This window comes from Musca domestica, unplaced genomic scaffold (assembly GCF_030504385.1).
Source record: "Musca domestica strain aabys unplaced genomic scaffold, Musca_domestica.polishedcontigs.V.1.1 16, whole genome shotgun sequence".
NCBI classification, from domain to species: domain Eukaryota; kingdom Metazoa; phylum Arthropoda; class Insecta; order Diptera; family Muscidae; genus Musca; species Musca domestica.
The window spans coordinates 5083031-5227209 of record NW_026712219.1 but is presented as its reverse complement, the minus strand read 5'-3'; the positions used below and the strand labels follow the sequence as shown (position 1 = coordinate 5227209).

General features: G+C 35.4%; 5 protein-coding genes across 5 annotated transcripts in view; all 5 read left to right on the top strand.

Annotated features, from left to right (window-relative positions):
• The first annotated feature begins 48215 nt into the window (after window positions 1–48215).
• LOC101891746 (putative sodium-coupled neutral amino acid transporter 11) lies at window positions 48216–96962 on the top strand. Its single transcript, XM_059120191.1, has 9 exons — window positions 48216–48227; window positions 53470–53877; window positions 63556–63670; window positions 64014–64266; window positions 81234–81304; window positions 85492–85653; window positions 95053–95165; window positions 95276–95467; window positions 95529–96962. The coding sequence occupies exons 1-9, from the start codon at window positions 48216–48218 to the stop codon at window positions 95772–95774; spliced, it is 1572 nt and encodes a 523-aa protein (XP_058976174.1). The 3' UTR covers window positions 95775–96962.
• Window positions 96963–114699: 17737 nt separating this feature from the next.
• Window positions 114700–122623, top strand: LOC101890876 (phenoloxidase 2). The gene is made up of 4 exons (XM_005179833.4): window positions 114700–115743; window positions 117689–118310; window positions 121885–122123; window positions 122200–122623. Exons 1-4 carry the CDS (start codon window positions 114748–114750, stop codon window positions 122410–122412), a joined length of 2070 nt encoding a protein of 689 aa, XP_005179890.1. The 5' UTR covers window positions 114700–114747; the 3' UTR covers window positions 122413–122623.
• A 4923-nt stretch (window positions 122624–127546) lies between these two features.
• On the top strand, window positions 127547–130031 carry LOC101891047 (phenoloxidase 2-like). The gene is given in 3 exon segments (NM_001309063.1): window positions 127547–129281; window positions 129344–129579; window positions 129645–130031. Coding segments are annotated over 3 exon segments (2055 nt in total). The 5' UTR covers window positions 127547–127675; the 3' UTR covers window positions 129858–130031.
• A 122-nt stretch (window positions 130032–130153) lies between these two features.
• Window positions 130154–135639, top strand: LOC101891220 (angiotensin-converting enzyme). Its single transcript, XM_005179835.4, has 6 exons — window positions 130154–130241; window positions 133271–133838; window positions 133926–134841; window positions 134977–135099; window positions 135288–135466; window positions 135523–135639. The coding sequence occupies exons 1-6, from the start codon at window positions 130200–130202 to the stop codon at window positions 135531–135533; spliced, it is 1839 nt and encodes a 612-aa protein (XP_005179892.1). The 5' UTR covers window positions 130154–130199; the 3' UTR covers window positions 135534–135639.
• Window positions 135640–142378: 6739 nt separating this feature from the next.
• Window positions 142379–144179, top strand: part of LOC101891395 (angiotensin-converting enzyme) — a 6648-nt gene continuing 4847 nt past the window's right edge. The window contains exons 1-2 of the mRNA XM_005179836.4: window positions 142379–142524; window positions 142709–143276. Coding sequence (XP_005179893.1) covers window positions 142483–142524; window positions 142709–143276 — 610 coding nt within the window. The 5' untranslated portion in view covers window positions 142379–142482. The remainder of the gene's footprint in view (window positions 142525–142708; window positions 143277–144179) is intronic.

The window sequence follows — 144179 nt, the reverse complement described above, 5'->3', positions numbered from 1 at the left end:
CATTGAAAATTATATTTTTATACCCTACAACACTATGTGTTGGGGGTATTATAAGTTTGATTGGGCCAGAATTTATGTAACACCTCGAAATATTGGTTTCCCATATAGGAAAGTATATATGGATCTTCCTAGCTCGCCGAGCTGAGTCGATCTAGCTATGTATGTCCGTCCGTCCGTCTGTCCGTCTGTCCATGTTAATTTGTAATCACGCTACAGGTCGCAATTATGGCCCGATCTTCACGAAATTTAGAATGTAGGTGGGGTTAAGGTCAGAATAGAACCCTATTTCTTTTGGATGATCGCATAATATTTAGGGGTTGAAATGGACCAAATACTGAAAAAATTCCTGATTTTGCAGTTGCTCTACAGGTCGCACGCGGAATTTCGCATGTAGCTAGAGTTTAGGGCGGGGAAGAAGCCTACTAATTTGGGTGGTCATCGGATAATATTTAGCGGGTAAAATATACCATATTTTTGTGTTGAAAAAATTCAACATTTTTCATTAAACCGCGAATATTTTAATTCCCGGCGAAATCACGAAGCCATGAAAAGGTTACTTCTGACCTTTACATTGATGTTAACATCCAACAAATCGGATATATAGCAAAATATGTGCGATATATATGTCTATCAAAGAAGATACTGATACTGACTTATTTCGACAGTTCTCATTAATTCAGAATGGCCTCTTGGCAGGAAACAAAAAACGTCTAAAAAATCGCATAAAAATATCTCTCTAAAGATGAAAGTATTGATTTTATAAAATTTTCACATTTTTTTTTCAATTTTGTAATTTTTTTGGCATATTTTCATTTTGAATTAAACATTTGGTAATATTTCTACAGCTAACAAAACTAAGTAGTTAGGATATCAGGATATCATATATAGATCGCATTTATGGCCCGGTCCTTACGAAATTTTGCATGGGTATAAGATGAGGGTCAGAATAGAAGCCTACTCTTTTTGGAGATGATCGCAATATATTTAGGGGTTGAAATGGACCAAAAAACTGCAAAATTGTCAGCAGGTCGTAATTATCTCCCGATCCTCACGCACATTTGAATGGGGGTTACCGGGCATTGCAAAAGCCAAGCAGTTTTGGATGGCCATCAAAAAATATTCAATGTGTGAAATAGTTTGCCAACTTTTGTAGAAAAAATACGAAAATGTCCATTCCAGTGACTCTTTGGAGAATTCACAAATACAGGAAAGACGCACTTCTGACTATTTCGTTAACGCTGATTTCGTTGAAGAATATAGTCAAATGTCTGTATCTCATATAGATGCGTTTCAGTCAAAAACCAATAATAAATGTTAATCATTTGCCACTTCTGAGAGATTATAGGTCTTTGGGAAATATTGGTTCCAGATCTAGGAAGACCATTTAAGTGCAACATCTACCAATAAATTGGAAATTAGCAAATTAGTTAAAGTTGCTATTATTCGAAAATTAGAGAACGGAACCTGATGGTTTTCTTTTATTATTTGTCACAATATCTTGTGGAGTTCTTTCGAGTATCTCGCCTATATAAACTGTATCGTTTATTATAGTGTTGTAGGGTATTCAACGGTCGGCCCCGCTCGACTGTAGCCTTTGCTTACTTGTTTGAATATAGAGTCTATTTCCACTTTAGATTTGGAATTTAGTTTTTCAACGATATTGGCAGACCTAAAGGGAATATTCCGCTTTTACGGTTATTGCATTACTCCGTTTGAAAATGAACCGAGCCACAAGATAATGGCAAATTCCATTGTAATTGCCGTATCGAAATTTGAAAGAAAATATAAAAACAAAAACAAATAAAAAAGCAGAAGTTCGGCCGGGCTGAACTTTTTATACCCTTCACCGACTGGAGAAACTTGAACCAGTAAAGAAAGACTTAAAGTCGGGCGGGGCCGACTTTATGATACCCTACACCACTTTGCTAATTTAGTAGAGCTGCGCATAACAATTAAAAGTTTTTATGGGAGAATTCAATCATACACGCTGTGATTATAATTATAATTTAAGGTTCAAAGGAGCATTTGTATCTTTTAAATTCGGACTCGTATTGCCCATTTGGTGCACAATTAATTTAAAATCGGATAAAAATATATATTGGAGCTATATCCAAATCGGAACCGATCTCGGCAAAGATATTTCTGCGCTGTATTTGATATATTTCCCTGAATATCGTTGTTACGGAGTGCACAACCGTAATGGGTAACAAATTTGACAAATCGGATGAACAGTATATTCGGTCGAAAGTGCTAAATTCCATCCCATTTGGACAAATATTAGACGTGTGGTGCACAATAAAAGGCAAATCGGACAAACATATATATGGGAGCTATATATTAATTTTGACCGATTATCTCCAATTTCAATGGGGTTCGTTCTTGGGCCAAACAAATGATTTGTGCAAAATTTCATCTGGATAGGGCAATAAATGTGAACTGTACTATGTTTACAAAAATACATGGACAGACGGACGGACGAACGAACATTCATAAATCGACTCAGAATGTAATTCTATTCAGATCACTAAAAGGGACTATGGGTCTATCTCGTTTCCTTTTGCCTGTTACAAACAAATACACAAAGACATAATACCCTGACCACCTTGCGGTGTAGGGTATAAAAATTAAAAAAAAATCCACAAAATACCGCTCAAATGAAACTCGTTATACGAAGACGTGGTCCTGTATAAGTAAATTGTATCATAGGCTGTAGTAACGGTTCCAAACTTTATATACGAAATTTGAAACAATTCCAGTGAATAATGTCGCAAAAATCATGGAAATATCGAATATCTGAGGGTACCGTTATAAGGGCGCTAGACTAAAACGTGGACCTATATGGATAATTCTCTTCTAGGTGGTAAAAGTACTCACATAGAACCTCATGTGTGGATTTTAAGACAATTGCATTGAAACAGTTGGTTGAAATCTTCAAAATATCGAATATTGGGGGTAACGTTATAGGAAGGATATTAGATTTCGTGGACGTATATGAATAATTCTCTTTTAGGGGGTAAAGTACTCACAAAGAACTCCTAGTATAGAATTTCATTGCATTGAAACTGAGGCTAAAATCATCAAATTATCGGATATCGGGGGGTACCTTCATATGGGGGCTATGCAATATCGTGGACCTATGTAGACAATACTCTTTCAGGTGATAAACTAGTCACAAGGAACTCCTTGTGAGAAAATTTCAGACAATTCCTTTGACAATCATCAAAATACCGATTATAGGGGGTACCGTTATATGGGGTCTGCACGATATCGTAGACCGATATAGCCCATCTTCGAACTCGACCTGCCTGTAAACAAAAGACAGATCTGTGCAAAATTTTAACTTGATATCTTAATTAGTTTTGACTCATATATCACGAAAGGGGATTTTTGTTAAACTGCTTGAAAGTCAAAATGGCCGTTGGAAAATATATCTACTGTCTTTAATATACCGAATATGGGCAAGGACCATTATATGGAGAACTAATGTAGACCACTTTCTGAGCTTTTGATATCTATTTAATCTAAAAATTTCAAAGAATTCCGTTGAAAAATGTGACTACAATTTCCAAATATCCAAAAAACGCCTTAATTTTAATTTTTTTTTTAATTTTATTGAATGAAAGCTAGAAAATGTCGGAAATAGCATAAAATTTAAGAATAAGTTTAGATTTGTTCGAATTGGTCACCTCTGGCATGGCCAATGAAACCGTAATACGTTGCCCGAATGTTGCTCTGGCGTATTTTGACCCATTCCCGGCGAAGCGCTTGCTTGAGGTGATCGACACTTTGGTCTTTTTTAGTTCCAACCTTGCATTCCGTAAAACTCCAGACACAATAGTCCAACGGATTGGTATCCGGAGATTTTGGTGGACATTGCGTGCTAGAAATGAGGCGAGGAACCTCATTTTGTAATCATTCTTGGGTGGCACGTGCTGAGTCCTGTTGGAATGTCCAGGGTCTGCGGCCAAAATGTTTGCATGCCCAAGGCTTTTATACACCCTCCAGAATATTTTTGCGATAATATTCGGCATTCATTCTGATGGCACGGTCGATTAATCCGAGCGGAGAGTGAGTGTTTACAAACTGTGAATGTTTTCTCATCGCAGAAAAGCAAATTCGGTAGTTCACCACTTTCGGCCAGACGAAGCAACTCTTTAGCTCTTTTGAGTCTATTTTCTTTCTGTTGCGGAGTGAGTCCTTGCACTTTTTGGAATTTCAATGGCTTAAGTAGTGCGCGGCCGATCATGTGATACACTACAACACTACAATATGTCAGAACCCACCTTATGACCATTTTGAAAGATTTCGCTTTTGAAATTATGTTACAGAGCACTGCCCACAAAGTCGTGCTTTTAGTTGTTGTGGTCCATGGTCATGGCCATGGTCAATTGTGATCGAAAATGCTAGAATTCTTCCCTGTCGTTAACTCTTTTCTCAGGCGTGTCGATTTGCTTCAATTGTGTGGTCAGGAATTTTTCCTTGTTTTTGGTTAATTTAAGCCCTTACAAAAGCAGGAAGCCCCTCTGTATCTCAAAATTCAGACTCATCTATATGATTTGCTTGTCTACGATATTTGGCTATATTCGTCAACGAAATCAGTATTAAAAACCCCCAACTATATTGCGGACATCTTTGAAAACAATAGGCCTAGCTCTTCTGAGCCTAAGCCTACCTTTGTGAAAATTTTTGTGAGGATCGGGCGATAATTGCAATCTGTATATAATAACCCCAATCTATGTTGTAAGGTGAAAAAATATTACAAAAAGTACACTTCAATATTTTAAGTCAAGTTGAAACAATCGCATGTGATAAAAAATATGAAAAAATTAAAAATATACCACGAAGTACTACAAAATCTATGTTAACATCATTGTTGGCATCTTTTTATACGATTTTCTTAGATTTTATACTTTTATACAAAGTGGGCATTCTGAATTGACAAAATTTGTCAAAATCGGTTCAGCTATTCCTCAAATATATGCATTTTAGCTACCATCCCCTTCCTTTGTGTATATACACATTGTATATATTTCGCTACATATACTATCGGCATCTACGTAACGGTCAGAATTGACCCGTTCGTCTATTAGTGATTTCATCGCGATTAAAAATATTCGCGATTTAATGGAAAATTTGACTTTTATTTAACACAAATGTTATGGTATATTTCACCCACTAAACATTACCCGATGACCATCGAAATTGGAAGGCTTCTGCCCAGCCCCATGGTAAATTTTGCGACCTGTGGTGCAAAAGCAAAATTAGGAAATTTATCAGTGTTTGGTCCAGTTCAACGCCTATATATTATGCGACCATCTCCAAAAACAATAGGGTTCTAGTCTGATCTTACCCCAATCTCCATTTTCAATTTCGTAATAATCGGACCATAATTGCGACCTGTTGCGTGATTACAAATTAACATGGACAGATGGACGGACGGGTATACATAGATAGATCGACTCAGCTCGGAGAGATAGGGAGTTCCATATATTCTTTCCTATGTGGGAAACCAATATTTCGTGGTGTTACATAATTTTCGGCCCAATCAAACTTACACATAGTGTTGTAGGGTATTTAAATTGTTTTACCTACTATTTTCTACAATCTACAACATTTTTTAATAAGTTTTCTTCTAACTTTCCTAAGTATCTGTATGAATATTATTATTTAGGGGGTCTAGAGCAATCTTAATGCCGTTATAATAGCCAGAGCTATAGTCGATGATTTTTATACCCTACAACACTATTTCTTTTGGAACCCTATTCTTTTGGAGATGATCGCATAATATTTAGGGGTTGAAATGGACCAAAGGCTGAAAGATTTCTTGAATTTGAAGTTGCTCTACAAGACGCAATTATGGACCAATCGAAGTGGAAGTCAGCATGGGGCTAGAGCTTCAGGCTGGGCAGAAGCCTTCCAGTTTTGGTGTTCATCGGGTAATATTTAGCGGGTGAAATAGACCATAACATTTCTGTTAAATTCAGTCAAATTTTCCACTAAACCGCGAATATTTTTTATCCCGGCGAAATCACAAATAGGCGAACAGGTCATTCCTGACCGTAACGTAGATGCCGATATTAAATATATCGGATATATATAGCGAAATATATTCAATGTGTATATACAAAGGAAGAGATGATAGCTAGAATTCTTATATCTCAAGAATGGCTGAACCGATTTTGACAAATCAGAATGCCCTCTTGGCATAAAAATATAAAATGTAGAAAAATCGCTTAAAATTATGTCAATAATGATGTTAATATAGATTTTGTAGAATTTTGTGACATTTTTCCCATTTTTTCATATTTTTTATTGCATGCGATTTTTTAATTTGACTTAAAATATTGATTTGTAAATTTTGTAATATTTTTTCACCTTACAACACAGGTTGGAGTTATTATATACAGATTGCAATTATCGTTCGATCTTTATGAGAATTTGGGTTAGGATCAGAAGGACTAGGCCAATTATTTTCAAAGATGTCCGCAATATATTTAGGGGTTGAAATAGACCAACAACTAAATATGTTCCTGATTTTGCAGCCATTATAATGGTCACAAAAAGAAACCAAAGAACACGAAATCTAGCATACCAGAACTACTTACAGGCGATATCCGAAACACACAAAATGCGAATGAATGAATCTAAATTTGTAGATGCACAGGGGCCTCTTGCTTGAGAAGATCGCAAAATATCTGGGTAGTGCTCCGAGACATAATTTCAGAAGCGAAATATTCCAAAATGGATTTGGACATAAGGGGGCTTCCAACATATTGTAGTGTTGTAGGGTATCACATGGTCGGCCCCGCACGACTATAGCCTTTGCTTACTTGTTTAAATATGTCCAAACCATTTTAAATATGTTCAAACCATTAGTTTTTGGTATTAGATATCAACAATAGATATATCCATGGAAAAAAATATTGTATATCAGATTTGCTGAGAATAAAGCACAAAACCGTATAAACTTTACTGTTATGTAGACATTTCAAACGTGCTTTACAATAAAAAGCATTTACTTTTGTGCACGACAAGACACACACACACACATATATATTGACTATAGATATAGTGGCCCTCCACACATTGAATGCTATTGCCTCGCTGTGGGTTTTTGAGCCACAACATTTTCTTCTTGCCAACGCCATTCAAACTTTCGTCTGTCTCCGTTTATAGTTTCACGTTCACATTTTACGAATATTTGAACTTTTGTTATAAAATGAAAGGATCTATTACAATACCCTGAAGTCTTAAACAGTTCAAACATTTCGCTTTTGTGGTTATCTCAGAGCGCAACTGATGGAATGAAATGAGTTGCAGATATCGAAAGGGGGTTTTGAGGCATTTTAAGAAACAACGATAGTACATTGTGTGTGGTGTGGTATGTTATTAAATTTATGGTTTATTTAATTACAACAAAAAAGGGGCAACAAAAACCCCCAATGGAACGTATAAAGCCATTTACGTGTGGCCTGCAAAACTTTTTGTTTTGTGTGGCAAATTTTCTTCCAAGAAATAAGGGGTCTCTACGCCTAATTTATGAAGGGTACATTATTTAAGATTTTAAAGAGATTTTTAAATCAGATAACTTTATATTTGTTTATGTGTGTATAGGTGGGGTCTCTTGTAGAAAATTTCATAAATTTTGTTGTTGCAAAATGGTCAGGCTTATAAAAATTATATTTCCATGATTTGTGGGTGTTTATTAACTTATTTATATAAAATACTGAAAGGAACAAAAGGAATTGTTTTGGAAGAAATTTTAAAAATACCACCAAGCCAAATAAGAAGTAAAAGCAGTAAATTTGGCCGGTCTGAACTTTGAATACTCTCCACCAACTGAAACGAGTTTGGAAATTAAAAAAAAAAAAACCGTTAACAGTTCTGTTAGAATCATAAGAATGCAGAATATAGGTAGTTATCTTTCATTTGGGGTACACACGAAAACGTGGATGTACATACTCAATTATTGTCATAGCCATTATAGTATTCAAATACGAAAAATGAATGAAAAATTTCGGTGAATAACGCCGCAAAAACATCAAAATACCAAAGATTGGGAGGTACCTTTCAGTGGGGACTATACGAGAACGTGGACCTACATAGACAATTTTATGGCACAGCCTGTAGTACCCATTATAAAGTGCAACTATAGAATTTGAAACAATCCCGTTGAATAATATAGCTAAATCGGACATCGCTAAATCGACATAGAATTTTATCATTTAATGCTGATCATACCCATATATAAACAGGGTGGGATGAAAAAACTGCAACCAACTTCAGACAGCTGTCATTTCTAAGCCACTCGCCCGACAGTTGCTAAAATTATTCCAAAGACAGCTCAAGTGTACAAAACATTTTGGTGCGAAAGTTATTCGTGTTGGAATTCAAGCGCGATAGTATGATTTCTTTATATTTGTCTGGAGAACTACAAGCAGCTATCGTTAGAACACTCCAACATTTAAATGTGAATAAATCTTTTGTGTCTTGTACCATCGCTCTTTTCCGTGATACTGCGATCGTAGCCCAACGTCAAGCAAGTGGATGGAATAAAACGCCGGGAATGGTGATGGTGTGGGCCACCGATGGTCGATCTCCGCTCGCATTGATCGACCGTGGCATCAGAATAAATGCCGAGTATTATCGCGAAAATATTCTTAGTGTATAAAGCCTTTTCAGCGCACAATGGCCACCATAATATCCGGATACAAATTCTTGGGACTATTGTGTCTGGAGTATTTTGGAAAGCAAAGATGACACTAAAAAATACCAAAGTGTCGATCATCTCAAGCAAGCGCTTCGCATAAAATGTATATTTCGAGGTGTTACAAACGGAATAACAAACTGTATATACACTCCATACTCTGATTGAGGGAAAGTGTACCGATACGACCCATTTTCTGTAGAAATGATTCTGAATGTAATTCAAATATCTCCATCCAATTTCAAAGCTCTTTCCTAAATATTGCAAAATATATTTTAAATGATATGAGAGTTTTTGTATACGACCAAAACTACATAAGGGACTTAACAATTTATGTCCGAAGAACCAAAATTTAATTTTAATTTAAATTTAATTTAACCAATAATAAAATAAATTTCATATTTTCTACAACCCAGATTGGTTATTGTACATTGCAATTTTAAAGCAGTTTGCAGCAAATTAGAAAAAAGTGATATTTATACCCTACAACACTATAATTATGTAACACCTCCAAATATTGGCTCCCGACATATGAACCATATATCTCTCGCCGAGCTGAGTCGATGTAGCTATGAAGTCCGTCCGTCCGTTTGTCCATGTAAATTTGTAATCACGCTACAAGTCACTATTGTGGCCCGACCATATTTGTCATATTTTTCGCATGCGATTTTTTCAAATTGACTCATAATTTTGAATTACATATTTTGTAAATGTTGTATTTTCTACACCCTTCAACAACGGACAATTGTCCGATCTTCACGAAATTTTGCATTAAAAGAGAATGAAGTTAGGGAAGAAGTCTAGCATTTTAGATGACCATTGAATTACATCTAGCTGTAAAATGGAACATAACTTTCGTGTGAAATTGTTTAACAACTTCGGAGTGCGTAAATATTGGGCAAATGTCCCCGGTCTACAATGTCCCGGTCGACATTATTTCAAAAACGAAATCTTCCAAAATGGATTTGGACGTAAGGGGGCTTTAAACATATTGTAGTGTTGTAGGATATCACATAGTCGACCCCGCACGATTTTAGCCGTTGTTTACTTCTTTGGTATTAAGGTTTTTATTAACAAAGGTTTTTTATAACAAAAAATTGACGCTATTGTTTTATGGTTCATATCAAAGAGACTCACTATGGCTATACCAAAACGTGGAGCGATATAACTCATTTTCAATACCAACCATCCTAGGTACAATACAAATTGTTCTGCTAAGTTTTGACGCCCTAATCAAATAATGTGGACTGGGTCGTGATTTCAACGGACAGACAGATGGACATCGTTAAATCCACTTTATGCTGATTATGAATATATATACATTATGGGGTCTACGACGAATATTTAGGGATGATACAAACGGAATGACAAAGTTAATATACCCTCCTATTAAAGGTGGAGGGTATAAAAACGATTCCGATTCCCAGTGGCCCAAAGTTTGGATTTGCCTACCAATAATGCAAAATTCCCTAAAGTGGGCGATAACAAAACTTAGTTGAAACAAGTAAGCAAAGTCTGTAGTCGTGCGGGGCCGACCATTTGATACCCTACAACACTACAATATGTTAGAAGCCCCGTTATGTCCAAAGTTTTTTTCTGTTTTTGGTTCATTTTAACCCCTAAATATTATGCGTATCTCCAAATTTAGTCAACGAAATCAGCATAAAAATTCCAGAAATTTGCATTTTGTGTATTTTGAATATCGTCTGTAAGTTATTTTCAACGTTTCGGTAGAATGGAAATGTTGGTATTTATTTTACACAAAAGTAGTGGTCCATTCTACCCGCTGTCCTAATCTTTAACTTAATGCGAGATTTCGCGTCATTTGGTTTATATTTGTGACCGTTATAACGGCTGCAAAATCAAGAACATTTTTAGTTGTTGTTCCATTTCAACCCCTAGATATATTGCGGACAACAATAGGCCTAGCCCTTCTGAGCCTAACCCCACCATTGTGAATATTTTCGTTTTTTTTTTTTTTTTTTTTAGATATTTTACTTTTATGCCAAGAGGGCATTCTGAGCTGTCAAAATCGGTCCAGCAATTCTTGTGATATAAGCATTCTAGCTAACATCCTCTTCCATTGTATATACACATTGTATATATTCGCTATATATATCCAATATATTTACTATCGGCATCTATGTAACGGTCAGAATTGACCTGTTCGTCTATTTGTGATTTCGCCGGCATTAAAAATATTCGAGGTTTAATGGAAAATTTGACTTTTATATAACACAAATGTTATGGTCTATTTCACCCACTAAATATTATCCCATGACCATCAAAATTGGAAGGCTCTTGCTCAGCCCTAAGCTCTAGTCCCATGCTTACTGCCGCGTCGATTGGTCTATAAGTGCGACCTATAGAGCAACTGCAAAATCAGGAAATTTTTCAGTTTTTGCTCCATTTCAACACCTAAATATTATCCGATCATCTCCAGAAACAATATGGTTCTATTGTGACCGTAGCCCAACCTCCATTCTGAATTTCTTGAAGATCGGGCCAAAATTAGATAGCTAGATCGACTCATAGTGTTGTAGGGTATAAAAAGCAAACCTGGATTAACATCGAATAGTACACACATCCAGCCTCTTCCCATCAGAAAAAAATAGTTTCCGCTCTTAAAAACAAAAATAATATTTCCGACCCTTTTGACGATTTAAATAATTGCAGTTGTCCATATAATTACATTGTATATATCTACTATAAAAAATAAACACCCTACAAGATATCAATACACATTTAAACACCACGAATACAACTTGCAGAAAGTATAATATTTATCTTCGATTCTTTTAAACGAAACTATATCATATCGTAATGTGAAATAAGAGGAACCTGCATGTTTTATGACAATCATCGTTTCATTGCCACATCGTCATCAACGCCAAATGGTGCTATGCCATCAAACAAAATCCAAGTGCTACAGCGCTGGCAAACAGTGAAAAGCTATTCCCTTTATTTTTCTCTGTCTTTTGCTTCCAACATTTATTTATCAACAATGAAAGTAATGGTACCAAACTCAATCATTGTTCATGCCATGCTTGCCAACATCACCGACCGACCGACCGACCGGCCACCACTGCCACCACTAAAGTCATAACCACCTCCAGCAATTTATGCAACAATCGGAGCAGATACAACTAATAATGAACAATGCCATTTGTGTTGCTTTCTCTATTTGTCCCCGTTTTTCTTTCGTATCTCTGATATTTTATTTGGCGTTACAATGTTGTTGCTATTCCATTTTTTTGTTTTGGTTTTTATAAAATCTCCTCAACCATTATGGTTGATTGGTATATTGTTGTATTGCTGTTGGGAATGACATTTGAGTGGCGTATCTGGACACGGAGGGTTTTCTTTCACGGAGGGATTTTTGTTTTACAGCTGTTAGCAGTGTTTAGGCAATGGTTAGTAAACATGGAGATCCTCTGAAAATTATAGTGCATGCTATAATGGGGCTATTTAATTTTGTGGAAGAAGGCTACAGTCGTAGACCTTCCGGCTTTAATTGTAAGTATTTCCATAAGGTAGTTACATACACAAATGACGGAATTTTATTTTCCTTGTTGTTGGCAGATTCTCAATCGTTTCCATAATTTTTATACCCTCCACCATACTATGGAGGGTATATTAATTTTGTCATTCCGTTTGTAACTCCTCGAAATACTCATGTCAGACCCAACAAAGTATATATGTTCTTTATCAGCGTAAAATTCTAAGACGATTTAGCCATGTCCATGTCTGACAGACAGACAGACGGTCTGTTGTAATCACGCTATCTTTCGAACAAATTGAGATAGAAGGCTAATTTTTTTTGCCTGTAGGCAGGTTAAGTTCGTCCAAGTTATCATATAGCCCCCATATAATGGTACCTCCCGTCGGTCCAAGTTATCGTATAGCCCCCATATAACGGTTCCTCCGGATATTCGGTATTTTGATGATTTTAGCGACATTATTCACCCGAATTGTTTCAAATTTGGCACTTGAAGTTCGTAATGGATACTACATCCTAAGTCAAAAAATGAGCCATGTAGGTCCACGTTTTCATATAGCCCCCCACATAACGGTTGATGATTTTAGCGACATTATTTAACGGAATCGTTCCAAATTTGGTATTTGAAGTTCGTAATAGATATGGAAAATGGACCATGTAGGTCCACGTCTTCGTATAGCCCCCATATACCGTACCCCCAATATTCGGTATTTTGATGATTTTAGCAACATTACTTACCGGGATTGTTTTAAATTTCGCATGTGAAGTTCGTAATGGATACTTCAGTCCATGCCAGATAATTGTCTGTGCAGGTACACGTCTTCGTATAGCCCTCATATAACGGTACCACCTATATTCTATATTTTGATGTTTTTATCTACATTATAAACAGATTTTTCTTCAAGTTTCGCATTTAAATATTGTAATAATGCAGGTCTACGTCGTTGTATAGGCATTCGTTATTTTTAAGATTTTAACAGATTTTTTAACGGATTTTATTTTTTTTTTTTTGGAAATTGTCAAATTTATACCATATGGCAGAGGGTATTTAAATTTCGGCCCGGCCGAACTTACAGCTTTTTTACTTGTTTTAACAAAAATCGTTTCGGAATCGTTTTCCTAACCTATATTCTGTTACTTTTAAATGTATAAAAATTTTATATACATTTAAATTTATATATAATTGTCTGTGCAGGTACACGTCTTCGTATAGCCCTCATATAACGGTACCACCTATATTCTATATTTTGATGGTTTTATCTACATTATAAACAGATTTTTCTTCAAGTTTCGCATTTAAATATTGTAATAATGCAGGTCTACGTCGTTGTATAGGCATTCGTTATTTTTAAGATTTTAACAGATTTTTTAACGGATTTTATTTTTTTTTTTTTTTGGAAATTGTCAAATTTATACCATATGGCAGAGGGTATTTAAATTTCGGCCCGGCCGAACTTACAGCTTTTTTACTTGTTTTAACAAAAATCGTTTCGGAATCGTTTTCCTAACCTATATTCTGTTACTTTTAAATGTATAAAAATTTTTGAAAAAGTATTTTTGTTTTGGACAGGTAACATTTTTAGCTTTCCTTCCAGCTTATATTTGGTAAAAATCGGTCCAGTGGCCTTATATATCATAAAATCTGTTGATATTTATAAAGGAATGAAGTGATGAGTGCCAGACAACTCCCATGCGAAACTGCTAAAGCAGGAATCGTGGGTTTTTCGGATTTTGAACTTTTTTCTGTAAGTTGTTGGAAATTCGAACAATATTTGTACCAAACTGCACTCAGTTTTTTTTTAAACTTTAGAGTAATGTAAACGGGTAAATAGAATAAGGTAGAATACTAGCATTTGGAATGAGAGTCACTGATGTAGTGAATGAAAGATGGATCAAAGGGTTTTCGGAAATCCGAACTTGAAGATTACGAAAAGTTCTAAAATTGTAATGTTTATTTATTAATGAATTATGTTTTTTCGACTTATTTGTGTTTTTTTTTCACAAAGGGTTTTTCACAAATACAACAATTAAACTAATAAATAAATGTAAAAATATTTAAAATTTTATAAATATCATAGCTGTTGCTTAGGTGCTAAGAATCACAGTTTGTTGAAATACGACTAAAAAATCGCTATCGTGCTATATCGCTATTGTATTAATTTGATATGAAAATCAAGGTTGGAAAGTAAATTTGACATATTAACGTGCTTTTGTGTGTAGTTAGTGTGCGAACTGTACCAAATGGTACTAAATTTGGTAAAGTTTGGTTTAGGGTGAACGGATGAAGCTGGACTTTTGAAATTTTGTAACGGGGTCCTTGTTGGTGGTAGCTTTAAAATAAAAATGTGGTTTCGGAAATTTGTACGAAAAGTACTAAATAGTACTATATTTGGTAAACTTTGATATTGGGCAAAAATATAGTGCTTGAACTCTGAATGTTGGTATTAGAGTTGCTATTACTGTTAAGCTTCCACATATGAAGGTGGGTTTGGAAAAATCTACTATATTTGTACGAAAAGTACTGATTGGTATCATGTTTGGTATTGGGTGTAGATAAAATTCTGATATTTTATATTCAGATTACTGATGATATTCATGTTTGAGATTTTACGGTCATTTGGAAATGCGTCCTGTATTTGTACGAAAATGTATTCTATTTGGTATTGGATGAAGGAATAGTGCAGAAATCCTGAAATTGTATATGGATATCACTGTTAGTGTTTGTTTTTGAGAGAAGGAGCTGGTTTTCTATATGCGTACTATGATTGTACTAAATGGTAAAAAATTTGGTAATTGAAGAAATTTAAGAGCTAAAATCCTAAAATAACGCATTAAAGCCTCTGTTTGTAACTGAGGTTGAAATATTGAGATTGTTGTAGAAATGAGTACTTTAATGATTCGAAAAGTACTATATGGTATTAATCATGCTTTCAGAGATGGGCAATGTCGGTCCACTCCTTCTGATACCTCCTCCGCAAACGGTTAACATTTTTATTTTACCGTATAGAACAAGAGATGGACAATATTGGTGTACTTCTTCTGGTACCTCCTCCATAAAAGGTCAAACTTTACAAATTCCAATAATAACACATTATTTAGATCTCATCTTTGACCCATAGACACAAGCGCAGACTTTGCTTTCCTATAGGCTATATGCTATTTTTATACCCTCCACCTTGGAAAGGAGCGTATATTAACTTTGTCATTCCGTTTGTAACATCCTTAAATATTCGTCGTAGACCCCATAAAGTATACATATATTCATAATCAGCCAAAAATTCTAAGTCGATTTAACGATGTCCACCTGTCTGTCCGTCTGTCTGTCTGTTGAAATCACAATACAGCCCATATTATTTGACGTAGGGCGCCTTCAGATATTCGGCATTTTAATGTTTTTTGCCACATTTCTTCGCGGACTAGAAATTGGAATAGGTCCACGTTTTTTGTATAGCCTCATATAGCCGTATTTCCCGATATTCGGAATTTTCATGATTTTTAGCACATTTTTATACCCTACACCACAAGGTGGTCAGGGTATTATGTCTTTGTGCATTTGTTTGTAACAGGCAAAAGGAAACGAGATAGACCCATAGTTCCTTTTGATGATCTGCATAGAATCACATTCTGAGTCGATTTATGTATGTCCGTCCGTCCGTTCGTCTGTCCACGTATCCAGATGAAATTTTGCAAAAATCATTTGTTTGGCCCATGGACGGACCCTATTGAAATTGGAGATTTGCCTTTTATTGCGCACCAAACGTGTAATATCAGCCCGAATGGTATGGAATTTTGCACATACAATCAAATTAGGCCTGAAAATAAGTATGCCAAATTTTATCTAAATCGGTTCAGATATAGCTATAGCTCCCATATATATTGTTCATCCGATTTGTTATTTTTGTCCTCCGCAGCCGTAATATGCACTCTGTAACAACAATATTTGGGGAAATTTATCAAATACAGTTCAGAAATACATTTGCTAAATTTTATAGAGATCGGTTCAGATTTGGATATAGCTCCCATATATAACTTCGTCCGATTTACCTTGGATTGTGCATCAAACGTCTAATATTTGCCCAAATGGGATGAAATTTGGCATTTACGACCGAATTGAGTCTAGAAGCTAGTATGTCAAATTTGGCGAAGATCTGTTCAGATATAGCTATAGCTCCCATATATACTGTTCATCTGATTTATTATATATCTTACCCACAGCCGTAGTATGCACTCCGTAACAACGATATTCAGGGAAATATATCAAATACAGCTCAGAAATGTCTGTGCTAAATTTTATCGGGATCGGTTCAGATTTGGATATAGCTCCCATATATATTTTTATCCGATTTCAAATTCATAGTGCATCAAATGGGCAATACAAAATGGGCAAAAGATACAAATGCTTCGGTCCTTTGAACTTAAAATTATAATCATAATCATAGCGTATATGATCGAATTCTCCCATAAAAACTGTTAATTGTTATGCCGACCTCTACTGAATTAGCAAAATGGTGTAGGGTGTCATAAAGTCGGCCCCGTCCGACTTTAAGGCTTTGTTTACTGGTTTTCACATGAATATTTCTAAAAATTGGTATATGTAGGTCATAATGGGCTCTAATATTTACTTTACTCTAAGGTGGAGGGTATTAAATGTTTGGCCCGGCCGAACTTAATGTTTTTTTACTTGTTCAACTTTAAATTTAATATTTTAAAAGAAGCGCACTTATCTCCATCCTATGTTAATCCAGTTTGAATTTTGAATAATTTTTAAGCATTGCGTACAACAAAAGGAATCTCTTTTATTTTTCAAATATTTATGTTTTATTCATGTGGGATGTTCATAAATGAAGTATAAGACAATGACAATGTACTCACATATGCGTATGCCCTCTGGATGTTAAACATAAATGGAATTCATTAAGTGGATATGGATGTGCTCATCTCTTTAGCTCAAATTGAGTTGAATCCCAGTGTCATACATTTAGATAAGAGTGGGTGTACTTACAACATGTCTTATTATGACGCTCATAGTCAATATTTCAATAAAAATTTTATAAAAAATCTTTGGACATCAACAAACAATAAGAAGAAAAATAAAAAAAAGCATCGAAATTATTTGTCGTTTATATTGTCACATGCATGGTTCAAATTAAATGTGTATGGCAGCAACATCTGTGCTCTCTCAGTCTCTCTCTCTTTGTATTCCTTATCTCATGAATTTATTGTTTATTATCAAAGAAACAAATGACCGGTCATAAGGATAGGAAGAAACAAAAACATTGTTTTTCATTTCGTTTTATTTTTTTAAACAATAGCTGAATAGAAAAAATAATATGAACAATAAACACGCAACACATGGTGTGGTGGCGCACACGCCAACATTGAAGCTAATAAAATCTGTTGTATCTGTATTGTATTAATGATAGCTATTCGATAACAGAAATTGTGGAATTTTCTGGAATTATTTGCTCCAATGGATTCACGTTGAGCATCATGTGAATAAAATACATGCATAATCTTTACGTTTTATTTCCAAGGAGAAGTTTTCGTTTGAATATTTAATTAAATTGCAAAAATAAGGAGAGAAGATATTACGAGTTTGTTTGGTTTAAGAGATAAAATGATTGGATCAATAATTATGTAGCACCTCGAAATATTGGTTTGCCACATAGGAAAGTATATATGGATCTTCCTATCTCGCCGAGCTGAGTCGATCTAGCTATGTATGTACGTCTATGTAATCACGCTACAGGTCGCAATTACGGCCCGATCCTCTCGAAATTGAAAATGGAGATGGGGTTAAGGTCAGAATGGAACCCTATTTCTTTTGGAGATGTTCGCATAATATTTAAGGGCTGGGATGGACCAAAAACAGAAAATTTTCCTAATTTTGCAGTTGCTCTACAGGTCGCAATCATAGACCAATCGAAGCGGAAGTTAGCATGGGGCTAGATCCTAGGGCTGGGCAGAAGCCTTCCAATTTTTATGGTAATCGGGTAAATAGACCATAACATTTGTGTTAAATAAAAGTCAAATTTTCCATTAAATCGCGAATATTTTTAGTGCGGCCAGGCTGAACCTTGAATACCCTCCACTATTTGGAACGAATTTGGCAATTTTCAAAAATAAAAATCGTTAAAATTACGACGACGTGGACCTGCATAGGCAACTTTTATCATAATATTCAAATGCGAAACTTGAAAAAAAAAATCGATGGATAATGTAGCTAAAATTATTAAAATGCCGGATATAGGGAGGTACCATTATATGGGGCCATAACAAAACGTGGACCTGCACAGATAATTTTCTGACATGGGCTGTAGTGTCCATGACAAACTTCAAATATCAAATTTGAAACAATTCCGGTGAATAATGTCGCTAAAATCATCAAAATACCGGATATAGGGAGGTACCATTATATGGGGCCATAACAAAACGTGGACCTGCACAGATAATTTTCCGTCATAGACTTTAGTATCGATGACAAACTTCAGATACCAAAATTTGAAACAATTTCGCTGAATAATGTCGCTAAAATCATCAAAATAACGAATATCGGGAGGTACCGTTATATGAGGGCTCTACGAAGACGTGGACCTGGATTGACAATATTATGTCACAGGCTGTAGTATCCATGACGAACTTCAAATACCAAATTTGAAACAATTCCGGTGAATAATGTCGTTAAAATCATCGAAATACCGAATGTCGGGAGGTACCGTTATATGGCGGCTATACGAAAACATGGACCGATATATCTCATTTCCAATACCAAATATCCTAGACATAATACAAATTGTTCTGCCAAATTTTGAAGCTCTACGTCAAATAATGTGGGCTGTATCGTGATTTCAACAGATGACGGACGGACAGACAGACAGACGGACAGACGGACATCGTTAAATCGACTTAGAATTTTAGGCTGCTCATAAATATATATACTTTATGGGGTCTACGACGAATATTTATGGGTGTTACAAATTCAATGACAAAGTTAATATACCCTCCTTTTTAAGGTGGTTGGTATAAAAATCACACAATAAAGTGGTCCGTTTCTCCCGCTAAAAAATATCTGATGAACACCAAAAAATTTGGGCGTTTGTCCTATCGTATTTTCTTAACATAATGTTTGGCCCAATCAAACTTATTAAACGCCGAACACATGTGTTGTAGGGTATAAAATACCGAAAATCAGGGATATAGTAATATGGGAGCAATATTGGAGGCTATACTTGGCAGACATGTCCTATTGGCCTGGACATAATTCGTCTATTTTGATTTTAACAGACACATCGAGTTTGAATTAGAAATAGTCAACCTCAAAACACTCATTAAAAATTTAGAAAGTATTGATTTGCCTAGGCTTTTAGTCCATAATTTTTCGATACTCCTTGTATTAAGTTCAATATTACTATTAAACAAATACTCCTTGTTCTAAGTTCGCCAAAGGCCCTGTTGTCTTTTCACCAAATATACCTTTTCCGTTTTACTTGCATATTGCTGTATAAATATGTATGTAAACATGTGTTCCTTATAAAAGAGACTGATGAAATTCATCAAAAATTCCATATGAATGATAATACATACATATGTTCGAATGTGGGAACACATGTATGTCAACATAGATGGAACATTTCCTTGGCAATTTAATGTGAAGATTTTATACTAACCACAGAATGAATGTTCTGCCATTTCGACCATCAACAGCTCGTTTGTGCAAACATCTCAATATTATTGTTTCGCAGAATTCGATATAACTTCCATCGAACCAACCAACCAACCAACCGAACGACTGAATAACCAAATAGGCAGTCATAACTTGGCAAGTTGCGAAATAAACCAAACGACCAAGACATACAATGTATGCCATACACGGATACATACACACATACTTGGGCTACAACAATACCTCGATCTTAATTTCCAATTTCGCTTTTCCTCTTGAAAAGAAGCATAAACCTACACGCATGTTACGAGTCTGTGAAACATTGCTGCTGGCTTCCGTTTTTTGTTACAACTTCTTCTCCGTCGTCTCGATGGTCTTCATCATCTCTTTCGATTCCTGCTCCTTTATGGTAAATACATTTCACATCTGTGAATCGAAAATAAACATTGGGGAAATTAAAAGAAAATTCCATTAAAACTCACACTGGTCTTTATTGTTGTTTATATATTCTTTGTTGGTGGCGTTGTTGTTGTTTGTGTTATCGCTCGTGTAATAGGAATCATTGAAAATATTCATTCATATGCTGTTGTGGATGTTTTATGAGCTTCATGAAATGAAACAATAAAACTTAACTGTAAAATAAACGAAAGAACAATAAAGTAAAAAACAAAACAAAAAACAACAATAATTTGACTAAATTATCACAGATTTTCGTGTAATTTACTCTTAATGAAGTCGATAAGATTGGTGGGTCGGTCGCTCATGAGCAACATTTAAACAGCGGGGAATATAAACAATAACAAAAAGTAATCATATCTTGACAAGATTGAATTGTAACTACAGTTTGGATGTTGTAATTTTGAGATAAAGCGTGATTTATTTTCAAAGTCTTTTGAGCCATAACATTATTTTAATGATTTACATATAGACGGATATGTGAAGAAGATGTATTGCCTTATAAGGCATAAGAAGAAATAAAAACAAGTAAAAAAGCTGTGAGTTTGTTCAGGCCATATGGAACGCATTTGGCAATTTTCAAAAAATAATAAGTTAAAAAGCAGGAAGTTCAGTCGGGCCGAACTTTGAATAACCTCCACCATTTGGAAAAAAATTGGAAATTTTCAAAAATTAATATTCTTAAAAAATTCCGTTAAAATTTTAAGAATACCGAATATAGCCGTAATATTGGGGTTTATACGACGTGAACCTACATAGGCATTCTTTGTCATAAGCCATTACCATATTTAAATACGAATCTGGAAATAAACGTTGAATAATGTAGCTAAAATCATCAAAATACCGTACATAGGGAGGTATCGTTATATCGGAGCTATACGAAGACGTGGACTTGCATAGACAGTTTTCTGTTTCAGCCTCTAGCATTCATCACGAACTCCAAATACGACATTTCAAAGAATTTCAATGGGTATTGTACCTAAAATCATCAAAATACCGAATATTGGGATATACTGAAGTATGGGGCCTATACGAAGACCTGGACCTGTATAGAAAATTTTCTGTCACTGACTGTAGTTCCCATTACGAACTCTAAATACGTAATTTGACATAATTCTGATGAATAATGACGCTAAAATAATCAAAATACCGAATATTGGGAGGTACCGTTATATGGGGCTATACGAACCGTAGACCTCTACTGACAATTCTCTGTTATGGGCTGTAGTATCCACTATGAACTTCAAATACTAAATTTGAAACAATTCCGGTTAATAATGTCGCTAAAATCATCAAAATATCGAATATAGGGAGGTACCGTTTTTGGGCGGCTATACGAAGACCTGGATCTGCACAGAAAATTTTCTCTCTTAGGCTGTAGTATCAATTCCGTTAAATAATGTCGCTAAAATCATCAAAATACCAAGTATCGGGAGGTACTATAGGGGCTATATGAAAACGTGGACCTACATGGCCAATTTACGAACTTGCCAAATTCTAGCCTTCTATCTCAATTCGTTCGAAAGATAGCGTGATTACAACGGACAGACGGATAGACAGACAGACGGACATCGCTAAATCGACTAAGAATTTTACGCTGATCAAAAATATATATACTTTGTTGGGTCTGACATGAGTATTTCGAGGAGTTACAAACGGATTGATAAAGTACGGTGGAGGGTATAAAAACCGTTAAAATACGACGACGTGGACCTGCATAGGCAACTTTTGTGGTAATATTCAAATGAGACAAATCGGTCGATAATGTAGCTAAAATTATCAAAATACCGAATATCGGGGGGTACGGTATATGGGGGCTATAGTATCCATGACGCACTTCAAATACCAAACTTGAAACAATTCCTGTGAATAATGTCGCTAAAATCATTAAAATACCGAAAATCGGGAGTTACCGTTATATGGGGGCTATACGAAGACGTGAACTTGTACAGCCAAATTTCTGTCACAGGCTGTAAAATCCGTTACGAACTTCAAATACCAAATTTGAAACAATTCCCGTGAATAATGTCGCTAAAATCCTCGAAATACCGAATGTCGGGAGGTACCGTTATATGGCGACTACACGAAAACAAAGACCTTTATATTTCATTTTCAATACCAACCATCCTAGAAATAATACAAATTGTTCTACCAAACTTTGAAGCTCTACATCAAATAATATGGGCTGTATCGTGATTTCAACATACAGACATATGGACATCGCTAAATCGACATAGAATTTTATGCTGATCCAGAATATATATACTTTGTGGGGTCTAAAATGTATATTTCGAGGTGTTACAAACGGAATGACAAACTTAATATACCCTCCATACTTTGGTGGAGGGTAAAAAAGCGCGGTAAGAAATGGGTTTTTACACATTCTGGCGGGCCGACTATATGTTACCCACCTCACTGCGCATTTTTAACAATCCTACCCGTGACGAATACATAATGTTAATATTTGGAATTTGTGTGAAGTAAATTGTTCCATCAATGACTGTTATGTAATGCGTGTTATTGGACCAGAACGATTAATAATTTAAATCGGATGGAACAATTATATAAAAGCTATATCTAATTTTGTTCCGATTTCCATTTCATTTCACTGAGTAATTTATGTGCTGAATGTGATATTTTGCACCAAATACGAGTGCTGTAGAGTTCATGTAAGGACTCTGGGAAGGCTTAAATATAAAATCGGATGAAACGTTTATATTTGAGATATATTCCAAAAGCGACAGCTGTTACTTCAGTCGAAACTTCATAGGTGATCGACACTTTGGTATTTTTTAGTGTCAAAATTGCTTTCCAAAAAACTCCAGACACTATTGTGTCAATCAAACGGATTGGTATCCGGAGATTTTGGTGGCATTGTGAGCTGGAAATGAAGCGAGGAACCCCATTTTACACCCTCCAGAATATTTTCGCGATAATATTCGGCATTTATTCCGACGCCACGCCATCACCAAAAATAGAAGAATTTTCCTGACCACACAATAAAAACCAATCGACACGGTATTTTGCATGAGAAGAGATTAAGGACAGAGAAGAAGTCTAGCATTTTGGATGACCATTGAATTATATTAAGCTGTGAAATGGACCAGAACAACAGCACGACGTAAATATTGGGCAAATGCACCTGGTCAAAATGCTAAGGATAATATCTGGGCAGTGCTCCATGACATAATTTCAAAAGGGTAATCTTCCAAAATGGATTTGAAAGAAAGGGGACTTCTACCATATTGTAGTGATGTGGGGCATTACATGGTCGGCTCCGCACGACTTTTATGACAAATAATTTTGTAGAATATGTTGGATTTCTATGATCCTATTTAAATGGAGTTTTTAACCATATTTTAAAACAGGACCAAAAAGACCGCTCATTTTTGTACAATATTGCCAAGGGCAATATATACCAAAACTGGACCAAACAGGACCAAAACGACCGCTCATTTTTGTACAATATTGCCGAGGGCAATATATACCAAAACTGCACGGATTGCGAGGAATCTTAATCCGAAAATTTCCAAAAGTATGAAAGAGAGTGAGCTTGCCCCCTCTATTTTTATACCCTCCACCATACTGTGGGGGTATATTAATTTTGTCATTCCGTTTGTAACTCCTCGAAATACTCATGTCAGACCCAACAAAGTATATATATTCTTGATCGGCGTAAAGTTCTAAGACGATTTAGCCATGTCCGCCTGTCTGTCTGTGTGTCTGTCTGTCCGTCTGTCTGTCTGTTGTAATCACGCTATCTTTCGAACAAATTGGGATAAAAATCTAAAATTTTGCACACATGTATATTTTGCCAGTAGGCAGGTTAAGTTTGTAATGAGCCCCCATATAACGCTACCTCCCGATATTCGGTATTTTGATGATTTTAGTGACATTATTTACCGGAATTATTTCAAATTTGACATTTGAAGATCGTAAGACAGAAAATTATCTGTGCAGGTCCATGTTTTCGTATAGCCCCCATATAACGGTACCCCCCGATATTCGGTATTTTGACGATTTTAGCGACATTATTTAACGGAATCGTTCCAAATTTGGTATTAGAAGTTCGTAATGGATACTACATCCTAAGTCAAAAATGAGCCATGTAGGTCCGCGTCTTCATGTAGCCCCCTGATTTTCGGTATTTTGATGATTTTAGCGACATTATTTACCGGGATTGTTTCTAATGTCGCATGTGAAGTTCGTATTGGATACTTCATCCCATGGCAAAAGTTGCATATGCAGGTCCAAGTTATCGTATAGGCATTCGGTATTTTTAAGATTTTAACAGATTTTTTAAAGGATTGTATTTTTATAATTTTTTTTTTTTTGGAAATTGCCAAATTTGTACAAAATGGTGGAGGGCCCGGCCGAACTTACAGCTTTTTACTTGTTGTTACTGCTGCGCTCACAATCACTCTCGACGAGAGTATCCGATTTGATCTAAGCTGGGCATGTGGTAATATTTTTAACTCGCCTAGATTAAGTTGAGAGCTGTGCTACACCGTTTCACTCCCACACACACTTTTCCCGAAAAATGTTTGATAAAAGATCAAACCTCATGTTGAGCAAAGGTTGTCTAAAGAAACACAGTGAAGAGCATTCTATTTGAAGGAATTTTCTAACGAAATAAGCCATAATTTCGTATTTGGACTTCTCCATACAAAAACTTTTCGAAATTGGTCACCTTCCACAAAACAATTCAGTCCGAATTTAACTTTTAAAATTGGCCACAGTTTGTTCTTACTTTTGCATGTAGGACAAAATAAAACTAAAATTTGTCCATTATACATTCTGTGATGCATGTTTTTATACTCTACACCACAAGGTGATCAGGGTATTATGTCTTTGTGCATTTGTTTGTAACAGGCAAAAGGAAACGAGATAGACCCATAGTTCCTTTTGATGATCTGCATAGAATCACATTCTGAGTCGATTTATGCATGTCCGTCCGTCCATGTATTTTTGTAAACAAAGTACAGGTCGCATTTATTGCCCGATCCAGATGAAATTTTGCACAGATCATTTGTTCGGTCCAAGGACGAACCCTATTGAAACTGGAGATAATCGGTCAAAATTTAGATATAGCTCCCATATATATCTTCTTTCGATTTGCCTTTCATTGTGCACCAAACGTGTAATATCAGCCTGAATTGTATGGAATTTTTCATATGCACCCAAATTAGGCCTGAAAATAAGTATGCCGAAATTGATCGAAATTGGTTCAGATATAGCTATAGCTCCCATATAAATTGTTCATCCGATTTGTTATTTCTGCCCTCCGTAGCCGTAACTGCAACAACAATATTTGGGGAAATATATCAAATACAGCTCAGAAATACATTTGCTAAATTTTATAGAGATCTGTTCAGATTTGGATATAGCTCCCATATATAACTTCGTCCGATTTACCTTTTATTGTGCACCAAACGTCTAATATTTGTCTAAATGGGACGGAATATGGCACTTACGACCGAATTCAGTCTAGAAGCTAGTATGTCAAATTTGGTGAAGATCGGTTCAGATATAGCTATGGCTTCCATATATATTATTCATCCGATTTTTTATATTTGTTACCCACAACCGTAATATGCACTCCGTAACAACGATATTCAAGGAAATATATGAAATACAGCTCAGAAATATCGTTGCTAAATGTTATCGAGATCGGTTCAGATGTGGATATAGCTCCCATATAGATCTTTTTCCGATTTCAAATTAATTGTGCACCAAATACAATTCCGAATTTAAAAGATACAAATGCTTCGGTATATTTAGTCCTTTGAACTTTGAATTATAATTATAATAATCATAGCGTGTATGATTCTCCCACAAAAACTTTTAATTGTCATGTGGAGATCTACTAAATTAGCAAAGCGGTGTAGGGTATCATAAATTCGGCTCCGCCCGACTTTAAGACTTTCTTTACTGGTTTTAACTTGGTATTTCAATAATTATAAAGTTTTTGATAATAAAATTTTTTTCCTGATAATTTGGCAAAAAAAAAACTTACTGCCGAATCATGTTTTTGTTATCCATTTTTTTGCCCACACCATCTTTCATTATTCAGCAAAGTATGTCAACAAAAGGTGTCACCGGCTGTACATTTTTAGTTACTGGTTTACCAAAACAAAACTGTTGACTTGCCACTTAGCGACGAGAATAAATATTTTATGAGATTTACATAATCTATAAACGAGTATGCTTTACAACATTAATATTTATACGTTTATGATGGTGGTTTATGTCCGGGGCATTTTCTATTCATGCTCACACACATACGCCCCTCCTTTTTGAAAGATTTCTGCACACACCCACATATTTATGTTTATAATTTGAAGCATTTATTGCGGGAGGATTTACTTTGGGGGGTTTGAAATCCCATATTAAATGGTATTTTATAAAATGGCACTTTATTAAAAAGTTAAAGCGCCTGGAATGTAAAAACTGGGGAAACTTTGTTTTCATATTTTCAGTGACACATTTTTGCTAATAATTTTAAAATTTTCTGTTTGTGTGTTTTTTAGGAAAGTGATGTTTCGACAACAGAGGGTTATCCTTTCAATGATTTTAATAATTTGATGAAGGTAAAGTTTGTGTATTTTTCTTCTTCTCCTCAAAGAAATTCAAAAGAAAATTGCTATTCACATGTTAACCTGTTTGCACAACTTTCCCCCATAAGCAATTAGTATGGTTTTGAAAAATAAAAAATATATATTTTTTCTTAATGCGCACTTGTTTTTTTTTTTTTTTTTTTTTTTTTGGTGGTGTTTTCCCAGTGTGCACTTACCACGTTGCACTCCATGTAATTTTTATGACATTGCACTTAAACAGTTTTTTTTTCTTATTTTTTAATATTTCTATGATTCAAAGTCATCAAATTATTCTGCAAATTGTCGACGTGCTGTAATGTAAATAATAATTTTTATATTTAAATCATTTTATAGTTCTGTTGCCCAGAACTGTTGTATGTGAAACGAGAATTATTTTCTTGAATATATATAGAAGAACATTAAAAAATTAAGCTTGTACATATATTTTATGCATCTTCTCTATAAAAAACTGGTATTAGGGGACATATTTTGTTATCAATACATGGTTTTCATTTCTATTTTGCACTATATAGCCTGAGATAAACAAAGCAAGTAAAAAAGCTGTAAGTTCGGCCGGGCCGAACTTTTAATACCCTCCACCATTTGGTACAAATTTGGCAATTTCCAAACAAAAAATAAAATCCGTTAAATTCTTAAAAATACCGAATGCCTATACGACGACTTGGACCTGCATAGGCAACCTTTGTCATAAGTTATTACAATATTTAAATGTGAAACTTGAAGAAAAATCTGCTTATAATGTCGCTAAAATCATCAAAATACCGAATATAAGGGACACCGTTATATGGTGGCTATACGAAGACGTGGACCTGCACAGACAATTTTCTGGCATGGGGTGAAGTATCTATTACGAACTTCACATGCGAAATTTGAAACAATCCCGGTAAATAATGTCGCTAAAATCATAAAAATACCGAATATCGGGGGGTACGGTATATGAGGGCTATCGATTTTTATACCCTCCACCATACTATGGAGGGTATATTAACTTTGTCATTCCGTTTGTAACTCCTCGAAATACTCATGTCAGACCCAACAAAGTATATATATTCTTGATCAGCGTAAAATTCTAAGTCGATTTAGCCATGTCCGTCTGTCTGTCCGTCAGTTTGTCCGTCTGTTGTAATCACGTAATCTTTCGAACGAATTGAGATAGAAGGCTAACATTTTGCACACGTTTTTATTTTTCCAGTAGGCAGGTTAAGTTCGTAAATGAGCCATGTAGGTTCACGTTTTCATATGGCCCCCATATAACGGTACCTCCCGATATTCGGTATTGTGATGATTTTAGCGACATTATTCACCGGGATTGTTTTAAATTTGGTATTTGAAGTTCGTAATGAATACTACAGCATAAGGCCAAAATTTTTCGGTGCAGATCCACGTCTTCGTATAGCCCCCATATAACGGTACCTCCCAAAATTCGGTAATTTGATGATTTTAGCGACATTATTCACCGGAATTGTTTCAATTTACGTATTTAGAGTTCGTAATGGGAACTACAGTCTGTGACAGAAGTTTGCCTATGCAGGTCTAGGTCTTCGTATACGCCCCGTATATCAGTACCTCCCTATATTCGGTATTTTGACGAGTTTAGTTAAAATACCCACCGAAATTGTTTGACGTTAGTAACGGATGCTATAGCCTGTGACAGAAAATTGTCTATGCTGGGCCAGGTCTTCGCACAGCTCCGATATAACGGTATCTCCCTATATACGATATTTTGATGATTATAGCTACATTATTCACCGTTTATTTTAAGTTTCGAATTTGAATTTGGTAATGGCTAATGGCAAACAATGTCTGTGCAGGCCCACGTCGTATAGACCCCAATATAACTGCTATATTCGGTATTTTTCAAATTTTAACAGAATGTTTTAATGATTTTTTTTTTTGAAAATTTCTAAATTCGTTCCAAATGATGGAGGGTATTCGAAGTTCGGCCCGGCCGAACTTACTGCTTTTTAACTTGTTTTAAGTTTTTCTAGTTCTTTCGAAATGGTGGAGGGCTTTTTTTACTTGTTTACTTTTCGAACCATTTCTGCTGATGTTGCTGTTTTCTTCCGTAGACTTCCTTGACGTCGGGCTACGGTGCCAGTGTCACGGTAACGAGTGATGGGACGAGAGTGCTGGAGTTCTCTAACGATAGCCACTTGTGGTTTCCAGCCAAACATAAAGAAATAACACTATCAAGCTTGAATTCCATCGCGAATATATTTTTTCTTGAAAATTTTCACCATCATGCTTTTATACGCTTGTAAACAATATAAAGAGCTGTCACTGGAATAATTTTTACAGCTGTCAGACGAGTGGCTTAGATATGACAGCAGTCTGAAGTTGGTTGTATTTTTTTTATCCCACCCTGTATATGTTTTCAGTAATACTGTACTTAATGTAAATATACATAAGTTATATAGGTCCACTCATTTGGCATGGCCCCAAAAAAAAGTTATACAAAAACAAAGCGAACATTGACCGAAAATTTCTAACAAGCAAAAGTATTTTCCATAAGATCATGAATTTCCATTCTTAACATGTCCATAGATTCTATTTTTTTCCATCGATATCATGTCTCGCTTTATATGATAAGGAATTTAAATTGAAACTCTCTTAAAAAAGTTATTGTTGCATAAAATTTACTCATTTCATTTTAAAACATCCCTCCACCATTTTACTTGACCTTCATTCCGCGAAATCCTTTTACCTGTTTCTTCCTGTGTTTAACAATTCCATTTTAGTTTGTGGTGTGAAACAACATCAATATCCTTTTAATCAGTCAACTTTTTATCACTTCATTAGGTTCAAAATCTTTCAAAGCCATCAACTTTGTGTTTTAATAAAAAACACACACACACAAATTTAACACACCCATGAGTCGAGCGGGCGAGCATGTGACCTTCCCACAATCAAGTTTATGCTAACAAAAGGTGACGACAACAAAACTTTGTAAAAGGTTTTTGTTTACATCACCTCAACCGCTGGACTCTCTCTCTCTCTCTCTGGCTCTCTTTCCTTGGAGAACAACAACGATAAAAATGTCGGTGACAAAAACTGCCATAAACATTTAAAGCAAAACGCGTTCAGTTGTTCAATTTAAATATTTACCTAAATGTCAACACCTTTAATTCGCTGAGGGACGACGACGACGAATGCGACCAAAGCAACAATCCTGGCGCAATTCATTCCACCTCAAACAACTCAATCTGAAAGAACAAATGCTCCAACAACCCAACAAATTAATGTCGTAATTTTACTCTGAGCTGGAGGTTGGAGAATGGAGGACAACCAGCCAGCCACAAATGCTGTGTGTTATTGACGTTTAAATGAAATTAAGATTTCGTTTCAATGGGGAAATAAAGCAAAACAAAAAACAACAACCGCCCGTCACAGCAATATAAATTAATCGAAAATGGTTTAAACTTGTTATTATTTCAATTATTGAAATATGTGTGTATGTATGTGATTGGAAAAAAAGGAATCGTTTTCGCAGACGAAATTGAAAATAAATTCAATATTCAATTTTAATTTGTAGTCAATTAATGGTTAATTTAATTAATATTGTTTTAATTTATGAAAGATATAATATTATTATTTTAATTAAATATACTATTACCTTTATATATGGTTTGTAAATTTACATTAATTAGATTGCATTGAATGGTTGGGCTATTCAAATGCTGACATATCAACTTCCACCGTCAACTAGAATCTCGAATCTCGAAATGTTGCTTAAGAGTAAGACAATGAGGGACTATTATAAATCCGTACCTTAAGTATTTTCTGTTTTCGCACCTGATCTAACTGTTCTCGCCTCATAACTGATATATAATTTCTCCCTTTAAGCGGCATTGATTGTGGAAAAAATATTGGGAAGTTCAATTTTTTTTAACATTTTATGAAAGTTGGAACTCCTTGTGATTTGTATGAGATATCAATTCGTGGAGAAAGCTATCAAAAATAGAGAAAACCAGTAAGGAAAGTCTTAAAGTCAGGCGGGGTCGACTTTATGATACCCTACACCACTTTGCTAATTTAGTAGAGCTCCACATAACAATTAAAAGTTTTTATGGGAGAATTCAGTCATACAGCTATGATTCTAATTATAATTTAAAGTTCAAAGGACTAAATATGCCGAAGCATTTGTATCTTTTAAATTCGAAATTGTATTGCCCATTTGGTGCACAATTAATTTGAAATCGGATAAAGATATATATGGGAGCTATATCTAAATCTGAACCGATCTCGGTAAACTTTGGCAAAGATATCTCCGAGCTGTATTTGATATATTTCCCTGAATATCGTTGTTACGGAGCGTATATTACGGTTGTGGGTAACAAATATAACAAATCGGATGAATAATATATATGGAAGCTGACATACTAGCTTCTAGACTCAATTCGGTCGTAAATGCCAAATTCCATGCCATTTAGGCAAATATTAGACGTTTGGTGCACAATAAAAATGTAAATCGGACGAAGTTATATATGGGAACTATATCCAAATCTGAACCGATCTGAATTTAGCAAAGGTAATTCGGAGCTGTATTTGATTTATTTCCCCAAATATTTTTGTTATAGAGTGCATATTACGGCTGCGGAGGACCAAAATAACAAATCGGATGAACAGAATATCTCCCATATAGCTATATCTGAACCGATTTCGATCAAATTTGGCATACTTATTTTCATGCCTAATTTGGTTGTATGTGCAAAATTCCATACTATTCGGGCTGATATTACACGTTTGGTGCACAATAAAAAGAAAATCGAACAAAGATATATATGGGAGTTATATCTAAATTTTTACCGATTATCTCCAATTTCCATAGGGTTCGTCCTTGGGCCAAACAAATGATCTGTGCAAAATTTCATCTGGATCGGGCAAAAAATGCGAACTGTACTTTGTTTACAGAAATACATGGACAGACGGACGGACGGACGGACATGCATAAATCGACTCAGAATGTGATTCTATGCAGATCATCAAAAGGAACTATTGGTCTATATCGTTTCCTTTTGCCTTTTACAAACAAATGCACAAAGACATAATACCCTGACCACCTTATGGTGTAGGGTATAAAAAGTTTTTATATGCTGTAGCCAGACGAGGGGCGGTACACGTAATAAAATAGGTCAAATGTTCTTCGTCGATATAACGGTGGGGTATCTATGCCATTAGGACTTTGAAGTCAATCTGACCATGCCGTCTCTCAGTGCGTCAATCCGTGTACAGGATTACTTTGTTAGGGGTATACCATTTGGTTCAATTGTCAAATTATGACAGTGTTCACAGTTGGGAAATTTTAATAAAATAGGTGGGTAACTTAATTTAACAGCTATGCCAAAAACTTGGAACTATATTGGTGAAGTTTTGTAAATAGAGTTTCAACATAAAATGATCTCAAAATTCCAAAATTTGGCATTAAACCAAAACCTAAAATATACTAGAAATCGGGACCTATTTCAAAAAGTGGACCCATATGACCTATTTTCTATGCCAATGATTCTGGATGTAATCCAAAGATTTCTGTCAAGCGTCAAAGCTCTGTCCTTAATATCCTTTGGGATTTGGAGCTAAAACCATGACCTATAATAACAAACGAACATAACTTTATGATAAACAATTTTGTAGAATATTTTAACTTACTACGATCACGTCCAAAGGTAGTTTTAAACCATAAGACCCCATTCTTGACTAGCTTGAGCGTTAACATTTCCGACAATAATATGCCTCGCATTTTTGTCTGCAATATTGCTAACGGCACAATATACCTAAAATGCACGGATTCAGAGGAATCTGAAAATATCAACAAGTTAAAAAGCAGTATGTTCGGCCGGGCCGAACTTTGAATACCCTCCACCATTTGGAACGAATTTGGAAATTTTTAAATAAATAAAATCCGTTAAAACTTCTGTTAAAATCTAAAAAATACCGGGTCTGTACTGATAATGTAGCAAAAATCATCAAAATACTGTATATATATAGGGAGGTACTATTATATCGGAGCTATACAAAGACCTGGACCTGCATAGACAACTTTCTGTCACAGGCTGTAGCATCCATTACGAACTTCACATATGAAATCCCAAAGCATTTCGGCGAGTATTGTACCTAAAATCGTCAAAATACCGAATATCGGGAGGTACCGTTATATGGGGCTATACGGCATCGTGGACCTATATAAACAATTCTTTTTTTTAGGCGGTGAAGTTCTCACAAGGAACTCCTTGTGTGGCATTTCAGATAATTCCATAGAAAAATGTGGCTAAAATCATCAAAATACCTAATAATACAAGGAACTCCTTGTTTGAGTTTTCAGACAATTCCGTTCAAAAATGTGACTAAAATGCCAAATTTCGGGGAGTACCGTTATGTGCGGCTATACAATATCCCGGACCTATATAAATTATTCTCTTTCAAGGGGTAAAGTACTCACAAGGAACTCATTGTGTGAATTTTCAGGCTATTCCGTTGAAAATGTGGCTAAAATCATCAAAATACCGAATATCGTGGGGGTTCCGTTATATGGAGGCTATACGATATCATGCACTGGTATAGCCCATCTTCGAACTTGACCTGCCTGCACCCAAAAGACACACTTGTGCAACATTTTAGCTTCCTATCTCAATTCGCTTTGACTGTAGCGTGATTACAACAGACGTACAGAAGGACGGGCGAACAGGGGCTAAGTCGTCTTAGAATTTTACGCTGATCAAGAATACGGAAAACGGAATGACGAACTTAATATACCCTCCATACTGTGTATGATGGAGGGTATAAAAATTAAACTGATACAATTTAGGTTAGGTTGAAAAGAGCGGAGAGGCTTAGTCATACACATAAGCCTGAAATTCGGCCTATTGTACACTCAATTGGTAAGGTTGTGTAAAGAAAAGGATTTCTTAATTATTCTAAAATAATAAATCTTATATTAGAAATTCAGTATTTTTAACGAACCCCATAATAGTTTTTAATGTCTATTACCCTGACGTGCCCTAGATCTAAAAGTGTATATCTCTCGGAGAACAGTTTCCTAAAGTATGTAAAAGCTGGATAGTGGCAAAGAAATTGTTCCGAGGTTTCATCTTTTCCCCGCATGCCCTGCAGAAACAGATGCCCTGTAATTACACCTCTTAGTCTGCTGGTTGCAACCTTACCTAATGATATTGAGTCATCCGTTTTATCCTCATTCGTTACCCCAAATATGATCTTCGTATATATTTCTCTATGTTTTTATACCCTCCACCAAAAAAGGTATGGAGGGTATATTAAGTTCGTCATTCCGTTTGTAACTCATCGAAGTAATCATTTTAGACCCAGCAAAGTATATATATTCTTGATCGGCGTAAAATTCTAGGACGATTTAGCCCTGTCCGTCCGTCTGTCCGTCTGTTGTAATCACGCTACAGTCTAAACGAATTAAGATAGGAAGCTGAAATTTTGCACAGATCTCTCTTTTGTCTGCAGGCAGGTCAAGTTCGAAGAAGGGCTATATCGGTCCACGATATCGTATAGCCCCCATATAACGGTAGCCCCCGATATTCGGTATTTTGATGATTTTACCCACATTTTTCAACGGAATTGTCTAAAAATCCACACAACGAGTTCCTTGTGGGCACTTTATACCTCGGCAGAGAATTATTTATATAGGTCCACAATATCGTATAACCCCATATAACGGTACCCCCCGATATTCGGTATTTTGATGATTTTACCCACATTTTTAAACAGAATTGTCTGAAAATCCACACTAGGAGTTCCTTGTGGGTACTTTATACCTCGGCAGAGAATTATTTATATAGGTCCACAATATCGTATAACCCCATATAACGGTACCCCCCGATATTCGGTATTTTGATGATTTTACCCACATTTTTGTACGGAATTGTCTGAAAATCCACACAAGGAGTTCCTTGTGGGTACTTTATACCTCGGCAGTGAATTATCTATATAGGTCTACAATATCGTATAGCCCCCATATAACGGTACCCCCCGATATTCGGTATTTTGATGATTTTAGCCACATTTTTCAACGGAATTGTCAGAAAATCCACACAAGGAGTTCCTTGTGGGTACTTTATACATCGGCAGAGAATTATCTATATAGATCCACGATATTGTACAGCCCTCATATAACGGTACTCCCGATATTCGGTATTTTGATGTTTTTAGCCACATTTTTCAACGGAATAGTCACAAGGGGTTCTTTGTACACAAGGGGTTCTTTGTGAGCACTTTACCCACCGACAGAGAATTCTCTATATAGGTTAACGATAACGTATAGCTCTCATATAACGGTACCCCGCGATATTCGGTATTTTGATGATTTTATCCACATTTTACAATCGTATTGTCTGAAAATCCACACACGGAGTTCCTTGTGAGTACTTTACACGCAGACATAGATTTGTCTTTATAGGTCCACAATATCGTATATCCCCCCATATATCGGTACCTTCCTATATTAGATATTTTAAAGATTTTTAAAGAATTTTTATTGGATTTCATTTTTTTTTAAAATTTTCTAATTCGTTCCAAATGGTGGAGGGTATTCAAAGTTCGGCCCGGCCGAACTTACTGCTTTTTTACTTGTTCTTTTTCCATAGGTTTGTGTCGGCATTTTTCGGCCAAACTTTAAAATCTAGTCGTCCTGTCTTAAACTTTTGGCTTTTTTCTCACATGCGTTACCTCTAATCCTTTTATGACCTGGTACCCCAATTAAGGGCACTCGAAGAGTTTTGACATTTTTTTGTGGCTAAAAAGCTGATTTAAAGAGGTGAGACGAGTGGAGATAGTTGGAAGTTTACAATTCGGGGGTGTGAAAAGGACTTAAAGTTACAACATTGTTATTTAGGGACCGAATAGAGTTGGAACTTAAAAATTTGAGAGAGGATTGTTATTGGAGTAGGCAAACGAGATAAGGTGATATTTTTGAAAATTTGAATTTTTACGGTACGAAACGTACCAAAAGTTCAGCAATACCCCTGTGCTAGTATATGCCCTTGTTCTTTAATATTAATTAATAGTTCACAAATTTAAATATTTTATAATTTGCCTGATTTGACAGAAACTATTTTAAAATTTAAACAAATTACATCACTGTTTATTGTTGTATCGTATATAAGCTATCCAACTTTCAAAACTCGTTCATACACACATGCCCTCTAAAAACGGAAAATTTGGTCTGCATTAGTGTCATAATTAAATTTTCTCTACTGTCATGGCTGGTGACTATAACATTTAGTGTTTTTTTTTTGCTTTCACTACAACAAAGCACACTGTCCTAAATCATGCACTCAAATTTGCCACAAATTAAGATTGTAAATGTTAACAGTTCCCATGCTGGCTGACTGACAAACAAATATCACAAATATTATAATAATGCTGAAATTCACATTTTTAATTTCGTTCGTCACGATTTTCCCATGACTGGAAAAACTAAAACAATGCATAGAATTTAAAATCCATTAATAATAATCATATTTGGTTTGAATTCGGTTTAATTCCAGTAGTCATAATTTCCCTAACTCCTCCACCTCTTGTTTTCCAACGATTTCATAGAGCCTGGCATTCCAGCATTAGGGGCAATCTAATCCCATGGCAACACATCAGTTGTATAATCTGTGTTCTATTTAGTTATGATCTGGATGGTATTCGCAAATGAATGGGATGAGTGTGCGAGCGAGTGTGAAGGCGGGAGAGTGGGAGAGAGAGTAAGAAAATAAAATAAAAATTTATTAATTAAAAACGTGCAGAGCATTAAAATATTTGCAGCAAACGGAATGAGTTGTGCTTGTGTTGTCTGTTTATTGTTGTCCTAGGAATGTTTATCCTTAAAATAGAATATGAAATGTCCGGGTATCGGCTTATTTTATTATTTTCATATTCTTTGTTCTTTTATTTACCCTAAGAGTCCTGGCTTTGTTCAGAGGATTACTAAATTTCAATTTAAAATCATTTTTATTAAAAAGGATGGTAAGAAATGAAATGTTAAACAAGTAAAAAAGCCGTAAGTTCCGCCGGGCCGAACTTTGAACACCCTCCACCATTTGGTACAAATTTATCAATTAAAAAAAAAAAATAATAAAATCTGTTTAAAATTCTGTTTAAATCTTAAAAATACCGAATGTTGCCGAATATTAGGGTCAATACGACAACGTGGACCTGCATAGGGAACTTTTGCCACAAGCTATTACAATATTTAAATGAGAAACTTGAAAAAATCTGTTTATAATGTAGATAAAATTATCAAAATACCGAGGTACCTAGGGGGTTATAAAACGTGGACCTGCACAGACAATTTTGTATTATTCATTACGAACTTCAAATTCTAAATTTGAGATAGTTCCGGTAAAAAATGTCGCTAAAATCATCAAAATCCCAAATATCGAGAGGTCCCGTTATATGTGGGCTATACGAAGACGTGGACCTACATGGCCCATTTTCTGTCTTAAGCCGTAGTTTCTATTACGAACTTTAAATACCAATTTTGAAACAATTCCGGTAAATAATGTCGCTGAAATCATCAAAATACCGCATATCGGGAAATACCGTTATATGGGGGCTATACGAAAACGTGGACCCCATATTCAATACCAAAAGTCCTGCAGACATAATACACATTTGAGTAACATTTTGTTTATCATTTTATTTTATAAGCGATTTCCACAAACGGATGGACGGACGGACATTGATAAATCGACATAGAATTCTATGCTGATCAAGAATATATATACCTTGTGGGGTCTAAAATGTATATTTCGAGGTGTTACAAACGGAATGACAAACTTAATATACCCTCCATACTATGGTGGAGGGTATAAAAAGGGCTCTGTTGAAACATACAATCATCTTATATGGATTTCTATAGGAAAGAATAAAGAGCAAAGCGGATTGAGTATCTTACTATTAGCATGATCTGGTTTCTTAAAAATTTTGCCAGTTGTGTAACTATTGTAAAAATGGTTGCCTTCCTATGATTGTATTATCCAGTGGCAGAGTGTATTTATTACAATGCGATAAAATTATGTTATTGCAATAATTACAGGAAACCCCCAGCAGATTATGAAAGCAGAGTTGAAAATAAAACACACATGTATCGGCGTTTTGATAGTTTACATCACAAAGAAACTTGAATAAAAGAGGGAATATCCCCTCGTCTCGAAATTTTCGGATTGAGATTTGCAGGGAATCCTTGCAAAATGTATTGAGCAAAGTTAAAGATAATAATACGAGGTTATTTTGGTAGACAATTACAAACCTCAAACGAGTCAACCTCAATGGGTTCAAATTTGATTTAGAATATTTGGTCTCTCGACATTTTCCGCGGAAGTTAAGTATTATGGGAGATTTTGACTCATATATAATTCTCATTAATTTAGTGGACCTGGAAGGTACCGTTAGATAGGTATATTAATAGGTAATATCAGGATGTCCTTTTACATTGAATTTTTTCTGCAAAGAAGTTTTCTACACCCTTGAAAATCAAGATACCAAAAAAGGACCTATTTAATTAAAAAATGTGGCCAAGAGCCCGGTCACGATCCAGGGGATACCTTCACATCAGGGTTATATCAAAACGAGGGTCCATATAGAGGGTCCGCTATACGGTAATTATAACTGGACGAGAACCGGAATTTTGTACAAATGATTCTGCATGTAACCGATAGGCCTGTATTTAAAAACTCTATCTTAAACTTAGCTAAGAAGAAAATATTTGATGCATTTTGTGCAAGATAAATATATACAGGGTAAGACAAAAAACTGCAACAAAGTTAAACGCCACAATTTTTACACCTTTTTGTAAGTTTTATTGAATGAAACAAAAAAATGTAGGAAATAGCATTACATTTTTGAAAAAGTTTAGATTTATTCGAATTGGTATCTTTGGCACGAATTATTACCTTCAAACGGCCAATGAAACCGTCACACGCTGCCCGAATCGACACTTTGGTATTTTTTAGTGCCAACCTTGCTTTCCAAAATATTCCAGACACAATGGTCCAACGGATTGGTATCCGGAGATTTTGGTGGCCATTGCCGCTGGAAATGAAGCAAGCAACCTCATTTTGTAATTATTCTTGGGTGGCGCGTGCTGAGTGCGATAGTGCTGAGTCCTGTTGGAATGTGCAAGATCTGCGGCATGTGCAAGATCTGTGGTACGAGACACAAAATATTTATTCAAATTTAAATGCTGGAGTACTTTAACGATAGCCACTTGTAGTTTTTCACTCAAATATAAAGAAATCACACTATCGCGCTTAAATTCCATCACGAATAACTCTTTGTTCTGGAAAATTTTCACCAAATGCTTTTGTGCGCTTGTAAACAATATAATGAGCTGTCACTGGAATAATTTTTACAGCTGTCGGACGAGTGGCTTAGAAATGACAGCAGTCTGAAGTAGGTTGCAATTTTTTCATCTCACGCTGTATACATAGAACGCATTCACAAGCCACCACCAAATCGCAGACACCGCTACCATCCGCAATCTTAATATCCCTTATGGTATGGAATATATTAACGAACCAGTAATTTTTATGCGATTATGGTGCACATTTCCAAAGAGATGTGAGGGTGATACATCAAACTTACCTGCCAATTTTTGATTTTCATACCAATTTTTATACCCCCCACCATAGTATGGAGAGTATATTAAGTTTGTCATTCCGTTTCTAGCATCTTGAAATATACATTTTAGACCCCACAAGGTTCTATGATTCCTGATCAGCATAAAATTCTATGTCGATTTAGCAATGTCCGTCCGTCTATGAAAATCACTCTAGCTTCCGAACGAATTGAAGTAGATTCATTAAATTTTACTCAAATGTATATTTGGTCTGCAGGACTTTTGGTATTGAAAATGGGCCATGTAGGTCTACGTTTTGGTATAGCCCCCATATAACGGTACATCCCGATAATTAGCATTTTGATGAATTTAGCGACAATATTCATCGGAATTCTTTCAAATTTGGTATTTGAAATTCTTAATGGATACTTAAGCCTAAGACAGAAAATTGTCTGTGCGGGTTCACGCCTTCGTTTAGTCCCCATATAACGGTAACTACCGATATTCCGATTTTAGCGACATTATTCACCGGAATTGTTTCAAATTTGGTATTTGAAGTTCGTAATGAATACTACAGCCTATGACAGAAAATTGTCTGTGCAGGTCCACGTCTTTGTATAGCCCCCATATAACGGTACCCCCCGATATTTAGCATTATGATGAATTTAGCGACAATATTTATCGGAATTCTTTCAAATTTAGAATTTGATGTTCGTAGCGGATACTGCAGTCTAAGACAAAAGATTATCTGTGCAGGCGCTCGTCTTCGTATAGCTCCTATATAACGGTTCCTCCCGATATTCAGTATTTTGAGGATGTTAGCGACATTATTCACCGGAATTATTTCAAATTTCGTATTTAAAGTTCGTAATGAAAACTACAGCCTAAGACAGAAAATTGTCTGTACAAGTCCACGTCTTCGTATAGCCCCTATAAACAGTACCTCCCGATATTCAGTATTTTGATGATTTTAGCGACATTATTCACCGATTTTTTTAGTTTTCGCATTTGAATATTGTAATGGCTTATGACAAATTTTACCTATGCTGGTCTATGTCGTCGTATAGACCTTAGTATAACAGCTACATTCGTCAGTTTAAAGATTTTAACAGAATTTTTAACGGATTTTATTATTTTGAAAATTGCCAAATTCGTTCCAAATGGTGGAGGGTATTCACAGTTCGGCCCGGCCGAAATTACAGTTTTCTTACTTGTTTTTTTATTGCTCTATTCGTTCATCTTATTCCGAATGGTACCGTACCGAAATTTAATAACATTTTAGATCTTTTCGTCATTTAAAAATTCAAGTTTTCTAGAAACCTTTTGGTGCATCTATCGTTCACTGCGTCAGTGACTCTGATTCCGAATTTCCAGCCTTGTTAAATACCTACGCACATCTTGCAAAATTTCAAAATTCTTGCTTTAGTCGTTTCGTCCGGGCGTTGATTCTAGATCAATCAGTTATTTCACTACTCACTAAAGACATTAATTATAGCAAGATAATGACAAAATTGCTAAAGAGTTTTCTCGTTTTGGTAATCACTTGGAGATAATAAAAGGTTTCGTCCCACGAAAGATTTTCTTATTTTGTATGAGCAGATGCTCATTGGGAATATTTTCTATCTAGAGAAATATATTTTTAAGTTTTGTTGCATCTATACAAGTCCATCACTTAAAAATTGGAGTGAATTCCATCTGTTTACCAAAATAGTGTTGTCTTTGTGTTTAACTTTAATTAATTAAAATTGTTTAAACTATTTCATACTTTGCAACAATAGATATGTCAACTATGCAGCAAAATACTGAAAACGTTTGACTCCAAAAAGCATATCCTTGAAAGAATACCAAGTGAATAAACACAAGTTTAGTCAGTGTAAACTTTTTATTCAATTACCGACAAAAATAAACACAACCCCTCAATAAAAAAAGTGCGAATATTGTTAAAATATCAAAGAGTAAAAGTTTTTCACATCCACACAACAACTTCGAGCCATTATTTGTTTTGGTTTTGTTGTTTGGTATTGAAATTGTTTCACTTTTGCAAATTTCGACGAAGAGAGGGTCAAACAATAATAAACTCGTTCGTAACAATTGAGAAAACACTTTTACTTTTACGCATACATCATAGATGCCCAGTAGTGGCTGATTTCAGCAATTTCAACTCACACGTATTCTTACGCTCTTTTGTTTGATCGCCAATCAACCAATAGGAAAGCAGAAATATGAGTGGGAGAGACAAGCTACACAGGCAGAAGTTCTGTGTAATATTTACATTTAATCGTAGTCGAGACTGCTGTTAGTGAACACATAAACTGAAAATTATTGCGATATGTCAATGATGTCATTTGAAAAGTATTTTATGCTACAAAATGCTTTTGATTATATGCAATGTGTTATATATTATAAGACATTTAAAAAAATAAAAAATATAATTTAAAAAAAAAACATTTTGAAGCTGTTCATAAAGACATGAATTGTTTGCAGGGGGAAGAAAAAGAAAAACAATTTAAAATGTATATAAATTCATCAAGAGTATTACTAAAATAAATTCATTTATCAAGAGTATTACTAAAATATGTACATTCATTAATTTTACATTTCCCAGAAAAAGAAAAAAATGACGACACCCGCCACACATGTGCTTTCGTCGCTATCTCGTTGACGACTAAATAAAATGAAGAGAAAAATCTTTTCTTCCAGTGTTATTTCGTCGCTCTCACCAATACTATTACATTGGGCATCTATGGCATACATACACTCTGGGTAAATATGTACAAACATGCATACATATATGTATGAGCATATGTATTTACATGATAAGATACAACAATTCATGTGCAATAGTCAAATGTTAACAGAAATTTGTTGCGTCTGACATTAAAAGTTTTTGGCAGAATGACACCTACGGTGTTACAGTCTAAGCAAGTCTGTGTTGAACACATGTTCGACAATAAGTTTTAATTTGTTATTTAAATACACTAGGATATATGAAGTATAAAGTCATTGAAATAACACTTCTTGAACTTTCGTCGTGAGATTTTGAATATTATTATGGAATTTGTTTAGAAGATGAAGTTGGTGTTTGTCACAAATGACATAATCGGGAAATAAAGACTTTTGAAATTCGAGTTAAGTAAATGTAGACTTGAATATGTTACGTATTGATTATGATTATTATATGATTGCTAGCAAGTACCTGCTACTTCGTCAGCGAAAACTCCATCTTAAAATTTTAATTTCGGCCCAACAGTTCGTGTTAGGTCTTTTTATACCCTCCACCATTTTATGGAGGGTATATTAACTTTGTCATTCCGTTTGTAACTCCTCAAAATATTCATAATAGAATCTGCAAAGTATGTATATTCAGGATCAGCGTAAAATTCTAAGACGATGTCCGTCTGTCTATTTGTCTGATATAATCACGCTTTCTTTCGAACAAATTGAGATAGAAGGCTAAAGTTTTGCATACATTCATAGTTTACCAGTAGGCAGGTTAAGTTCGTAAATGGGCCATGTCGATCCACGTTTTCGTATAGCCCCCATATAACGGTACTTCCCAATATTCGGTATTTTGATGATTTCAGCAACATTATTCACCGGAATCGTTTCAAATTTCATATTTTAAGGTCGTAATGGGCACTACAGCCTATGACAAACATTTTTGTATGCAGGTCCAAGTCCTCGTATAGCTTCCATATAATGGTACCTTCCGATATTCGGTATTTTGATGATTTCAGCACCATTATTCATCGAAATCGTTTCAAATTTCGTAAAGGAAGATCCTAATGGGTACTACAGCCTACGCCAAAAATTTATGTATGACGATACATCAAGATATTTGGTATTATTCACTGAAATTGTTTCAAATTTCGTACTGGAAGATAGAAATGGGTACTACAACCTAATACAGAAAATTGCCCGTGCAGGTCCACGTCTTCGGTACCTCCCGATACTCCGTATTTTCATGATTTTTGCGACATTACTCACCGTAATTGTAACAAATTTCGTACTTGAAGTTCGTAATGGGCACTACAGCTTGTGGTAAAAAATCCGTATACAGGTGCACGTCTTCGTATAGTCCCCATATAACGGTTTTCATTTAAGTGGTAGTTTTCAGATATTTTTTTTTTTTTGAAAATTTTCAATTTCCTTCGAAATGGTGGAGGGTATTAAAATCTCTTTTTACTTGTTTGTACTCAAAATGCACAATTTGTTCAGTTTTACCACTTTTTTCAAAAAACAAAAATTTATTCAAAAAATTCTTCCTTCTGAAGTTTATCTAGGATAGACCAATAGACCCATATCCAATTTATCTGTCCAAAAGTCTATTCAAATTGTCTTCAATCAGCTCTATCCCTTCACCCAATACAAAATTTTATAGTCCGCATGTAATACACCCGTTGTATGCATATCCTTCACTGCTTTGGAAATGCTCCATATCTCAATTCCAGATACCAATAGAGACCTTAATATCAAACTTCAGGATTTTAGCTCTTAAATCAGTCACATTACAAAATTAGTTCCATTTTCTACAATTATATTGCGCATTTCCAAAACCAGCTCCTTCTCTCCACAACAGATATCAACAGTGACGTCTATGTCAAATTTCAGGATTTCACCTCTATTCCTACACCAAATACAAAATATAGTACCATTCAGGCACAAATTTCTGGTACCACCTCCAGTTCTTAATCCAGCCTCCCACAGCAACCTCAATACGAAATTTGAGATTTCCAGACTTCACTTAATGCCAAATTAGTACTATTTAGTATTTTTTGTGCAAAAATAGGACACATTCCCAAACATCGCCAAATCCTAAATACAGATACCATCAGTAATCTAAATATAAAATTTCAGAATTTTATCTCTATTCCTTTATCAATACTAAATATACATTTCCGAAAACCACCTCCATTGTCCAGGCTACACATGAACAGCGACCCTCATACAAATTTTCAGATTTCGAACAATATCTGTTTATGTATATATATATCCAGCACTCTATCAGTGACTCTCATTTCAAATTTCAGAATTCTTGCTTATGATTTTTGTTCAATATAAAGTATTATTTATATCTAAAGAGGGTATATATCATTTGATACGGCCAAAACGTACCTCATGGAAATAACGTTTTTAGACCCTATCCTTTTCAGGACATTCCGTTTTGGACCAAATCCGTTTCTGGACATTTGAAGTCGATGTCCGATGACTAGTCCGATCCGATTTGTTCCAAATAATAATTTTTATTAACCCAAAGTCTGGTGTGAAGATGGAATTAATCGGTCCACTCCTTTTGGTATCTCCCCCACAAATGGACAATATTTTGAATACCCATTAAGCTCATAAAACGTGAACTTAATATTCGATTCCAACCAAACTTGGCACAAAATAAATAAATAAGTACCGGTTTTCTTCATATTTTACACAACCCGTTACTTTTACTAACACAAAATCTGCTGTTAAGATCGGATATCTCGGTCCATTCCTTCTGGTACATTTATCACAAAGGATCAAAATTTTGAGTAACCAAAACGATTATAAACTTCGAAATAAGCATCCCGTTATCTTCATATTTCACACATCCCAATATTTCTACTAACACAAGATCTGCTGTGACTTTGGGATTTATCGGTTAACTTCTTCTGGTAAATCTAATCAACGCAGCAATTCAAAAAATCTGTATCTTAAATTCTATGAAACAAAATTTAGGACTATGAAACACCTTAGGACCTATTTTTTTCTAACATCAAAAAATGTGACGGTCTCTCATCGCAGCATAAATAACAAGCAAATAAAGGCTATAGCCTTGTAGAGCAACTGCAAAATTAGTAAAATTGTTCAGTTTTTGGTCCTTTCCAACCCTTAAATATTATGCGATTGTATCTAAAAGCAATAGGCTTCTATTCTGGCCCTAGCCCCACCTCCATTTTAAATTTCGAGAAGATCGGCCTATAATTGCGACCTGTAGAGTGATTACAAATTAACGTGGACAGACGTACATACGGACGGACGGATCGACTCAACTCGGCGAGATAGGAAGATCCATATATACTTTCCTACATGGGAAACCAATACTTCGAGGTATTACATAATTTTTGGCCCAATCAAACTTATAATACTCCCAACACCTAGTGTTGTAGAGTATAACAAGTAAAAAACATTAAGTTCGGCCAGCCCAAACTTTTAATACCCTCCATCTTAGGGTAAAGGAAACATCAGAAGAAATGTGGCAAAAACCATCAAAATACCGAATATCGGGAGGTACCGTTATATGGGGACTATACCAAAACGTGGACCTATAATTATAATGTTTAGAAACACGAACTAGGACCCATTTTAGACAAATCAGTGAAAAAATGTGACATAAATCATCAAAATACCGAATATCGGGAGGTACCGTTAAATGGGGACTATACCAAACATGGACCCATACATGTAATGTTTCGTCACCGGAGCTGGAACCCATTATGACCAACAAATACCAATTTTCAGACAAATCCGTGAAAAAATGTGGCAAAAATTATCAAATTACCGAATATCGGGAGGTACCATTTTATGGGGGCTATACCAAAACGTGGACCTATAATTACAATGTTTCGCCACACGAACTAGGACCCATTATGACCAACAAATACACATTTTTAGACAAATCCGTGAAAAAATGTGCAAAAAAATTAAAATACCGAATATCGGGAGGTTCCTTTATATGGGGGCTATACCAAAACGTCGACCTATACATGCAATGTTTTGCTACACGCACAGGGACCCGTTATGACCTACAAATACCAATTTTCAGACAAATCCGTGAAAAAAGTGGCATAAATAATCAAAATGCCGAATATCGGGAGGTACCGTTGTATGGGGACTATACCAGAACGTGGACCGATATATCTCATTTTCAATACCAACAATCCTAGACACAATACAAATGGCCCTGCTAAATTTTGGCGATCTACGTCAAATAATGTGGGCTGCATCGAGTTTTCAACCGACAGACGGACAGACAGACAGACCGACGGACATCGTTAAATCGACTTAGAATTTTATGCTGATTATGAGTATATATACTTTATGGGGTCTCCGACGAATATTTAAGAATGTTACAAACGGAATGACAAAGTTAATATACTCTCCTTTCCAAGATGGAGGGTATAAAAATTCAGAATTATTTGGACATTTAACCAGTAAAGAAAGTCCTAAAGTCGGGCGGGGCCGAATTTATAATACCCTACACCACTTTGCTAATTTTGTAGAGCTCCACATTAGAATTTAAAGATTTTATGGGAGAATTATGATGATTATAATTATATTATGATTATAATTGTAATTTAAAGTTCAAAGCACTAAATATGCCGAAGCATTTGTATCTTTTGAATTCGGACATGTATTGCCCAGTTGGTGCGAAATTAATTTGAAATCGGATAAAAATATATATGGGAACTATATCCAAATCTGAACCGATCTCGATAAAATTTGGCAAAGATATTTCTGAGCTGTATTTGATGTATTTCCCTGAATATCGTTGTTACGGAGTGCATATTACGGCTGTGGGTAACAAATACAATAAATCGGATGAACAATATATATGGTAGCTATAACTATATCTGAACCGATCTTCACCAAATTCGGCATACTACCTTCCAGACTAAATTCGGTCGTATGTGCCAAATTCCATCCCATTTGGACAAATATTAGACGTTTGGTGCACAATAAATGGTAAATCGGACGAAGTTATATATGGGAGCTATATCCAAATCTGAACCGATCTCGATAAAATTTAGCAAAGGTATTTCTGAGCTGCATTTGATGTATTTGCCCAAATATTGTTTTTACAGAGTGCATATTACGGCTGTGGGTAACAAATGCAACAAATCGGATGAATAATATATATGGAAGCTATAGCTATATCTGAACCGATTTCGATAAAATTTGGCATACTTATTTTCAGCCCTAATTTGGTTGTATGTGCAAAATTCCATACTATTCGGGCTAATACTACACGTTTGGTGCACAATAAAAGGCAAATCGGACGAAGATATATATGGGAGCTATATCTAAATTTTTACCGATTATCTCCAATTTCAATAGGGTTCGTCCTTGGGCCAAACAAATGTTGTTTGGAAAATTTCATCTCAATCGGATAATAAATGCGACCTGCATTTTGTTCACAAGAATACATGGACAGACGGACGGACGGACGGACAGACGGACTGACATGCATAAATCAACTCAGAAAGTGATTCTATTCAGATCATCAAAAGGAACTATGGGTCTATCTCGTTTCCTTTTGCCTGTTACAAACAAAGACATAATACCCTGACCACCTTGTGGTGTAGGGTATAATTATTTGGACCCATACTTAAATCTAAATCCACTCTGAAAAATTATAAAACTAACTGTAGGCTATCCATGATGTTTTTGCGAAAATATTGATATAGGTTAATATTTAAAATTTTTTGCCATGGCAAATTTCACATTGTTTATAATACACATACAAGTCTGAATACCATGGCCAAACACCGTATAAAAATTTCACCAATACTTGCATCGATATAAATACCCTGTTGCATTGAAAGCATCCTTTGCAAATGTTAGTCGTTGCTGTTGTTGTTCTCCTTTTTTGCAATCAATGATGTAAATATTTGCCTTCGTTCTTTCGTATATACATACATACATACATACCGACATACATACATACATTCAATATGAACCAACAGGTATGCTAGTGCATACTAAGTGCACAAACTTAAGCGTTACGTCCTGCTCAACCATCGGCATGTTGAAAAAATACTTTTGTTTTTTCCGGTTTTTAATTAAACCCCCCATGTCTATAAAACTGAAAATAGGTGGGTTGTAAAAAAAACTAGAAGATCTTAGTCTACATAATGGTGAATAATTAAGTGTTCTTAAACACCTACAGCAATGCTGTTTTCGTTGGCATGACCTTAAGCCGCTGTCGTTGCAGTGAATGGTGGTTGTGATGCAGAAATGTGATGCGGTTGGGGAAAGGTTTTCAATTTTCACTTCGAAATTAAAATTCAGTTCGATTTTTTTCGCATTATTTGAAATAAGGAACCGAAAGTGTCAGCCAGTTGCAATATTAATAAGAAAAAAGCAGCTTAGTTCGGCCGGGCCGAACTTTTTATACCCTCCACCATTTAGAAGTAAATTGAAAAAAAAAAAGAATCCGTAAAAACACCGCTCAAATGAAACCCGTTATATGGGGCTAAACGAAGACGTGGTCCTGTATAAGTAATTTATGTCACAGGCTGTAGTAACGGTCCTAACTTTTCTTTACAAACTGCTGGACAACGTATGTTTTCTCATCGGAGAAAACCAAATTCGGCAGTTCACCACTTTCTTCCAAGTGAAGCAACTCTTTAGCTCTTTTGAGTCTATTTTCTTTCTGTTGCGGTGCAAGTTCCTGCACTTTTTTGAATTTCAATGGCCTTAGCCCGAGCTCATTTTTCAATATTTGCCGAATGGAATATTGCGATATGTTCATGAGCTGAACACTTTTCGGCCACTGCGACGCGGCCGAAAGTCGCTTCTTTACTTTACTAACCGTTTCTGCTGATGTTGCTGTTTTCGAAACACAATAGATTTATTCACATTTAAATGCTGGAGTGCTCTAACGATAGCCACTTGTGGTTTTCCAGCCAAATGTAAAGAAATCACACTATCACGCTTGAATTTCATCACGAATAACTTTTTTCTGGAAAATTCTCACCAAAATGCTTTTGTAAGCTTGTAAACAAATAATGAGCTATCACTGGAATAATTTTAACAGCTGTCGGATGAGTGGCTTAGAAATGAGAGTCGTCTGAAGTTGGTTTCTAGCTTTTTTATCTCAAATAAATATTTTTAAAAATTCCAAGGTTTGGTGTAGTCCCCATATAACTGTACCTCGAAATATTTGGTATATTAATGATATGTGTTTCAATTTTGAAATTTGTCGTTCCTACAGCCTATGACAGGTCAACGTCTTCATATAGCCTCCATATAACGGTTACTCCTTATATTTTGATGATTTTAGCTACATTTTTCACAGGAATTGTTTTTAAACTTTGACAGAATATTTCACATGCAGGTCCTGATCTTCGTATAGCCCCCATATCGGAATTGTTTAAAACTACATATTGTAAGTTCGTAATCGCTGTTAGAGCCTGTGACAGAAAAATGGCTATGCAAGTGTCTAAATCTTCGTATAACTCACAATGTGTCCGGAGTGTTATATACAGATCGCAATTATGGTCAGAATGTTTTTGAAGATGATCCTAAAATATTTAGTGGTTTTAAACAATCGACACAGAATTTTCATGGGGTTAGATTTTAAGACAGGGAAGGATCATATCATTCTTTATGGACATATTTAGCTGGTGAAATGGACCTGTGTGAAATTATTGTTAATATCTATCAGCATGACATGGGTCGAAAGTATAGGACAAATGTCGCCGGTCTAAAACCCAAAGGCGTGTAAGGCCTTTTCCGATATTGCTGATGAAGATCGGGATATTTTTTTTATACCCAACACCACACTGTGGTCATTGTATCATGTCTTTGTGAATGGAAAGGAGATAAACCCATAGATACTTTTGAGGATTCTCATAGAATCACTTTCGGAATCGATTCATAGATGTCCGTCTGCCAAACAAAACAAAATGCAAGACACATTTATTTTCCGATTGAGATGAAAATTTCAATTTATCATTTGTCTTGCCCAAAGACGAACCCTACGGAAATTGTTGAGGATAGGTCTAAATTTTTATATAGCTTTCATACATATCATCATGAGATTTCAATTTTATTATGCGCCAAATGAGTAATTCGTCCAATTAGGATTTTTTCGGCAAATCTGACCGAATTCAACCAATAAGCAAGTTCTTCAAATTTTGTGAAAATCATAGATACCGATTTGATGTTTAAGTCCCTAACATTCATGACATGCACTTCACAAGAACGATATTTGTTACCAGAAGTCTTATAGAGCTCAGAAATACCTCTGCTAAATTTTATTGAGATCGGTTCAGATTTGGATATAGCATCAATATCTATACCCTACAACACTATGTGTTAAGGGTATTATAAGTTTGATTGGGCCAAAAAGTATGTAACACCTCGAAATATTGGTTTCCCACATAGGAAACATCGAGTCGCCGAGCTGACTCGATCTAGCTATGTATGTCCGTCCGTCCGTCTGTCCATGCTAATTTGTAATCAAGCTACAGGTCGCAATTATGAACCAATCCTCACGAAATTGAAAATGGAGGTGGGGTTAGGGTCAGAATAGAATCCTATTGTTTTTGGAGATGACCGCAGGATATTTAGGGGTTGAAATGGACCAAAAACAGAAAAAATTCCTGATTTTGCATTTGCTCTATAGGCCACAATTATGAACCAATCGACGCGATAGAGTTTGGGACTGGGCAGAAACCTTCCAATTTGGGCGCCCATCGGACAATAATTAGCTGGTAAAATAGACCCTAACTTTAATGTTAGAAAATAGGAAAATATTCACTAAACCGCGAATATTTTTATTCCCAGCCAAGTCACAAATACATTAAAAGATCACTCCTGACCACTAAGTGATGCTAATAACCAATAAATCGGATATACAGCAAAATAGGTACAATATATATGTAAAAAAATTGATCTTATTTATTCTGCTTATAAATCAAGAGCCGCTGGGCCGATTCTCACAATTCCCATCAATTCGGAATGGTCTCTTGCTAGAAAAGAATAAAATCTAAGAAAATCGCGGGATATTATACCAATAAAAAAGTTATATATTTTCTTTCATTTTTTCCATTTTTGTCATATGTTTTTATCGCATGCGATTCTTTCAATTTGACTTACAATTTTGAATATTAAATTTTCCAAATTTTTACACCCCCCAACATTACGTTTTGAGGGTATTATATCTTCGTAGCAATTATCGTCTGATCCTCACGAAATTTTGCATGGGGCAGGGTCGGAATTGAAGCCTACTGTTCTTAGGATGCACATTTAGAGGTTTAAATGGCTAAAAAAAAATTAATTTTTTCTAATTTTGTAGTCGTTCAATTGTGAAAACTAATCGACACGGAATTTCGCATCGGAAGAGAGATAAGGACAGGGAAGAAGTCTAGCATTTTTGATGGCCATTGGATTGTATTTAGCTGTAAAATGGACCACAACTTTCGTGTGCAATTATTTTGAATACTTAACAACACTACGGAGTGCAAATGCCTCCGGCAAATTTGGCGAAAATCGATTCATATTTGGATATACTTCTTTTTGAAACCAATTTATAATTGTCATGAATCCCATTCTAATAAGGTTCACATGATCTACTTCATATAAATTCCCATATATCGTGGGGCTATACCAAATATGCATAGCGGTGTAGGGTATCACATAGTCGGATCAGCCCGACATTAGATCTTTCCTTACTGGTTTATAAAAGTTATCATTCAGACCTTTTGGGATGAGCCAATATTATCGATTTGCGATGTTCTTAGGTTGAGATATTGTATTTTTATACCCTTCACCATAGTATGGAGTGTATATTAAGTTTGTCATTCCGTTTGTAACATCTCGAAATATACGTTTTATGTCGGGTATTGAAAATGGGCCATGTAGGTCCACGTTTTGATATAAACCCCTACCTTTTTTCGGTATTATGGTGATAAAAGCGACATTATTCACATATGACATATACATATAACGGAACCTCCCGATATTCGGTATTTTGAAGATTTTAGCGACATTATTCACCGGAATTGTTTCAAATTTGTTGTTAGGAATTCGTAATGAATACAACAGCCTAAGACAAAAAATAGTCTGTGCAGGTTTACATCCTTGTATATCCCTCATATAACTGTACCCCCGATATTCGGTATTTTGATGATTTTAGCACAGTAATCAATGGAACTGTTTCAAATTTGGTGTTTGAAATTCGTAATGGATACTTTAACCTATGACAGAAAATTTTCTGTGTAGGTCCACGTTTTAAAACGTCCATGGTACCTCCTTATATTCGGTATTTTGGTGATTTTAGCTGCATTATAAACAGAATTTTTTTTTCAAGTTTCGCATTTGAATATTGGAATAGCTTGTGACCTATGCAGGTCCATGTTCTCGGTATTTTTTAGATTTTAACAAAATTTTTAACGAATTTTAATATTTTGAAAATTGCCAAATTTTAACCAAATGTTGGATGGTATTCAAAGTTCGGCCCGGCCGAACTTACAGCTTTTTTCTTGTTTTTTTTTTTTTTTTTTTTTTGCAATTTGGTGTGTTTGTGGCAGAGAAGTTAAAATAAGTGTACCTTTAAACATCAGACAAAAATTAAATTTTTCAAGAAAAGTGCTCGGAATATATCTAAAAATTGATTATTTCGAAGGTTTCTAGGCTGCCCCTGAATACGTTTGTAGTGGAAATAGACCAAGTAAAGCGAGTATTTTGGCTAATATCGGCCAGTTTTCTCTCTAATTGACTTGGGCTGTAATTTAGGGCAAATATGCTCACATTTGTTATGTTCATTTGTACATAAATATATCTACATCCTCATTCAGAATTGTTCAAATATTATTCTGAAAAATCTCCCTGTCTGTCTTATCCTTCTTTGATAGGCCACCCCTCTTCGTTATGTAATTAACTTAAATTTCTCATAGCACTGTGCATTTAACCCCAGGAGTTTAAAATCCAGCCAAGCCTCTACACTTTAGACAACCAACCACCATAAACTGCACTTAATTGCGGTGCAGTACAACGATTACTTTCACAACAACTTTTGACTTTTGGCAAATATTCCCCCAACGGTTATGATTTTCTTTTAACAAGCGCGATTGCATGGACGACTTTTTTTCTTGCATGTACTCTCGTATTTTAATCTACTGCCGTCTGCCAGTAATACAACTTGAATGAGATTTTTTTTGTAATTTTATTTTTTTCGCCCTCTCATGCTTTTTTTTACAGAATGACCATCATGGTGGTGGCAATACACAACAGTATTACAGCCATCAACAGCAGCAGCAGGACCTCCAGCTACAGAGCAATATAAATCAACAGCAGCAACAACAACAACATGGAAATTCATACCCCAACGATGGCATAAGTGAGGCTGCAAATGTTGCTGGTCGTGGAGGTGCTGGCGCAGGCCGAGGCAGTGCCATTGGAAACATTGGCCTAGGTGGTATAATAGGCGATGGGACACTGGGTGAAACGTTGTCGTCATTGCCGCAGGCATCCTTTAACTACATCAACTCAATTGTAGGCAGTGGTGTTATTGGCATTCCATATGCGTTTCATCGAGCCGGCTTTGGCCTTGGTCTTTTGCTGCTCATACTTGTTGCCTACATTACGGACTATTCACTTATATTAATGGTAAGTACGGGGACAGTGTTGTGTGTGTGTGTTTTTTTCTCGTTTTATAGCCTTTTGAAGCATCCTGCTCGCAGCTATTAGGATGTGTTTTATGTTTCCTTTATTTTTATGTGTTGGAAAGTTTTTCAACGTATGGAACTTTGAGGGCGAATATGGAAATGTGTGTTTAAAATTTAGTGAAAGTATATTTTTCGGAATTATGGTGAAAATATTGTAAAATTGTGGATTTGGGGGGTTTGGGAATATTTAAAAAAGCTGAATTTTTGAAAATATATTTTTATCGTAAATTTCATGAAAATGTATGCAATAGTGGAATTTTGAAGAAAATATTTTGAAATTGTTATACCCTTCACCACATAGTGGTTAGGGCATTATGTCTTTTTGCATTTTTTGTTACATGGAAAAGGAAGCGAGACAGACCCATAGTTACTTTTGAGGATCTTCATAGAAACAATTTCATAGTCGATTTCTACATGTCAGTCCGTTTGTCTATGTATTTTTGTGAACAAAATGTAGGTAGCATTTATTATCCGATCGAGAGGAAATTTTCCAAACAATATTTGTTTGGCCCAAGGACGAACCCTATTGGTGATGATCGGTGCAAATTTAGATATAGCTCCCATATATATCTTCAATTGTGCGCCAAATGGCCAATATCAGCCCAAATTACCTTTATTTTGGTACATCCGACCGAATTCAGTCTAGAAGCAAGAACATCAAACTCGAAGAAAATCGGTTCAGATATAGCTACATCTCCCATATTTATGTTTAATCCGATTTGGGATTTTAAGTCATTTACATACGTCCTTCTTGTGGAGTGCATAACAAGAATGATATTTGGTACCAGATAACTTATGGAGCTCAAAAATACCTTTTTCAACATGTATCAAGATCGGATCATATTAGGATATAGTTCCCACATATATCTTTATCTGATACCAAGTATATTGTGCACCAAATGGCTAGTATCAGCCCAAATGGACCGAATTTTGGCAATTCCGACTGAATAGCAACATGTACTTAAAATTTAGTGAAAATCATATTGATGCTTCATCCGATTTGGGGTTTCAAGTTCCTCACATGTGTAGTATGCACCCACAACAATAATCTTTGATACTACATATCAGATAGATCTTAGAAATATGTGTTTAAAATTTTGTCAAGATCGGTTTCAATTCAATTTTTTTCAATTTTTTTTGTGCACCAAATATGAGTCCAAATGATCTGCAAGCACATCCAAACGAATTCTTACTAAATAAAAGTACTTCAAAATCCTAATTTTTTTTGTGCACCAAATATGAGTTCAAATGACCTGCAGGCACATCCAAACGAATTCTTACTGAATAATAGTACTTCAAAATCCTCCTTTATATACGCTTCATCTGATGCACTCCACAACAATGGTATTTCATACCGGGCATCACATACCGCTCGAAAATACCTCTGCCAAATTTTATCAAGATCAATTCAGAATTATAAGTATCTTAGATATACATCTCCATCCGATTTTACGGTCATTGCTTACCATACAGGGTGAGATAAAAAAAATGCAACAAAGTTAAACACCATAATTTTTACATTTTTTAAAATTTTATTGAATAAAAGCAAAAAATGTCGGAAATATCATCAAATTTTAGAATAACTTTAGATTTGTTCGAATTGATCATATTTGACACGAATTATGGCCTTAAAACGGCCAATGAAACCGTCCCACGCTGCCCAAATGCTGCTCCCCGGTATTTTGGCCCATTCCCAGCGAAGCGCTTGCTTGAGGTGATCGACACTTTGGTATTTGTTAGTGCCAACCTTGGGCTCGAAAATACTCCAGACACAAGAGACCATTATGCGCTGGAAATGAAGCGAGAAACCTCATTTTGTAACCATTCATGGGTGACGCGTTCTGAGTGCAATGGTGCTGAATCCTGTTGGAATGTCCAAGGTAAGCGGCCAAAATGTTTGCGTTCCCAAGGGTTTAATACACCCTCCAGAATATTTTCGCGATAATATTCGGCATTTATTCTGATGCCAATGTCAATTATTACGAGCGAAAAGCGACCATAGCCTGTTATGGCGGCCCACACCATCAGTATGGTCAGCTCTTGAGTTCTGGTGGCCAACCGAGGGTACACATTTACAGCTGACCTCTTGGGCAAGTAAACACGATCATTTTGTTTGTTTACATACTGGTGGACAACGAATGTTTGCTCATCGGAGAAAACCAAATTCGGCAGTTCACCACATTCGGACCAGCAAAGCAACTCTTTAGCTCTTTTGAGTCTATTTTCTTTCTGTTGTGGTATAAGTTCTTCAACTATTTGGAATTTCAATGGCTTTACCACGAGCTCATTTTTCAATATTTGCCGAATGGAATATTGCTATATGTTCAGCTTGCGAGCCATTTTTAGGCAACTGCGAAGCGGGCTTTGATCAAGTCGCTTCCTTACTTTTCGAACCATTTCTGCTGATGTTGCTGTTTTCTTCTGTCCACTTCTTTGACGTCGGGCTACGTTACCAGTATCACGGTAATGAGCGATGGTACGAGACACAAAATATATATTCACATTTAAATGCTGGAGTGCTCTAGCGATAGCCATTTATTGTTTTCCAGCCAAATATAAAGAAATCACACTATCACACTTGAATTGCATCACGAATTACTTTTTTTCTGGAAATTTCTCACCAAAATGCTTTTGTACCCTTTAAAGAATATAATGAGCTGTCACAGCTCAGCAGTCGGATGGCTTAAAAATGCCTTAAAATGACAGCAGTCTGAAGTTGGTTGCAGTTTTTTCGTCTTACCCGGTATATCTGTCGGAAAACCGACTCATAATTTATTGTTTCTCTTCGATAATTATCCCCAGAATTATGCATCTATTCGTTTCTTCTGATGGTGATATGATGTTGGTCACATTTTTAGATAGAACAATACATCATTGGACCATTTGCGAATTATAATTTCTAGAACTTTATTAAACCTAATTCCCCCCTCTTCAAATAGCTTTACAATAATCTCCACATTTACATTGAATTCTTATTTAAATATTCTTCATGGGTTGCATTTCCAATTATGAGAAACGACAACCTTCCTCCTGTAACATCCTTTTAGAAAAATTGCATTTTAATAATATCCTTTGACTTTGAGATTTTTTTTTTGTTTCGTTGACGACATCGTTCAATTTTGCCTCCCACTTCACTCGGTTGTTCCTTGAACATCTAATAAAAATAAGTACAACTACATTTAGAGTTCGTGCCGTTGCAAACAAATCTACTCTTTTTGTGAAGCTGGAGGAGCAGAAGGACATGTAAACCAAATCTCCTTGAGACAAATAAGCCACTTTGTAATGTCAGTAGAAATAGTAACGTGCAACGTGTGGCATCTACTCCATCCTTTCTTCACATATTCCACTTGCATATCACGTCTCTGGGCATGCGAAGGCGTCCACCAAAAAAGCATTCACATTTTGAAAAACAATATTTTTGCAATTTCCTTTAAACAACAGCGTGACAGAGAGAAAGAGAGAGAGAGCGCACTAAACTTTAATTTTGCTAAAATGTCAAAACCATACATTTTCCATATGCTGGTGTAAACAAGGGTGCTGAATAGGGAGTGTGAACGGGAAAGAAACAAAGAAACGAATTGGGAGAACTATGGCGACAACAAGAATAGTAGTAAACAAAGCAAATTGTTGAATATTTTCATCTGTGGAAATATCAGGGATGGGAGATAATGGTTCTGTCTAAATTGTGCTTGACTCTGTATAAATGGTATGACCAGCATTTAGTTCTTAAAAACTGCATTGTTATTGAAAATATGAAATATATTATCGGAAATTACGACGACGTAGACAACTTTTGTCATAAGCCATTACAATATTCAAATGCGAACATTGAAAAAAATATCGATGAATAATGTAGGTGGTTATACCAAAATGTGGACTTGTAAAGACAATTTTCTGCCTTAGGCTGCAGCATGCATTATAAACTTCAAATACCAAATTTGAAATAATTCCGATGAATAATGTCGCAAAAATCATTAAAATACCAAATATAAGGAGGTACCGTTACGTGAGGGGTATAAGAAGACGTGAACCTGCATAGGCTGTAGTTTTTATTACAAACTTCAAATACCAAATTTGAAACAATTCCGGTGAATAATGTCGCTAAAATCGTCACAATACCGGGAGGTACCGTTATATTTGGAGGCTATACCAAAACGTGGACCTGCATAGCCTATTTTCAATACCAAAAGTCCTGCAGACATAGTATACAGTTGAGTAAAAGTTTATGAATCTGCTTTATTTCGTTCGGAAGCTAGAGTGATTTCCACAGACGGACGGCATCGCTAAGTCGACATAGAACTTTATGCTGATCAAGAATATATATTTACTTTGTGGGTTATGAAATGTATATTTCGAGGTTTTACAAACGGAAAGACAAACTTAATATACGCGCCACCCAAGAATTTGAGGTTCCTCGCTTTATTTCCAGTGTGATACTTAACACACTATGCATAGAGTAGTAGAGTAGAGCTCTCGTAACAAAAAAGTTTATATTGAAAATTTATGTGAAGTAGATCATACCGATTATGAACCATAACTGAAAGCGTATCATGGCTTTGAAGTAGTCACAATTTGGGAACTATATCGAAATCTGAATCTATTTTTAACAAATTTGACATGGTCTTTTTGGCCCCTAGTAACAAAGTACATTAATGTATATTGCATGATTATATTAAAAACAAGTAAAAAAGCTGTAAGTTCGGCCGGGCCCAACTTTTAATACCCTCCACCACTTGGTACAAATTTGGCAATTTCCACAAAAAAAAAAAATAAAATAAATAAATAAAATCAGTTAAAAATTCTGTCAAAATCTAAAAAATACCGAATGCTTATACGACGACGTGGACCTGCATAGGCAACTTTTGTCGGTAAACAATGTCGCTAAAATCATTAAAATCCCGAATATCGGGGGGTACCGTTATATGGGGACTATATGAAGACGTGGACCTACATGGCTCATTTTTTGACTTAGGATGTAGTATCCATTAAGAACTTCAAATGCCAAATTTGAAACAATTCCGATGAATAATGTCGCTAAAATCATCAAAATACCGAATATCGGGAGGTACCGTTATATGGTGGCTATATGATAACTTGAACCTACATGGCCCATTTTCGAACTTAACCTGCCTACTGGCAAAATATACATGGGTGCAACATTTTAGCCTTCTATCTCAATTTGTTCGAAAGATAGCGTGATTACAACAGACAGACAGACGGACAGACAGACAGACACACAGACAGACAGACGGACATGGCTAAATCGTCTTAGAATTTTACGCTGATCAAGAATATATATACTTTGTTGGGTCTGACATGAGTATTTCGAGGAGTTACAAACGGAATGACAAAATTAATATACCCTCCATAGTATGGTGGAGGGTATAACAAGTATGCAAAATTTATAGTCGTGCGGGTCCGAGGATGTGATACCCTACAACACTACAATATGTTAGAAGCGCCCTTATGTTGCAATAATGAAGATCCATTTTGGAAGATTTCGCTTTTGAAATTATATCGTAGATCACTGCCCAGGTATTACCCTTACATTTTTGACCAGGGACATTTCTCCAATATTTACGCACTCCGTCGTACTGTTAGTTGTTGTTGTCCATTTTACTGCTTAATATAATCGAATGGTCTTCCAAAATGGTAGACTTCTTCTAGCTAATATCCCCTTTGATTTGTATATACATATATTGCATATATTTCGCTGTATATATCCGATATATTTACTATTGGCATCTACGTAACGGTCAAAATTGACCTAATAGTATGTGATTTGGCCGGGATTAAAAATATTGGCGGTTTAATGGAAAATTTGACTTTTACTTAACACAAATGTTAGGGTCTATTTCACCCACTAAATATGAAGCGATGACCATCAAAATTGGAAGGCTTCTGCCCAGCCCTAAGCTCCAGACCCATGCTAACTTCCGAGTCGATTGGTCTATAATTCCGACGTGTATAGTAAAATCAGGAAATTTCTTAGTTTTTGCTCCATTTCAAGTCCTAAATATAATGCGATTATCTCGAAAATCAAAAGGCTTCTATTCTGGTTCTTGCCCTATTCTAAATATCGGTGAAGACCGGTCCATAATTGTGACATGTAGGGTGATTACAAATTAACATGGAAAGACGGACAGACGGACGGACAGACATACAGAGCTAGATCGACTCAGCTCGGCGAGATAGGAAGATCCATATATACTTTCCTATGTGGGAAACCAATATTTCGAGGTGTTACATAATTTTTGGCCCAATCAAACTTATAATACCCCCAACACAAAGTGTTATAGGGTATAAATATTTGGTGGAACAATAGAAACACCCGACCGATTTTCACCAAAAAAATTCGGTTGAATATGAAAAAAAAAAAAAAAAATCCGCCAAAATCTGAAGCGATCTCGATGAAGTTTGGCAGAAGTATTTTGGAGCTGTAACTAATGACCGTTATCAAATATAATTGTTGTGGAGTGCATATTGCGCATATGATATTAAAACGGATGAAACATACATATGGGAGCTATAGCTATATCTGAGCCGATTTTCACCAAATTTAAAATACTTGTTTCTAGGATGAATTCAGTCGGAATTGCCAAGATTCAATTAATTTGGGCTGATATTAGCCATTTGGTGCACAATGAACCGGATATCGGTTAAAGATTTATATGGGAGCTGAATCGGAATCTAACCACACCTCCATTTTAAAATTCGTGAGGATTAACATGGACAGAGGGATAGAAGGGCGCACGGACATACATAGCTACATCGACTCAGCTAAATACTAAATATCTGTGCAAGATCAAAAATGGTCTTAAGTAGTTATACCTTTGTTGACCTCCAAGTCAAAAAAGTTGTAACTCCTAGATTTTAAAGTATATCAATATGCAAATTTGATTAAAAGATAATTTAAAACTTCTAAAAACGCTATTTTAGTTTGCGACACTCTTTGAATAAATAGGCCTTATGCTAAAAAGCTATTATTTCCAACTATCCATCTCTGTTACCCATATACGGGAGTTTAATAACTGAAAGGGTTTCATACTTTAGTCCCAATGAATTGGCCACACTTTGCATAGCTCGTTGGGCTTTTTTTGCGAGGGTTAACTCAAAGGATAACCCATCAACAAAAGGAGTCAAGGACAATGCTACGGATAAATCTTAAATTCCGTGTCGATAAGTTTTCAATTGTGGCCTATAGAGCGACTACAAAATTAAAAAAAAAATTTAGTCAATTTGCTCCTCTAAATGTCCATCTTAAGAACAAGAGGCTTTTATTTTGATCCCCTGAAAAATTTAGTGTGGATCGGACGATAATTGCGACATGCTTATAATACCCTCAAAACGTAGTGTTGTTAAAAATTGTAAGTCAAATTGAAAAAATCGCATGCGATAAAAAATATAACAAAAATTGAAAAAAATCGACAAAAGATATTCACTTTTTATTGGTATATTTTTCCGCGAATTTCTGAGATGTTATTGGAATTGTGAAAATCGGCCCAGCGGTTTCTGATTTATAAGCAGAATAAATAAGATCAATTCTTTTACATATATATTGTATCTATTTTGCTATATATCCGATTTCTTGGCTATTAGCATCACTGTAATGGTCAGAAGTGCTCTTTTAATGTATTTGTGATTTGGCTGGGATTGAAAATATTCGCGGTTTAGCGTAAATTTTCCTATTTTCTTACATAAAATTTAGCGTCTATTTTACCCGCTAATTATTGTCCGATGCCACCCCCCATTGGTAGGTTTCTGCCTACTCCAAAACTCTAATTCCATGTAAATTTTCGCGTCGATTGGTTCATAATTGTGGCCTATAGAGCAAGTGTAAAATCAGGAAATTGTTCTGTTTTTGGTCCATTTTAACACCTAAATATATTGCGAACATCTTTGAAAACAATAGGCCTAGCCCTTCTCAGCCTAACCCTACCCTTTTCCGTGAGGATCGGACGATAATTGCAATATGTATAGCCCCAACCTGTGTTGTAAGGTGAAAAATTTTACAAAATGTACACTTTAATATTATAAGTCAAATTGAAAAAATCGCATGCGATAAAAAATATGAAAATATAAAAAATTTTACAAAATACTACAAAATCTATATTAACATCATTATTGGCATCTTTTTATAAGATTTTCTTAGATTATTGCCAGGATGACATTCAGAATTGAGAAAATTTGTCAAAACCGGTCCAGCCATTCTTGAGATATAAGCATTCTAGCTAACATCCCCTTCCTTTGTATACACACATTGTATATATTTCGCTATATATATCCGATATATTTACTATCGGCATCTACGTAACGGTCGATTGGTCTATAATTGCGACCTATAGAGCAACTGCAAAATGAGGAAATTTTTCAGTTTTTGGTCATTTCAACCCCTAAATATTATGCTATTATCTCCAAAAGAAATAGGGTTCTATTCTGACCCAAGCCCCACCTCCATTCTAAATTTTGTGAAGATCGGGCCATAATTGCGACCTGTAAAGTGATTACAAATTAACATGGACAGACGGACGGACGGACATACATACCTAGATCGACTCAGCCCGGCGAGATAGGAAGATCCATATATACTTTTCTATGTGGGAAACCGATATTTCGAGGTGTTACATAATTTTTAAATTAAATTATAATACCCCCAACACATAGTGTTGTAGAGTATATAGAAAAAAATCGGTTGAATGTGGAAAAATCAAACCAATAGCTCATCGGAAGGAGTTATATATGGAAGCCAGATCCAAATTTGAGCCGATCTCAATAAAATTTGGCAGTGGTATTTCTGAGGTCTCTGTGATATTTGGTACCAAATATCATTGTTATAGAGTCCATGAGAACCTTAAACACAAAATTGTATCAAACACCGATCTGACAACGATTTTCACCGAATTTGAAGTACATGCTTATAGGCTAAAGTCATTAGGAAGTGCCAAAATTCCCTCCATTTGGGCTGACATTAGCCATTTGGTACATAATAAACCTGAAATCGGCCCAAAATATATAAGGTATCTATATCTTAATTTGGACCGATCCTTACCAATTTCTATAGGGGCCGTCCTTGTGTCAAATAAATAATGTGTGAACAATTTTATCTTAATCGGACATAATACCTTTGCTACTATGTGGTGTAGGGTATACAAATGTTATCCAAATATCACCATAACACGGAAGTGATCCATGAATTTAAGACATACAACAAATGCAACCTATGAATAAAAAAATCTCTTAAACACATTGAGCTGGCTATGAAAACAAATTCACAAAATCTCTGAATTATGTTACGGCTTAAGTTACCCAATGTCATATTAATTTAAATGTTATTAGTTTTTTTGGCACACCATATGTGCAACAGGGTCATGTGCCAACGAAAAAATGAACGTTGCTTTTCATTTCAAATCCCCTTTAAATATTTTCAATGACACGAACGTTTATTTTCGTCTATCCACCGAAACGTTTTTTTTTTTTTGCATTTTTGTTTGGAACGTTTCTTTGTGGTCCCATTTCGATGGCATTTTTCCATTTTTTTGTGTGTGGCTGTGTGTTTTTACTTCTGTATTTTGGAACCGAACTGTATTCGTTTGTGTGTATTTGGTTTTGTCTTTTTCAGGTCAAGTGTGGTCACATATGTGGACGTTTCAGTTATCCTGGTATAATGGAGGCTGCCTACGGCAAATACGGCTACTACCTATTGTCCTTGCTGCAATTTATGTATCCATTCCTAGGTATGTATGTGGGTATGCATGTGTGTGGGTTTCTACACCACCATTAGGGTTCCAGTGCAGGTGTGTAAACCTTTAAAATACAACCAAATGCCATATCTTTTGCGGAAAAAAACGCAAATTTATTGCATAAATCCAATAACAATTACAAATGTGACTATCATTCGATTCACTAAACCATTCGACTAATTCGTGTCCGCGGAAATGTTGAACAATAAATAAATTCACAGCACTTGGAACTAAATGGCTTGTAATATGTGTGTGTGCCTCTCTCTCGCTCTGTGCTTGTGTTGTTATTATTGTTGTTGATGATGAATTTTATATTTGTTTATTTCCGTAATTATAGCCATGATTTCCTACAATGTTGTGGTGGGCGATACGTTGTCTAAGGTGCTGGTACGTCTAATACCCTCATGGGGCTCTTCCATGGGCGCCGTTCGCTTGGGTGTGGTTTTCTTTGTAACGGTGGGCATTGTGGTGCCACTGTGCCTCTACAAGAACGTTTCACGCCTGGCAAGAGCAAGTTTCATAAGCTTGGCCTGTGTCGTTTTCATCCTCTTTGCTGTGATTATCAAACTTATTTCCGGTGATTATAAAGTGTAAGTATTTATTGCCACGTATCATATCCTTGGCAGCGGGGGGAATATCACTTCTATGGTGTATAAATAAATTAAGCGAGTATCAAAAATGTCGGCATTGCATGATATTGAAATTTATTACTGCATACAATGGAGGAGAACAATAAAATTTAATTGAGTTTAAAGAAATGTTCTTAGTGGAAAGTTAAGGGCTCCAAGTTGGCTTTGGAGTTGATGTTGGTGTTTAGAAACAAATTATCTAGAACCAAGTAAAAAAATATGTTTTTTTTTTGTTTTGGCAGAAACCATGACTTTAAATTAGAATACTTAATTTAAATGCATGACCTTATACTTTTTTCCACAATTTTACTTCTCCGATACCCATATGACTATAGAGGGAATATATAATTTAATATAGCCAAAATGACTGTTCGGCTGGCTTTATACTTTGCACACTATTTTAGGATTGCCAATTTCGAACAGTTCGAAGATGCACAATTACTTAATTATAGATGAAGTAACCTACAGAAGTGAATGGAGTATCCGATTTCGCTTCAACTTGACAACTCACAGTAAGCTGAAACATATACAACAATATCGGCCCACTCTATGGCCCACATTGGTCTGAACCTCATGACACCTCTCATGAAAGACGGAAACGGCTCAAAATATTTAAAAAAAAAAAGAAAAAAACTCCAACAAAAATCTCCAGCAATCATTGATACCAGTTCTTCAAAAAAAAAAAAAAAATAAAATAAAAAATAAATAAATAAATAAAATAATAATAATAATAAATAAATAAAAAATAAAACAAGATAAAAAGCAGTAAGTTCGGCCGGGCCGCACTTTGAATACCTCCACCATTTGGAACGAATTTGGAAATTTTCAATAAAAAAAATCTTTAAAAAATTCTGTTTAAATTTTAAAAATACCTGATGTAGCCGTGTTATTGGGGTATATACGACGTGGACCTACATAGGCATTGTTTGTCATAAGCCATTACCATATTCTAATTCGAATGTAGCTAAAATCATCAAAATATCGTATTTAGGGAGGTACTGTTATATCGGAGCTGGGCCAAGATCTGGACCAGTGATAGGCGGTAGCATCCATTACGAAGTTCAAATACGACATGTCAAACAATTTCGCTGGATATTATACCTAAAATCGCCAAAATACCGAATATGGGGAGGCACTGATATATGTGGCCTATACAAAGACCTGGACCCGCATAAAGCACTTTCTGTCATAGTCTGTAGTATCCATTACGAACTTCAAATACCAAATGGAAACAATTCCGGTGAATAATGTCGCTAAAATCATCAAAATACCGAATATCGGGAGGTACCGTTATATGACCTGCTATACGAAGACCTGGACTTGCATAGTCAATTTTCTGTTGTATACCCTTGGGATTTCAAATATCAATTTTGAAACAAATCCGGTGAATAATATCGCTACAGTCATCAACATACCGAGGTAGAGTTATATGGAGGTTATACGAAGACGTAAATCTGCACAGAAATATTTCTGTCATAGGCAGTAGTATCCACTACAAACTTCAAATACCAAATTTGAAACTATTCAGGTGAATAATGTAGCTAAAATCATCAAAATGCCAAATGTCGGAAGGTACTGTTATATTACCTGCTATATGAAGACCTGGACTTGCACAGTCAATTTTCTGTCCTAGGCTGTAGTAACCCTTAGGGACTTCAAATATCAAATTTTAAACAATTCTGGTGAATAAATTTACTAAAATCGTCAAAATACCTAATATGGGGAGGAATAATTATATGGGGGTTATTCGAAGACGTGAATCTGCACAGACAATTTTCGGTCATAGGTTGCAGTATTCATTACGAACTTCAAATAGCAATAATAAAACAATTCCGGTGAATAATGTCGCTTAAACCATCAAAATACCGAATATCGAGAGATACCATTATATGGGGGCTATACGAAGGCATGGACCTACATGTCCCATTTACGAACTTAACCTGGAATAATAAAAAAGATAGCTTGATTACAACAGACGGACAGAGAGACGAACATCGCTTAATCGACTTAGTATTTTACGCTGATCAAGAATGTATATACTCTGTTGGGTCTGGCATGAGTATTTCTAAGAGTTACAAACGGAATGACAAAGTTAATATACTCTCCATAGCATGGTGGAGGGTATAATTGAATAAAAAGTCCACGCTTATTGATATTTGACTTTTTAAGTCCATAATTATTGACACTTTAAAATGCACGTACTATATCAACAAAATCGTTTAGAATCCACAAATATTGGTCCTGACAAAAATTCGTTAAAAATCCACACTTATGGAAACATTAGGCCAAGTTTCAAATATATAGTTATACATCAATCCAATTTTTTCTGGCCAAAACACTTTCAACGTCTTTTCATAAAGAAATCCAACTAACAGTGACCTCGATAGCAAATTTCAGGAATCAAGTTCTACGCAGTAGCATTTTGTATAGAACACTATCTCTATTGGTCTGCCCAAATCCAAATTATACCAAATTCAGTACCATTTAGTACACACGAGTACAAATTTCCATAACTACCTACATCATACAATCCTATAGAAATATTACTTCCAAATTTAGTACTCCAACTCTACCAGTTCTCTCAAAATTCAAATTGTACCAAATTTAGTACCATTTAGTACACACAAGTGTGAACTCCATCCACAACTACCTACATACCTCAGTCCTACAAAGCAATAGCAATTTTGTTTGCGAGATTCAACTTTCCAGCTCTGTCGATGCTCGCAAATCCAAATTTAGTAAATTTCATGTACATACATGAAAATTTTGAAAACTTCCGCCTTAACCCAATCTTACACTCCACCAATAATGGTAATTTCAAATTTCAGGATTCCATCCGTTCCTGCAATTTCAAATTGTACTAAATTTAGTACATTTTATTACTTTTCCTCAACCTTGATTCCCATTTCGAATTTCAAGATTTTAGTTCTAATCGTTCACGTGATACGAAATTGTACAAAATGAAGTACATTTTAGTACTTTTTAGTGCATCTAAACGGACAGACATTGCTAAATCGCCATAGAATTTTATGTTGATCAATAATATATATATACTTTGTGGGGTCTAAAATGTATATTACGAGGTGTCACATACGGAATGACAAACTTAATATACCCTCCATACTATGGTGGAGGGTATAAAAACTGCAACAAAGACAAACGCCATCATTTTTACATTTTTTTAATTTTATTGAAAGCAAGCAACAAATTTCGGAGCATCAAATTTTAGAAAAAGTTTAGATTTGTTCGAATTGGTCACATTTGACATGAATTATGTCCTTCAAATGGCCAATGAAACCGTTACACGCTGCCCGAATGTTGCTCTGCGGTATTTTGGCCCATTCTGAAGCGGTGAAGCGCTTGCTTGTGGTGATCGACACTTTGGTATTTTTTAGTGCCAACCTTGCTTTCCAAAATACTCCAGACACAATAGTCCAGCGGATTGGTATCCGGAGATTTTGGTGGCCTTTGCGCGCTTGAAATAAAGCGACCATTCTTGGTGGCGTGTGCGGAGTGCGATGGTGCTGAGTCCTGTTGGAATGTCCAAGGTCTACGGCCAAAATATTTGCCGTAGATCCTCCAGAATATTTTCGCGATATTATACGTCATTTATTCCGATGCCGCGGTCGATTAATACGAGGGGAAAGCGACCATCGGCTGTTATGGCGGCCCACAGATCACCACTTTCGGCCAAGCGATGCAACTCTTTAGCTCTTTTGATTCTATTTTCTTTCTGTTGCTGTGTAAGTTCTTTCACTTTTGGGAATTTCTTAGCTTTACCCCGAGCTCATTTTTGCAGAACATATAATTTTTTAGCCCAATTGTTATCTAAATGTTCCTCTACATTTTGGGCTAATGGCGAATATATTCCTTTATTCCCAACATAAGCATTTCAATTCCCAAGAATTGAAAATTGGTTCAGAAAGCATATAATTAATTAAGTTATACTCAATTTAATGAAAAGTAAATTTTTATTTCGTTGTTTTTAGCTTGCATTTTTACTGAGTCTCCATTAGACTGCTAGATTCGAAAAAATTAAATTAATTAAATTAATTAAATTAATTTTAAATTAATTTTTTATGACAATTTTCCTCAAATTTTGAATTTATATATTCTCTATGGGCACGAATATTTCAACAAAACCTCAAGTAATTTTATGGGCTCTCATACAACAATACAGTCGCTCCCCCAATCTAACGCTGTAACACCCCAAACGGCTTGTCGCAGCCAATTTTAACACCCATTTTACTTGTTAACTTTTCTTTTGTCTCGCAACAATTCATTGTTTACTTCTACGTTGCTACAAAATCCTTTCAAATGCTGAATAAATATTTCACCTGAACCTGAGCTGTTGTAGAAGCCAGCAAAAGTACTTAGTGATTTTATTTTGTTGTTATATTTGTATGGTACGATATTTGAATAAAGGACCCACTTGATTTTGTTATTTCGTGATGTGGCATTTTGTAGGAAACAATTTGTTGCAACTACGCTGCCACATAAAAGCTATTTTGTAACCTGAAGCGCTTGTAATGTTTCGTTCTTTTCTGTGGTTGCCCTTGTTATAAGCATTATAAAATATACCGTCGGACTTCTTCATAATGTGCCAGTTGGAGACCAGAGATATGATAGACAAGTAAAAACACAGTAATTTCGGCCCTCAACCATTTTGAACAAAATAGAAAAATTTCTAAAAAATCGCTTTAAAAATTCAGAACAATTTTTCATTCAGAAAAATTAAGAACTGCAAATACGAAATTTCAAAAAAAGGGTTAATTTTGTACCTAAAATCGTCAAAATACCGAATATAGTGAGGTAATGATATATATATGGCCTATACGAAGACCTGGACCGGCATAGACATAGATTGTAGTTCCCATTACCAACTCTAAATATAAAATTTGAAACATCTCCGGTGAATGAGGTCGCTAAAATCATCAAAACACCGAATATTGGGAGGTACCGTTATATGGAGGCTATACGAAGACGTTGACCTGAATACGTAACTTTTTGTCATAGGCTGTAGTAACCATTACGAATTCTAAATACGAATATAAAAAGAATTACGGTGAATAATGTCCCTAAAATCGCCAAAATATCGAAAATCGGGGCGTACCATTGTATGTGGACCCATAAAGACATATCTCCTCCAGGGGGTAAAGTGCTTAGAAAGAACTTTTTCAGGGTTGCCCATATTCGACGGACTCATCTGGCAATGCCATAACTTTTGACAGAGATGTCACATCGCTTAATGACATACCGCGTTTGAAGCGTCAGTCCAAGCAGATTCTTACCATTAACAAATTCACGCCACGGCGCGCTCTGATATAGTTGAAATTTACAAGAAGTCAATTGTGAAAACTCAACGTGCTTTTAAAACGCTAAAAAATGTGAGAAGTGTGCCTTCTAAGAACACCATTAAGCGTTTATACGAAAATTTTTCCACTGGTAAGGTTCTTTCTAATACGAAGAGGCCATATAAAAGTCGACCAAGGCGATCGGCCGAGAATATCGCTGCCGTACGGGCCAGTGTTGAGAGGTCCCCAAGAACATCCCAAAAACGCCGTTCTCAGAGGTTGGGCATGGCTCGGTCCACTTTACAACGGATTATTCGCATTGATTTGCATTTGTTCCCGTACAAAATTCAATTGACGCAAAGAATGTTGCCTGCGGACAAGCCTCGTCGATTGGAATGGGCCCAAAGAGTCATCAAATGGCCGAAGATGACGAGCAATTTTGGAACAAAATTATCATGTCCGATGAAGCCAATTTCACATTTAATGGGACCGTAAATAAGCAAAATTGACGTTTTTGCGCCACTGAAAATCCTCAGGAGATTCAAGAAGTCCCTCTTCATGGTGAAAAAGTCACAGTTTGCTGCGGCGTTAGTGCGAAAACGGTCATTGGGCCGTTTTTCTTCCAAAATGAAAATGGCCATGCTGTTACCATCAATCAGGAGCGTTATCGCAACATGATGACCAATTTTGTGATGTCAATTATTCATCGAAAGCGTATGAGGCAGTTCTGGTTTCAACAAGACGGCGCTCCACCGCACACAAGTCGCATAACAATCGATGTTCTGAAGAATTTGTTTCCGGGCGGTTTGAAGTCGAAAAGTGGTGATTTGGACTGGCCACCGTGTTCACCCGATTTGACGCCGTCTGACTTCGTCTTGTGGGGATATTTAAAGTCAAAGGTTTACGTTAACAAGCCAAGGACCGTAGGAGAGCTCAAGGACAACATTCGTGAAGAACTAGCCGCTATTCCGGCCGAAATGTTGGCAAAAACGATGGAAAATGCAACAAAAAGGGCACAATACGTCATCAACGCCAGAGGCGGCCATTTGAGAGATATCATATTCAAAAATTGATGTAAACAAATCTACTTGAAACAAATTAAATGATTAACATTGCCAACCGACAAATTTTTATTTTTTTCTTTGATTAAAAAAAAAAAAAAAACATGGGTCCGTCGAATATGAGCAACCCTGTAGTATAGATTTTTAGACAATTCCATTGAAAAATGTAGCTAAAATCATCAAAATACCGAATATGGGGAGGTATCGTTATATGGGGTAACTTTATTTGCAGACAAGCAAATAATAAATTTTGAGATGCAGAGGGGCTTTTTGCTTTTGTAGGGGCTTAAATTAACCAATAGAACGTCTGAGAAGAGAATTAAGGACAGGGAAGAATTCTAACATTTTCGATGACCATTGACCACAACAACTAACAGCTCGACGGAGTGGGCAATCTTCCAATCCAGTCGGCCCGCACTACTATAGACTTTACTTACTTGTTTTTTTATATGTGATAAAAACGTCCATACTTCTTCTTCTAGTCTATGACACGAAAAATATTAGAATTCTATTTTTAATAACACTAAGCGAGAAAATTTATATATATATTTTTTTTTCAATAATTACCGAACAGATTATGACATTAGAGCTAAACATAGAATTCACGTGAATCGGAGTTTTGAACGTTTACGTCACAAAGTAACCAAAATAAAAAAAGCAATACCACCCACACCCACCCTCCCTCTTCCACACTTTTGTACATTTTCATATTAAGATTCCTTGGAATCCGTTAATTCTAGGTATTTAGTGTAGTTACAATTAGCAAGAAGTGGTGTATTTTGGTCAAAATTTTAGGCCTCATGCGAGGTACCAAAGGGTGTTTTTTGTCCTTTTTACGAAATATGGTTAAAACTCTTTTTATTGGGGATAGTACTAAATTAGTCAAAATACTCTACACAACTTTTTGCAAAAAATGTCTAAAATATGTCGCTGAAGACAACAAAAGACTCAATTAAAACATTTACGCCATGAGTGGCATCCATGCCATATTTATCTAATATCTCGGTGCATATAGATCTTTGTAAAGACTTTTAAAGGCAAACGTCGTAATGAGTACCTGTTTAATAGAATTTTAGTGCTAATGTAAAATGTTAAAATAACTACATAACATTTTGCATTTCCGAACTATTGGAAATGACTTTGGCTTATGCAGCTTAAAGATGATTAATTTTCAAAGCTTATATTACCGCATTCGCATTGAGGTTATACTTCATAAAAAATTGCAAATTCCGGTTCTACTCGATCGCTCAATAACAAACGTTTTGTGCAATTTTGTACCTTTTAGAAGTTTAATCTTGAAGTACGAGTTTCAACAATTCGGAATTTTCTTAGCCCTCAAAACCTAAAGCAGTCCCATGCAAATTTTGGAGATTCTAGTTGTTATTGATCGCTCAATATGAATTTTGTTATTTCTTGTATTTTTCGTTTTTACCTCTCCTCTTTCGAATTTCAAAACCCTAGCTCTCATCACCTGCTAAATATCACAATATTATAACTTTTGTATGCAAAGGCTATAGTCGTGCGATACCCTACAACACTACAAATTCATTTCAAAAGATTTCGTTTTCGAAATTATGTCCTAGAGATCTGTCCAGATGTTACACTTGGCCTTTTGATCGGGGTCCAATATTTACGCACTCCGTCTTGTTGTTAGGTATCGAAAACAATTTCACACAAAAATTGTGATCCATTTTACACTTATATATAAGCCAATGGCCATCCAAAATGCTAGACTTATTTTCTGTCCTTAAGTCTCTCCTCATGCACAATTCCGTATCGATTAATTTTCAATTGTGCGCTGTGGAGTCAGGAAATTTTTATTTTTGTTGGTCCATTTGATCCTCAAATATATAAATGTTCAAAAAAGGCCTAATTCTGACCCCATGGAAAATTGCGGCGTATAGAAAAAGTTTAGAAAATGTACAATTAAAAATTGTAAGTCAATTGTCTACGATCTCGTATATTCCACATATAACTTTACCTCCCGATATTCGGTATTTTGATGATTTGAGCTACATTTTTAAATGGAATTGTATGAAATTCTACATAAATAAATTCCCCTTTATTCGGTATTTTGATTATATTATAATTGCTTAAAATTTGTATTTGAGGTACGGAATAGGTACTACATCCTATGACAGAAAATTACTTATCCAGCACTACATTTTTGTATAGCCCCGATATTAAGATTTTTTTAAGGCGGTATTTTTCGAGAGATTTTTTGGAAATATTTCAAGTTCATTTCGAATGGTGGAGGGTATAAAATGTTCGGCCCGGCATAAATGCTTTCTTGCTTGTTTTAAATAAATATTGTCCGATGAGCAAACTAAGTTCCGCCTCGATTGGTCTATAATTGTAACTTGTAGAGCAACTGCAAAATCAGGAAAATTTTCTGTTTTTGGTCCATTTCTACTGCTAAATATTTTAAAATCGTATCTCCCAATAAGAGGGTTGTATTCTGACCCTTACCCCACCTCCATGCTAAATTCCGAGAGAATCGGGTCATAATTGCAACCTGTAGTGCGATTGCAATATTACGTGAACAGAGGTAAACATAGCTAGATCGACATAGCTTGGCGAGATAGGAAGATCCATTCGGGAACCAATAATTCGATGTATTTTTGACCGAATAGAAATTGAAAAAAACATTAATTTCGGCCGGGCCGAACTTTTAATACCCTCCAACTTAGGGTAATGGAAACACTAGAACCAATTATGACCCACAAATACCAACTTTTAGACATATTCGCGGGGAAATATGACAAAAATCATCAAAATACCGAATATCGGGATATCCGCTATATAGGGCTTTACAAAAGCGTGGACCTATACATACAATATTTCGCCAACGGAGCAAGAACTCATTATGACCAACAAATTCCAACTTTTTAGACCAATTTGTGATAAAATGTGACAAAAACCATAAAAATACCGAATATCGGAAGATACCGTTATATGGAGGCTAAACCAAAGCGTGGACCTATACATACAATGTTTCTCCGCACGAGCTAGGACCCATTATGACGTACAAATACCAATTTTTAGACAAATCCGTGAAAAAGTGTGGCAAAAATAATTAAAATACCGAATATCGGGAGGAACCGTTATATGGGGACTATACCACTATACCAATCTCATTTTCAATACCAACCATCCTAGACAAAATATAAATTATTCTGTTAAATTTTGACGGTCTACGTCAAATAATGTGGGCTGTATCGTGATTCCAACAGACAGACGGACAGACAGACGAACATCGTTAAATCGTCTCAGAATTTTACGCTGATTATGAATATATATATATATACATTATGGGGTCTACGACGAATATATATAGGGATGTTACAAACGGAATGACGAAGTTAATATACCCTCCTTTCCAATGTGGAGGGTATAAAAAAAAACAAAATGATACTTAGTACCAGATAGCAGATTTAGTCTAGAAAAAATATTGTCAAATTCTGTTGGAATCGGTTAAGATTTAGATGTAGTACCCTCTAGTTTTATTTAAATAAAACACCAAGCGAACTGCCTGGTCAAATTAAATTACGGCACCCGACTATTATCCATTGCTTACATGTTATACCCTCCACCATAGTATGGAGGGTATATTAAGTTTGTCATTCCGTTTGTAACACCTCGAAATATACATTTTAGACCCCATATATTCTAGATCAGCATAAAATTCTATGTCGATTTAGCAATGTCGGTGCGTCTGTCCGTCTGTGGAAATCACTCTAGCTTCCGAACGAATTGAAGTAGATTGATAAAAATTTTACTCAAATGTATATTATGTCAGCAGGACTTTTGGTATTGAAAATGGACCATGTAGGTCCACGTTTTGGTATAGCCCCCATATAGCGGTACCTCCCGATATTCGGTATTTTGATGATTTTTGCGACAAATGTGGTATTTGAAGTTTAAAATGAATACTACAGCCTGTTACAGAAAATTGTCCGTGCAGGTCCACGTCTTCCTATAGCCTCCACATAACGGTACCTCCGAATATTCAGTTCTTTGTTGATTTAAGCAACATTATTCAATGGAATTCTTTCAAATTTGGTATTTGAAGTTTGAAATTGATACTACAGCTTAAGACAGAAAATTGTCTGTGCATGTTCACGTCTTCGTAAAGCCCCCATATAACGGTACTTCCCGATATTGGGTATTTTAATGATTTTAGAGACTTTATTTACCGGAAATACTTCAAATTTTTATTTGAAGTTCGTAATGGATACTACAGCCTATTCCAGAAAATTTTCTGTGCAGGTCCACGTTTTATAACCCCCTTGGTACCTCCTTATATTCGGTATTTTGATGATATTAGCTACACATTTTTTTTTCCAAGTTTCGCATTTCAATATTTTAATATCTTATAACAAAAATTATTATGCAGGTCCACGTCGTCGTATAGATCTTAATATACGGCAACATTCGGTATTTTTAAAATTTTTGAAAATTGCCAAATTTGTATCAAATGGTGGAGGGTATTCAAAGTTCGGCTCTGCCGAACTAACAACTTTTTTACTTGTTTTTTTTTTTTTAAGAACTTTGCTTTAATTTCGCAAAAACACCCACGTGTGCATCTCTAAGATATTCCGTTTGCTGCTAAGACTTCTAATTGTGGCACTTTTTTACTCGACTAAGCTCATTTCTTGTTTTGCAGTCTGTGTTCTTTCAACTTTCGTTTTCATGCACATTCAGGCAAAACCAAGTAAATTACAGGAAATTGTTTCATTTAAACATTTAAGTAATTAATCGTGTGTAAAGGAATTTGTATGTGAACATACGCTTAAGCATTTTATGTGTGTGTGTGTGTGTGTGTGTGTGTGAGTTTCCGTTTTATGTTATGTGCAGTTAATATATTGTTTGCTGCATTCAAGGGACTAAGTTAAGGTCGTTTTTAAAGTTAAAAATCTGATTTAGAAGAGAATTTATTTTACGTATATAAAAATATGCTGGACGAAGGTAGGAAAATTGTCATTTGCTGCAGTGCAAAGAAACACATATCACGACTTACTCCACACCTACTAATTTTATTCGCCCCATTTTCACTTTAATTCGTGGATGCACATCTAGGTATGTATTTATTTTGCTAAATTGTAAATTAACCATAAACATGGTTTTCGAAAAATATCCGCACATATTCACCATTGTGCGATGATAAGACTGCTCTGTTAGTGTTGAGCGTAATTAGTGGTTTACTCTTTTGATAGCGTTTCGGTTGGCGAATTAAGTTGGCTGGCATTTTGTGACAATTTAATATAAGAAACCACACACTGATTTAGCAATTCGGACAATTTGCGGAAAATAAATGGGTTGAGACAACTTACACTGATTTGCAAAATTATAATAAATGTTTGGCAATCGAGAGAAACATAAGATGTAGTGTGGAGATAGGATATAAGGTAGGATATGAAAATGTCAATATTGTTCCACTTCTTCGGAGTGATCAACAGTTTGAATAATCATAACACAAGGCTGGGTGTATACACCTGTCGGCAAAAGCGACTGCTAAGTTTACAGGAATACCGATCTGAATATCTTTGACTATTTGACATGTGGCTACCTTGAAATAATTGTACCATGCATTTACATTTGAGATTTTTTTAGACGAGGAAACTGTTAAATTGAGGTACTGAAAAACTTGGATTTAAATTAATTAATATTTGTAAAGATCTGTCCGAATTAATAAGATTTTAAAAATCTCATGTTACTGTAACCTTCGAAAAAAAACTTAAATCTGATGTTAAGACTATATGACAATTCTAAATTTTCAAATTACAATATAATTTTTTTTTTTTTGAGAAGAAGTAAGCAAATGCTGCATTCATGCGGGGCTGACCATGTGATATCTAACAACTATATAATATATTGGAAAGTACCAAACCCATTTTCATCGATGTTTTTAAAATATTACCTTACATTTACGCCATCTTTCGTGCTGATAGTTATTCAGAATAATTTCGTACCAAATTTGAGGTCAAATTTACCCGCTAAATATGGCTATACAAAATGCTAGGCTTTTGCTCTGTCCTCGAATTTAACCTCATGCGAAATGGCGTGTCGATTGGTCTTTAATTGTGACCTGTAGAGCGTCTGCAAAATCAAGAAAATGTTCAATTTTTGATCCATTTAAACCCCTAAATATTTTGCGAACATCTTTAACAACAATAGGCTTCTATCCTGACCCTAACCCTTCCCTCGTGAAAAATTTCGTAAAGATCCGAAGATAATTGCGATCTGTGTATAATACGCCATAATTTTTACATTTTTTAAAATTTTACTGAATGAAAGCAAAAAATGTCGAAAATAGCATCAAATTTTAGAATACGTTTAGATTTGTTCGAATTGATCACAATTGACACGAATTACGGCCTTCAAATGGCCAATGAAACCGTCACACGCTGCCCGAATGTTGCTCTGCGGTATTTTGGCCCATTCCCGGCGAAGCGCTTGCTTGAGGTGATCGACACTTTGGTATTTTTTAGTGCCAACCTTGCTTTCCTAAACGCTCCAGACACAACAGATTGGTATTCGGAGATTTTGGTGGCCATTGTGCGCTGGAAATGGTGCTGAGTCCTGTTGGAATGTCCAAGTTCTGCGGCCAAAATGTTTGCGTGCCCATGGCTTTAATACGCCCTCCAGAATGTTTCGGCATTTATTCTGATGCCACGGTCGATTAATTCCAGCGGAGAGCGACCATCGGCTGTTATGGCGGCCCACACCATCACCATGGCCGGCGCTTGAGTTCTGGTGGCCAACCGAAGTTGCACTTTTTCAGCTGACCTCTTTGGCAATTAAACACGATCATTTTCTTTGTTTACAAACTGCTAGACAACGAATGTTATCTCATCGGAGAAAACCAAATTCGGCAGTTCACCACTTTCGACCAAACGAAGCAACTCTTTAGCTCTTTTGAGTCTATTTTTTTATGTTGCGGTGTAAGTTCTTGCACTTCTTTGGAATTTTAATGGCTCATTTTCTGATTTTTGCCGAATTTTTCAATATTTGTAGAATGGAATATTGCGATATGTTCAGCTGACAAGCCATTTTTTGGCCACTGTGATTGCGGGTTTCGATCAAGTTGCTTCTTTACTTTTCGAACCATTTCTGCTGATGTTGCTGTTTTCTTCCGTCCACTTTTTTGACGTCGGGTTACGCTACCAGTATCACGGTAACGAGCGATGGTACGAGACACAAAAGATTTATTCACATATAAATGCTGGAGTTCTCTAATAATAACCGCTTGTGGTATTCCAGCCAAATATAAAGAAATCAAACTATCACGCTTGAATTCCATCACGAATAACTTTTTTTCTGGAAAACTCTCACCAAAATGCTTTTGTACGCTTTTAAACAATATAATGAGCTGTCACTGGAATAATTTTAACAGCTATCGGACGAGTGACTTAGAAATGACAGCAGTCTGAAGTTTTTTCATCTCACCCTGTATAATTTTCAAATAGTTACAAACGAAAGGAATGACAAAGTTAATGTACCCTATATATAGGGATAGTTTTTTTTTTTTTTGCACAAAATGGCTAATAAGAGCCCAAATGGACTGTATTTTGGAATGCCCGATATAGCAATAGCTCTCATGTGTATGTTTCATCCGATTTGGTGTTAAAGTCCCTCGCATGCGTAATGCACTCCGCAACAATGATATTTGATCAAATTTCATAGAGACCTGTTCAGATTTTTATATACCTTCGAAATACATCTTCATCCGAGCTTAGACTTATTGTCCACCATACATGTTATATCAGCTCAGATTGGATAGATTTATTCATATTCAACCGATTTTTTTTTAATGTGACGAAACTCGGTCCTGTATATCTATTGCTCCAATAAATATTTATAACCTACAACACTATGTGTTGGCGGTGTTATAAGTTTGATTGGGCCAAAAATAAAACACCTCGAAATATTGGTTTTCCACATAGGAAAGTATATAAGAATTTTCCGATCTCGTCGAGCTGAGTTGATCTAGCTACTTATGTCTTTCCGTCCGTCTATCCATGTTAATTTGTAATCACTCCACAGGTCGCAATTAAGGCCCGATCTTCACCAAATTTAAAATGGAGGTGGGGCTAAAGCCAGAATAGAACCCTACTGCTTTGGAAATGATCACATAATATTTAGGGATTGAAATTAGCCCCCGTCAAATTGATTGAAAATCGATTCAGAGTTGGATATACTTCCCAAATTGTGACTACTCTAAAACCATGATACGCTATCAAATAAGGTTCGTACAGGGTTACCCATATTCGACGGACCTTTGGGCCCATTCCACGAGGCTTGTCCGCAGGCAACATTCTTTGTGTCAATTGAATTTTGTACGGGAACAAATGCAAATCAATGCGAATAATCCGTTGTAAAGTGGACCGAGCCATGCCCAACTGCTGAGAACGGCGTTTTTGGGATGTTCTTGGGGACCTCTCAACACTGGCCCGTACGGCAGCGATATTCCCGGCCGATCGCCTTGGTCGACTTTTATATGGCCTCTTCGGATTAGAAAGAGCCTTCGTATTAACGCTTAATGGTGTTCATAGAAGGCGCACTTCTCAAATTTTTTATGTTTTTAAAGCACGTTGAGTTTTCACAATTGACTTCTTCTGTTGAATGTAAATTTCAACTATTTCAGAGCGCTCGCGTGGCGTGTATTGGTTCATGGTAAAAATCTGCTTGGACTGCCGCTTCAAACGCGGTATGTCATTAAGCGATGTGACATCTCTGTCAAAAGTTATGGCGGTGCCAGATGGGTCCGTCTAATATGGGCAACCCTGTACCTTCGAAATACATCTTCATCCGAGCTTAGACTTATTGTCCACCATACATGTTATATCAGCTCAGATTGGATAGATTTATTCATATTCAACCGATTTTTTTATGTGGCGAAACTCGGTCGTGTGTATCTATTGCTCCAATAAATATTTATACCCTACAACACTATGTGTTGGGGGTATTCTAAGTTTGATTGGGCCAAAAATTATGTAACACCTCGAAATATTGGTTTCCCATATAGGAAAGTATATATGGATCTTCCTAGCTCGTCGAGCTGAGTCGATCTAGCTACTTATGACCTTCCGTCCGTCTGTCCATGTTAATTTGTAATCACTCCACAGGTCGCAATTAAGGCCCGATCTTCACGAAATTTAGAATGGAGATGGGACTAAAGCAAGAATAGAACCTTGCTGCTTTGGAAATTATCGCATAATATTTAGGGGTTGAAATTAGCCCCTGTCAAATTGGTTGAAAATCGATTCAGAGTTGTACCCAATATGTGACTACTCTAAAACCATGATACGCAATCAAATAAGGTTCGTAGTTGGTATTTTCTACCTCACATAAATTCCCAATATGAATTTTTTTTGTTACGGGAGCTCTACTTAATACATATAGAGGTGTAGGGTACCATATAGTCGACCCCTCCCGCCTTTTGACATTTGATTACTGGTCACTGATTTTTATTGTTTCGAAATCTGGCGTAAAAGTTACTGCCTGCACTTGGGATCTGTTCAGATAAATATAGAGCATTTATAAAAGATTATTTTGATGTTCCAAAATTAATTTGACATTTTAAAGCCCCCCTTTCAAGAACAAATTCGGGCAAACCCTGTTTCTGGCTTACTAAATCCTTTACACAATTGTTAAATATAATAGCTCATGGCAATATTAGCCATTGATGCCATATTCATATTTATTCACTAAAAATCCAGCCTAAGCCCTGTCAATATATAATCATGCATGCCTTCCTCCTTTGCATAAGGCATAGTCTAGGAAGTGAATATCACAGTTTTCGTAAATTTTTCGAAAACTACAAATTACACCCCAGGGTGGCGTTAGATTTTCAAGGTGTTTACTTTTCGTATTTTGCTGTTCCCATAACAGACCGCAGTTGTCACTGCTGGAGCGGCAGCAACAGCAGTTATTCACGTTTACCTTGGCTATACAACACAATTCCACTTTATCATTTTTGTGCTTTGCAAAATGTGTTAATTGCTAACTTGAGTACCGCGTTTTTTTGCTCGTTGTTTGTTTTTTGGATGGGTTTGACTTTAAATTTGCCGCAGATTTCATATTGTAGCCAGTTTCAGCTTTTTGTTTTGCGCTTGTGGTTTCTTTTTTTGCCACCAGCAGACACTTTAAGTTGTCGTCCTTACACAAGAAGAAAAAGAGAAAAGAAAATCCTAGGTAAGTTGTAGACTTTTCATGGAAATTCAAATAAAAGTGAAGTCCTCGGGACTGCATGGCATTCGTTTAAAATGCGGCAGTTGTCCAGCCGCCACACAAGTGTGGCTGTGCAGTTGTTGGCATTGCACAAGAATCTTGATGTTTAGAACTGCACTGAACTACACTGATGATGGCCAGAACGACAAACTAACTCCCAAGGAATGAGTGAGACTGAAGGTGCGGTTGTGTGTATAGTTGCTTTGCCTTCTGCCAAGATTCAGTTGCAAATAATTTGAATTTTATCCCAGACTCATTGCCGTGTTTCCCCCAACTAACAATTCACAATTTGTAATATTTTTTGTCGTCTTTCCTTCTTTATTTTTTTCCCACCGCACAGCACGGATACTGCAGAATCATGGAGATTTGCAAATTCTGATGTCATTCCGGCGACTGGAATTATGGTCTTTGGTAAGTACAAGGTTATCGCCTTGAATTATATAAGTACCGATAGCTGAAATGCTTGGGAATTTTGTATGGACGCTTTTATGGCGCTGAGCAATATTATTGGGTCATTGTTGAGATGAACAAAAAAAAAAAACGTTTTGCAGAAAAGAGAAATACTTGACAGATTTAGACCATACAAAATAATTACATTGAAATGGATCGAATCCGGGTTGTAATTGATTTCATTATATATTTAAAAGATGATTAGTAATTGTGTAAGTGATACCATTTTTCACGAAGGTTTCTCAAGGATTTTTGAAATTTTGAAATGGTTGAATGTTAGACAAATACATATATTTAGAATTCTTCTGGCAATTGTCTATCCCAAGATTTTAGCTAAAAGTAACAAGAAGCCCCCTTATATCCGAATCCATATTGGAAGATTTCGCTTTTGAAATTAGGATTTTAACTAGGGACATTTCACCAATATTTATGCACTCCGTCGGGCTGTTAGTTATTGTGGTCCATTTTACAGCTAAATATAATCCAATGGTCATCCAAAATGCTAGAATTTTTGCCTGTCCTTAACTCTTTTCACAGTCGTGTCAATTGTCTTCAAATGTGTGATCGGAAAAACATTTATGTTTTTGGTTAATTTGAACCCCTAAATATTTTGCAATCATCTCCAAAAACAAGAAGCCCCTCTTATCATCAAATTTAGACTCATCTATATGATTTGCTTGTCTACGACATTTGCTTATATTCGTCAACGAAATCAGCATAAAAACCAGTAAGGAAAGCTCAAAAGTCGGGCGGGCCCGACTATATGATACCCTACACCACTATGCATATTAAGTAGAGCTCTCGTAAAAAGGTTTATACAGGGCATTTCAGAGCTCTATGAGATATTTGGTACAAAATCAAAATCTATCTAATTCTATCGTGCATTTTACGAACTATAGCTATCTCTGAACCGGGTTTCTCCAAATTTGACGTATTAGCTTCTAATTTCGGTTATGTACGAACATTCAGGTGATTTGGGCTGATATTGACCATTTAGTGCACATTTAACCCGAAATCGGATGAAGATATATATGTTAGCTATATCCAAATCTGAACCGATTTCGATAAAATTTAAAACAGCTATTTCTGGGCTGTATCTAATATCTGGTACCAAATATCATTCTTGTGGAGTGCATATTACGAATGTGAGAGGCTTAAACACCAAATCGGATAAAACATATATATGGGAGCTATAGCTGTTTCTGAACCGATTTTCTCCAAATTTGTTGTATTTGCTTTAAGGCTAATCTCGGTCACATGTGCCAAAATTCGGGCCATTTAGGCTGATATTGGCCATTTGGTGGTCAATTAACCCGAAATCGGATGAAGATATATATGGGAGCTATATCCAAATCTGAACCGATTTCGATAAAATTTAAAACAGCTATTCCTGTGCTCCATCTAATACCTGGTACCAAATATCACGGTTGTGGAATGCATAGTAGGAATGTGAGGGACTTAAAGATCAAATCGGATAAAAGATATATATGGGAGCTATAGCTTTATCTGAACCGATTTTCTCCAAATTTGATATACTTGCTTCTAGGCCGAACTCGGTTGGGTGTGCCAAAATTCAGGTAATTTGGACTGATAGTGGACATTTGGTGCACATTTAACCCGAAATCGGATGAAGATATATATGGGAACTATATCTAAATTTAATCCGATTCTCACCAATTTCAATAGGGTTCGTCCTTGGACCAAAAAAAAATTGTTTGGAAAATTTAATCTCAATCGGATAATAAATGCGACCTGCATTTTGTTCACAAGAATACATGGACAGACGGACGGACGGACGGACAGACGGACTGACATGCATAAATCGACTCAGAAAGTGATTCTAAGAAGGTTCTCAAAAGTAACAATGGGTCTATCTCGTTTCCTTCTCCATGTTACAAACAAATGCACAAAGACATAATACCCTTACCACTATGTGGTGTAGGGTATAAAGACAGAAGCTCGCCTTTTGTGTATTTCGAATATCGCCTGTAAATAATGCTGGTATCTTTTACACAAAATCAGTGGTCCATTCTACCCGCTGTCCTAAGCTCTAACTTTATGCGAGATTTTATTTGTGACCTTTATAACGGCTGCAAAACCAGGAACAGTTTTAGTTGTTGGTCCATTTCAACCCCCCAAATATATTGCGGACATCTTTGAAAGCAATAGGCCTAGCCCATCTGACCCTAACCCTACCCTTGTAAAAATTTTTGAGAGGATCGGACGATAATTGCAATCTGTATATAATATCCCCAACCTGTGTTGTAAGGTGAAAAAATATTACAAAATATACACTTTAATATTATAAGTCAAATTGAAAAAATCGCATGCGATAAAAAATATAAAAAAATAAAAAAAATGCCACAAAATACTACTAAATCTATATTAACATCACTATTGGCATATTTTTCTGCGATTTTTTTGGATTTTATACTTTTATGTCAAGAGGGCATTCGGAATTGACAAAATTTGTTAAAATCGGTCAATATATTTACTATCGGCATCTATGTAACAGTCAGAATAGACCTGTTCGTCTATTTGTGATTTCGCCGTGTTAAAAATATTCGCGGTTTAATGAAAAATTTGACTTTTATTTAACACAAATGTTGTGCCTATTTCACCCACTAAATATTACCCGATGACCATCAAAATTGGAAGGCTTCTGCCCAGCCCTAGGCTCTAGCCCCATGCTAACTTCCGCTTTGATTGGTCTATAATTGCGACCTGTAGAGCAACTGCAAAATCAGGAATTTTTTCAGTTTTTGGTCCATTTCAATATTATGCGATTATCTCCAAAAGAAATAGGGTTCTATTCTGACCCTAGCCCCACCTCCAATCTAAATTTCGTGAAGATCGGGCCATAATTGCGACCTGTAGAGTGATTACAAATTAACATGGACAGACGGACAGACGTTAAAGCCTTTTGGTACCTTTATTCTACATGCCACCATTGACTATCCGTTTTGAATTCTACCTCCATCCATTCACCCAATACAAATGGTACATTATAGTACTTAAAGTAATTTTCTCACTTTTATAGGACGAATTTCCAAAACCTTTTTTACTGCATTTATTTCTAACATCAAAAAACCTACGTATAAAATTTTAGAGCTATATCATCTTCCAGTCGCTTAATACCAACGGTACCATAGTTAGAACTTTTTTATACTATTCGTACCCATATAGCACGAAAAGAATTGTCAATATAGATTTGGTATATCCCCCATATAAATATACCTTCTTATATTTGGTCTTTTGATGGTAATGGGTACAACAGCGTGTGACAGAAAATTTGCATATGTATGACCTGGTCATCGTATATATTCCCCATATAACGGTATCTCAGTATATTCGGTATTTTGATCAATTTAGCGACATTTTGCACCTTCTTTGTTTCATGTTGAATATCGTAATGGCCTACGACAAAAATTGCATATAAATTTCCACGTTTTCGTATCGGCCCCCAATATAGCGATATCTCCCTAAATTCGGTATTTTTATACCCTCCACCATAGTATGGTGGGTATATTAAATTTGTTATTTCGGTTGTAACACCTCGAAATATACATTGTAGACCCCGCAAAGTGATTTAGCGATGTCCGTCCGTCTGCGAAAATCACTCTAGCTTCCGAACGAAATGAAGTAGGTTGATAACATTTTACTCAAATGTGTATTATGTTTGCAGGACTTTTGGTATTGAAAATGGGTCATGCAGGTCCAGGTTTTGTTATAGTCCCCATATAATGGCACCTCCCTTTTTTTGGTATTTTGGTGCTTTAAGCGACATTATTGCGAAATGCGAACTGTACTTTGTTTACAAAAATACATGGACAGACGGACGGACGGACAGACGGACATGCATAAAACTACTCAGAATGTGATTCTATGCAGATCATCAAAAGGAACTGTGGGTCTATCTCGTTTCCTTTTGCCTATTACAACCAAATGCACAAAGACACCTTATGGTGACCACCTTGTGGTGTAAGGTATAATGAGTTTAACATTTAATTCCAAAATAAATTTTTCAAATCCCTTGTGTATTTTTATGATTTTATGCTTTTCCACTTATCCACAAAAAAAAATAAATAAATAACGATTTCTTCTTATTTCGAAATAAATGATATGATTTATCTACGTTCCCTTTACAGCATTCATGTGTCATCACAACACATTTCTGGTATATCAATCAATGCGTGATGCCACCATGGAGCGTTGGGAAAAGGTAACACATATATCAATAGGCTTTGCCTGGACAGTGGCAGCTCTCTTCGGAATTGCTGGCTATTCGACATTTAGGGCTTTGTCACAAGGTAAGTGTTTTATATTGCTTTCTTGGTGTTTCGGTACCATTAATATGTGTTTACATGTATGTGTGTATATGTAATTTTATATATATCTACCCTTAATATATTTTATTGCGTGTTCAAGTGTGAGTGGGCGAGTGTGTGTGAGAGTTATGTATTTATATGTTGAACATTGCATAAGTTTGAGATAAATATATGCCACAGAGGATGTGTGTGTGTGCTCTTTACAATCCTTGTGTGAAATGAAGTAAAACTGATATGAAGTGTTTACAAAAACAAATATGTACTTGTCTTGAGCACACATTTTCCCACACCCATCTACACACGCACATATTGCACTGCCGCACACAATTCTGAGAATATTTAATTTATGTATTCTTCTAAATACCAGCACTATAAGCAATTTTCCCACACACACACTCTTTTTTTGCTTAAGCAATCTTACTACACGCACAATTTAATTAATTGGAAGGAAATAATTTGTTGAAATATTTAACCTCAGAGCGTTTGAGATTTCTTCGGAAATTATTTATTATTATTAAAATGGTTTTCAAATATAATGATATCATAGAAGGGGAAAATATTTAGAGTTTTGTATAATAAGTACGAAGAACTTGCATTTAATTGTGATAGTTAAGAGTCATTGAAGTACTGGTTATCTTTACAACAGCCTGTTTATGAGAAAGTAATGCATTTCTAAAAGATAATTCGAATCTTGTAAATTGGAGACATGTATAACTTCCCCTTGATATTTTACATCAAAAAGTAACCTGATTAGAAGGCGCAAGTAATATGAAGATTATTCCGATTAATTTTTTGATGATTTTGAATCCTTTTTTTGTTTAAACAGGATTGTAGTAAGTCAAAAAATTCTACAAAATTATTTGCCATAAAAAACATCAAAAGCTTAAATGTTGCGTGAACGACAGAAATTCGTGAATATTCGTGAATATTCACTTCCATGTGAATTTAAGCAAAATTCTTCCACAAATCTTGATTTTAGAAGGATGGTGCGAAAGACAAAAATATTCTTAAGCCAATTTTACTGTAAGCCATCTCCAAAAGTAAATCTCTATTTCTTGATGTATCAAGAAAAAATCAAAATATCAAAAAAAGGGGTATATTTTCTAATTTTTTGATAAATTTTATTTTATAATGTGTGTCATTTTCACTGCTAATTGAACACGTTTCAATTTTAAGTCATAATCTCCTGCAATGCTTCAATTTTTAAGGAAAGTGCCAAAGTAAAAAATATTTTGGACTAAAATACACTAATCTACTCAGGGTGAGATGAAAAAACTATAATCAACTTCAACTGCTGTCATTTCTAAGCCACTTTTCCGACAGCTGTTGAGACTATTCCAGTGACAGCTCATTATATTGTTTACAAGGGTTCACAAGCATTTTGGTGAGAATTTTCCGGAAAAAAGTTATTCGTGATGGAATTCAAGCGTGATGTGACTTCTTTATATTTGGCTGGAAAACCACAATTGGCTATCATTAGAGCACTCCTGCATTTAAATGTGAATAAATCTTTTGTGTACCATCGCTCATACCGTGATACTAGTAGAGTAGCCCGACGTCAAATGTTTCGAAAATTAAAGAAGCGATTTGAACGAAATCGCGTAGCAGTGGCCAAAAAATGGCTCGTGAGTTGAACATATCGTTATATCCCATTCGACAAATATTACCATAACTTACACCGTAACACAAAGAAAATAGACTCAAAAGAGCTAAAGGGTTGTTTCGCTTGGCCGAAAGGGATGACCTGCCGAATTTGGTTTTCTCCGATGAGAAAACATTCGTTGTCCAGCAGTTTGTAAACAAACAAAATTACCGTGTTTACTTGCCAAAGAGGACAGCTGAATATGTGCACCTTTGATTGGCCACTCGAAATCTAGCGATGGCCATGGTGATGGTGTGGGCCGCCATAACAGCCGATGGTCGCTCTCCGCTCGTATTTATTGACCGTGGCATCAGAATAAATGCCGGATATTATCGCGAACAAATTTTCAGCACGCGTCACCCAAAAATGGTTACAAAATGAGGTTCCTCATTCCCCACCAAAATCTCCGGACACCAATCCGTTGGACTACTGTATCTGGAGTATTTTGGAAAGCAAAGTTGGCATTTAAAAATTCCAAAGTGTCGATCACCTCAAGCAAGCGCTTCGCCAGGAATGGGCCAAAATACCGCAGAGCAACATTCGGGTAGCGTCTGACTGTTTCATTGGCCGTTTGGAAGCCATAATTCGTGCGAAAGGTGACCAATTCGAACAAATTTAAACTTATTCTAAAATTTGATGCTATTTCCGACATTTTTGCTTTCAATCAATAAATTTAAAAAAAAGTTGTAAAAATTATGGCATTTGACGTTGTTGCAGTTTTTTTATCTCACCCTGTATATAAATATATATAAAAAATAAAGTTGTGTTAGTTACTACGCCTATAACTCACGAACGGCTGGACTGATTTTGATGATTCACAGCATAAATTCCAATCCATAAATCCATAGCGGTTAAATAAGTCAATATATATGTGAAACAAAAATATTTCTTTTCTGACTCTAGCTCCATCTCCATTCTAAATTTCGTGAAGATCGGGCCATAATTGCGCCCTGTAGAGTGATAAGAAATTAACATAGACAGACGGACGGACGGACATACAATGCTAGGTCGACTTAGTTCGGCAAGATAGGAAAATCCATATATACTTTCCTATGTGGAAAACAAATATATCGAGGTGTTACATAATTGTTGGCCCTATTAAACTTATAATACCACCAAGTAAAATTAAAATGTAAGGGACTAGTTGTATGACCTAATGTTTCTGCAAATATTTCGCAAAATTAAATACAGAGCTTTGAAACTAAGTAAGGGCTTCGGATCACTTCAGGAAAAAATGAATTAAAAGAAAGCTCCTTTGGTCCATTTTTTGTCCCATTATAAGGAAAATCCCAGCTTTCACACATGGTAGAAAAAGGTGGAGGCATTGAAGTTACCTGAATTACATTTTATCTTTTGGTATTCTAGCAACGTATATACCTACCCACAGTTTTTTTATACCCTACACCACATAGTGGTAAGGGTATTATGTCTTTGTGCATTTGTTTGTAACATGGAGAAGGAAACGAGATAGACCCATAGTTACTTTTGAGAACCTTCATAGAGTCACTTTCTGAGTCGATTTATGCATGTCAGTCCGTCTGTCCGTCCATCCGTCCGCCTGTCCATGTATTCTTGTGAACAAAATGCAGGTCGCATTTATTATCCGATTGAGATGAAATTTTCCAAACAATTTTTTTTTTGGCCCAAGGACGAACCCTATTGAAATTGGTGAGAATCGGATCAAATTTAGATATAGCTCCCATATATATCTTCATCCGATTTCGGGTTAAATGTGCACCAAATGTCCACTATCAGTGCACAAGAATGATATTTGGTACCAGATATAAGATACAGCCCAGAAATAGCTGTTTGTAATTTTATCGAAATCGGTTCAGATTTTGATATAGCTCCCATATATATCTTCATCCGATTTCGGGTTAATTGTGCACCAAATGGCCGATATAACTCCAAATGGACTGAATTTTAGTACATCGGACCAAATTCAGCCTAGAAGCAAGTATGTCAAATTTAGTGAAAATCGGTTCAGATATAGATATAGCAACCATATATATGTTTCATCCGATTTAGTGTTTTAGTCCCCTTACATTCGTAATATTCACTCCACAACCGTGATATTTGGTACCAGGAATTAGATGGAGCACAGGAATACCTGTTTTAAATTTTACCGAAATCGGTTCAGATTTGGATATAGCTCCCATATATATCTTCATCCGATTTCGGGTGATTGACCACCAAATGGCCGTAATAGCATCAATTTTGGCAAATCCGACCGAAACCAGCTTAGAAGCAAGTACACCAATTTTAGTAAAAATCGGTTCAGATATAGTTATAGCTCCCATATATATCTTCATCCGATTTCGTGTTAATTGTGGATCAAATGGCCAATATCAGCCCAAATGGCATGAATTTTCGTACATAAAACCGAATTCAGTCTAGAAGCTAATACGTCAAATTTGGAGAAACCCAGTTCAGAGATAGCTATAGTTCGTAAAATGTACGATATAATTAGATAGATTTTAATTTTGTACCAAATATCTCATAGAGCTCTGAAATGCCCTGTATAAACCTTTTTACGAGAGCTCTACTAAATATGCATAGTGGTGTTGGGTATCATATAGTCGGCCCCGCCCGACTTTTGAGCTTTCCTTACTGGTTTTTTTTTTTTGTATGTGTATCGAATAATTATATAATTCTGTAGGGTCTATCAGGAGTATTCCGGGGAGTTACAAACGGAATGACAAAGTTAATGTACCCTCCTTAGAATTGTGGATGGTATAAAAATTTTCAAGAGTATGGAAGTTTCTATTCAGGTTACTTAGCGATGTAAACTTTCAAAACGCTTATGGAAGTTTCTTCTATTTGTAGCTTCACTTTTATAATCTACTGAATATAATCTACTAACATTTTTCACAAAAAAAAAAAAAAAAAAAATCAAAGTGTTTTCTACTACCAGGTATGCAATAATTTTTTTTATTTTAGCGTATAGATATATTTTCTTATGTTCCTCTCAACTCTCACAAAATTGATTTAAAAAAAAAAAAAAAATAAAATAAATTCATATTTTTAAATTTCCTCGGTGAAACACACACGCATTTTATATTGCTCTTATCAGTTTGAACCTCAAATAAAACTATGCGGTGTCTACAATATACACATAATTTTGGTTTCTGTTTCTTTTTTTTCACAGTTTTGAAAGAATAAGCAATTTGATTGTAATTTATGTGTGAACGATTTGAGGTTTCCCACAAGACGTTATTGTGGTTTCTGTGTCAAACTGTTCTTATCTGTTAAGCGTGTGTGCGCTAGTTGCCTTTTATATAAAATTGATATTTAAAGTATATGGTTCGTGACATTTAAAAGAAACATTAAATAATGCACAATTTTCGAATGATCGTACAAAATCTTCAGATAATTTAAAAATGGACAAAGACTTCTACTTTAACTCGATAACCCGTCCTTCACTTTTGTCTATAAACAAGTAAAAAAGCTGTAAGTTCGACCGGGGCGAACTTTGAATACCCTCCACCATTTAAAACGAATTTCGCAATTCTCAAAAACAATAAAATCCGTTAAATATTCTGTTAAAATCTAAAAATACCGAAAAAACCTGCATAGGTTACTTTTGTCATAAGCCATTACAATATTCAAATGCTAAACTTAAAAACCAGTAAAGAAAGTCTTAAAGTCGGCCGACTTTATGATACCCTACACCACTTTGCTAATTTAGTAGAGCTCCGTATAACAATTAAAAGTTTTTATGGGAGAATTCAATAATACACGCTATGATGATCATTTAAAGTTCGAAAGACTAAATATACCGAAGCATTTGTATCTTTTAAATTCGGACTTGTATTGCCCATTTGGTGCACAATTAATTTGAAATCGGATAAAGATATATATGGGAGCTATATCGAAATCGAAACCGATCTCGATAAAATTTGGCAAAGATATTTCTGAGCTGTATTTGATATATTTCCCTGAATATCGTTGTTATGGAGTGCATATTACGGCTGTGGGTAACAAATACAACAAATCGGATGAACAGGATATATGGGAGCTATACCTATATCTGAACCGATCTTCACCAAATTTGACATACTAGCTTCTAGACAGATCAGATCATCAAAAGGAACTATAGGTCTATCTCGTTTCCTTTTGCCTGCTATAAACAAATGCACAAAGACATAATACCCTGACCACCTTGTGGTGTAGGGTATAAAAACAATTCCGGGGAATTATGTCGCTAAAATCAACAAAATAGCGAATTTCGGGAGGTACCGTTATATGGGGGTTATACGAAGACGTGGTCCTGCACAGACAATTTTCTGCATCGGCATTACGAACATCAAATACCAAATTTGAAAGAATTCCGATGAATAATATTGCTTAAATCATTAAAATACCGAATATCAGGAGGTACCGTTATATAAGGGCTATACCAAAACGTGGACCTACATCGCCCATTTTCAATAACAAAAGTCCTGCAGACATAATATACATTTGGGTAAAATTTTATCAATCTACATCAATCGTTCGGAAGCTAGAGTAATTTCTACAGACGGACGGACAACGCTTAATCGACATAGAATTTTATGCTGATCAAGAATATATATACTTTGTGGGGTTTAAAATGTATATTTCGAGGTGTTACAAACGGAATGACGAACTTAATATACTTCTCCATAGGGGTAAAATGTTCCCATATTCGTGATCTTATAAGGTATTTTTCTGGAGGACTAAAAGAGCATTAATATGTTGTTATATAAAATATTATCACCCCCACAAAAGGTAAAAAATAACAATAACTGTAGTACTATATGAAATTAACGACCGATTTTTTTTCAATTTTAGCACATTTCAATATATTGGCATTTCCTCCATCGGTTTTTGGATGAAGAAATTTCGGAAATGTGGAAAAAAAGTGTTGCGTATATCAAAAATTCGGCACATGTACCTTCCCACAAAAGTTCATAATAATAGCTTGCGCAATTGTTAAATAAGTTTCCTATTTTTTCAAACTTGGCATATCCCAATTTGTCAGAATTAGATCAAACGATTCTCGATAAAATTTATATCTATATCTATGAAAGAGGAAAATTATTGTATGTTTGTTTGTTTGCAATTTATGGACTCGAAAACCGCTTTTCCTGAAAAATTCCAAGTATACTACAACATCGCCTGAAAGTAACATAGGCTACATCCCAAAATATTAGATTTAATTTGCACATATCTATTGATCGATTACAGATATAGTCTCCTACTTTGGAATGTGTAACAGAATTTGAAACAAACATACATTAGTCAAATTATATTGAAATCGGTTGAGGTTTGGTAATATGGCTTCCATAAATATTTTCGGCCAATTTCACATATAACTGATTAAATTTGGTAAAAAAATAAATTTGTCAAATTCCATTCAAATCGGTTCAGATTTGGATACAGCACCCAAATTTATTTTCGGGCGATTTTACATATTTGATGCAACCAACGCAATTTGTGTGTCCGCTTCCAATAAAATTGGGAAAGAGAGGCGAAATTTGGTATCAAAAAAAAGTTTGCCAATTTATATTGAAATCGGTTGAGGTTTGGGCGTGGCTCCCATATATATATATATATATATATATATATATATATATATATATATATATATATATATATATATATATATATATATATATATATATATATATATATATATATATTTCGGTCGATTTCAAGTATAGAGTGAGATAAAAAAAAAAACTGCAACAAAGTCAAACGCCATAATTTTTTTTTTTTATTTTCATTGAATGAAAGCAAACAAGTAAAAACATTAAGTTTGGCCGAGCCGAACTTTTAATACCCTCCACCTTAGGGTATATGAAACATAAGAACCCATTATGACCCACTGATATCAATTTGTAGACAAATGCGCGAAGAAATGTGGCAAAAATCATCAAAATACCGAACATAGGGTCCGCTATGTGAGGTCATACGAAAAGGTGGACCTATACAAACAATATTTTACCAACGGAGCTAGAACCCATTAGAACCCAGAAATGCCCATTTTTAGACAAATCCGCGAAGAAATGTAGCAAAAATCATCAAAATATCGAATATCTGGAGGTACCGTTATATGAGGCTATACCAAAACGTGGACCTATACATACAATGCTTCGCCACTGAAGCTAGAACCCATTATGACCAACAAATACCATCTTTTAGACAAATCAGTGAAAAAATGTGACAAAAACTATCAAAGTACCGAATATCGGGAGGTACCGTTGTATGGGGTCGATAAAAAAAATTCAATGTTTCGCCACACGATCTAAAACCCATTATAACTACAAATACCAATTTTTAGAAAAATCCGTGAAAAAATGTGACAAAAATCATCAAAACACCGAATATTGGGAGGTACGGTTATATGGGAGCTATACCAAAAGATGGGCCTATATATATAATGTTTCGCCACTGAAGCTAGAACCCATTATGACCTACAAATACCAATTTTCAAATCAGTGAAAAAATGTGGCAAAAATCATCAAAATACCGAATATGAGAAGGTACCGTTATATGGGGACTATACCAAAACGGTTGGACCGATTTATCTCCTTTTCAATACCGACAATTCTGGACACTATACACATTTTCTCCAAAATGTTGACGCTCTATCGAGATTTCAACAGACAGAGAGACAAACGGACATCGTTAAATCGACTTAGAATTGTATGCTGATTATGAATATATATATATATATATATATATATATATATATATATATATATATATATATATATATATATATATATATATATATATATATATACATATATATATGTCTATATATATATATATATATATATATATATATATATATATATCCTTCCTTCAAGGTGAAGGGAAATAGCATCAAAATATTTTCTGGAAAATTCTCACCAAAATGCTTTTGTACGCTTGTGTACAATATAATGAGCTATCACTGGAATAATTTTAAGAGCTGTCGGACGAGTGGCTTAGATATGACAGGAGTCTGAAGTTGGTTTTTTCATCTCACCCTGTATAGCCTCTGTGTACAGGAGTTTCAAAAATTGAGGGATAACGAATATAACCAAGTTTTTCATGTCAAGATGATATATATGTATGTACATATGTATTTTAAGTTCAGTCTGGTCGGGTGCAAGGTATTTAAAGTTTAGTAAAAAATAATTTAATTATCCTGGCAGTATTTCAAGAAAACACTTAAAATTCCTTATTCTTTTGCAATTCTAAAAAAATATATAATAAAGTATTATGATATTTAATTATTCAAAATTTGACCACCATCATCCTCGAATGTATGTCAGATATTACTCATTGAGTTCACAATAATCTACTTAGACCAAAACGGAAATATTATAAAACTTAATATATTACAATATTAATGTTAAAATTATTATTATTAATTGAAAAAATGTATGTACACATGTATGTATTAATATATCTCACCTTTGCACTTATTCTAGATGAAGAGCACAACTATTTTCTCAAAACACCTCCACTAACTCTGTACAAAGACCTCTTAAAAACATTTGTGTCTTCCACAATCTCTATCCAGCACCGACATCACTCAATTTCAAAACTTTGTTGCTTGTGATAAATTTTTGGCACACACTCTATCTCTCTCAATTCTTCTTCTTCTTCTCCTTTGTGTACAAAACTCTACACAACATAAATGTCGTAATTTGTTTTGTAGATAAGTTTGTAATTATTTCCATGTAATCGAAATTGAATTGAAAATTTAATTTAATTGTTTCAAGGTGATTTACTTGAAAACTACTGCTGGAATGATGACCTGATGAATTTCTCACGTGTACTCTTCTCTATATCGATATTATTAACTTTTCCTATTGAATGTTTTGTCTCAAGAGAGGTATAAATGAAAGTAACAAGAACAAAAAATAATTAATTTCAAATTATGTCCTTTGTTCCAACAAGATCCTTGAGAAGGTGTTTTCCTACTAATCTTTGTGTGTTTTATAGATTGTAAGAGCCATGGTCCACAGGTTTGTGTTGAAGGAACCCATCAGCGAGTTGACAACGGAAAAGGATCCGAAGAGAGAAAAGGGAGCCGAGACAGATGAGTATTCACGTAACATAACACTGGCCATTGTCTTTAGTGCTTTTGTCATATCACCCATGACGGAATGTTTGGGTTCAGTGTTGGAATTGAATGTAAATTGAATTCGAAATGAATTAAAAATAAAAATTGAAAATAATTTTACCTTTTCCGTAGGGCCTTCTGGCAGCCATACCTCTGGCCTATATCTTACCCGGCTTGGCATTCATCCAGCTGGATCCAAACCCCTTGACCAGCCGTGAAAAGTTACCTGCCCTGGGTCTGGTGATTTTTGGTGCTCTAGTTACTATTTTGGGTGCTGCGGTACTCCTGCCAAGTCTCAGCGAAGACTGTCGCGCCGACATTGTGATGGGCTATTGCAAGCAGAATACATTAAGTGATAATGCTACCATAGCAAATTAGATTAAGCATGAAAAGCGAAAACTCCCTCCCACTAACCGACCCCCCACACACACACACACACACACACAAGAAGAGAGTATTATTATTGTTAGTAGAGTATCTCATACATTATTTATTAGCAACTTGTTAAAACTGCAATATATCGAACAAAAAAAGTGAAAGAACAAAATCGAACAAAGCAACCAATACATCCATATGAAAAGTGTTATATTTTTAAGTATATATAAACAAATACTCACAAATCAAATTATATAGCAATTCTATCAAACTGACAAAAAAAGGTATAGTTCGTAAGAGAGCAAGATTCGTACATATATATTTACAATGGAAGGTGGCAATTTGAAATTTGTTAAAACTTTCGTTTACCAGACTTGTTGGCAAAATATTTGAGCAAAATATGTTTTTAAGAAGATATTTTAAAACAGAATTGTTGCATTATTACTTGTAATTTTTGTGCATAATTATACCCAACACCACAAGGTGGTCAGGGTATTATGTATTTGTGCATTTGTTTGTAACAGGCAAAAGGAAACGAGATAGACCCATAGTTCCTTTTGATGATCTGCATAGAATCACATTCTGTGCCGATTTATGCATGTCCGTCTGTTCGTATGTCCATGTATTTTTTTGTAAACAAAGTACAGTTGGCATTTATTGCCCTACCCAGATGAAATTTTGCATAAATCATTTGTTTGGTACAAGGACGAACCCTATTGAAATTGGAGATAATCGGTCCAAATTTAAATATAGCTCCCATACATATCGTCGTCCGATTTGCTTTTTTATTGTGCACCAAACGTGTAATATCAGTCCGAATAGTATGGAAAATTTGATCGAAATCGATTCAGATACAGCTATAGCCCCCATATATATTGTTCATCCGATTTGTTATTTTTCTCCTCCGCAGCCGTAATATGCACTCCATAACAACGATATTCAGGGAAATATATCAAATAAAGCACAGAAATACATTTGATAAATTTTATCGAGATCGGTTCAGATTTGGATATAGCTCCCATACATATTTTTATCCGTTTTCAAATTAAATGTCCACCAAATGGGCAATACAAGTCCGAATTTAAAATATACAAATGTTTCGGCATATTTAGTCCTTTGAACTTTAAATTATAATTATAATCATAGCGTGTATGATGGAAGCCCCGCCGACTTTAAGATTTCTTTACTGATATTTTTCTTTAAGAGACATTTTTTAAAGAACTGATAGACCAACCAAGTACAAAATATTTTTTTTTATTATTTCTTATGTATTATAATTTTTTTTTAAAAATTTCTACAACCTCCCCCCCCCCCCCCCCCCCCCATCCTTCAATGTTGGGTATGTTAACTTTGACATTCCGTTTGTAACTCCTCGAAATATATACAAAGTATATTTTCTATATAGGTCCACAATATCGTATACCCCCCATACAACGGTACCCCCCGATATTCGGTCTTTTGATGATTTCAGCCAAATTTTTTATGGAATTGTCTTAAAATCCACACAAGGAGTTCCTTGTGAGTACTTTACACCCTAGAATAGAATTGTCTAAATAGGTCGACGTTTTAGTATAGCGCCCATATATCAGGTATTTTCATTATTTTTTTTGCGGCAAATTTACCAGAATTGTTTTAAATTTTGTTTCTGAATTCATCATTTGAAGTTCAGGAATCGTTACTACAATCTATGACAACAAAAAAATACTTATGCAGATCCACGTTTTCGTGGACCCATACATGCAATGTTTCGCTATCGGAGCTGGAATCCGTGAAAAAAATTGGCAAAAATAATCAAACTACCGAATATCGGGAGGTACCTTTATATGGGGGCTATACCAAAACGGGAACCTATACATGCTATGTTTTGCCACACGTACAGGGACCCGTTATCACCTACAAATACCAATTTTCAGACAAATCCGTGAAAAAATGTGGCATAAATCATCAAAATACCTAATATCGGGAGGTACCGTTATATGGGGACTATACCAAAACGTAGACCTATACATATAATGTTTCGTCGCACGAACTAGGACCCTTTATGACCCACAAATACAAATTTTTAGACAAATGAGTGAAAAAATGTGGCAAAAACCATCAAAATTCCGAATATCGGGAGGTACCGTTATATGGGGACTATACCAGAACGTGGACCAATATATCTCATTTTCAATACCAACCATCCTAGACATAATAGAATATAATGAGCTGTCACTGGAATAATTTTGGGCCGTTATATGGGGTTATTGGAAAACGTGGACCTACATACCCAATATTCCAACACAGAAACTGTTATGAAATTCAAATACCGAATTTTAATTTATTCCGTTAGAAAATATGGCTCAAATCGTCAAAATAGCAGAAATCGGGATGTACAATTATGTGAAGGCTATACGACCTGTATAGACAATGTTCTGCCACAAGAAAAAATCCATTCTTCATGGGGAGGTACCTTTATATGTATAAGGGCCTTTATATGTATAATATTCTGCCACACGATGTAAAACCCGTTATGAAGTCTAAATTCCAGATTTTAAACTGTTGCGTTAAAAAGGGTGTCTAAAATCGTAAAAATGCCGAATATAGGGATTTATGGTGGGTGCTATATAAAAACGTTATGAAGCTCATCTTCGAACTTGACATGCTTGCAGACAAAAACAACTCAAATCCTATAACTAAATCATAGATTTCTTTCACATGCCGTTTGGAGTCTGGAGTGATTACAACAGAAGGACAGACGGCAGGCTAAATCGAATTAGAATCATACCATCGGCAAGAATTAGAATCCTACGATGGGTCAAAAATTACTATTTTTATGCATTACAAACAGCATGATAAACTTAATATAACCTTCATAGTATGCATAGTGAAGGAAAAAATATGATAGAGAGTTGTGTAAAACTATGTATCTAAAAAAGACAAAAACATTATATGGAACACTTAAGCATGACATGGACGATATACCTCATGGATTCTCCGACGAATATTTCGACCCACTACTATAGGGTAGAGGCTATAGAAAAATTGATATCACGTAGTCAGTCCCGCCTGAAGATTATCTTTTTTATACCCTACACCACAAGGTGGTCAGGGTATTATGTCTTTGTGCATTTGTTTGTAACAGGCAGAAGGAAACGAGATAGACCCATAGTTCCTTTTGATGATCTGCATAGAATCACATTCTGAGTCGATTTATGCATGTCCGTCCGTCCGTCTGTCCGTCCGTCCGTCTGTCCGTCCGTCCGTCTGTCCATGTATTTTTGTAAACCAAGTACAGGTCGCATTTATTGCCCGATCCAGATGAAATTTTGCACAGATCCTTTGTTTGGCCCAAGGACGAACCCTATTGAAATTGGAAATAATCGGTCCAAATTTAGATATAGCTCCCATATATATCTTCGTCCGATTTGCCTTTTATTGTGCACCAAACGTGTAATATCAGCCCGAATTGTATGGAATTTTGCATATACACCCAAATTAGGTCTGAAAATATGTATGCCAAATTTGATTGAAATCGGTTCAGATATAGCTATAGCTCCCATATATATTGTTCATCCGATTTGTTATTTTTGTCCACCGCCGCCGTAATATGCACTCTGCAACAACAATATTTGGGGAAATATATCAAATGCAGCTCAGAAATACATTTGCTAAATTTTATCGGGATCGGTTCAGATTTGGATATAGCTCCCATATATAACTTCGTCCGATTTGCCTTTTATTGTGCACCAAACGTCTAATATTTGTCCAAATGGGATGGAATTTGGCACTTACGACTGAATCGGGTCTAGAAGGTAGTATGTCAAACTTGGTGAAGATCGGTTCAGATGTAGCTATAGCTCCCATATATATTGTTCATCCGATTTGTCATATTTGTTACCCACAGCCGTAGTATGCACTCCGTAACAACGATATTCAGGGAAATATATCAAATACAGCTCAGAAATATCTTTGCCAAATTTTATCGAGATCGGTTCCGATTTGGATATAGCTCCCATATATATCTTTATCCGATTTCAAATTAATTGTGCACCAAATGGGCAATACAATTCCGAATTTAAAAGATACAAATGCTTCGGCATATTTAGTCCTTTGAACTTTAAATTATAATTATAATCATAGCGTGTATGTTTGAATTCTCCCATAAAAACTTTTATTTGTTATGTGGAGCTCTACTAAATTAGCAAAGTGGTGTAGGGTATCATAAAGTCGGCCCCGCCCGACTTTAAGGCTTTCTTTACTGGTTTACAGGTTATATTTAACTAGTAAAAAACATTAAGTTCGGCCGGACCAAACTTTTAATTCCCTCCACCTTAGGGTAAAGGAAACATTAGAAGAAATGTGACAACAACCGTTAAAATACCGAATATTGGTGGAGGGTATAAAAATTCAAAATCTACTCATATCATTCTGTGATTTTTTTTGTCAAAAACTCTGGTAAATTGAAACTGTCATAGAGGGGAAAATATTTTTCTATAAAAACAAATCAAAGCAGCATTATAACCTTATTATATTATTTAGCAACGAAAAACAAATACGAAAAAGACATCATTTAAATTGATAAAATATTAGTTTTAGAATCCAGACAAAAATAATGTAGAAATCCACTTGAAATGAAATTTATTAAAAAATATTCACATAAATTCATATTTATCTATCACATTTTTTCTCTCATTATATTAAATGGAATTTACACAGACATACACAAAATTTCTTGCAATAATATGACAAAAACATATTAGGAACATACATGCATACATTTAAGATGTTGAATTAAAACAGACAATGTACAAAAGAAACTTCACCAGAAACCAAACAGAGAGACATGCATACATACACAGACAAACTATATGACCAAAAACAAACTCAAAATACCAGTATATTTGTAAAATATATATATATATAAAACAAAAGAGAAAATTATGATTATTTAGATTTTCTTTGAATAAAATGTAAATGTAATCAAACAAAGAACAAATCAAAACAAATGCAAAGACAAACTGCATTAAATATTTACAATGAATAACTTTTGCAAAATCCAAACCACCACCATTAATTGACAAAGCTGAAGCAGATACAAGTGCAGAAGGACATGGATTATTTGATGTGTAAACAACAGTTCCTAATTTGTAAAGAAATGAATAGTTGCTATGGATGTGCAAACAATCCATACAAACAAAGGATTGACAAGCTTTATATGGTTAGAGATTGTAGGGAATGAAGATGAATGAGGAAAACAAAGATTTTTCTATAACACAAATATTTAAATTAAACCTAATTTCACATAATGAGTTTTATACTTTACTTTTCCAAACATTTATGCCTGGCTTAAAATTATGTAATTAATTTTTTTTGTCATGCTATAAGAAAAACAGTTAAGATCAATCTTACGAACTTCGCGTTCTATTTTTCTATTGCCAATTCGTTTTTACGTAAATCTCTACTAAGGGCCAAAATATATTAAATACAACTTTTGTAGTTTTTTAATTTGTAAAATATACAACACCTATACACAAATAATTGGGAAGCAACACAAAACAATCTTTAAATTTTTCTATCAATATTAAATTTTTTTATGTAAAGTGAGCTTAACAAAAACATATCAGAAAATTTTTGTACATTTTTTAAATACGAAATATTCATTCATAATTATAAAATATTGTATATTCTACGGCACATCCAAATACTAAACTATTTACTTGTTTATGATTATTTGGCAGGAAACTTCAGTTCCTTCTTTCAAGAACAAAATCAAAGGGTATTTAAGAAAGTCGATTTACAAAACAGTCCAGAAGGGATGAAAGCGGAAGGATTGGACCAACATAAGAAAGGAAGATATTATTTCGCATTTCGAAGAAGTATACCGATCTGACACAAATATTTGAACATATGTACGTTACGTGACATATATAATGTTTTTTTTGGGGAAAGATGTAAGAAGTATTGGACTGACAAAACTTCATTTCCATTCAAGACCAAAAAAAGGAAAATTAAGTAGAAAAATAAACTAGAATTAAAACAATTAAAAAGGATGTAAGTTCGGCCCTGCCCTCACGGTTGGAAGCAATCTGCAAGTTTCCAAAAACAAAAAAAAAAAAAAAAAAAAAAAAAAAAAAAAAAAAAACGGAAGCTAACTTCGTCCGGGCCGTACTTTTAAGACCCTCCACCATTTAAAGGAACTCGAAATTTTTCAAAAAAACTTCCGGATGAATGAAAGCTGTTATATGTAGATTATACCAAGACGTGGACCTGCTTACGAAATTTTTTGTCATAGGCCGTAGTACCCATTACGAACTTCAAATATCAAACAATTCCGGTGAATAATGTCGCTTAAATCATTAAAATACCAAATGTACCGTTATATAGGGGATATACGAAAACGTGAACCTACATACGAATTTTTTGACATATTCTGTAGTGTCCATTACGTACTTCAAATACGAAATTTGTTACAATTCTGGCGAAAAATGTCGCACAAATCATAAAAATACCGAATATCGGAAGGTACCATTATATATGGGATATACGAAGCCGTGGAGCTGCATACAAAAATTGTTTGTCATAAACTGTAGTACCCATTATGAACTTTAAATATGAAATAATTCCAGTAAATAATGTCCCTAAAATCAATAAAATGCCGAATATCGGGAGGTACCGTTATATGGGGGCTATACGAAAATTTACATTAACAAACTTGACCTGCCTACTGGTAAACTATGCATGTATGCAAAATTCGACGGACCCATGACTCTTTGGGCCCATTCCAATCGACGAGGCTTGTCCGCAGGCAACATTCTTTGCGTCAATTGAATTTTGTACGGGAACAAATGCAAATCAATGCGAATAATCCGTTGTAAAGTGGACCGAGCCATGCCCAACTGCTGAGAACGGCGTTTTTGGGATGTTCTTGGGGACCTCTCAACACTGGCTCGTACGGCAGTGATATTCTCGGCCGATCGCCTTGGTCGACTTGTATATGGCCTCTTCGGATAAGAAAGAAGGCGCACTTCTCACATTTTTTAATGTTTTAAAAGCACGTTGAGTTTTCACAATTGACTCTTCTGTTGAATGTAAATTTCAACTATTTCGTGTGTATTGGTTCATGGTAAAAATCTGCTTGGACTGACGCTTCAAACGCGGTATATCATTAAGCGATGTGACATCTCTGTCAAAAGTTATGGCGTTGCCAGATGGGTCCGTCGAGTATGGACAACCCTGTATACTTTGTGGGGTCTATTATAAATATTTCGAGGAGTTACAAACGGAATGACAAAGTTAATATACCCTCCATAAAATTGTGGGTGGTATAAAATGCCGTTGAAATATACTGCTAAAATCACTAAAATATCGAATATAGAGATGTTGTCCCCATTAGGAACATCAAATTTTAAGTTTTAAACGAAAATACCGAATATCTGGAGGCACAGTTATATGGGGTCTATATCAAAACTTGGACCTATATACACAATTCTCTGCAATATGTTTCTTACATATTGGAAACACATACTCCCAATTCACAGTTGTCTTTAAATCGGACCTATACAGTGTGGTCATTTCAGCAGCTAAATTTAGCATTTATTTTTTGTATTTAGCAACAAAATTTTCATTTAGCCTTTAGCCTTTTTTTAGCTTTTTGAAATTATTAGTTTAACATTTTAAAGTAAATTTAAAAACAGATGATGGACCTTATTGGTCCTCCTTTGGAATAAGCTTCATGGATCTGGAAGCAAATTCTTTTTTCAAAAACATGTCATCTCTAAAAAATTTCATGGTTTGGACCGAAGTAATGCACATTCTTATAGAATTTGCCCTATATTAAAGCTTAAGAAAAGAGAGTTATGCTAATGGCTATTCAGAACAATATTTGTAAATCAAGGTTTCTCTATATGAATTGTTGTAAAAAAGATCAGAAGTGCGCTATTCGTGTACTTCTTAATTCGCCTGGAATTTACTTTCAGCATTTCGATAGAATAGACATTTTGGTATTTTTTCCCACAAAAATTGGGGCCCATTTTAACCGCTAACTGTTATCCGATGGCCATCCAAAATGCTTGGCAGGGCCGATACCGAGCTCCCACTTTAAATTTCCTAAATATCGGATGATAATTATAACGTGTCAGAAAACTTTCAGTTTTTGGTCCATTTGAACCCCCGAATATTTTGCGATCATCTCCAAAAATATCAGGATTTTATTCTGACACTAGCCCCACCTCCATCCAACATTTCGTGAGAATCGGGCCATAATTGTGCCCTGCTTATAATGTTCTCGCTATATAGTGTTGTAAGGAGCAAAAATATTACAAAATGTAAAATTCAATATTGTAAGTCAAAATGAAAATATCAGCATTTTAGCAGATATATATACCTATATATATCCGATATCTTCACTATCGACATTTACGTAACGGTCAGAATTTACCTTTTCGTCTATTTGTAATTTCGCCGGGATTAAAAATATTCGCAGTTTAATGGAAAAATTATTTTTTTTTTTTAACACAAAACTTATGGTCTATTTCACCCGCCCAATATTATCCGATGACCACCCAAATTGGAAAGCTTCTGCCCAGTCTTAAGCTCTAGCTCCATGCTAAATTCCGCGTCGATTGGTTTATAATTGTGACCTGTAGCGTGATTGCAAATTAACATAGGTAGTTCGGTTCAGCTTAGCGAGATTGGAAGATCGATATTCACTTTCCTATGTGGGAAGCCAAAATTTCGAAGTGTTACATAATTTTTGGCCCAATTAAACTTTTAATACCCCCAACACATAGTGTTGCAGGGTATTTATATTTAGCATTATTTTTTGGCATTTTAATTTTTTTATTTGGTATTTTTTAGCATTATTTTTATGCTGTTTTAGCTGCAACACTATTTTAGATCTGGTCACACTGGACCCATATCAAAACGTGGACCTGTATAGACCATTTTCAATGCCAAAAGTCCTGCAGACCTAAAAGACATCTGAGTTACATTTGATCAACTTTCTTCATTTCGTTCCGAACCTTGAGTGATTTCCACGGACGGGCGGACATCGCTAAATCTAAATAGAAATTTATGGTGATCTAGAATACATATATTAGTTGCTTTCAGATTTACATTATAGCTGCTTTAAAGGCATTCAAAAACTATGAAAGTTGGTATGATTTAATTCTCATTCCCCATAAAAGGTTTACTTGTTGTGGATAGCTCTGCACAAATATGCAAAGTAGTGTAGGGTATCATAAACTTGTCCCGCCCGACTCTTGGCATTTCTTTACTGGTTTAAAATTAAAAAAAAAATATATAAAAACTAAATGTATGATTTGAGATGTATATATCCTAGGTTCGATATTAGCATGTTACCTCTAATTGTGAAGCTAAACGATTCCACGATTCGATTCAGGAAACAAATACTTGAATGATAAAGATAATTAAAATATTCGTGATGCATGAATACTGAATGGAAGTAAAGATAAATAAAAGAGGGAATCCACATGGAGGAAAAAAAATGCCTCTCTAACATATGTTTCCAAACAAATTTTGGGTACTTCAAGTAAATATATGCTTAGATGCAAGTGTATGTATATGTTTGGATTCAGGTGAAGTTATGCGTGGATACAAGTATATATATGTTTGGATGTAAGCATATATGTATTTCAATACAAAGTATATTTATTTAATATATATGGAACAGTGTTGGCTTGTTTGTTCGGGATACCATAGTATTTTGTTGTTGCAAAATGGTCGGGCTTAATTCTTTTATTGTTGTTTTTATAAAAACAACGTTTGTTTATTAGTGGAGAACGATGGTAATGTTTACCATGGGGTAAGGCAGGGAATACCTAGGTTTCGGAAAGAGCCATCAATCCTCATCAGTTCCCTTGTTTTTTGTCTGGGATATTCTCCCCAGAAGTAATTTTAAAAATAACTTCTATGACAAAAAAAAAAACTTTTTTATCCAAGTGATGAGATCGTAAGCTCAATAGACGAGGAACCAAAGAATTAAATAAAACTAAAATTCTTTTAGAAAATTCTCTAAATCTTACAACCGCAATTATAAACATTTTCATCATTCTCCACGCAACAGCATCAACAAGTAACAAAACATAAGTGTTTACCCGCGCAGCAGAAACAAAGTTTTCACCCCTTGTCGTCGCTTTTGCTTCTTCTGCCGGACTATACAAACAGCCCTTTGTTATAAAATGTGTGAGAGCGCTATTGTTACGCTCTGTATCACAAAAATGTTCTCTCATCCGTTAAAAAATATATTCTAACATAAACACGTAAAAAAATTAAGTTAGGCCAGGCCAAACCTTAAATACCCTCCACCTTAGGGTAAAGGAAACATTAGAGCCCATTATTACCCACATATACCAACTTTTAGAAAAATTCATGGGAAAATGTGCCAAAAATCATCAAAATACAGTGTTTCGCCAAAGGAACCCATTATGACCTAAAAATACCAATTTTAGACAAATCAGTGAAAAATGTGGCAAAAACCATTAAAATACCGAATATCGGGAGATACAGTTATATGAGGGCTATACCAAAGCGTGGACCTATACATGCACTGTCTCGACACACGAACTGGGACCCGTTATGACCTACAAATACCAATTTTCAGACAAATCCGTGAAAAAATGTGGCAAAAACCATTAAAATACCGAATATCGGGAGGTACCGTTATATGGGGGCTATACCAGAGCGTGGACCTATACATGCACTGTCTCGCCACACGAACTGGGACCCGTTATGACCTACAAATACCAATTTTCAGACAAATCCGTGAAAAAATGTGGCATAAATCATCAAAATACGAATATCGGGAGGTACCATTATATGGGGACTATATCAAAACGCGGGCCGATATATCTCATTTTCAATAGCAACCATTCTAGACACAATACAAATTGCTCTACTAAATTTTGGGCGCTCTACGTCAAATAATGTGGGCTGTATCCAAGGTAGATCTAACAGGTAATCGCATCGGCGAATTGCTACAACAAAGCAACTTTTGTGGTCCCCTCAAATGTCAAAATTGGCATCTAAGGCGAAAAACATAGATTCGCCATGATATTTAAAGGTTGCGGCAAATTTGTTTCAACCAATCAGAAACGAGGTGTTTGTTTACATTTTATTTTGTGTGCCTCTCGTCATAAACGAACGTCGCAATAAAAGTTTTTATTGTAAAACAAATAAGAGTAAAATAAGTATTAATTGTCGTATTGCGATATTTTTTAAACCAAGAAACTCCAAGACACTCCATTCTAACCTCCTTCCTTCATTTTCTTTTATTTTTATACCCTACACCACATAGTGGTAAGGGTATTATGTCTTTGTGCATTTGTTTGTAACATGGAGAAGGAAACGAGATAGACCCATAGTTACTTTTGAGAACCTTCATAGAATCACTTTCTGAGTCGATTTATGCATGTCCGTCCGTCTGTCCGTCCGTCCGTCCGTCCGTCCGTCTGTCCATGTATTCTTGTGAACAAAATGCAGGTCGCATTTATTATCCGATTGAGATGAAATTTTCCAAACAATTTTTTTTTGGCCCAAGGACGAACCCTATTGAAATTGGTGAGAATCGGATCAAATTTAGATATAGCTCCCATATATATCTTCATCCGATTTCGGGTTAAATGAGCACCAAATGTCCACTATCAGTCCAAATTACCTGAATTTTGGCACACCCAACCGGGTTCGGCCTAGAAGCAAGTATATCAAATTTGGAGAAAATCGGTTCAGATATAGCTATAGCTCCCATATATATCTTTCATCCGATTTGATCTTTAAGTCCCTCACATTCCTACTATGCACTCCACAACCGTGATATTTGGTACCAGGTATTAGATGGAGCACAGAAATAGCTGTTTTAAATTTTATCGAAATCGGTTCAGATTTGGATATAGCTCCCATATATATCTTCATCCGATTTCGGGTTAATTGACCACCAAATGGCCAATATCAGCCCAAATGGCCCGAATTTTGGCACATGTGACCGAGATTAGCCTTAAAGTAAATACAACAAATTTGGAGAAAATCGGTTCAGATTTGGATATAGCTCCCATATATATCTTCATCCGATTTCGGGTTAATTGTGCTCCAAATGGCCGATATAAGCCCAAATGGACTGAATTTTAGTACATCGGACCAAATTCAGCCTAGAAGCAAGTATATCAAATTTAGTGAAAATCGGTTCAGATATAGATATAGCAAGCATATATATGTTTCATCCGATTTAGTGTTTTAGTCCCTTACATTCGTAATGTTCACTCCACAACCGTGATATTTGGTACCAGGTATTAGATGGAGCACAGGAATAGCTGTTTTAAATTTTATCGAAATCGGTTCAGATTTGGATATAGCTCCCATATATATCTTCATCCGATTTCGGGTTATTGACCACCAAATGGCCGTAATAGCATCAATTTTGGCAAATCCGACCGAAACCAGCTTAGAAGCAAGTACACCAATTTTAGTAAAAATCGGTTCAGATATAGCTATAGCTCCCATATATATGTTTCATCCGATTTCGTCTTTAAATCCCTCACATTCGTAATATGCACTCCACAGAAATGATATTTGGTACCAGTTATCAGATAAAGCCCAAAAATAGTTGATTTTAATTTTATTAAAATCTGTTCCGATTTGGATATGCCTCCCATATATATCTTCATCCGATTTCGTGTTAATTGTGCATCAAATGGCCAATATCAGCCCAAATGGCATGAATTTTGGCAAATCCGACCGAAACCGAAAAATTGCAAGCGCACACATTTTAGTAAAAATCGGTTCAGATATAGCTCTAGCTCCATATATATGTTTCATCCGATTTGCTCTTTAAGTCCCTTACATTCGTAATATACTCTTCACAGGAATGATATTTGGTACCAGATATCAGATAAAGCCCAAAAATAGTCGATTTTGATTTTATAATTATCTGTTCAGATTTGGATATAGTATAGCATAGCATACTCTTCACAGGAATGATATTTGGTACCAGATATCAGATAAAGCCCAAAAGTAGTCGCTTTTAATTTTCTCAAAATCTGTTCAGATTTGGATATAGCACCCATATGTATCTTCATTCGATTTCGAGTTAATTGTGCAACAAATCGCCAATATAAACCGAAATGGCATGAATTTTGGCATATCTGGCCAAATTCAGCCTAGAAGCAAGGACACCAATTTTAGTAAAAGTCGTTTCAGATATAGCTATAGCTCCCAAATATATCTTCATCCGATTTCGGATTAAATGTGCAGCAAATGGCTAATATTGGTACATCAAATTTAGTGAAAATCGGTCGGATACAGCTATAGCTCCTATATATACCTTTCATCCGATTTGTACTTTAAGTCCCTCAAATTCGAAAAATGTACGATACAAGAATAATATTTGGTATCAGATGCAGCCAAGAAATATCTTCTTTTTCAGTTTTACAAATATCGGTTCAGATTTGGATATACCTCCTATATATATCTTCATCCAATTTCGTGTTGATTGCGCACCAAATGTCCAATATCAGCCCAAATGTCCTGGGTTTTGGCAAATCTGACCGAATTCAGCATAGAATCAAATACATCAAACTTGGTGAAAATCGGTTCAGATATAGCTATAGTTCGTAAAATGCACGATAGAATTAGATAGATTTTGATTTTGTACCAAATATCTCATAGAGCTCTGAAATGCTCTGTATAAACCTTTTTACGAGAGCTCTACTAAATATGCATAGTGGTGTAGGGTATCATATAGTCGGCCCCGCCCGACTTTTGAGCTTTCCTTACTGGTTTTTACTGGTTTCACTCTTAACTTGCTCTTAAATTATTTGTAATATTATAAAAAGGTACTTTTAGGGAAGACAACATAAACAAATTTGTTGTTACATTCATTTAGGGCGAATTCTTCATTACAACAATTTGTTTTGACATTTAATGGTGCCGTCAGCTGGGCTGATGTGATTACCTAGTACATCTACCTTGGCTGTATCGTGATTTCAACAGACAGATAGACGGACAGACAGACTGACGGACATCGTTAAATCGACTTAGAATTTTATGCTGATTATGAATATATATACTTTATTAGGTCTACGACATATATTTAAGGATGATACAAACGATACGACCATACGACCCAAGCATAATATGTTTGCATCCAAATATATATTCGTTTGCAAGCAGCCCCAAATATATACATACTTGGATCCGAACATATTTCGAACGTGTATTTTTCTGCGTGCAGTTTGGAATAGTCACTAGCTGATTATCACAGTTTAGAAAACGATGTGTTGTAGAATATTAACAATTATTTCATTTCTCTCTTAAACAAAACGCTCAACATTTCAAATGATAATCAATGTTTGGTTAGTAATCTTTGAACACAAACGAATTTTTATATAGTGCACTTTTTATAACTCATAATTTTCTATATAATTTAGGCATTCGCTAAACTAAAAGCAGAACTAACAACTACCAAACTACTTACCGATATATTAAACTAAAAGAAAATACTATTTAGGGAAATTCTTTCAACAAGAACATGCAAAACTACTTTAAATTATAAAAAAAATACAAAAAAAAAAACAAACACAAACAACTATACACACAACAATTTATGAGAAATTTATTTGGACAAATTATTAAGAATAAATATAAGCTATATAGCAAAATTAATTATACATATATGTATATGACAAAAGAAACTATTATTAAGTACAACAAATGCCATGAGTCCAATGAAAAACTACACTCAACTAAACCCCAGAAATACAAAAAAAAAAAAAACAAACAAAGAACAAAACCAAAGAACGGAAGAAAAAAACATTAATTAAACTTATGATGATAGCAAAAGCAAATTAAAATGAAAAAAGAAAAATGAAAGAAATATTACAAATTATTACATGATATTATATACTAAACAGAGTACATTCTATATACATAAGAAATATACATATATTTATCATATATCAATGTATGTTATAAGTAGCGGCATGTTATTGTAATTTAATTAACTAAAGAAAAAAAGAAATCATAATTGATGAACAATTAAAGAAAGAAATCTTAATATATATTTCCTGGTGGTTGTGTTTTAATTATCCGTCAAATAATTAGAATTTAATGGAATCTTGTGGATATAAACAGTACTAGGGTGACACGCAAAGTTCTAAGAGCTAGTTGATGTTGTATCACTGGTATTGAGCTAAATGACGCCTTCCAAGTAATCAGCTCTAATCATGTAATGCAGATTAACACTACCAAACTTCATATGTTTAAGCCCTCCACCATACATAGTATGGAGGGTATATAAAGTTCGTCATTCCGATTGTAACACATCGAAATAATAATTTTAGACCCAAAAAGGTATATATATATATTCTCGTTCAGCATACAATTCTAAGACGAGAAATTTCCTATGATGTTGAATTCACGCTAGAGCCAAAACGATAGTTTCTAAAATTATGCACATATCTGTCAGTGGGCACGTCAAGGGTAAAGATGGGCTATATAGGTCCACGATATAGTATATCCCCCACATAACGGCACCTCCAGATATTCGATATTTTGATAATTTTAGCCACATTTTTCAATGGAATTGTCTTAAAATCCGCACAAGAATTTCCTTGTATTTTACTTCCTGAAAGAAAATTGTCTACATACAGGGTGAGATGAAAAAACTGCAACCAAATTCAGACTGCTGTCATTTCCAAGCCACTCGTCCGACAGCTGTTAAAATTATTCCAATGACAGCTCATTATATTGTTTACAAGCGTACAAAAGCATTCTAGTGAGAATTTTCGAGAAGAAAAATTATTCATGATAGAATTCAAGCGTGATAGTGTGATTTCTTTACACAGGATGAGATAAAAAAAACTGCAAAAAAGCCAAACGCCATATTTTTACTTTTTTTTTAATTTTATTGAATGAACACAAAAAATGTCGGAAAAAGGATCAAATTTCAGAAAAAGTTAAAATTTGGTCACCTTGGGAACGATTTATGCCTTTAAACGCCCAACGAAACCGTCACATGCATTCCCGGCGAAGCGCTTGCTTGAGGTGGTCGACACTTTGATATTTTTAAGTGCGAACCTTGCTTTTCAAAATACTCCAGACACAATAGTCCAAAGCTGAAAATGAAGCGAGAAACCTCATTTTGTAACCATTCTTGGGTGGCGCGTGCTGAGTTGGAATGCCCAAGGTCTGCGGCCAAATTGTTTGCGTTCCCAAGGCTTTAATAGATCTTCCAGATTATTTTCGCGTTAATATTCGGCATTTATTCTGATGATACAGTCGATTTATACGAACGGAGAGCGACCTTCGGCTGTTATGGCGGCCCATACCATCACCATGGCCGGCGCTTAAATTCTGGTGGACAACCGAAGGTGCACATTTTTAGCTGACCTCTTTGTCAAGTAAACACGATCATTTTGTTTGTTTACAAACTCCTGGATAACGAATGTTTTCTCATCGGAAAAGACCAAATTCGACAGTTCACCACTTTCGACCAAGCGAAGCAATTCTCCAGCTCTTTTGAGTCTATTTTCTTTCTGTTGCGGTGTAAGTTCTTTCACTTTTTGGAGTTTTAATGGCTTTACCCCGAGCTAATGTTTTCAATATTTGCCGAATGGAATATTGAGATATGCTCAGCACACGAGCCATTTTTTAGCCACAGCGCGCGGGTTTCGATCAAGTCACTTCTTTACTTTTCGAACATTTTCTGCTGATGTTGCTGTTTTCTTCCGTCCACTTCCTTGGCGTTGGGCTACGCTTCCAGTATCACGGTAACGACTTTCCAGCCAAATATAAAGAAATCACATTATCGCGCTTGAATTCCAACGCGAATAACTTTTTTTCTGGAAAATTCTCATCAAAATACTTTTGTAGGCTTGTAAACATATTAATGAGCTGTCACTGGAATAATTTTAACAGCTGTCGGACGAGTGGCTTAGAAATGACAGCAGTCTGAAGTTGGTTGCACTTTTTTCATCTCACCCTGTACAGGCTTGCCCATATTCGACGGACCCATCTGGCAACGCCATAACTTTCGACAGAGATGTCACATCGCTTAATTACATACCGCGTTTGAAGCGTCAGTCCAAACAGATTTTTAAATTTTACATTTGGCCGAAGATGATGAGCAATTTTGGAACAAAATTATCATGTCCGATGAAGCCCATTTCACATTGAATGGTACCGTAAGTAAACAAAATTGCCGTTTTTACGCCACTTTTCAGTGGAGATTCAAGAAGTGCCTCTTTATGACGAAAAAGTCACAGTTTGGTGCGGCGTTAGTGCGAGAACGGTCATTGGGCCGTTTTTCTTGATGCTATTACCATCAATCAGGAGCGTTATCGCGACATGATGACCAAATTTGTGATGCCAATTATTCGTCGAAAGCGTATGAGGCAGTTCTGGTCTCAACAAGACGGCGCTCAACCGGACACAAGTCGCATAACAATCGATGGGTCCGTCGAATATGGTATATACATACATTCTTTCTCAGCATAATCCTTCCGTCCGTTTGCTGTAACCACGCCAGAGTCAAAACGAATTAAGATAGGTGCTAAAATTTTGCACAGATCTGTCTGCAGGCAAGTCAAGTTCGAAAATGGACTGTATCTCCCGATATTCGGTATTCTGATAAATTTAGCCCCTTTTTCAATGGAATTGGCTGAAAGTACTTGTAAGTACTTTATCCTCTATAAGAGAATTGTCTATATAGGTCGAAGATATCGTTAAACCCCAATATAACGGTATCCCATATATTCCGTATTTTGATGATTTCAACCAAGCTTTTCAATGGAATTATCTGAAAGTCCGCACAAGACGTTCCTTTGAGTACTTTATCCCCTGGAATAAAATTGTCCATATAGGTCCACGATATCTCATAGCCACCATATAACTGTACCTCACGATATTCGGTATGTTGGTTATTTTAGCCACATTTTTCAATGGAACTGTATGAAAATCGACGCAAGGAGTTCCTTGTCTGTACCTTACATCCTAATTGAAAATTGTATATATACGTCTAGGGTATCGTATAGGCTCTCTATAATGGTACTCCCCGATATTCGGCATTGACATTGTCTTAAAATCCACACAATGAAATTGTCTTTAAAAACCACACAAGGAGTTCCATCTAAGTACTTTACCCCTGAAAGAGAATTGTCTACATAGATCCACGTTTTAATATAGCACCCATGTAAGGATACCCCCCGATATTCGGCATTTTCGTGGCTTTTGCGATATTATTCACCGAAATTGTTTCAAATTTCGTATCTAAAATTCGTAATGGCTATTTCAACCTATTATGAAAGATTGTATATCCAGATTCACTTCATCGTGTATATAACGATACCTCCCGATACTCGGTAATTTGATGATTTTAGAGACATTATTAATAGGATTTTTTTCAAATTTCGTATTTAAAGTTCGCAATGGGTAATACAACCTATGAAGTAAAATTGTCTATGCAAGTCCACGTCTTTTTTTCAATTTTTTTAGTTTCTTCCAAATTGTCCGGTCGAGCAGAACTTATTTGCTTTTTTACTTTTTATACTCTCCACCATTCTAAGTAGTAGTAGGGTGGATATGTAAATTTCGACTCAGAACGTAATTCGAAATAGAGCATCAAAGGAGGCCATGGGACCATAAAGCCTCTATACCCTGTTACAGACAAAGCATTACAGATGTAATACCATATACCAAAGTGTATATTCACCAATTACGCATGTAGTCAACCACCTATGTATGTGTTCAAACATAGTTTTTATTTAAAAAAAATGTGCAAACGTGTGCAAAATTATCACCTTTACAAAAGTGCATTCACTCCTGTAAAACCGACAACCGCATGAAAATGATAAAACTTCGCTAGAAACTTGTAAAACATTTTGCTCAACATTTAGTATAAATAGCCATGTAAAATGCATTTTATTACACCAGTGCAATTGCGGAATATCTATAGTTTACTTTATACCGGAATATTATTTTTGCGAAAATGTCTCGATCAATGGCGGACAAGAAAAACCTTTTACTTTTGTTTGACAAACCCACTGAACCTGTGTTCATGGAAAAGGGCAAAACACCCACGGTATTCGATGTTCCAGATAAATTTCTAACCGATCGTTATCGTCCGATTGGTAACGAGGTGCAAAGTCGTTTTGGTGAAAGGGCCGAACAAAGGGTGCCGGTGCGCGATATTACCTTGCCCGATCTACGTATACCCATGTCCTTGGCTAGAGATGAACAATTTTCTCTGTTCATACCACGTCATAGACGTATTGCCGGACGTTTAATTGATATCTTCGTGGGTTTGAGAAGCATTGAAGATTTGCAAAGTGTTGCCGTGTATGCTCGTGATCGTGTTAATCCATTTTTATTTAACTACGCCTTGTCAGTGGCTCTGTTACATCGTCCCGACACCAAGGGATTGGATTTACCCTCATTTGCACAATCGTTTCCCGAGAAATATGTGGATTCGAAGGTATTTCGCCAGGCTCGGGAAGAGGCTAGTGTAGTGCCGGAGGGATCACGCATGCCCATTGTTGTGCCTCGGGATTATACTGCCTCCGATCTGGATCCGGAGCATCGCCTATGGTATTTCCGTGAAGATATGGGTATTAATTTACATCATTGGCACTGGCATTTGGTGTATCCGTTTGAGGCCGGTGATCGTACGATTGTAGACAAGGATCGTCGTGGTGAACTATTCTATTATATGCATGAACAGATTATGGCCCGCTATAACATGGAACGATTTAGTAATAATTTGCCACGTGTTGCGAGATTTAATAATTTCCGTGAACCCATTTCTGAGGGATATTTCCCAAAAATGGATTCTCTGGTGGCAAGTAGATCATGGCCACCCCGTTTTAATAATATCAAGCTGAGTGATTTGAATCGTGAAAGTGATCAGATTAATGTTGATATAAATGATTTGGAGCGGTGGCGTAATCAAATTATGGAAGCGATTCACAAGGGATTTGCTGTGGATGTAAGTTGATTTTTTTACTATTTTCTTAAGAAGAGGTTGTGTCAGGGTATAATATGAAGGAATTGGAAGGTATCAATCGTTTGGTCTGATGTTATGTACTCTTAAGACTAGTCGACACATGATGTGAAAGTCATATGTAAAGTGACTTTTTCCATATTTGTCTTTAGTATTTTCATTGCATACTTACATACATACCGCCCAAATAAAAACCGTTATATGGCGGATAACGAAGAAGGAGATCAGTATAAGTAGGCTGTAGTACCGATTTTGAACTTCAAATATGAAATTTTTATACAATTCCGGTGAATAATGTCGCTAATACCATCAAAGTACCCAATAAAGGGAGGTGAGGTCATATGGAGCTATACGAATACGAATGCCTGCATAAGCACTTTTTTTGTCATAGGCTGTACTACTTATACCAAACTTCAAATACTGAATATCGGGAGGTACCGTAATATGTGAGATATACGAAAACGAGGACCGACGTGGCCCATTTACAAACTTAACCTGCCTACACATGTGTTCAAACTTTTAGCCTGCTTTCTGAATTCGTTCGAAGTGTAGCGTGATTACAACAAACCGACGGATATATATATATATATATATATATATATATATATATATATATATATATATATATATATATATATATATATTAATCGATTTTTTCCCAAAATCTATCCTATTTGGAAATATCGAAATCTGAACCGATCTCTATAAAATTTAGCAGGGGTATTTCTATGGTGTCTCTGATAGCTGGTTCCAAATATCATTGTTTTATTGGGCATTTTACTTAAATACAAAATCAGATAATAGTTATATCTAAACAGATTTTCAAATTTGACAAACATTTTGAATATAGTCACTTACGCAATAATTAATTTAATTTGGGTTGATATTTTGTACACAATAAACTTAAAACCGGTTAAAGACATATTTTGAAGATATAACTAAATCTGAACCTATATTGATAAAATTTGGCTGTTTTTGAGCTGTATCTTTTTCCGAATATCGTTGTTATGGAGTTTATATTAGGGCTGTGAAGGGCAAAAATAACAAATCGGACGAACAATACTTTAGTTATATCTGAGGCGATTTACACTATATTTAATATTCTTACTTCTAGGCTCTGTTTGGTGGCATGTGCCAAATTTCATCTTATTTGAGTTTTTGGACAAATCGGACGAAGATATAAATGTTGACCGATTTTTAATACGTTGCCGATTTTCGCACTTGAATCAAACCTGATATAAAAATAACGATGTTCTAGACCACATACTCCCTATGATTTTTATGATAGGTTTTTTTTTTTTTCAATTTTGTCAATTTGTGAGGAGTAATCAAAAGGAAAGGACCTATATGGCCCATCTTCGCTCCATGTTTGGTTTTAATATAAATAAATATGTAGTGTGATATGGGGGGATCTTTTCGTAATTTATAAGAAAAAAAAAGAGAATTCAAAAATGTTGACCCTTTCATGAGAAGGTACCAGAAGGGACTGTCGATTATTATCTTACCTAAACGAAACCTGCTGAAAATATTATCAACTCCCAAATATGAACCAAATTGGATACTCCTTATGAGATATATAATTTTTACGATTTTCGTCATGTTTACGACTTATGGGGTATAGGGGGGGATGAGAGTGGACCCTCTCAAATTCAACCAAATGTTGACAAAAATATTGTGATTTGCATTTTTTGGACCAAATAGTATAATCCCTTTATGAGTTAAATGACACTTTGACAAAGAAGACTGACACACGAATATTGCTAGATCAACTTCAAATATCCTGAAACGTACTTCAAACAGGACAGAAGAACAATATCCTTATTTCGATCAAGCAAATTTTGGCCATATCAACCTATATATAGGTTGTGGTTATAAAAAGTAAAAGTCTTCCTATACTCTACCATTAAATATATTAAACCTTTTTTTCCAGGAAAGTGGCAACCAACAACGCCTTACCGAACAGGATGGCATAAATATTCTTGGAAATATGCTTGAATCATCGATAATATCACCAAATCGTAATCTCTATGGAGATTTGCATAACATGGGCCATGTTCTGATATCCTATGCCCATGATCCGGATCATAGACACTTAGAGTCATTCGGCGTCATGGGTGATTCGGCAACAGCAATGCGTGATCCAGCCTTTTATAGATGGCATTCCAATATTGATGATATCTTTCAGGAGCACAAACGTAAATTACCACCCTACACATTGCCACAATTACAATACGATGGCATAACCATCGAAGGTTTACAGGTTGCAAGTGATGGTGGACAACCGAACGTTTTGTCAACATTTTGGCAACAAACCGATTTGGATCTATCACGTGGTATGGATTTTGTACCAAGAGGTAATGTCTTTGCCAGGTTTACACATCTACAGCACACACCGTTTACATACACACTGAATGTGAAGAATGCAAGTGGCGCCCAACGTTTCGGTACGGTGCGTATATTTTTGGGTCCCAAAACTGATGAACGTGGCCAGCAAATGTTGTTTAACGAACAACGTCTGATGATGGTGGAACTGGACAAATTTGTGGCATCATGTATGTTAATATCATAACAGATTAAAAAATTTCATATCTTCAAACGCTATCAAAGGATATGATTGCTGGTTTTACAACAAAATACCAACATCAATTGTAAATAACAAGTGCACATAAAACATATCACATTAGTACATTTAAAGATTGTAATCATGTTATATTGTTGCCATGTCACGGTTTTCAACCTATCCTAACAATTTCTAGAATCCAATGTTTATATGCGTTGGCTGTGGTTGTGATATGTTAGATAGAGCTTTTGGGGCTATAAACAAAGAAACCACTTTTGTGGTAATTTATTTTGCTAGCGATTAAAATTTAAAGTTTGATATGTATTGGCGGGAAAATTTTTAGGAATAACTCTCGTTGCCTCTGGTTTCTTTAGATTCATGCCTGACGCCTAGTTACAGTATATGACAACATGTAAATTGTTAATATTCTATAATATTTGGAAATTCATTACAAAATTACAAATCTGAGTATTATAAAAACATTGAAAAATATACTATGTATTTAAAATAAAAGTCGATATGTCGCCTGAACGTTTTTCAATAACATTAAACACACTATTTTCCAGAAAATCCTTTGAAAAATCCTTACAATTCTGTCATGGAGTCTTCGAAATAATATTCTTAAAAGGAAATTCATAATTTTCTTACCAGCAAATCTATAAAACTAAATTCACGAATTTCGGTCAGAAAATTTTTAAAATATTCTTGACTATCAACCACTTTTAAAAAGAAGGTCTTTATTTTTTTGTTGTTTATAGCGACATTCCCCATATAACGGTACCTCCCGATATTGGGTATTTTAATGATTTTAGCGACATTATTGTTTGTTTAGCATAAAAATATCATAATGGCCTTTGATGAGAATTGGACATACAGGTCCACGTCTTCGTATAGACCCCACGATAACTCCCGATATTCGGTATTTTTATGATTTCGTGATCAGTAGGTCCTTGGGAAAATAGTGCAAGAATTTAACGAATTTTTGGCCAGGAAAATATTAACAAGTAAAAAAGCAGTAAGTTCGGCCGGGCCGAACTTTGAATACCCACTGCCATTTGGAACGAATTAGGAAATTTTCAAAAAAATTAAATCCATTAAAATTAAAAATTAAAAATCGTAAAAATACCGAATATCGTAAGGTGCCGATATATTGGGGTCATATACAATATTGTAAACCTATACAGGCAAATCTACGTCTGGGGGCAGACAAATCTACGTCTGAAAAGAACTCACAATGAACTTCTTGTGTGGAATTTCAGACAATTCCATTGAGAAATGTGGTTAAAATCATCAAAATACCGAATATCGGGGGTACCGTTATATGGGGGCTATACGACATCGTGAACCACTATAGACAATTATCTTGCAGGGGGTAAAATACCCACAGGCAACTCCTTGTGTGGAATTTCAGACAATTTCATTGTGGCTAAAATCATCAAAATACAGAATATCGGGAGGTACCGTTATATGAGGGCTATACGATATCGTGGACCTATATAGACAATTCTTTTTCAGGGGGTAAAGTGCTCACAAATAACGCCTTGGGTAGAATTTCAGACAACTCTTTTGAAAATTTTGGCTAAAATCATCAAAATACCAAATATCGTGGGGTACCGTTATATGGCAGCTATACGATATCGTGGACCAATATAGTCCATCTTCGAACTTGACCTGCCTGCAGACAAAAGACAGATCTGTGCAAAATTTTAGCTTCCTATTTTGATTCGTTTTGACTGTAGCGTGATTACAACAGACGGACACACGGATGGACGGACAGACGGTCGGACAGGGCTAAATCGTCTTAGAATTTTACGCTGATCAAGAATATACATGCTTTGTTGGGTCTTAAATTATTATTTCGATGAGTTACAAACGAAATGACGAACTTAATATACCCTCCATACTATGTATGGTGGAGGATATAAAAAAGTCAACGATTGTTGGTGGCAGAAGTACTTGAAACATATTAGAACAAAACGAATCTTGTTCTTGGAACATGTTTCAAAAATATGATCGTTAGCTAAGAAATCTATAAAACAAATTCATAGAAAAGATAAGGGATTGCTTAAAAAATATTTGTATAAAACTATGATTGTTCAATTAACTATTCTTCGCAGGAAGTCCTTGAAAAAAAATTTACAAAAAAAAAAAAAAAAAACATGACTTCTAGCTTGGAAATCCCATAAACATGTTTTATATAAATCCATGATTCCTGAACTGGACATTCTTGAAAAAGGAAGTCCTGAAAATATATTTTTAAAAAATTATTTTTTTTCGTTAAAATTTCTTCGACATGTTGTTTTAAACCTCTACTCTTGGCATGGAAGTCAGAGAAAAATTTTGATTTTTAAAAAATCACTATTTTCGATCAGGAAATTCCGAGAAGATTATTATTGAAGATTATTATTATTATTCCATATGGATTCAGAATTAAAAAACGCATTATCCTTGAAGAAAAGAAAGTCCTTTATAATACTATTAAATTATTAACGATACATATTAGAAGTCGTTATTTATAGACTGCAAATCCTTCAGATATGAATTTAGAAATAAATTAAAATAATTTAATTAAATTTGATTATATTAATTTTTAATATCCTCGATTCTTTGGCTAGAAGTCCTTAAAAATATTTAAAAACGATTCCTGGCCAGTTTGTTCTGCAGAAATATTTAAAAAAACAACCTGGCCTGTAAAAAACACAATTCTTGGCAAGAAAGTCCTTAACAATATTTTTAAAAAACAAGGGAACTGATGAGGGTTGGTGGCTCTTTCCGAAATCTAGGTATTCCCTGCCTTACCCCCTGGTAAACATTACCATCGTTCTCCACTAATAAACAAACGTTGTTTTTATAAAAACAACAATAAAGGGATAAGCCTGACCATTTTGCAACAACAAAATACTACGGTATCCCGAACAAACAAGCCACGCTGTTCTATTTTTAAAAAATTCGCGATTTTTGGTCAGGAAATTCTTGAATAACATTTTTAAAAATTTTACGGTTTAATACAATAAATCCTTCAAAATTATTTTCATCGAGAAATCCTGGAAAACTTTTTGCCAAAAATTTTACGTAATTGGACAGGATGTTTCTGTTAAATATTGATCAAAAATTTACTACTTTTAATTTCCATTTATCTATGGGGATGTACAAAGTTTGATAAATCAGGTACTGCCCAATTTTTAAAAGAGTGTTGATTTTTGCCTTAGCGATATGTAATGTGATGTAAAAAATTTAAATTCTAAGAAGTTGTCCCTTTCATAACATATTATAAATTGTTAGCTGAAGTAGTTGAAAAATTGGACCATGTTGGAAATCTGCATACTCGCTCTAATTTGGGTGAAAATATTACAATGTTCCAAGTTTGAAATACGCGTAAAATGCCAATACGACTTGATCGGTATGAAAACTTATTTTCTATCAGAAGAAAACTATACATGTTTGAATTAAATGATTCCATGATCATTATATCAATACGGCTATAAACTTGTAGACAAAATTATATTATATTGAAGTAGACTACAACCAAACTAAATAAGGAAACAAACTACTTTTTTCAATTTTAGTCAATCCCGGACAAAATACCATACGACGACGTTCGGAAGAGTCCAATGTTACCATACCGTTTGAGAGAACATTCCGTAATTTGGATGCAAATCGACCCAATGCCAACACCTCCGAGGAATTGGAATTCAATTTTTGTGGTTGCGGTTGGCCGGCGCATATGTTAATACCCAAGGGATTGCCGGGTGATGGACTGCGCTGTCAGCTATTTGTTATGATTTCCAACTATGAAGATGATCGGGTATGTAACAAAATACGAAATTTTGTAATTATTTTTTTAATTAATTAAATAATTATTATTATTATTATTAATTTAGGTCGACCAAGATCTTGTTGGTAGCTGCAGTGATGCCTCATCTTATTGTGGCGTGCGCGATCGTAAATATCCCGATCGTCGTGCCATGGGTTTCCCATTCGATCGTTTGCCGCGCCAGGGGGCTGATCGTTTAACGAATTTCCTAACACCAAATATGAGTATCGTGGATGTTTCTATTCGCCACGATGCTAATCGCGTTGTGCAACGTCAGTAAATGAATGATCGATGAACGTTGATGGATTTTATGGCAATTGCTTCAAAGGATTTATGATTTGGATTATGTATTAGTTTGTAATGAAGGTTCAAAACTCTCAGTTTAGTTAAGCAATCGAAACGCGCACTTCATAAATTTATATATCTTATATAAAACTTAATGGTAATAAATATATATTATTCATACAACAAATATATAATATTCAATCAAACATAGTTGGTATCATGGTGCAATAAGGAAGTAGATCAGCTTCGTAAAAATACAGAAATACAGCCCTGAGGCTATGCCCACCTCCTGACAAATTTGCATCATTTATTCAATATTTTTCCTCATTTTTAAAATCAGTTAAACAACGGGAAAATGAATGAAATGTCTGGAAAATATGATGAAAACAGTTGTATCTTTCAATTCCATGGCAAAACCAGCGAATAGCTTTAATGCGTGTCTCGTAATTGCGCGTCTTCCAATTTTCAAAACAACATGTATTTAACATACACACAATTACCAGAAGTCGGGCACACTTAGAAAAAAATTGTAATCAGCTAGTGGCTCTACCTTGCCTTTTTATAATACCATGGTTGGTATGGCTTTTTATTTGGACCTCGACTCATTTCTGGAATAAATGTTTAAATTTCAATTATTGCTATTTTATTTATTTATTTTTTAATTTTTAAGATATGTGATTATTTTCAGTTCTTGTAGTAAAATAGTATTTTTTTCAAAAATTTAAGGAAAAACTCAGTATTTTGAGAAAGAAAATATAAATATTAAAAAATATGAGTACGCATTACACAAGAGCAACGCTTCCCAAAAATGTAAAAAAATATAAGTTTTATTTGTAACTATTCTAAATTAAAGCCGGGCTTGAAGCCATTCCCCAACTTTACTAAGGCTGACCACCACGGATGCACAATCCCTTGTCAATCCTTCTGCCATCAACGCCGTTCGTCTGTCCATGTATTTTTGCAAACAAATAACAGGATTTATTGCCCGATCGATCAAAATTTGGATATAGCTCCCATATACGTCTTCGTCCGATTTGCCTTTTATTGTGCACCAATTGCCTAATACTAGTCTAAATAGGATAGAATTTGGCACATACGACCAAATTAAGCTTAACAAGTAAAAGAACATTAAGTTCAGCCGGCCCAAACTTTTAATACCCTCCACCTTAGGGTAAAGGAAACATTAGAAAAATTGTTGCAAAAACCATTAAAATGCCGAATATCGGGAGGTATCGTTATATGGGGGCTATACCAAATCGTGGACGTACACATACAAGGTTTCGCCAACGGAGCTAGAACCCATTATGACCTACAAATACCATTTTTCAGAAAAATACGTGAAAAAATGTGCTAAAAATCATAAAATTGCAGAATATCGGGAGGTACCGTTATATGGGGGCTATACCAAAACGTGGACCTATAATTACAATGACTCGCCACACGAACAGGGACCCATTATGATCTACAACTACCAAATTTTCAGAGAAAATCGTGAAAAAATGTGTCAAAAATCATCAAATTACCGAATATTGGGAGGTACCTTTATATGGGGGCTATACCAAAACGTGGACCTATACATGCAATGTTTTGCCACACGTACAGGGACCCGTTATGACCTACAAATACCAATTTTCAGACAAATCCGTGAAAAAATGTGGCATAAATCATCAAAATACGAATATCAGGAGGTACCGTTATATGGGGACTATACCAGAACGTGGACCAATATATCTCATTTTCAATACCAACCATCCTAGACACAATGGCAATTGCTCTGCTAAATTTTGGCACTCTACGTCAAATAATGTGGGCTGTATCGTGATTTCAACAGACAGACAGACGGACAGACAGACAAACGGACATCGTTAAATCGACTTAGAATTTTATGCTGATTATGAATATATATACTTTATGAGGTCTACGACGAATATTTAAGGATGTTACAAACGGAATGACAAAGTTTATATACCCTCCTTTCCAAGGTGGAGGGTATAAAAACAAGTTTGTAAAATTTGGTGAAAACCGGATCACATAAAGCCATAGCTTACATATATTGTTCAGCCGATTTATTTTATTTTTCCTTACAGCCGTAATATGAACTCCGTAACGACGATATTTGGGAAAACAATTTAAATACAGCTCAGAAATACCTTTACGAAATATATTCTTTATTTTGCAGTTGCTCTAGAGGTCGTAATTATAGGCTAATCGACGCGGAGGTAAGCATGAGCTTAGGGCTGGACAGAAGCCTTCCAATTTGGATGGTCATCGGGTAATATTTATTGGATGAAATAGACCATAACATTTGTGTTAAATAAAAGTCGAATTTTCCATTAAACCGAGAATATTTTTAATCCCGGCGAAATCACAAATATACGAAAAGGTCAATTCTGACAGTTACATAGCGAAATATATATGTACAATGTGTATGTACAAAGGAAAGGGATGTAAGCTAGAATGCTTATATCTCAAGGATGGCTGGTCCGATTTTGACAAATTTTGTCAATTCAGAATGCCCTCTTGGCATAAAAGGATAAAATCTAAAAAATCGCATAAAAAGATGCCAATAATGATGTTAATATAAATTTGGTATTTGAAGTTCGTACTGCAGCCTATGACAGAAAATTGTCTGTGCAGGTCCATGTCTTCATATAGCCCCCATATAAGGGTACCTCTCGATATTCGGTACTTTGATGATTTTAGCGACAATACTCACCGAAATTTTTTCAAATTTGGAGTTTGAAGTTCGTATTTGGAGTTTAAAGTTCTACAACATATGACAGAAAATTGTCTGTGTATATCATCAAAATATATTGGGGCTATACGAAGAGCCCAAATATATTTTGATGATTTTAGCTACGATTTTCACCGAATTTTTTTATTCAAGTTTTGCATTTGAGGTATTTTTAAGATTTTAAAAGACTTTTTAACGGATCTTATTTGGCCCGTCCGAACTTACAGCTTTTTTACTTGTTTTCATATTTTATATCGCATGCGATTTTTTTATAACTTTGGCATCCCGTTTGTAACTCCTCGAAATGTTTATAATAGACCCTACAAAGTATATATATATTCTGGATCAGCGTAAAATTCTAAGACGATTTAGCGATGTCCGTCTATCTGTCTGTTGGTCCGTCTGTATGTCTCTTTTAATCACGCTATCTTTCGAACGAATATAGATAGAAGGCTAAAGTTTTTCTTACATGCATAATTTTTCAGTAAGCAGGTTAAGTTCGTAAAAGGGCCATGTCAGTCCATGTTTTGGTATAGCCGCCATATAACGGTAACTCCCGATATTCGGTATTTTCATGATTTTAGCGACAGTATTTCAATTTCATATTTAAAGATCGTAATGGGTACTACAGCCTATGACAAAATTTTGTGTATCCAGGTCCACGTCTTCGTATAGCCCCCAACGGTAACACCCGATAATCGGTATTTGCATGATTTCAGCGACATTATTAACCGGAATTATTTCAAATTTTGTATTTGAAGTTCGTATTTGGTACTAGAGCATATGACAGAAAATTGTCTGTGCAAGTCCACGTCTTCATATAGCTCCCATATAATGGTAGCTCCCGATATTCGGTATTTTGATGATTTCAGCAACATTATTCACCGGAATTGTTTCACATTTAGTATTTAAAGTTCGTAATGGGTACTACAGCTAAAATGGATACTATATCAGAAATTTCGTAGGCTGGTCCACGTCATCGTATAGTCTCCATATAACAGTTTTTATTTAACTGGTAGTTTCCGGAATTTTTTTGAAATTTTTTAATTTCCTTCCAAATGGTGAGGAGAAGCTGCTTTTTATACCCTACACCACAAGGTGGTCAGGGTATTATGTCTTTGTGCAAATTGTAAAATGGAGAAGGAAACGAGATAGACCCATAGTTACTTTTGAGGATCTCCATAGAATCACTTTCTGAGTTGATTTATGCATATCAGTCCGTCTTTCCTTCCGTGCGTCCGTTTGTCCATGTATACTTGTGAACAAAATGCAGGTCGCATTTATTATCCGTTTGAGATGAAATTTTGAACAAATCAATTGTTTATCGAGATCAATTCAGATTTAGATATAGCTCCCATATGTAACTTCGTCCGATTTACTTTTATTGTACACCAAACGTCTAATATTTGCCTAAATTGTATGGAATTTGACATTGTCTAGAAGCTAGAATGTCAAATTTGGTGAAGATCGGTTCCGATATAGCTATAGCTCCCATATATATATATTGTTCATCCGATTTGTAGTATTTGTTACCCACAGCCGTAATATGCACTCCGTAACAACGATATTCAGAGAAATATATCAAATGCAGCTCAGAAATATCTTTGCCAAATTTTATCGAGATCGGTCGGATATAGCTCCTATATATATCTTTATATGATTTCAAATTAATTGTACACCAAATGGGCAATACAAGTCCGAATTAAAAGATACAAATGTTTCGGCATATTTAGTCCATTCAACTTTAAATTATGATTATAATCATAGCGTGTATGATTGAATTTTCCCATAAAAACTTTTAATTGTTATGTGGAGCTCTACTAAATTAGCAAAGTGGTGTAGGGTATCAAAAAGTCGGCCCCACCCGACTTTAGGACTTTCTTTACTGGTTTTGTATATGTATATTTAACCATTCATTTAATAGTTTTTTTTTTAACATGAAAGTTGTCCAAGATTATCTATAAAGCGTATTAATACAAATACTTATTTGTTGATGATGAACTAAGAGAAATTGGCCTGGCGGGAGAACTATTGGAACTATATTTAAATGGGGGTATGTTCAGTAAAACCTACACTGCTGCTGTAGCTTTTCCAAATGGAATCAAGATATTTCCTACCAATACAATCCACATCGAAAACTTGCACACATTAGAAACTGTTATTAAATTTGTATTTGTTTAATGTTATTATCACTAAAACTCCCTCTGTCCAAATGTTATCGAATATTCTAATGCACAAATTTGGGTGATATGCGTGTGTGACCGCAATGTGAAAATTTTTGGTAGTTGACCACGAGATTTTAGGTTTCCGTAAATTTAGTAGTTGCGGATACAAAATTAAAAAGATAATCCACCCAATTTTTTGTATAAAAACCCGCCACTTGGTTCCAAAAGTCAGCAGTGCCTGCACTGAAGAACAGCAAAACAGTTCGCTATTTCGGAAATTATTTACTAAATTCATTGGAGTTTTAAAAGTTTTGTTAATTTTTTGATCTTCTAACTAAAAGAAACCATCAAAAACAATCATGACTGACAAAAAGAATCTCCTGTTGCTGTTCGACCGCCCCACCGAACCGGTCTTCATGGAAAAGGGCAAAACATCGACGGTCTTCGATGTTCCCGACAAGTACTTGACAAAACGTTACGAACGTTTGGGCAATGAAATCCAAAGTCGTTTCGGCGAAAAGGCTGAACAACGTGTACCGGTTAGAGAAATATCCCTGCCCGATTTACGTATTCCCATGTCCTTGGGTCGTGATGAACAATTCTCATTGTTCGTGCCACGCCATCGTCGCATTGCGGGTCGCTTGATTGACATTTTCGTTGGCATGCGCACCGTTGATGATTTGCTCAGTGTTGCTGTGTATGCCCGTGATCGTGTCAATCCCTATTTGTTCAATTATGCCCTCTCGGTGGCTTTGTTGCATCGCGAAGATACCAAGGGTTTGGATTTGCCCTCGTTTGCCCAGAATTTCCCCGATAAGTTTGTGGATTCCCAGGTCTTCCGTCAGGTGAGAGAGGAAGCCACAGTCGTGCCCGATGGATCTCGCATGCCAATTGTAGTTCCTCGTGACTATACCGCTTCCGATTTGGATCCCGAACATCGTCTGTGGTATTTCCGTGAGGATATGGGCATCAATCTTCATCACTGGCATTGGCATTTGGTTTATCCTTTCGAGGCTGGGGATCGCCGTATTGTCGAGAAGGATCGTCGCGGTGAACTTTTCTATTACATGCATCAACAGGTCATTGCCCGCTACAACATGGAACGTTTCAGCAACAATTTGGCCCGTGTCACTAGATTCAACAACTTCCGTGAACCCATTGCTGAAGGTTATTTCCCCAAGATGGATTCACTGGTTGCCAGCCGTGCTTGGCCACCACGTTTCGATAATACTTCCATCAAAGATTTGAATCGTGAATTGGATCAAATCAATTTGGACATTTCAGACTTGGAAAGATGGCGTGATCGTATTTTCGAGGCCATCCATCAAGGATTTGTGGTCGATGCCAGCGGCAATCGTATTCCTTTGGATGAACGTCGTGGTATTGATATTCTGGGTAATATGTTGGAAGCTTCCATCATTTCACCCAATCAATCGGTGTATGGTGATTTCCATAACATGGGTCATGTCTTCATTTCCTATGCCCACGATCCTGATCATCGCCATCTGGAGTCATTCGGCGTAATGGGTGATTCAGCCACTGCCATGCGTGATCCTGTCTTCTACAGATGGCATGCCTATATTGATGATATTTTCCAAGAACACAAGACCCGTCTGACACCCTACACCTTGCCTCAATTGCAATATGATGGTATATCCATATCTGGACTCCAGGTTAGCTCTGAGGGTGGTCAACCCAATGTTTTGAGCACATTCTGGCAACAATCGGATGTTGATTTGTCCCGTGGCATGGACTTCGTGCCACGCGGTAATGTCTTTGCCCGTTTCACTCATTTGCAACACACACCCTTCACCTATACCATTAATGTCAACAATGACAGTGGCGCCCAACGTTTTGGCACCGTACGCATCTTCATAGCCCCCAAGACCGATGAACGTGGTCAGCCATGGTTGTTCCGCGATCAACGTCTGATGATGGTGGAGTTGGATAAGTTTGTTGTGCAATGTAAGTAACCACTTTTGAAACAACTATAGTGTCGGAATAATAATTAATATGTTTTGTTACAGTGAATCCTGGCCAAAACACAATTCGCCGCCGTTCAACAGATTCCAGTGTTACCATTCCATTTGAACGTACCTTCCGCAACTTGGAGGTTAATCGCCCAGCCCAAGGTAGCCCCGAAGAATTGGAATTCAATTTCTGCGGCTGTGGCTGGCCTCAACATATGTTGATACCAAAGGGTTTGCCCGGTGGCATGCGTTGTGAACTGTTTGTCATGGTCTCCAATTATGAAGATGATCGGGTGAGTACTGGAATAAAGATCCTGGGGAAATAGTGACGTATGACTAAATTCATATATCGTTTTAGGTTGATCAAACCCTGGTCGGTGCCTGCAGTGATGCCGCCTCATACTGTGGTGTCCGTGATCGTCTCTATCCCGATCGTCGCGCCATGGGTTATCCCTTCGATCGTTTGCCTCGTCAAGGTGTTGATCGTTTGGTCCAATTCCTGACACCCAACATGAGCATTGTTGATGTATCGATTCGTCATGATGCCAACAGAGTTGTAATGAGACAATAAGTTTTCTCCAGGCGGCAGCGATGATGATGACAACGACGACGACCATGTGCAACAAACCGAATGTGATTGTGATTCTGAAAATATGTTTTCGAAAATTAATATTTAATCAATAATTTAACCTTATTCAGTGCACTTCATAAATTATTAAATAAAAGCCATGAATGGAAATAGCAATGTTTTATTATTATTTTTTTTTAATCATAAAATGATAAGATTTCATTGTCAGCTGTTAAAGATTACTAGGCTGTAACTTTTTTCTTTGTGTTCTCAGCATTTAGTGTATTTACCACATTCAGAACAGTGACACTTTTGGTGATTGAGGAGTTGTTTTTTCTTTATAAAATGAAATTTTTCCTAGTGTTGTCGATCGTTTTCGCCGTGCAGGTTGGTTGTAATATAAAATTGTGAAACTTAATTGAGACGCTATTATTTGATCTAAAACTAAAAAAAAAATAACTAAATAACATGTTAAAGCCCCGTTAAATTTGGTTGAGTAAACATTTTAAAAATATGCCTTTCCTATAAATACCTAAAATGTTGTATTAAATATTTTTGAAAGAAGTTTAGAAATTTGCTGGACATAAGAATCCAGAATATCAAATTCCTCCTGAAGTGGTTAGGAATGGGGGACAAAATCTTCAAAATATCGAAAATCAGGAGGTAATATTATATTCGAGCTATAAGAACACCAGGTCCTAGAATTTCATGTTTTTCAATTAAAAGCTCAAGTATCTTCCGAGGAACCGTAGAACCAAATAAAAGGTGGTTCGGTTTAAATTGGGGCGCAAACCTTCACAATTTCGAAAGTCAGAAGGACGTGGACAAATCTATATACAGGATAAGATGAAAAAACTGCAACCAATTTCAGACTGCTGTAATCTCACAGCCACTCATCCGACAACTTTTAAAATTGTTCCAGTGACAGTTCATTATATTGTTTACAAGTTTGCAAAAGCATTTTGGTAAGAATTTTCAAGAAAAAAAGTTATTCGTGATGAAATTCAACCGTGATAATGTGACTTCCTTATATTTGGCTGGAAAACCACATGTGGCTATCGTTAGAGCACTTCAGCATTTAAATGTGAATAAATGTTTTGTGTTTCGTATCATCGCTCGTTACCGTGAAACTGGTAGCATAGCCCGACATCAAGGAAGTGAAAGTACAGAAGCGACTTGATCGAAACCCGTGTCGCAGTAGCCGAAAAATGGCTCGTTAGCTGAACGTATCGCAATATTCCATTCGGCAATTTTGAAAAATGAGCTCGGGGTAAAGCCATTGAAATTGTAAAAAGTGCAAAAACTTACACCGCAACAGAAAGAAAAACGACTCAAAGAGCTAAAGGGTTGCTTTGCTTGGCCGAAAAAGGTGAACTGCCGAATTTGGTTTTCTCTGATGAGAAAACATTCGTTGTCCAGCAGTTTGTAAACAAACAAAATGATCGTGTTAACTTGCCAGAGGTCAGCCTCGGTTGGCCACAAGAACTCAATCGCCTACCATGGTGATGGTGTGGGCCGCCATTACAGCAGGTGGTCGCTCTCCGCTCGTATTAATCTACCGTCGCATCAGAAAAAGACGAATATTATCGCGAAAATATTCTGGAGGATCTATTAAAGCCTTGGGCACGCAAACATTTTGGCCGCAGATATTGGACATTCCACCAAGACTCAACACCATCGCACTCAGCACGCGCCACCCAAGAATGATTACAAAATGAGGTTCTTTCCTTTCATTTTTAGCGCACAATGGCCACCAAAATTTCCGGATACCAATCCATTGGACTATTGTGTCTGGAGTATTTTGGAAAGCAAAGTTGGCACTAAAAAATACCAAAGTGTCGATCACCTCAAGCAAGCGCTTCGCCGTGAATGAGCCAAAATACCACAGAGCAACATTCGGCCAGAGTGTGACGGTTTCATTGGCCGTTTGAAGGCCATAATTCATGCCGAAGGTGACCAATTCGAACAGATCTAAACTCATATCGACCGTCGCACCAGAATAAATGGCGAATATTATCGTGAAAATATTCTGGAGGATCTATTAAAGACTTGGGCACGCAATCAAGACTCAACACCATCGCATTTAGCACGCGCCACCCAAGAATGGTTACAAAATGAGGTTAGTCGCTTCATTTTTAGCGCAAAATGGCCATCAAAATTTCCGGATACCAATCCATTGGACTATTGTGTCCGGAGTATTTTGGAAAGCAAGGTTGGTACTAAAAAATACCAAAGTGTCGATCACCTCAAGCAAACCCTTCTCCGGGAATGAGCCAAAATACCGCAGAGCAACATTTGGGCAGTGTGTGATGGTTTCATTTGCCGTTGAAAGGCCATAATTCGTGCCGAAGGTGACCAACTCGAACAAATCTAAACTTATTCTAAAATTTGATTCTATTTCCGACATTTTTTGCTTTCATTCAATGAAATATAAGAAAAAAAATGTAAAAAATATTGTCTTTGAGTTTGTTGCAGTTTTTTTTTTATCTCATCCTGTATAATCATGAGCAGCATAAAATTATAAGCAGATTTAACGATGTCAATCTGTCTATCTGTAGAAATCACAATACAATCCACATTATTTGACGCGGAACTTAAAAATTTGGCACAATAGTTTGTATTGTGTCTAAGATGGTTAGCATTGAAAATTAAATGTATTGGTACCGATTTTCGTATAGCCCCCATATAACGGTACCTCCCGATATTCGGAATTTTGATGATTTTGGCGACAATATTCATCGGAATTGTTTCAAATTTGGTATTTGAAGTTCGAAATGATTACTACAGTCTAAGACAGAAAATTGTCTGTCTTCGCATAGCCCCCATAAAACGGTACCTCCCGATATTTAGTATTACCGGACTTGTTTCAAAGTTCGAAATGAGTACTGCAGCCTATGACAGAAAATTGTCTGTGCAGGTCAACCTTCCGATATTCGGTATTTTGATGAGTTTCGCATTTGAATATTGTAATGGCTTAAGACAAAAGTTACCTATGCAGGTGGATGTCGTCGTATAGACCCTAATGTAACAGCTACATTCGGTTTTTTAAAATTTTAACAGAATTTTTAACGGATTTTTTGAGACTTGCCAAATTTGTTCCTAATGGTGGAGGGTATTCAAAGTTCGGCCCGGCCGAACTTACAGCTTCTTCTACTTGTTAAGATTTAAAATGGAAAATTTAAAATATATACCCCAATAGAATAGATAGATTGTTTATCAATCCCACACAAATATCTGTACCGTTATAGAGAGATGAGGTAATAATATATGGACAATTTTCGGCTAGCAGAAGACAATTACGGTAAGAATTGACCAATATCATGGAAAGGGATTCCTTTTAACATATCAAAGCTTTAATTATAAAATTTACTTTTTAAATTAGAATTATTTCATCCCCCATATTTGGTTTCCAATAGTTATGCCTGGCGGCGTCCAATTATGAACAGAAAGCCAAGCTATTTGTAACTCAAGCCAGTGCTCGTTATTTCAATCTCTACGACAAAATATCGGCCGAAACGTATGCCTCGACAGAAAATGAAGATTACGTCACAATATTCAACAGAGTAACAACGGCGAAAGCAATTGCCCAAGAATTGGTGGAAATTTCCAAAGAAGCGAGAGAATTTAATATAACTCAAATACGAGATCCCGAGTTAAGGGAAGCACTTGATGAGCTAAGCTATACTGCTGGACTATTTGTGTTGGGAGATAAATATTTTGAATCGACTCTGATAACATTAAACGCTCTTAAGAGTCTTTCAACGGATAAAGATATTAGACCCTATGGGGCAGGGAGCATGGTGATGACAGGTGATTCCAGTCACCTGGCATACGATCCAGATATTGAAAGGATTTTTGAAACTTCAAGCGATAGCAAGGAATTGAAATATTATTGGGAGACGTGGCGCAAACGTAATTCCATATGGGCCAAAATAAATTGTGTTATTGTCCTGCATGCCATTGGCGCGGCAGCAAAGCTGTTGGGTAAGGATACAGCACTCGCACGCTCTCTGTCTCTCTCTCTCTCTTTCTACGCGTTTGTTGGAAAATAAATAAGATTTATTTTTTCAGATCTTCCAGTTATGGATTTTTATTACAACAACTATAGAAATGTGGATATCATGCAAGAAATGGACAAAGTTATGGAAGAGTTGAAGCCAACCTATTTGCAGCTGCATGCATTTGTGCGTTGGCAATTAAATAAGAAATATAGCCATGATATGTCTGATGTAAATGGTCCCATACCTGAACATTTATTCCATCAAGTTTTGGCTCAAGCCTGGAAGGGCAACAGTATTATTGAAGAATATTTTCCATACAATGATTTACCATCATACAATGATCTTGTAAAGGGTTTCAATGGCCGAGATCTCCTAAATAAGGCTGAAGAGTTTTATAAATCCCTAGGATTTTCTCCATTGGAAGACGACTTCATAAAATCGAGGCTTCATGAAATTAATGCCAGTGATGGCGATGATTCCGAGTGTCATAGCCATATTTTCGATTTAACACCCAAAGTTCGTATGCGCTATTGCAAAAAAGTAGATTTTAAGAAATTCATGCAAATGCATGGTCATGTGGGTCGACTGCACTATGCCATGGAAAAGAAATCGTTGCCATCATATTTCTTTGATTCCTATGGCCTGGAATATGCAGTGGGTGAGGCCATTATTCTCTCCGCAAGTTCTCCCAAACATCTACAGACTATGGGAATATCAAGTGATTACAAATTTACTGAGAAGGCACAAATGAACCGTCTCTTCCGCATGGCTATCCACACAATTTTGAATGTTCCGGTATATTATATTCACATACGAATTATGAATGAATTTCTCAAGAACAATTTGTCGATGGAGGGTGCTAATCGTCTCTATTGGAAGTTGATGCAAGATTATGTCGGAGTTGAACCACCCCTCGACCGTGATGAAGATGTCATAGATTTCCACTATAAATTCTACTATGAAATGGAGACAAACCATCAGACCAAGTAAGGGGGTGTTGCAATTATCAAAAAAAAAAAAAAAAAAAAAAATAAAAAAAAAATAAAATAAAATAAATAAATAAAAAATAATGATAAATAAATGAATTAAACAATTAATTTCAAATAATACATTTTTTGCAGAAAATTTATGTCCGAAATTTTAGGTTATCAATTCTATGCAGCGCTGTGCCAGAGGGCAAATCAGCCGGAACCCCTAAGCAATTGTGAGTTTTATGGTAACAAATCGGTCGGTGATGTTATCAGGTACGTTTAGGCTAGGTCAGATAATTTGAAAAATTTTAACAGAGTTTGCCTTAAATTTATATTAATGTTTTTTTAATTTATTTTATATTATTTCATGTTCGACTTAATACGAATTTCTCAAAGTTTCTTTTTCCGATTTCGATTTATGAAACCTTCACGTCTAAAAAATTACAATTATTTTCTTCTAGATCGATGATGTCTATGGGATCCACTAAACCTTGGCACGACGTCATATCTGTAATTTCGAAACAGAAATCTCCCTTAAGTTCTGCTGCCCTATTGGAATACTACAAACCCGTTATAGCTTGGCTTAAAAACTTCAACAATAACAATCACATTAAAACTGGTTGGAATGAGACAAGACGAAGTAAGTATTGGGCGCCAGAAAAGTAGACTCGTCATTAAAATGGATTTTATTTGCAGAAGTTCTATAAGCCCTTGGGCGGAGCTGAAGATCCAAGCGAAATAATAAAACTAGACAGTAATTAACATTTTAATGTCAATAGCAAAAAATAAAAATGTTTTTTTTTTATTGAAAATATACACCTCACAATTTTAGGAAAAATAAGGAATTTATAGAAGGCTCCATTTACGGAAAGTAAAAAAGAGATTATAAATATTTTGTAATCAATCTTGAACAATGTTACATAAGAAGAAAAAGAAAATTCTTAATTGAACCATGAACCAAAAAATTGTCAAAAAACTTGAACCGAACCAAAACCCATATTTCAATTATAAAAGTAAGAAAGCATCTAAGTTCGGACAGGTCACCATTTTGAAGGAACTTAAAAAAATTCCAAAAAATCCTTCAAAAAATACTGCTCACAGGAAAACCGTTATGTGCGGGCTAAACGAAGACGTGATCCTGCATAAATAATTTTTTGTCATAGGCTGTAATGCCCATTACGAACTGTAAATACTAAATTTGAAACAATTCCTGTAAAAAATGTCTCTAATATCATCAGACTGGACATTATTCCGGTGGATAATTCCGCTAATATCATCAAAATACAAAATAAAGGAAGGTGCCGTTATATGAAGAGGTGGACCTACATAGACAATTTTCCGTCATAGGTTGTAGTACCCATTACGAGGTTCAAACAGGAAATTTGAAACAATTCTGTGGAATAATGCTCTTAAATCATAAAAATACCGAATATCAGGAGGTATCGATATATAGGGGCTATACGAAGCTGTGGACCGGCATACGCAATTTTTCGTCAAAGGCTGTAGTACCCATTACGAACTTTAAATACAGAGGATTATTTAACGAATTTAGAGAATATGTTTGTTAGAAATGTTATAAAGCAGTTCAATAACTTTGCTTAAAATATGCACACTATTCGATAAGGAGGACATTGAATTTTTTTCTTAAAAATTTAACGATTTCAAACAAGAAGTCATTGCAGAGGTCTTCTCTAGAATGCCGTCAACAGAAATCACATCAAATGTTTTTTTTTTACAAATCTTCCACAGACAGGCTATCGTAAGTGGTGTTTACAGAAGAAATTTTTCTAAAAACTGCCTTTTAAGAGAAGATTTTTTAGTAAATGTCACTGATTTTTCTTTAATTCACGATTTTTGTCATAAAATTATTAAAAGGATTTTCTTTCAAAAAATGGCGAAATAATTCCTAGATTTTTCGGCAAGTAAAAAAAAATCACGGCTTTTGGACAGGTCTTCTATAACTAGAAGTATTCCATATACAAAAGACACTTAAGACAGGTGACAGAAGGAATTTATGAAATATTATTACCTGTATGTATTCTGTAGCCAGAGGTCTAAAAATTTTCATCAAAGGTCCGAAGATGACGAAGTCATAGTTTTAACAATTAAAAAAACAGGTTTGTTCGGCCGAACTTTTAATGACCTCCACTGCTTGGGGGGAACTTGAAAATTTAAAAAAAAATCTGTCGAAAAGTACTGTTTGAATGAAACCATTATATAGGAGATATACGTAGATCGCAATTTTTTATCATTGGCTATAGTACTTATTAGGACCTTTAAATGCGAAATTAAAACAAATCAGTTGAATAATGTCGTTAATATCATTAAAAAAACTAAAATCTGTCATAGGTTAAAGTACCCTTTACAAACTTTAGGAGGACATTTATTGAATTTACTATAAGAAAAGTACGATTTTTGAAAAGGTTATTCGAACATTTTAGTGAAAAAAATTCGCAATATTTCGCATTTTTTTTTTTAAATTCATTATATGTAGTCAGTAGGTAATGGAAAAAAAAACTGGAGGTCGTTAAAACCAATTTCTTGAAAAAACCTGGATTTTCAGAAAAAAAAAAAACATAAAATATTTTTTTTTTTACTAACATAAGACACTGAAAATAATTTCCTTAAAATATATCTACGATTTTCAATCAGGAGGCCATTTATGAAATATTCTTAAAAAGCCCACGATTTTCCGACCCACAGGCTGTAGTACCCATAAGGACCTTCAAATAAATAATGTCACTAATATCACCGAATATCCCTAATGTCACCGAAAAAAGGTTGTATTACACTTACGAACTTTAAATACGAAATTGCAAGCATTTCTGGTGAATAAGGTCGCTAAGATCATAAAAATGTCGAATATTGGGAGATAGCGTTACATAGGGACTATACGAAAACGTGGGGCATGCATAAGTAATTTGTTGTCATATATTGTAGTAATCCTTAGGACCTTTAAAAACGAAATTTAGAACATGCATAGACAATTTTCTGTTATAGGTTGAAATATCCATTAAGATCTTCCAATACGAAAATTGAAAAAAAAATCCGGTCTATGATTTCGCTAAAATCATTAAAATACCGAATATAGGGACTATACGAAAACGTGGACCGACAAGGCCCATTTACGAACTTAACCTGCCTACCAAAATACACATGTGTGCGAAATGTTAGCCTTCTATCTCAATTTGTTCGAAAGATAGCGTGATGACAACAGAGAGACGGATAGACACACAGTCTGTCTGCCTGTCTGGTTGGTGCGCACGATAACTGTCGAAGGGAGTATTCGATTTGGTCCAAATTTAGTACATCGCAATATATTATCAAACTAAGATAGAGATAAAAAAATAATCTGATCCGATTCCAACTTTGCAAATCGCATTATTTGCGTCAGTGCTGGACAGATGCGTAAATTGACAATATCGGACCACTCAATCAAGTACTTCCTCCACAAAGGTTCAAAATTTTGAATAATTATAACTCTTACAAAATGTGATGTAAGAGCCCGATTGTCTACAAATTATACAGATCACAATATTTTTTTTTTTATCCCAAGGTCGGCCCACTCCTTTTGGTACCTCCTCCATAAAGGGTCAACATTTTGAATGTCTATAAAGCTTATAAAATGCAAAAATAACATCAGATTCCATTCAGACTTGGTAAATCTCAATATTTCCATCATCACAAGATCTGTTAAAAAAAATGGTAGAGTTCGGACCATTTCTTTTGGCAACTTTCTCACATAGGGTTCAAGATTTTAAAAAAACAAATCACTAAAAGAAGAAAACAAAAGCTAAATAAGTATCCAAATCTCTTAACATTTCAGACACACAAAATTTTTTGCTAACATAAGATCTGTTGTGCAGATGATCATATATATCTATGAACCCCTTCTGGCGCCTTACCCACAAGGGTCACAATTTTCAATACTTTTATCTGTCGTAACTTGCGAAACTAGTCAGCGATTTTTTACAACTTGCTATAACTAAATATTTCTCTCAAGCAAAAACCTGAGATGAATATGAAATTTATTATTTTGCATAAAATTGGATTTTCTTGTTCGATTTTCTTGAAATTTTGTCCATACCAATATTTTTATCTATATTAAATGTAGTATGACACGTAAAAAAGCTGTAAGTTCGGTCGGGCCGAACTTTGAATAACCTCCTCCTTTTGGAACGAATTAGAAAATTTTCAAACAACAAAATCCATTAAAAATTCTGTTGAAATCTTTAAAATATCTAAAATCGGAAGGTGCCGATATATGGGGGGATAAACGATATTGTGGAGCTATATAGACAATTACCTTTCAGGGGTTAAAGTGCTCACAAAGAACTCCTTGTGTGGATTTTCAGACAATACCATAGGAAACAAGTAAGCAAAGGCTACAGTCGAGCGGGGCCGACCGTTGAATACCCTACAACACTATAATAAACGATACAGTTAATATAGGCGAGATACTCGAAAGAATTCCACAAGACATTGTGACAAATAATAAAAGAAACCCATCAGGTTTCGTTCTCTAATTTTCGAATAATAGCAACTTAAACTAATTTGATCATTTCCAATTTATTGGTAGATGTTGCACGTAAATGGTTTTCCCAGATCTGGAACCAATATTTCCCAAAGACCTATAATCTCTCAGAAGTGGCAAAAGATTAACATTTATTATTGGCTTTTGACTGAAACGCATCTATATGAGATACAGACATTTGACTATATTCTTCCACGAAATCAGCGTTAACGAAATAGTCAGAAGTGCGTATTTCCTGTATTTGTGAATTCTCCAAAGAGTCACTGGAATGGACATTTTAGTATTTTGTCTACAAAAGTTGGCAAACTATTTCACACATTGAATATTTTTGGATGGCCATCCGAAACTGCTTGGCTTTTGCAATGTCCGGTAACCCCCATAATTACGACCTGCTGACAATTTTGCAGTTTTTTGGTCCATTTCAACCCCTAAATATATGGCGATCATCTCCAAAAAGAGTAGGCTTCTATCCTGACCCTCATCTTATACCCATGCAAAATTTCGTAAGGATCGGGCCATGAATGAGATCTGTATATGATATCCTGATATCCTAACTACTTAGTTTTGTTAGCTGTAGAAATATTACCAAATGTTTAATTCAAAATGAAAATATGCCAAAAATATGACAAAATTGAAAAAATATGAGAACATTTTACAAAATCAATATTTTCATCTTTAGAGAGATATTTTTATGCGATTTTTTTAGACGTTTTATGTTTCCTGCCAAGAGGCCATTCTGAATTAATGAGAACTATCGAAATCAGTTCAGCCGTTCTCGACATATTAGAGATTTTTGAAGCATATCTTCTTTGATAAACATATATATCGCACATATTTAGCTATATATCCGTTTTGTTGGATGTTAACATCAATGTAACGATCAGAAGTAACCTTGTCATGTCTTTGCGATTTCGCCGGGATTTAAAATATTCGCGGTTTAATGAAAAATTTTGAATTTTTTCAACAAAAAAGATATGGTCTATTTTACCCGCTAAATATTATCCGATGACCACCAAAATGGGTAGACTTCTTGCCCTAAACTCTAGCTACATGCGAAATTCCGATTCCGATTGGTCTATAATTGCGACCTGTAGAGCAAGTGCAAAATCAGGAATTTTTTCAGTTTTTGGTCCATTTCAACCCCTAAATATTATGCGATCATCACCAAAAGAAATAGGGTTCTATTTTGACCCTAGCCCCACCTCCATTTTAAATTTCGTGAAGATCGGACCATAATTGCGACCTGTAGAGTGATTACAAATTAACATGGACAGACGGACAGACGGACAGACGGACATACATAGCTAGATCGACTCAGCTCGGCGAGATAGGAAGATCCATATATACTTTCCTATGTGGGAAATCAATATTTCGTGGTGTTACATAATTTTTGGCCCAATCAAACTTATAATACCCCCAACACATAGTGTTGTAGGGTATAAATATGGCTAAAATCATCAAAATTCCGAATATCGGGGGTACCGTATATGGGGGATATACGATATCGTTAACCTATATAGAGAACTTTCTGTCAGGGGGTAAACTGCTCACAAAGATCCTCTTGTGTACAATTTCAGAAAGTTCCGTTGAAAAATGTAACTAAAATCATCAAAATACCGAATATCGGGGGTACCATTATATGGGGGGCTAACGATATAGTAGACCTATATAGATAATTCTCTTCCAAGGGATAAAGTACTCACAATGAACTCCTAAATCATCAAAATACCGAATATCGGGGGTACCGTTATATGGGGGCTATACGATATCGTGGACCTATATAGATAATTCTCTTCCGAGGTATAAAGTACGTACAAGGTACCCCATGTGTGGATTTGCAGACAATTTCGTTTAAAAATGTGGGTAAAATTATCAAAATACCGAATATCGGGGGGTACCGTTATATGGGGGCTATACGATATCGTGGACCTATATAGATAATTCTCTTTCAAGGGATAAAGTATTCACAACGAACTTCTTGTGTGGATTATTGACAATTCCGTTGAAAAATGTGGTTAAAATCACCATAATACCGAATATCGGGGGGTACCGTTATATGGGGGCTATACGATATCGTGGACCTATCTTCGAACTTGGCTAAATCGTTTTAGAATTTTACGCTGATCAAGAATATAAATACTTTGTTGGGTTCAAAATGATTATTTTGATGAGTTACAAACGGAATGACGAACTTAATATACCCTCCATACTATGCATGGTGGAGGGTATAAAAATGGAATACTTCGGTCGACTATACACATTTTAACATTTTCTAAAAATGATCACATATCTCATATAAAGTGAAGGGTGTAACCAATACAGTCCACACCTGGCACGTCGCAATATTCATAACATACTCACATATTTAAGTCCGATATGAAATGCACAATATTGGCCAATTCCTTCGGAACCTACACCATAGAGGGTCAATAATTTGAATAATTATAACAGAAGTCAAAATACATTTAAATAATATAACATTGGTTGAAGGTATAGATGTGTCCGCAAAAACGACTGATACTTTTTAACTTGTTTAAACAAACCTTAGACAGCCATTCGGTTTTTATAATTTTTTTTACACAAGACATTGAAAAGGAGATGTTATACTGTCTTCCTTATTTATTGAAGAATTGTTGCACTCTTCTGTAGATGGAGTGCTCTTTGTAGATCCAAAAGACTTTTGTGATCCTAGAATACCTTTTTCAACTCGGTTTTAGCCTTTATATAAATGGAAAACCCACGTTTCATCCATTTACAGCTACAGACCATTTTGCAGCTTTTTACAGAGATAACACCGTATTGTATTTATAGATCTGACTTTCCCATAGCATTATTTGGTTCTTAACATGGCGCACCACTGTCTATTCATAGGAAATGAAAACTACACATTTCCCCCTTTCCACCCATAAAAAAAGTAAAAGTAAGACCTATTCAGACATGATTTATTTATGTTTCGAATTTCTGTAGAAAAATCAAAATTCAGAGATAAGCATTATCACATTCGGATGTATAATTGAAAATTTTATTGTCCATATGAATAAGAATTAGAACAGTCGAACAACAGATTTCAAAGGCGCAGCATCGATTTTTGTAGTTATTTTTAATAGATTCCAGTGAGAACAATGAAGCTTTTACAAGCTTTTCTTATCGCTCTGGCTTGTGGGGTGAGTAGTCAAATAATACGGGGGAATGCAAGTGTGATAGATTCGTCCCGGTGACGGAGGGGAATACCTTGAATAATAGTTCCAACTACGCAATTGTTTTAAACAATAAATGCAAATTTCAGGGTCCTTTCAAAAAATATTCTTATTCGATTTTTTAATTATTTGTATTTTTGTTCTGTTTTAGCTAAGCTTGGCTGCCACCAACACCGAACTGGAGGTCAAAACCTATGTCGCCAAGGCCAGCGATCGTTTCTACAATCTCTATGACAAAATCACGGCGGAAATATTCTCCATTGACGATGACGACGACATGAATACGGCCTTGAATAAGTTGTCGACAATTAAGGAGATTGCCAAGGAATTGGTAGAAATATCCGAAGAGGCAGGAGAATTTGATCAAAATCAAATCAATGATCCACAATTGAAAAGAGCCCTTACGAATCTAAGAGAAGTTGGTTCTCTGTTCGTTTTGGGTGATGATTATTTTGAATCGATTGCTGTTGCCTTGATGGCCCTCCAGAGTCTGGTGTCCGATAAGGATATTGAACCATATATGGGTGGTATTAATATGCCAAATCAAGATGATAGTCCTATTGCTTACTATCCGGATATCCAGAAGGTCTTCGAAACCAGTACCGATGCTGAGGAATTGAAATACTATTGGGAAGCATTCCGGGAAAAGAACACTGTTTGGGCCTCAGTAAATTTCTACACCATCATTGAGGCTATGCAAAAGGCGGCAACTATTTTGGGTAAGATGGAATATTTATCAAAATTAAATTTTATTTTGAAAGGGAGTCATTAAAGAAATGTTATGTCAAGGAAAGAATTTTCATAAAAAAATTGAGGATTTTTGGTCAAAAGGTCAATGAATTTTTTTATTATAATTCAAAAATTTTGGTTAGGAGATTTAAAATGTTTTTTAAGCCACGTTTCTCGTCAGGTGCTCTTTGTAGATTTTCACATAAGAGGTCAGAAGGTCATTGATAAAACTTCATAAACATATTTGTGATTTCCGTTAATCGGCTCTGTAATATTGTAATATTGTTAATATATCCACGATTTTAATTTAGGAAGCCATTTTAAGATCTTTCTTAAAAAATCACGAGTTTCGTTCAAGAGATCATTGAAAGAGTTTTTTTTTTTCAAAAATCGTGATTTTAGGTCAGAAATTAAAAAAAACACACCGAGATTTTAAGCCAATTAAAATAATTTTATTAAAATATCCACGACTTTCGATTTTAGGACAGGAGGTCTTCGATAGAATTTATCTCATAGAAAACATATTTTCCGCTAAGAAGTCATAAAACAAATTTTTTTCATTGAGAGGATTTTCTTAAAAAATTAAAGACCTTCCGTCAGAAAACCATTGAACGGATTTTCTCAAAAATATTATGATTTTCGGTCAGAATGTCTTTAAAATAATTTTCTTAAAAATCTAGCTTTTAAATTAGGAGATAATTGATAAGATTTTTTTTTTTTAAATCGCGATGAAGGTCAGGATGTCATTAAAGGAATGTTCTTAAAAAAAGTACGATTTTTATGAGGATGCCGTTTAGAAGTTTCTTAAAACTCGATGGCTTTGATTGAAAAATAACCTAAAATTTCAAGATTTTTTGGTTGAAAAACAATAAGTTTGAATATCCTCCACCATT

What these genes read in the sequence shown, in the direction of transcription:
- LOC101891220 (XM_005179835.4), top strand. Translation starts at nt 130,200, where the DNA reads ATGAAATTTTTCCTAGTGTTGTCGATCGTTTTCGCCGTGCAG. An exon ending in CGATCGTTTTCGCCGTGCAG is followed by an intron (nt 130,242 to 133,270) that starts GTTGGTTGTAAT and finishes GGTTTCCAATAG; the next exon opens with TTATGCCTGGCGGCGTCCAA. An exon ending in CGCGGCAGCAAAGCTGTTGG is followed by an intron (nt 133,839 to 133,925) that starts GTAAGGATACAG and finishes TTATTTTTTCAG; the next exon opens with ATCTTCCAGTTATGGATTTT.
- LOC101891746 (XM_059120191.1), top strand. An exon ending in AATGTTTTGTCTCAAGAGAG is followed by an intron (nt 95,166 to 95,275) that starts GTATAAATGAAA and finishes TGTGTTTTATAG; the next exon opens with ATTGTAAGAGCCATGGTCCA. An exon ending in GTTCAGTGTTGGAATTGAAT is followed by an intron (nt 95,468 to 95,528) that starts GTAAATTGAATT and finishes CCTTTTCCGTAG; the next exon opens with GGCCTTCTGGCAGCCATACC.
- LOC101890876 (XM_005179833.4), top strand. Translation starts at nt 114,748, where the DNA reads ATGTCTCGATCAATGGCGGACAAGAAAAACCTTTTACTTTTGTTTGAC. An exon ending in ACAAGGGATTTGCTGTGGAT is followed by an intron (nt 115,744 to 117,688) that starts GTAAGTTGATTT and finishes CTTTTTTTCCAG; the next exon opens with GAAAGTGGCAACCAACAACG. An exon ending in CCAACTATGAAGATGATCGG is followed by an intron (nt 122,124 to 122,199) that starts GTATGTAACAAA and finishes TTATTAATTTAG; the next exon opens with GTCGACCAAGATCTTGTTGG.